The 127,528-nt window shown below is 65.7% G+C and overlaps 5 protein-coding genes across 6 annotated transcripts; 2 read left to right on the top strand and 3 right to left on the bottom strand.

Annotated features, from left to right (window-relative positions):
* The first annotated feature begins 8,560 nt into the window (after positions 1 to 8,560).
* On the top strand, positions 8,561 to 14,327 carry ADRM1 (ADRM1 26S proteasome ubiquitin receptor). 2 transcript variants are annotated; one of them, XM_044262713.1, is made up of 10 exons: positions 8,561 to 8,630; positions 9,148 to 9,361; positions 9,878 to 9,994; positions 11,415 to 11,538; positions 12,023 to 12,109; positions 12,668 to 12,749; positions 12,980 to 13,212; positions 13,422 to 13,579; positions 13,760 to 13,862; positions 14,098 to 14,327. In XM_044262713.1, exons 2-10 carry the CDS (start codon positions 9,149 to 9,151, stop codon positions 14,199 to 14,201), a joined length of 1,221 nt encoding a protein of 406 aa, XP_044118648.1. In that variant the 5' UTR covers positions 8,561 to 8,630; position 9,148; the 3' UTR covers positions 14,202 to 14,327. The 2 variants fall into 2 exon arrangements, with proteins under 2 accessions (XP_044118648.1, XP_044118649.1); XM_044262714.1 differs by lacking the exon at positions 8,561 to 8,630 and adding an exon at positions 8,735 to 8,753.
* A 134-nt stretch (positions 14,328 to 14,461) lies between these two features.
* Positions 14,462 to 61,492, bottom strand: LAMA5 (laminin subunit alpha 5). Its single transcript, XM_044262712.1, has 80 exons — positions 61,164 to 61,492; positions 56,482 to 56,634; positions 47,571 to 47,688; positions 46,780 to 46,898; positions 46,519 to 46,689; positions 46,319 to 46,416; positions 42,677 to 42,792; positions 42,300 to 42,418; positions 42,055 to 42,145; positions 41,744 to 41,878; positions 41,539 to 41,601; positions 37,648 to 37,788; positions 37,431 to 37,568; positions 37,201 to 37,335; positions 36,986 to 37,120; positions 36,773 to 36,910; positions 36,241 to 36,293; positions 35,920 to 36,025; positions 35,750 to 35,802; positions 35,544 to 35,649; positions 35,108 to 35,207; positions 34,850 to 35,006; positions 34,595 to 34,733; positions 34,281 to 34,423; positions 34,097 to 34,203; positions 33,841 to 33,994; positions 33,298 to 33,458; positions 33,081 to 33,189; positions 32,370 to 32,467; positions 32,079 to 32,280; positions 31,836 to 31,962; positions 31,157 to 31,296; positions 30,411 to 30,526; positions 29,871 to 30,082; positions 29,317 to 29,521; positions 28,964 to 29,108; positions 28,663 to 28,803; positions 28,388 to 28,549; positions 28,077 to 28,178; positions 27,877 to 27,960; positions 26,990 to 27,220; positions 26,485 to 26,598; positions 26,136 to 26,263; positions 25,870 to 25,950; positions 25,532 to 25,746; positions 25,261 to 25,361; positions 24,997 to 25,177; positions 24,763 to 24,912; positions 24,170 to 24,321; positions 23,989 to 24,099; positions 23,734 to 23,845; positions 23,008 to 23,178; positions 22,703 to 22,899; positions 22,469 to 22,585; positions 22,170 to 22,324; positions 21,747 to 21,888; positions 21,494 to 21,596; positions 20,882 to 20,992; positions 19,927 to 20,103; positions 19,686 to 19,834; positions 19,435 to 19,605; positions 19,221 to 19,357; positions 18,996 to 19,149; positions 18,721 to 18,854; positions 18,482 to 18,644; positions 18,271 to 18,405; positions 18,019 to 18,176; positions 17,802 to 17,934; positions 17,582 to 17,725; positions 17,349 to 17,479; positions 17,073 to 17,243; positions 16,824 to 16,962; positions 16,587 to 16,732; positions 16,326 to 16,518; positions 16,092 to 16,256; positions 15,803 to 15,965; positions 15,580 to 15,713; positions 15,401 to 15,494; positions 15,154 to 15,276; positions 14,462 to 14,931 (listed from the first exon to the last, which is right to left on the bottom strand). The coding sequence occupies exons 1-80, from the start codon at positions 61,467 to 61,469 to the stop codon at positions 14,792 to 14,794; spliced, it is 11,124 nt and encodes a 3,707-aa protein (XP_044118647.1). The 5' UTR covers positions 61,470 to 61,492; the 3' UTR covers positions 14,462 to 14,791.
* Positions 61,493 to 77,294: 15,802 nt separating this feature from the next.
* Positions 77,295 to 78,413, top strand: RPS21 (ribosomal protein S21). The gene is made up of 6 exons (XM_044262276.1): positions 77,295 to 77,396; positions 77,588 to 77,650; positions 77,733 to 77,796; positions 77,933 to 78,004; positions 78,216 to 78,271; positions 78,351 to 78,413. The coding sequence occupies exons 2-6, from the start codon at positions 77,601 to 77,603 to the stop codon at positions 78,358 to 78,360; spliced, it is 252 nt and encodes an 83-aa protein (XP_044118211.1). The 5' UTR covers positions 77,295 to 77,396; positions 77,588 to 77,600; the 3' UTR covers positions 78,361 to 78,413.
* A 1,731-nt stretch (positions 78,414 to 80,144) lies between these two features.
* CABLES2 (Cdk5 and Abl enzyme substrate 2) lies at positions 80,145 to 92,598 on the bottom strand. Its single transcript, XM_044262711.1, has 11 exons — positions 92,325 to 92,598; positions 92,093 to 92,249; positions 84,717 to 84,788; positions 84,551 to 84,643; positions 83,817 to 83,894; positions 83,284 to 83,392; positions 82,609 to 82,774; positions 82,162 to 82,265; positions 81,679 to 81,785; positions 80,762 to 80,966; positions 80,145 to 80,629 (listed from the first exon to the last, which is right to left on the bottom strand). Exons 1-11 carry the CDS (start codon positions 92,596 to 92,598, stop codon positions 80,489 to 80,491), a joined length of 1,506 nt encoding a protein of 501 aa, XP_044118646.1. The 3' UTR covers positions 80,145 to 80,488.
* Positions 92,599 to 94,440: 1,842 nt separating this feature from the next.
* RBBP8NL (RBBP8 N-terminal like) lies at positions 94,441 to 107,984 on the bottom strand. The gene is made up of 13 exons (XM_044262275.1): positions 107,900 to 107,984; positions 103,141 to 103,286; positions 102,214 to 102,256; positions 101,565 to 101,660; positions 101,253 to 101,365; positions 100,705 to 100,777; positions 100,008 to 100,374; positions 99,668 to 99,834; positions 98,547 to 99,252; positions 98,149 to 98,281; positions 97,628 to 97,698; positions 97,402 to 97,531; positions 94,441 to 95,737 (listed from the first exon to the last, which is right to left on the bottom strand). The coding sequence occupies exons 2-13, from the start codon at positions 103,199 to 103,201 to the stop codon at positions 95,607 to 95,609; spliced, it is 2,091 nt and encodes a 696-aa protein (XP_044118210.1). The 5' UTR covers positions 103,202 to 103,286; positions 107,900 to 107,984; the 3' UTR covers positions 94,441 to 95,606.
* Between the last annotated feature and the right edge of the window lie 19,544 nt (positions 107,985 to 127,528).

The following is a 127,528-nucleotide window of genomic DNA, read 5'->3' as shown; positions in this document are numbered from 1 at the left end:
TATTTAAGTTAAAACTACTTGAATGGTATTTTGCTGAAGAGCATATGCATTAATCCCCGATTGTCTGTCCGAGAGGAAGCGCTACCCTGACACTCCGGGCCGGCCGGAGACCTCGAGGGCTGTCGGCCGAACTCCCTGGGCCCCCCAGCGGGGAAGGGAGCCCTGTCCTCGTCCGCTCGTCTTGTCACCAGGGCGTCCTCGTCAGCGCGGGCCCCACTGCTGCATCACAGAGCCAGGGTCCCGGCCTGCAGCGCCTTCCCCACACCCGCGGCGCGGTCGTGTCCCCGTCTGCCCAGCATGTGTGTTCAGACAAGGGCGAGTCCCAGCGGCGGGCGCCGCAGGAGGGCCCAGAGCAGCCTGTGATTAAAATTATTTAACAAAAACTAAGCGTATGTCCATTTAGCAAACACCTTTTCAAGTGACTGTGGTCTTTCTGTAGAAATGTCACCGCCACAGGGCACAGCAGAGCTCCGAGCCGAAGGCCTTCCGCCGACGGCTCGCACACACTTGCACACTCAGGCACACGCGGTCTCATGTAGGGAGTGGCGGGTTCTCGGGAGAGGGTGTCGTCACTGTGTGCCCAGGCTTCAACAGCACATTTGTAATTAAAACACTTTTAAAAGCGAATACTTGTTCTGAAGGCTTGATTTTGTACCTTTGGATGCCGGAAGGCCCAGTGTGGGGGGGAGCCGAGGGTGATCCGCTGGGGGGGAGCGGAGCGGGGCGGCTGGCGCAGGCTCGCGGGGATGCCGTTCCCAGAGGAGACTTTGGCTGTCTGAGTGGGGGACCCTGTGTGACAGGGTCGAGGGCCCTTGAGCGACTTGTTCTGGATGACTCCACTTCTCACGGCCACCAGTCATTGGCCAGCGAGGTTTGGGCTTTTGTTTTTAAACATTTTTTTTATTTGACAGACAGAGACCACCAGTAGGCAGAGAGGCAGGCAGAGAGGGAGGGGAAAGCAGCCTTCCCGCCGAGCAGAGAGCCCCATGCGGGGCTCGAGCCCAGGACCCTGGGATCATGACCTGAGCTGAAGGCAGAGGCTTTAACCCACTGAGCCACCCAGGCGTCCCAAGGTTTGGGCTTTGAAGTTGGCCGGCAAGGACGGGTTTCAGAGGCTCATTGCTGGAGGAGCAGGACAGCCGGCGCCAGGGCCTCGCGTGTCTGCAGGTCCCTGGTCACTTGGCTTACAGATTTTAAGCTGCCGTTTCTGCAGATGCTGATATGTGAGCTTAGAGCTTCTCCTTTGTCTCCCCTGATAACCTCGGATGTTAGATATTGGTCTGTAATAGAGTTTTTTGGTAGAAAATGCTTTTAAAAAAACAAGCCCCTGGTGCTGATGCGTTAGGCCTGTGCGGACTGTGACGGCTGCCTCGGATGTCCTTGTGGCTTTGCTGTGTGGGCCCAGGAGCTTTTTAGAGTTGTTTTGTAGCTTAGAACGTCCCTGGGGAATAAAAAGTAGTGTGCTTTCCCGAAGAACCTGAAATTTGGGTTTGTTCCCCTTTGAAGTTTGGGTTCCGTTACGTGTCCCTGGACTCTCTGCATTTATCAGGGGGCCCTGGAGATTTCGCTCTGGACAGACAGACGCTGTCTTGGAGTTTGTCTTGTGCATAATATGGACTAATGCCCTGGGGCCCCTGGCTCTGACCGGACCTCACAGGCCACCTCACGTTGGGGTCAGTCCTGTCTGGGGCGCGGAGCCAGCACGAGTCAGCCCCGGAGCGGCCCCAGCGTGGGTGTGGCGCGTGGCCCGGAGGAGGCTGTGGAGAAGCAGGTCGGGGACGTCACCGCAATAGGCCACGCCAGGCTGCCACCCACGCTGAGGCCCGCCCAAGCACTCTCGTCTCCACATAGGTGGACTTGGGATGCGAGGGTCCCAGGGGCCCTTCTCCGCAGACACGGTGCTCCCGGGGGGTCTCGGCTGCCCGGGATGTCAGCGAATGGAGGTCGAGGGGCTGTGGGCAGGGCGCCTCCGGGGAGCAGCACTGAGCGCCTCCTCGGCCTCACAGCCTCTTCCGACCCCACCTGCAAAGCTTATGACCCCTGTGCTTGCGGGAGGGGCTGCCCCCAGACCTGCCAGACACACGATCTGGTGTGGGGGACCCCCCAGCAGACCCGGCAGGCCTGGCGCTTGGGAGAGGGATCAGGTGCTGGGAGCCCCGGGCAGGCCCAGGGCCTGAGGCGCTGGCCTCCTGGCTGACGGAACCTGGAGCCCACCCACTGGGCGGCGCTTACAGTGAATGCAGAGGACACGGCACCTGCCTGCGGGTCCTTGTTGGAACACAGGGTCAGGAAATCAGAGCAGGACGAGAGAAACGCCAGGAGGCTCCCCGAGCTCCAGCCAGCCCTCTGGGCAGCCTTGGCCAGAAGCTGCTTCTGAGAACACCGGCTCTTGTAGAAGGCTCCTCGAGAGGGACGCTGAGTGACCGGCTTTGCCCGTCTCCAGGGTCCACAGGGAGCACGGAGGATGGCGGCAGTGGGACGTTTCCTAGCCCAGAAGCACCAGTAACCCTTCCCCTTGGGACAGCCTTCCCCGAGCAGGGGAGAAGGGCAGGGTCTGCAAGAGCTGCGTCCCACTAGGGGCGGGTGGGCCTGGGGCAAAGTCCAGTTAGTACAGCGCTCTCCCCGTCCGGTTTCTCTGCCTCAGCACCCAGACTTTCAGACGCCTTCCAAAGGGTTTCTTGGGGGTGCCTGGGGGGCTCAGTCATAGCCTCTGCCTTCGGCTCAGGTCATGATCCTGGGGTCCTGGGATCGAGCCCCACATCGGGCTCCTTGTTTCGCGGGGAGTCTGCTTCTCCCTCTGCCACTCCCCCGGCTTGTGTTCCTGCTTGCGCGTGTGAGCGCTCCCCCCCCCCTCTTAAATAAATAAATAAATAAATTTTTAAAAAGAGATTTTATGTATTTATTTGACAGACCGAGATCACAAGTAGGCAGAGAGGCAGGCAGAGAGAGAGGGGGAAGCAGGCTCCCTGCTGAGCAGAGAACCTGATGCGGGACTCGATCCCAGGACCCTGGGGCCATGACCTGAGCTGAAGGCAGAGGCTTTAACCCATTGAGCCTCCCAGACACCCCTAAAATATTTTTTTTGAATGGGACTTTCTTGGGTCTGCAGTGGGTACAAAGGTTGGGTCCCTCCTCAGGATGAGTCCCGCGGGGCTCGGCTGGCTTCCCCGTTCTCCGTGTGCGGCCTCTGCCACGTGAGAACGGCGCGTCTGGGGTCTCTCGCTGGGGGTGACCGGACAGTCAGCCCAGTGGTCGCACAGCTGGTTTGCCTCTTTGACAAGCAAATTGCCCCAAGACACATGGTCAGTAAAGGGCCGCGTGATCTCTACAGCGGCCAGCAGCATGGACACCGGCCCCCATCCTGGCGAGCGCGTGCGTGGCTGGCTTTCAGCCCTGTTTATCCTGTCAGCGTAGCATGAAAATGTCAGGCGAGACCACGTGCTAGTGAGATGCATTTATTTTTATAATATGTAACAACCAGCATTTATTTTTATAATATGTAACAACCGGCAGCACCCGTCTGTATAAACAGAATCAACCACTCCTGGATTGTTTGGGGGTAGACTGGTACAGATCTGCGAAGGTCAGTGTTAAACCCTAGCTCCAAATACAGATTTCTTTGAAAATGGTTTGTACTGACATTTGTTTGGCACTGAACAATTTTTCATTGTCTCCGCTGTTCTGGCCGCTCTGGAAAGGGCTGCAGAGGGCTACGGACGAGTCCCACGCCCCGAAGCCAGAGGGTTGGACTGTGTGTTCTGTAGGATCGGCCCGGCAAATGGAATGTTCCAGAAAATTGCTTGTCATGTTGGAGAGGAGATTCAGGGACACCTGTGACACCACCAGGCGGGCCACTGGACGGGTGAAGGGGTCTGTGTTCTCTTGAGCGGTGGGGAGCTCTCAGCGACCATCTCTCTTCTGTCCTGGGGATCAGAACCCATTGCTGAAAGCAGTGAAATGCCCAGAGCACAGTAGTAGTCCGACTCGAGGGTCCTTGCTACCTGGCCCCTGTCCAAGGCACCCAGCAGCCGCATACTTTCCAGGAGTATGAGCTGAGTGGAGAGAGTCCTCTGGATAGCAACGGTGGTTCTGGTCAGAGGGACAGACGGTCCCTGAGATGCTCATGCCCTTGGGATGCCCAGGTGCCTAGATAAGGGTCCCCCCTATGGGCTGCAGTGTCCGATGACAGGGATCATGGAGCACTCAGCACTGCCAGAGCCAGTACCTGCTGTCTTGGGTGCTTAATCCCCACAATTCCCTCAGCCCAACCAGTGGAGGAGGAAAAGGGAGTGCAGGAAGGTGGGCTTGCCCCAGGTTTCACAGCAGGTAACCGGAGAAAGTGGGATCTAGCCCTAACTTACAGTGAAGGTCACCCCGTGTGCACTTGACAAAATCCGTACTGTCTCAGAGTCACCAGCAACATACAGGATCAGATGACAAGGGGAAAGGACAGTTTTTTCAACGAACAGTGCTGGGAAAGCTGGACCCCTACCTCACACCCTCTACAAAATTAGACCGGAAAGTCACACCCAAAACCATAAAATTTTTATTTTTTAATTTATTTTTTAAAATATTTCATTATTTGACTGAGAACAAACACAAGTTGGTGGGGCAGAGGGAGAAGCAGACTCCCCACTGAGCAGGGACCCTGATGTGGGGCTCAATCCCAGGACCCTGGGATCACGACCTGAGCCGAAGGCAGATGCCCAGCGACTGAGCCACCCAGGTGCCCCAACCATAAAACTTGTAGAAGAAAGCACAGGGCACAAGCTTAGTGACGTAGGACTTGGCAGTGATTTCTTAGGTAGAACATTGAAGGCACAGGTAACAACAGAAAACATAAACGAATTGGGCAAGATGGAAACTTGATGTTTGTGCATTAGACGGTAGCCTCAGGTAAAAATGCAACCCACAGAATGGGAGAAAAGAGAGACAAACACAACATCTGCCAGGAGAAGGACATCCAGAATATGCAAGGAATTTCTCAAACTAAGCAAACAAAAACCTGATCCAAAAAACAGGCAGAGGACCCGTGCACAGAAGATGCACAAAGGGCAAGTCCGTGAGAAGACTCCCGGCCCCGCGAATCGTGGCAAATGCAAATCCGAGCTCACCGCCACAGGCCCGCACCGAGCGTTGGAGGGACAGCACGGGTCGGGCCGGAACGGGCTGCTGCCCCGAATCCAGAGCAGGGCAGCTGCTGTGGAAGGCAGGATCGCAGCTCCGGAGAACGTTACCACAGCGTTACCAGAGGATCCGGAAATCCCACTGTGCTGCTGTGCTGGAAAGATTGGAAAGCAAGGTCCCGAAGAGATGTCCGTCCGCCCACACCGACAGCAGTGTTCCCCACCACTGCTGAGTCACGGGGCCGCCCGGGGCCGCCCGGGGACGGACGGTGAACACCACGTGCTCTGCGCCAGCCGGGGTGGGGGGGACCCAGACACCTGCTGCCACGTGGGCAGACCTCGAGGACGCCCCGCTCAGCGAGACAAGCCCGTCACGGAAAGACAAAGACTGCAGGACTCCCATCGACGTCCCATCCGAGGGTTCTCCGAACGCGCGGGGCAGTAGGATGGCCGCGACGGGGATGGGGGCGGGGTTGGTGTCTCGAAAGGTGACAGGATGCTGATGCGGCACAACATCGTGGAGTTTCCGTCCCTGAGCGGCTCGCTGAGGGTTAAGATGGGGAATTTGACGTCATGTGTATCCTACCACCATGAAAAAAATTGGAAAGAAGTGGTCAGTTCTTGCCAGGGGTTAGGGAGGACAGAGGGATGGACAGGAGGAGGGCAGGGGACTACCAGCGGTGAGACCACACCGTGCGACACTGTGACGGTGGGTCCGCGCCGTGCGTGAGTCCAGACGCACAGGTGGTGTGCAGGGAGATGGGCCATTGGCGACACTGCGTGTCCTCGCGGGTCCCTGGCTGTCACGCGCACCGGCCGGCGGGGCTGCTGACGGCAGGAGGAGGTGCGTGCGGAGGGCTACGTAGGAGCACTCAGTACTTCCTGCTCACCTTGGGACTAAGCCTACCATTCCCTCCGAAAAAAGAGGATCGTGAAAAGGAAGGAAAGACGACTGTGAGAACCCCGCTGCCGAACCGCACGAACCGTGCAGCCACGGCCTCCGCACTTCGTGCTGTCGCCCTCCCTTCTCGGGGCTCCTGCCCTTCTCACCGGTGAGTTTTAATTTGCGTTTCTCTTATAAGAATGGCGTGGGCTCTCTGCTCCTGTGCCTCTTGCTGGCTGTGCCCCTTTGGTGATGTGTCCAGGCGCCACGGTCCCCATGCCCTGCCCACCCCTTGTGCAGGAGCCACTGGGCCCGCCCACCCCGCTGCCTTGTCCCCCACAGCGCCCCACGGTCAGGGGCGGGCACACCCAGGGGCCTTGGCCACGCTCGTCTGCCTGCGGCCACTGTCCTTCCTGCACACGAACCATGGAACCAGCCTCAGACACAGGCCCCCAGCCCGAGGAGAGGAAGTGCTCCGGTGAGCCCCTCGAGGCCACGGGCTGGGGGGAACCACGCTCTTCCGGTCCAACATTGGTTTCCCTGCGGCCTCCTGTGGCCGATTCTTAGCTTTTCCTGACTCTTCCCGCCTGCTGGCCTGTGTTCAGGCAGCCACTGTTGTCTCTGGTGTCCTTGAGTGTCACCAGCAGGGCACTTGCTGTCGTGGGCTCAGGGCCAGGCCCCTCTCCCATGTGGTCTCTGGGGCCCCGAGGAGCTCCTGTGTGTGGTTTGCTCTGTTGGCATTTACTAGGAAATGAAATGAAGTGGAAGTGTTTGCTAGTTAAAAAGTAAAAGGCTTATTACTTATCAACATAAACATTTTTAAATGAAAAACAGCTGCGTTTTCAAAACAAAGCAAAACTGGTGAGTCTTTAGATCACAAAACAACGGATACAGAAGTGGTTTTCCTTCGGGGGCACCTGGATGCCTGGCTCTTGATTTTGACTCACATCCTGATTGCGGGGTCCTGGGATCAAGCCCTACGTCAGGCTCCCACTCAGTGGGGAATCGGAATCTGCTGGAGATCCTCTCCGTCCCTCCTCCTGCCCGTGCTCACTCTCTCTAAAATAAAAAATCTTTAAAAAAAAGTGGGTGTACCTGAGACCATTATACAGAACGTCACGGATGGGCTCAAGTGAACGCACCAGACTCACCTGCGTCAACGTGAATAAATCTTTGAAACAAAACCACCTTCCACTTTGATACTTTTTGTGAAAAGCTTAACAGAGGTGACACGCAGGTGACAAACTGTCAGGCAGCATGGTGCAGAGTGGCCTTGCTTGTGGAGGGGTCTCTGGTGCGGGCTGGGAGGGCCGGGGGCTCTGGGTGGGTGTGCCCCGCGTGGTTACTGTGTCCCAGCGGAGCACAGGGTGGAAACGGAGGGCATCCGGTCCTTGTGAACATCGAGTCGGGCTTGGACAGTGGCCTCTTCATTCCATTCTGAGTACACATTAGCCTCTGGGAACAACACACACAGAGGGAATGAGGGGGGCCACCAGCACTCGTCACGGGAGGACGGGGGATCCCCAGGGGAGAATGGGGGGAGTAGGGAGACCTGCCTAGGGGACAATAAGGGGCAGCCATGCCAGCACTGTCATCACAGAGGAACAGGCCCCCCCCCCAGGAAAGAATGGGAAGAATGGGGAGACTCCCAGGGGAGAATGGGGGGCAGCCATGCCAGCACTGTCATCAGAGGGGAATGGGGGACCCCCAGGGGAGGATGGAGGGAATGGGGGACCCCAAGAGGAGAATGGGAGGAGTAGGGAGAGAGACCCCCAGAATGGGGACCGTCATGCCAGCACTGGGGAATGGGAGGAACCCAAGAGAAGAATGGGGGAATAAGGAGACTCCTGATGGGAAAATGGGGGATTCCCCAGGGAGACTGGGGAATGAAGGGACCCCAAAAGGAGAATGGGGAAGGAGGGGGACCCCCCCCCCGGGGGAGTATGAGGGCAGCCACGCCAGCACTGTCACGGGGGGAACAGGGAGGCAGCGCGGCATCTCCATCGCCCCCCAGGCGAGCACCGCTGGTGTCTTGGGCGCTGACTCCTGGACCCCCACGTCCAGGGCCGTGATTCGGCGACACACCCCTGGGGTCGCGAAGCCGGCCCTCCCCAGCCCCAGCGTCCTAGATCCCCTGACGTGAGGGCTGCTTCACGCACATCTTGGGACCTGGCGTGTCGCTCCGGCCGTGAATCTGCGACAGCCCCTCCCGCCCCGCAGGTGCACCGGCTCTCCCGCGACGGTGGGGGTGTGCACTCCAACGCCCCCCCGCCCCGGCTCGGTCGGCGCCCGCCGCGCTGTTCCGGACGCCGCCGCCAGGGGCCGCCGCCGCGCCCCTATGACACAGCAACAATAGGAGCCGCTCTGGCCCGCGCGCCGCCCGCCCGCGCTTCCGCCGGAAGGGAACGCGAGCGCGGGGCGGGCAAGGGAGGGCCGATGGACGGCTGTCCTTCCCAATCGCTGACGGCTCAGCGTCGGCCCCGCCCCTGAGGCAGCCCAATCGCCGGCGAGAGCGGCGGGAGGGGCGGAGCGAGAGGAGACTTCCGGCGGGGCCCGGCAGGCGCTGAGGAGGAAGAGCGAGCCCGGACGGTGCCTCTCGGCCGAGTCGCGGCGCGGGCCAGGTGCGGGGGTCGCCGGGGGCGGGGCCGGCTGCGGGGGCGGGGCCTGCGCCGTCGGGGTGCCGGAGCCGGGGTCGGGTCCGCGGAGGCCGGGGTGTGGGGCGCTGGGGCGGCCGGCGAGCCCAGGTGGGGGGGCCTGTGCGTGGGGCGGCGGCTCGGGGGGGGCCCGGACTCGGCCCGCCGCGGCCGTGTCGCCCGCCTGCCAGCGTGACGCCGGGGGCCGCGCGGGGCCGCGAGCTGCGGGGGCGGCCGCGCGCGGGGGGCGGCGGCGGGGGCGGCGCGGGGCGACGCGGGGCGACGCGCCCCCCGGCCCCGGAGCCGGCCCGGCGGCCCCGCAGCGCTCTTGCCCCGGCCGGCGGACGGGCCCGAGGAGCGGCGGCGGCGGCCGGCACCGGGCGGCGCGGGCTCGGGCGGCGCGGGGCTGGGGCCCGGGGCCGGGCTCCGCGAGGGCAGCTCCGCGGGAGGCGCGGCCGGGGGCGCCCCTGCCTTGACCCGGCGCGCGTGCGGGCGGCTCTTCCAGGATGACGACCTCGGGCGCGCTGTTCCCAAGCCTGGTGCCCGGCTCGCGGGGCTCCTCCAACAAGTACCTGGTGGAGTTCCGCGCGGGGAAGATGTCGCTGAAGGGCACGACCGTCACCCCCGACAAGCGGAAAGGGCTCGTGTACATCCAGCAGACGGACGACTCCCTCATTCACTTCTGCTGGAAGGACCGGACGTCGGGGACCGTGGAGGACGTGAGTGCGCTCGGCGCTGGGGCGGCCTGCGGGCGCGGCCGGGGCTGCTCCCCGACCCGCGCCCCGACCCGCGCCCCGACCCGCGCCGCTCTGCTCCGCTCGCGCGCCCCGGCCTGGCGGTCCGGCAGAGCCCTGCCTCGCGGCCTGGCCAGCCTCTGGCGGTGCGCCGGCGGGGTCCGCTGCGAGCCGCCGCTTCGGGGGCGTCTGCCCTTCCGCCCGCTTGCCCCCCCGCCCCCAGCAGGCCGCTCCTTCCCAAGGCGTCCTTGTTAGGCCTCCGGAGAGCCGCAAGCCTCCCTGCCCCGCTGAGCGCGGAGCCCCCCTCCTGGCCCTCATACCCTGGGGGGGCGCCTCTGAGCCTGTCTTCTCCACTGGGGGAGGCCCTGCCGGCGAGGGGCCTGGGCCCTGGACCCCCTCCCACCGCTCCCCTGCAGAGGAGGAGCCCGCGCGCTTCCCTGGGAGGCGGTGGGACCCGCAGTGGGTGTTTGGGGGAGGCTGACCCTCCTGCGCTCTCGGAAGGACCTGATCATCTTCCCGGACGACTGTGAGTTCAAGCGCGTGCCGCAGTGCCCCAGCGGCAGGGTCTACGTGCTCAAGTTCAAGGCAGGGTCCAAACGGCTCTTCTTCTGGATGCAGGTGCGTGGCGGGTGTGCGTCGCGGTTTCTCGCGTAGACGTGCTCGCCGGACGCTGGGACTCGCTGAGCGTCGGGGACCCTGAGAAGTCCTGGGTCTCCCTGTGGGGGTGGGAGCCGGGGGCGCTGGAGCAGGGCCGCTTCCAGAGTCCGGGCCCTTGTGGCTGGGCTCCTGGTGCTCTTGCAAGGTCCGGAAGTCCTGGCCCACGGACAAGAGTGCTTTCTGGACTGGACCCCAGTGTCGCTCTGCTGTCTGCGGACCCCGCCCCGCCCCGCTGGGAGCACCCCGGGGCCCGAGCAGGGCTGACCGTGTGTTCTCCTTGCTGCGTTTACAGAACGACGCGTCCGTTCGCAAGCTTTTCTGAGCCCGGCCTCCCCTAGCCCTCCCCGTCCCGTGGTTTGGGGGTCTTTGGGGGTCAGTGTGCCAGGGCTGTCCCGCCCGCCGGCCACTGGGCTTGTTTGGTCGTGGTGCTGCCGCAGCGGGTTACAATGACTCTGAGTGAGGCTGTTTCCCGTATGGGGGGTGGGAGGGCGTCCCTGTGCGGACACCCCGAAGCGCACGTGTTCAAAGTGGGTGATCAGAGGCCTCTGCAGACAGATGTTTCCAGTTTCCTTCGGTGGAGGTTGACCCCACTGCCCTCCCCTGGCACGTACCAGGCAGGGCAGAAGCGGTTTCTCTCGCGGGGCCGGCCAGGCTGTGCTGCAGACGCTGGTCTCTGCGCACGCGGTGAGAGAGCTGCGTGGACAAGCGGGCCGGGCGGGTGCGGCGCGCAGGGGGAGACTGCAGGCGCGGGAGGGCCCAGCTTGTTTCTCCGGGTTCTCCCGGGGAACGTTCCGCCGGCTCTGCCTTGCCCGGTTTTGCTTGTCTGCTCTGCTTCCTTCTGCTCTGGGCGCGGGGACACTGTGTTGTCCCCCTTCTGTGTCCCTGGCCCCCAGCAGACCCGCAGCGCATGCCCGGTTGTGGTGCTTCATCTCGTGGTTCTGGGGGCACGTAGGGGTGGTGCTTCCGGAGGACGGCCTACACCCCGGGGTGCTGGTGTCGAGCGCCTGCCAGGTGTGCTCTCTGGGGTTTCTGGCGAACCCCGAAGGGCCACGGGCGGGCTGGCTCATGGGCAGTGGTGTGATAGGAGGGGAAGGTCACCGTGTCACGCTCCTACACGAGGTGCAGGAGGGCTTCGTGGCTTTTAGGCTGTTGTGTGAGGCACCGAGTTCAGGCGTTCAGAAGGCGTCGCTGTGTGCGGCCCCGGGCTCTCAGTGCCTCAGTCTCGGGCCGCGGGGTGAGCGCGGCTGCAGCTCCGCAACCATGACGGGCGGCCGTTCCCGGCGGCCCTGCCGGGTCCTCGGTGCCGTGCGGCGGTGGACGGGGCCCACATTGCTGGCGGCGAACCGCCCCCTCACAGCTGTGGTCCTGTCCTCCCCTACAGGAGCCCAAGACCGACCAGGACGAGGAGCACTGCCGGAAGGTCAACGAGTGCCTGAACAGCCCTCCAATGCCGGGCGCGCTGGGGGCCAGCGGGACGGGAGGCCACGAGCTCTCTGCGCTGGGCGGTAGGTGCCACCTTCCAGAACGCGCTGGCGCGGCAGTGCCCGCAGGGGATGTCTGTTCCCGATGATGCGCGCAGCTCCTGTCGCTGCTTGCAATGTGGCCGTTGTCTTGCTCCTCCTCTCTCGTTAGGGTTCTGTGAGCGCGCGTGAGGCGGGGGCGGGGCAGAGGCAGAGGGAGCCCCCCCCCGCCGCTCAGCAGGGGGCCTGGCGCAGGACTTGATCCCGGCACCCTGAGGTCCTGACCTGAGCTGAAGGCAGACTCAGCGCACTGAGCCCCTGTGGTTGTTCGGGGGAAACAGAGGTTTCCGAGTTAGAAGCCTCTTAGTCGTCCCAAGTCTCCGTCCAGCTTCTGGGGATAAAACTGTGCGCCCCGCCGTGTTGTCGCGTCCCAGGCGCTGCTGTGAGGGCAGGGGACGCTGAAGGGCGGGCTTATGGGGCGCGCGGTCTCAGCCAGGGCCGGGGAGTCTGAGCGCGTCCTGTCCCGCAGGCGAGGGCGGCTTGCAGAGCCTGCTGGGGAACATGAGCCACAGCCAGCTCATGCAGCTCATCGGACCCGCCGGCCTGGGAGGACTGGGTAAGCCCCGCGTGCGGACCGCGCGGCCTTTGGCGAGGGTCGCTTTGGGATTGGAATGTTTCCTTCCCTGTGGTTCTCAGTGACAGCTGCGAACGGCTGTCCCGGGCCGGGCCCGTGTGCCCTGTGGTTTGAGCTGGGAGCTGGTCCGTGGGGAGGACCTCGCTCTGTACTTGAGGGACCCACAAGGGGCCTGGGAGCGGGGCTCCTGCTGGGCCCTCTGCTCAGGTTCCCCTCCGGGGGGCTTGCCCGCTGCCGCCGCCTCTTGCGCTGGGATGGCTGCTGCTTGGGCGGAAGGGAAACCCTCGCTACTGTGCCAGGTGTGGACCGTGTGTTACCTTGGACCTAAGTGCGTCGTTAGCGGGACGGAAGACAGAAACGATGGGACATGCGGAATAAGCTTCTAGAATGCTACAGCCCCAGCAGTCACGGCTCTGGCACCCTGGTCCGCTGTGGTCCCCGTTCTCCCCTGCTTGTCCCTTGGTGTTAGTGTAGGATATCTGGCAGCTAGAGGTGGGCTCTTTGGGACGGGGTGGCAGCTGAGCTCATGTGTCCTTGCAGGTGGGCTGGGGGCCCTGACCGGGCCGGGCCTGGCCAGCCTCCTGGGGAGCGGAGGGCCTCCAGCCAGCAGCTCCTCGTCCAGGTGAGCCTTGCCCCCGCCCTACCCCCCCACGTGCCACCAGGGGTCCCATCCTTCAGGGTGACTGGACATAGGAGATGCAGAAGGACTGAAGAGACACCTGGGGAGGGACCTTTTTGGGGTCTCAACTGTTGCGGATCCCGGGCAGTTCAAGGACCGCTGCTGTAGGAGTGACCTGCCGTGGGCACCTCTAGGGTGTGTGGTCGCTCCATTGCTGCCCTTGCTCTTCCCAGCTCCCGGAGCCAGTCCGCGGCCGTCACCCCGTCCTCCACCACCTCTTCGACCCGAGCCACCCCAGCCCCCTCTGCTCCAGCGGCTGCCTCGGTGACCAGCCCGAGCCCCGCACCCAGTTCAGGTAACGGAACCAGCACGGCAGCCAGCCCAACCCAGCCCATCCAGCTGAGCGACCTTCAGAGCATTCTAGCTACGATGAACGTGCCGGCCGGGCCAGGAGGCGGCCAGCAAGGTAACACACACGCCGCTCGGCTCCAGGCTTGGGGGGGAAGGGGCCTGCAGCCCCCTTCCTGCGCGCTTGCTGCCTCTCCGAGGTGGGCCGAGCAGGTCTCCAGGCTGAGCCGCTGCTCCTTCGCCTCGCCCCGCCCCGCCCGATGATGCCACGGCTTGGGCGTCTGCGGTTGGCCTCGAGCCGCTGACGGCCGTGTGCTTACGCCTCAGTGGACCTGGCCAGTGTTCTGACGCCCGAGATCATGGCTCCTATCCTTGCCAACGCGGATGTCCAGGAGCGCCTGCTGCCCTACCTGCCCTCTGGGGAGTCACTGCCGCAGACGGCAGAGGAGATCCAGAACACGCTGACCTCGCCCCAGTTCCAGCAGGTAGGTGCTGTGGCCTGGGTGCACCCTGCTGTGTGCTCAGTGGCAGGGGACACGGCTCACCTTCCACGTGCTTCCCTGTCACCAGGTGTCCCTGCACCTGGCCCAGGCACCCCCCCCACCCCCCGTTCTCCTGGGGCGTTTGCCAGGCGTGCACTCAGGGCATCGGGCTGTCCTTTGCAGGCTCTGGGTATGTTCAGCGCCGCCTTGGCCTCTGGGCAGCTGGGCCCCCTCATGTGCCAGTTCGGCCTGCCTGCAGAGGCTGTGGAGGCCGCCAACAAGGGCGGTAAGTACCTGCCCCCCCCCGCCCCGCCTCTTCCCTACCCCACGTGGCTGAGGGAGAGTCCCTCTCTCTCCTTGTCATTAAAGGCTTCCCCGTTTGCACAGAATAGGGTTAGCTGGTTTGGTCATGGCGTGTCGGTGGTCTTGGGCCTTAGTCTTGAGATTTTCATCTGTCCCCTTTGGTCAGCAGTTCCAGGCCAGGGTATAGAAGGTTACCTTGTGTTTTTAATGCATTTTAGATGTGGAAGCATTTGCCAAAGCCATGCAGAACAGTGCCAGGCCCGAGCAGGAGGGGGACGGGAAGGACAAGAAGGACGAAGAGGAAGACATGAGCTTAGATTAATTAGCTGTTGTCCCCAAGGGGTCGGGATTCACGGCTGGTGACCTCAGTGATGGGGCTTGGGGCGCGGCGCATGCCCTCAGCTCCGTTTCGGCTTGCTGAGAAATAAAGGTCTTGTCTTTTACCTGCCACTTGTGGTTTTCCTGTGTACCCCCCAGGGGAGCTGGTATGAGGGCGGCCCCCTGGGCGGTGGTTCCCCCACGAGCACGTCCAGGGTCAAGACCGGTCTCTGGCTGCTCTGCTTTCATGTTTAAAGTCAACCCTCAGTGAAACAAGATGTTTTTTAATTTTCAGGGAGCAGGGCAGATTCCTCACTTTAGGAAATGTTGGGGGAAGGGAAATGTCAGCACAAAACCGAAAGAAAAAGGACCAGAAGCCTCAGTTTGCAACATTAGGTAGGACTTAGACCGTTCTAGAGAGACGTGTCATCACCCCCAGAATCTGGAGTCCAGACGGCCTTGATGTGACGCCGGCTGAGTGTGGGGCCGGGCACTCTGCGAGGTGGGAGCCTGCCCGCCCGGGGCGGCCCTCCTGTGGACACTGGGCCAGGGTCCCTGAAGGTTCTTGGGCGTGGTTGCTGGAGGGGCAGCTTGCTAGGTGGCTGGGCAGCCGCTGGCCCCCACTGCCCCCTGGATGCCCACAGAGTGAGGCCACGAGATGGGGGCGCCATTCAGCACCAGATTCCTCATGCAGCCACGGTAGGCTGGAGGCTCAGCCCGTGTGTTCATGGATTCTGGGGGAGGAGAAGGGGGGAGACCGGTCAGAGCAGAGGCCAGCATCCCAGTGCCCCCCACCATGCCTCAGTCTTCCTGGCTGCCCCATCACAGGAGGGTGGGATGAGAGCAGGCCCTGGCACCTGGTCCCCGAGGAGCCGTCCCTTCTCCTAGGCAAGGCCACCTTCACCAGGCAGGCCCCCGACGGGCAACTCCCACCCCCAGGCTGAGGCCGCCCTCACCAGGCAGGCCCCCGAGGTGCAGAAGTGACTGGGCGCTGTCCGTGGAGGCCGCCAGCATGGGGCCCAGGGTCCGGTTGCTCTGCGTGTCCACCTCCAGCTGGAGCATGTTCCCACTTCTGGTCACTGTGGGCACAGGGTCCCCGTGACTGGGAGGGGCTGGGGGCTGTCCGCCATGCGGCCTGCACCACTGCCCCTCCCAAGCCCCTCTTGGGTGCTCTACTCAGCAGAAAAGCAGAGGGGGGCTTACCTGCCAGTCGGTGCCACTGCCCATCACACAAGGCTGCAGTGTGTGTCACCCACGTGGAGAACTCCCCGGCACCGTCGTCCGCCCGCAGCAGGACCTGGGTGGGGGCGGGGGGGGGGGTCAGGAGAGTCCCATGAACCTCAACCCGCCCCGCGGCCTCAGCCCCCTGGCCCGCAGCCTACCCGCTCGGCCTGCGTCTGCAGCTGCAGGTAGGGGGGTGCCAGGCCCCGGCCCAGGTGGAAGATGAGGCCAGTGGCCGTCCGAGGCCGCACTTCCAGCTCCAGGGCCTCCAGGGCCGCGGGAGGCGGCTTGGTGTCTGTGAGGAGGGAGCTGTGAGGAGGGGCAGGGCAGCAGGGCTACCACTCCCGCCCCGCTGAGGCAGGGGTGCACCCGTGCCCTACAGACCTAGGGTGACGACACCCCCGCTGTCTGCAAAGAACAGGCCCTTCTCCAGGGGGCCTGAGAAGCATGGCGTGACCCCGACTGCCCGTGTGGGGGCCCCCAGGGGCCGCCCATCCAGCCTCAGTCTTCTCACACAGCCAATGAAGCCGGAGCTGCCGGGGGCCGCCTGTGGGGACACAGATGGGCTGGTGCGGTGGGAGGTCCCAGGGGCCCAGGAGGGCCGTTCAGCAGGGGATGGGGTGCGGGGGGAGGTGGTTCAGGGGTGGGGGGGTTACACAGAGGAGGTTCTCACTGGGAGGCTTGCGCTGGTGCCACGAGCTGGGAGGCCCCCCACGAAGAGAGTCTGGGGCCAGGGGCTCCCTGCCCCCTGGTGCTGCTGGCCGGGCCCCTCCCGGTCCTGGGCCCAGACTCCGTCTACCACCAGCTGGATCCGGGTCTTTTCCCATCTCACAGACACCTGGGGCGGGAGGGGGCACGTCAGAACGGGAGCTCCCAGGACCTGGCCCGTGCCCCCTCAGCGACTCACCGCGTGCCACCGGCCAGCCCGTGAGCGCTGGCGGCTCTGGACACGGAGCTGGGGCCCAGGGCCCTCCGTCTGAGCAACCAAGTGGCCGTGGCTCAAGAGCACAGCCAGGGAAGGGCCACTGGCCGTGCTGGGGACAGCGAGCAGCAGAAGTCCGCGGGGGGTGCGCGGGCGGACCAGCATCGAGATGTGGGACCTGGAAGCCGAGCGAGGCCGTCAGCCTGGGCGGCCCTTGGGCACCCTCCCCACCCGGCCTGGCCTTACCAGTTCCTGGGAGGTGCCGGGACATGGGCAAACTCCAGGTGACTGGACGGGGGGCCCCCAAACTGGTAGGCGTCTCGGATGGTCCTGAGAGACCAGGGCGGGGTGCAGGCAGGGTCCTCGGGGGGCTGGCGGCTGCGTCGGCCAGCCTGGGGGGAATCGGAAGGGAAGCAGAATGCGTGGTGATGGCCTTCCGACCACACCCCTATCCCGCCTGGCACACAGTGTCCGGTCCCCCACCTTCCGTGCCGCTGCTGCCCTCAGTCCTCGAGGTGCCTGCCCTGGGGTCTGGGCGTGCGGGGCTGGGACACAGCCTGAGCTCACGTTGACTTTCTTCCAGTCCTGCTGCAGGTCAAACACACGTTGCGGCCCCAGCGGCCTGCGGAGGGCGGCGGGTCAGCACTGGTTGGGGGAGGGGGTGCCAGACCACACCCCTATGCCCCCCCCCCCGCCCCGCCCGCCCCCCCCCCCCCCCCCCCCCCCGCTCACCGCAGCATGAATACATTGCTGATGCAGCCACTGAAGTTGAAGTAGTCGCCGGACTTAGACCAGCCTCCCAAGTACAGCACCTGGTTCTTCTCAGACGGGGCCTGGGGCCTGGGGGGCGGCCCCTGGCGGGGCTTCATCTGCTGAAGCTGGTCGTCCACATAGAGCCAGACCCTGCAAGGACAGCAACGTTTTCCCCGCCCGGCGCCATCCGCCCCCAGTGCTTCCACCTCCCGGTCCCTGGACACCGCTGCCAGGGGCCCAGTGGGCCAGGCTCACCCTGTGTCGTTGCTGTAGAAAGCCACGTAATGGGGGGCACCATCGGCAAAGCTCCCTTGGGTCTTCACCTCTGTCGTCGGCAGCCGGAGTGCCACCCGGCCCTGCTGCAGGAACACCTGGTATGGCCCATCCTGGGGACAGTGCCCAGGTCAGGGGAGCAGGCCAGGGCCTGCACTCCCGTCCCCTCGCCCCCAGAGCCCCACGCTGCTTGCCAGGAGAGAGGGCGCACGCACCAGGAATTCTTTGAGGTAGAGCAGACCGGCATCCTGGGTGCTGCGGAAGCCGAAGCCAGAGTAGATGTGGCCCGTGACGGGGGGGACATCAGGGAGCCCCAGGGACAGGTAGCCGTCACCGTGGAAAGTCATGGCCCGTCCCACCTAGAGGAGAGGGACTGTGAAGGCCCACAACACAGGCCTGGAATGGGGCTGCTGGCCAGGGCGGGCCGGGGCTCACCAGCAGGTCGGCAGTGCAGCCCGAGCTGATGCCCGTCGTGTTCAGCCTCTTGAGATCCACGTACTTGCCCTGAGCCTTGATGCCCTTGATGCATCCACGGATCGAGCCTCCGGAGGGGAAGAGCTGCCGCAGGCTGCAGGGGACGGACATCAGGACCCGCCGCCGCCGCCACCTCCAGGGTGCCCGCCTGCTCCCGGCCGGCCACTCCCATACTCACCTTGGGGGCAGCTGGTCGGGCGGCACGCCCCCGAGGTAGTAGGCGCTGGCCAGCTCCAGCGTGCTGCTGTGGTCCACACTGAACGCATTGTTCCTCTCCACGCGCACCAGCACGCGGCTGACGCGGCCACGGCTCCCCCCCAGCAGGAACACCTGGATCTGTGGGGTGCCGGCGGGCCCCAGCTTGAGGGTGAGCCGTGCGTCCCACGGGTCCTCCCGGAGCCCCTGAGCCCTCCCCCGAGCCCAGCCTCACCGCCTTGCTGGCCGTGGTCATGTTCAGCAGACTGGCGTCCACCGCCGGGCTCAGCGTGGCCTCCATCAGGCCTGCGCCGAAGTCATAGAGGAGGAGCAGGGAGCCCTTCCGCACGGCCAGGCACAGGAACTGGTCCTGGGGGGAGAGGCAGGTCAGTGCGGGGTGGGGGGTGCTGCGGAGGGCTGCGAGCTGGGGCCGGCGGCCTGCGTGCCTGCTGCTGCATGAAGAAGACGATGCCGCTGGAGGACGCGAGCCGCAGCTCCTGCTCGAAGCGCTTGGTCGTGCCCATCTGACTCTCCACCCTGATGCGTGCGAAGCCAGAGCCGTCCAGGTAGGAGCCGTCCGTAAGCCACGGGTCCCCGGTCGACTTGGAGCTACAGGTCAGAGATGGGAGCAGTCAGCCAAGAGCCAGCCAGGGGGCGACGAGGGCCCGGCCCCGGCTGCACGTACCGGGCACAGGGCCTATCCACGGCGGTGTCCAGCTGGAAGGTCTCCTCGAAGTTGTAGAGGCTCAGCACCTCCTCGTTGAGCGCCTCCATCTCGATGCAGCCCAAGTAGCCAGGGAGGCGGAGGGGTTCGGGGGGCTGCCGGCACAGGGCACAGTCAGGGCTTCTTGCCCCCAGGACAGACCCCAGGGAGGGCACTCAGTGGGCAGCCAGGCACAGAGCAGGACCTCCTGGGACCGGAGTGCAGGGCCGCCCCCGCCCCCACCCCGCCAGGCTCACCGTGAAGTGGCTGGGGTAGCCCCCCACGTAGAAGACAAAGTCGTCAGGTCGCAGACTGAGCAGCCCCTCGGCCCCAGGGGCCACTGTGTCCCCCTTGGTCTCATGGAGCATCTGTTTCTCCACCGTGACAGACATGTGGCCAAACTGGAGGGTCCTGAAGGCAGAGTGGGGGGTGAGTGGACCCCGTCCGGCGGTGGAGGGAGCCCAGGGGGCCAGGTCACCCACCTGTCGATGCTGACTGCTGCGAACTGCTCCCCGATGTCTTCGTCGATGCTGAGGGCTGCGGGGCCCGCCTCCCCCAGGCGGTACACCCAGTGCACCCTCTGGTTCCGCAGAGCCACGCCCATGTAGTCCCCGACGGCCTGCAGTGACAGGAGGCTCAGCATGACCGGCACCTAGCCCCGCCATGCCCGCCCAGCCCACTGTGCCCGCCTGGTACCTGGCGGCTGCCCAGGTAGAGCACAAAGCGATCCCCGGGGGCCTGGCCAGACTCCGGGTTTGGACTCTGGAGGTAGAACTTGAGGGCGGTGTAGGCCGCAAGGTCGGAGAGGTCCCGGGGGGCACGCAGCCGCACCCCAGAGTGCCCATTGAACTTCATGGACACCTTGACCTATGTGGAGGACACGTGGCTCATCAGTGTCCACTTCCTGGTCTCCTAGATGCCCGCCGTCCCCCGGCCCTTGCACTCACCTTGCTGGCAGCCCCGCGGGCCTGGGCAATGAGCTCCCGCACACGGCCGATACTGGCAGACAGGGCCAGGCTGGCGTTGCGTGCGCCGCGGTTTTCCAGGAGGCTCAGCTTGGCGAGCAGCTGCGGGAGTGTCTTCTCCAGGGTGGACACTGCGGGGAGCGGGGGAGGCCGTGCCCCTGACAGCCTGTCCTCCCCAGGCCCCGGCCACCCGCCGTCAGGGCTGTGGCACCCCGGCACCCACCTGAGCGGCCCGCGTCGAGCACCGCCTGGCCCAGGTCCTGGCCCCGCAGGCCTCCGTACTGGTCTTGCCACTGCTGCACGCGCTTGCGCATGTCCTGGAGCCGCGACTGCACACGGGTAGCCGTGGCCTGGGCGTCGGCGGCTGCAGCCTTGGCGTGAGCGATCCTGCTGGTCTCGTCTGCGGCGGGCAGCGTGCAGGTGAGCTCAGAGGGACACAGGCGAGGACCATCCTGGCTTCACCTGCCCTCGGGGTGGGGGTGGGGCAACAGCCCCGCCCTGACAAGCTCCCGTAATCAGGGCACTTAGCACCCCACGGATCTCCCGAGAACCACAGGCAGCAGAGACACTACGTGTGTGTCCTGCCCTCCACCGGACAGCTCCTCCGTGCCCTCCTTTTAGACCGCAGCCGGCCACCCCCACACCTGTGTCAACTCTGCCATCTGTCCCAAGGCCCTGCCTGAGCCTCCATGGCGCCCAGGCCCAAGCTTGCTGGGATGTTCGACCTGGGTCAGGGGCATCACCCCTCGCCCAGAGGCCTGCCCTGGGTCCTTGGCTCTGCCACGTGGGCCTCTGTGCTCCCACCCCCTCGTGCCGTCCAACCACCCCCTCGGATGGCCTTCCTGGGGGCCCAAGCAGGCCCAATGCCCCTCAGCCTCTGAGGATGAAGTGTCCTTGCTGCACGCTCCCCATGGTCCCCCACACCCTCTCATTTCTCTCCAAAGCACCTCCTGCTCCCTTCCTGCTTTCACTTGCTCCTTGGATCTATTTTGTGTAGTTTCCTGACAAGCGAGCAACTTCTGGGGCTGGGGCTGCCCAGCACTCTGGACGGCACAGGTATAGACCCGTCCCTGTTCAGGGCCCCACGGAGAGCCCCGGCTGGCACCCTGCTTGTAGGGGGAGGGAGGGTCCACCTGGGGACAAGCAGAAGGCGAGGGGAGGGGCGAGGACCAACGTACTGGTGTCCATGGCCAGCATGGCCTGTGCCTCCTGGACTCGGGCTGCCAACTGCTCCTTCTTGGCCTGGGCATCTTGGAGCTGGGTCCTGGTACCCTGGATGGCAGCCCGTGCTGCGGGGGGAAGCAGCCTCAGCCCCAGGAGCCCCCACTCCCAGCGCATAGCCCACCTCGGCCAGCCTCATCAGGAAGGGACGAGGCCAACATGCCCACGGACGGAGACACCCAGACACGAGGACCGTCACTGTGGGGAGGGCGGGAACCCCATGCAGATGTAACCACCCCCTTCCACAGCTCACACAAGGAAGCTCGGGGGGGGGGCCAGGCCACCATCCAGCGACCCCCAGCACCCTGAGGGCTGAGCAGCAGAGCACGTGCCCCTTGCCACCAGCCGGCACTTCCTCCTCCACCAGGTACCCATCCAGACAGGAGAAACCCCTTCCCAGCCCCTCCACAGCCCCGGGGCCTGGCCCCAAGGCCCGGGGGGCGTCGGGCCTCTGCAAAGCTCCCAGGGCAACGCGCTGAGCCGGTGGGAAGCGGGGCCCCCACACAGGGCGGCTGTCACATCCCACCCATCATCACCCCAGTGTGAACAGAGACAGCCCCGGCACTTACCGCGGCCCAGCCTCTGCTGTTCACGGAGAGCAGCCTCGGCTAGGGCACTGCCGTTGATCAGCAGCTCCCGGGCTCGGGGTGCCAGGCCACGTCCTACCACCGTCTGCGCACACAGGAGCAAGACGTGCTTCATACCTGCCTGCTGGGAACCAGAGGCGGGCGGGGCGGGGGGCAGGGGCTCTTGCAGGGGCTGTGGGCGGAGGGGGGGGGCAGGGGCTCTTGCTGGGGCCGGGGGGCGGGGGGAGGGCCTCACCGCCCACGTGTGGCTGGCCTGCCGCAGTGCCTGGCTAGCAGCTCCCTCGGCGGCCAGCACGGCGTGGAGCACGCTGCTGTAGGCACTGGCAGCCTCGACGGCCCGTTGGACGAAGCCGTCCTGGTTGAGCCCGCGGAGGACGCTGCGAGCAGGCAGGAGAGGGCCACAGGGTGCGTAGGTTGGGGGCCCGGACCCAGACATCCTCAGACCAACCGGCCTGCCTCCTCTGGTCCCCCCGTCCCCAGCCCCTGCCCTGCCGCCCGCCCGCCATGCGCGCCTTTCTCATCCCTTGCGGCCGGTTTGGGCCGGGACCCCTCCAGGGACCTTGTACAGACAACGGCCGCTTCCTCCAGGAGCCCTCCCAGATAGGCCGTGCCCCAGGAAGGCCCCGTTGCATCCCCGGGGCATCCTGCAGCCACGCACCTGGACAGGTTGAGGGCCAGCTGAGCCAGCTGCTGCGCATGTGTCTCGGCGGCCTCCACCAAGCCCACCTTGCTGCCTGCCGGGGAGAAGGCCCGCATCTTCTCCAGCAGCGGCGTCCGGGCCCCATCCAGGTTCGCAGCGAGGCGCTCATACTCCTGGAAGGGGCGGGGGTGTAAGTGGGACCCTCCCCTCCTCAACCCAATCCCCTACTCGCTCTCCCCTGATCTGGGAAGCCGGAGGCCGCACTCCGTGTGCAGACCCCTGGCAGCCTCGGAGTCCCCAGGCGGGACCGCACTCACTTCCCTGGCCCGGTCCATGCCGCGCAGGAGTCCAGAGAGCTGGGCCAGGGTGTCACTGGCGGCCTGCAGAGTGGCCCTCAGCGTGGCATTGTCCCTGGACAGCTCCTGCTTCCGGAGCTGGAGGCCCCGGGGAAGAAAGGGGGTGACAAGAACGGAGGTGTGACAGGGTGGGAACGAGGGGCCGCAGGGTGGCAGGGGGAGCGGGGGAAGGGAGAGGGAGAGCGAGCCCCTCACCAGGGCGTCCTCCAGGCGCTCCTGGTTCCGGCTGTTGAGCTCCTCGGCCTCCCGAGTGGTGCCTACTGCCCGGTTCAGGGCCCCTCGCAGGTCCATGAGGCCAGCCTCGTGCTGGGCCAGCTGGGCCCGGGTGCGTGCGGCCAGCGCCCGGTTCCCCTCCCAGCGGCCGGTCAGCTGCTCCTGCACACGGGCCAACACTGGCCCAGATCCCAGGTGGGGACGGCTGGGCAGTGACTCCGGGTCCCCGCCCAGGGCCCGCCCGGTCCCCCCACCGGCCCCGTCTCAAGCTGGTCTCGGCTGCTCACGTCTCTGGGCCGCGTCCAGCTGGGCCTCGGCTGCTGCTCTTGGGGCGTCCAGGTGTCGGGCCCGCATCTCCCCCAGCAGCCGCTCGGCCTCAGCCAGAGTCCGCCGCACGTGCTCGCCCGACGGGGCCGAGGCGTTGGCCGGGAACAGGTGGTCCATCCGAGACTCGAGCTCTACGGCGGCCGGGGAGGGCGGTCAGGGCCGGCCTGCTGACGGAGCAGAGCCCTGCCCTCCGGCTCCCACGCCCGAGGCCTCAGCCAGCGCGCTCCGAGCGCCAGCACAGCACCCAGGAATGCCCCGCACGGCTGGTACAACCCGGCTCCAGGCCCCAGCTCGGCTCGGCCGCCTGACCTCCCGGCCCCCACCCTCTCACCTTCCTCAGCCCCTCCCAAACCCCCACCGCCCCTCTGCCCCACCTGCCCCTAGGCCTCCTGACCCAACCAGCCCTGTGGCGGGTCGCCACCAACTGCCTTCCTCCCCATGCCTGGGTGGAGTCAGCGCCTCCCCTGCGGCGGCCGTTCTGACTCAGGCGCCACCAGCAGGTGCCCCTCAGTGCCCCCCGCCCACCCGTCTGGCCATACCGCACCCTCTCCGGCCTCCCACGCTGCCCTGCTGTCCACTCAGCCGCGTCTAAGCGGCCAGACCCCGCCGGTTCTTCGAACCCTGCTCCGACCCTGACCGCCCTTCTGCTTGCCCACCACCCGCTACCCAGCCGGGCTCGCCCCTACCGCTCAGGAGGTGGTCCACAGCCCGGATGGCCTCCAGCAGCGCCTGCGCCCGGCCCAGTGAGGCCTTGGTGCTGTCCAGCAGCCGGCTGGCCTCGGCGAGGGCTCTTGTGGCCTGTGGACACAGCATCCTGTCAGGCCACAGCCTAAAGCAAGGCTCGGGGGTGACGCTGGGCACTCTGGGGCCCGGGGGGTGCAGCCTACAGAAGGGGCTTCCTAGGGGAGGCGTGTCCCGGGCAGGGGTCCCCAGGGTCCTGCCTGGCCATCCAGCCTCTGCGTGTCCTGTCCGAGGCCGGGGGTCTGCCGTTCCAGGGTCTCCAGCTGCCGCGCTGTCTCGTGGCGGAGGCCCAGGGGGCTCTGGAGCTGCCTCTGGGGAGGAGAGAGGGTGAGAGCCCACGGCCCCAGAGAGCAGTCTGGGGTGGGCCAGGCTGAGCGGTACCTGCAGGCCGGCGACGGAGGCGTTGAGCGCGTGCAGCCGGGCCCAGGCCGCGGAGCTGGCGTTGATGCTACGAAGCTGCTCGCGGATGGCGGGGAGGGGGGCGCCGGCCCGCTCCAGGTAGTGCAGCAGGAGGACCACGCAGTGGTCGCACACTGTGGGCAGCACAGGGGGTCAGTGCGGGGCTGGGGAAGGACTTGCGTCCGCCAGGGGTCATGGAGTTGGAGTACTGAGCTAGGCGGAAGCTGAGGAGGTCGGTGAGGGTCAGAGGTTAGCCCCGGGTCGCAGGAGCAACAGAAAGGTCGGGCTGGAAATCAAGGAGTCCGTCGGGAAGGGGGCGGGTGCCAGGAAGTCAGTACAAGCTCGGGGTGGGTCCCAGGGTGGTGGGGACCAGTTGGGAAGTTCTGGACTCAGGGATCAGAAGGTGGGAAGGAGGTCAGCACAGAGCCCAGAGGTCCCCTGGAGAACTGAAAGGGAGCTGGGGGACACGAGGTGTCTCTGGAAGTGGAGGTCAACAGAGGGGTCAACAGGTCGTGAGGGGCCAGGCCTCACACGCCCAAACCTGGGAGGCACAATGCTGGGGCACAGGGACGCACCTTCACAGTGGACGCCGTGACCCCCGGGCCCGCCTGGTACCACGACCTGGTGCTGTTGGCTGCAGGCGTCACAGCGCTCCCCACTGAGCCCGGGGGGGCAGGTGCAGCGGCCCGTGTGCATGTCACAGTGGCCCCCCTGGCACTGGCAGCCTAGGTGTGCAAACATGGGGTGAGGGGCTGACGGAGGGTCCCGCGGGGCCGGCCACCCCACAGCACCCACCCCTCCGTACTCACGCCTGCAGCCCTGCTCAGGTAGTCCCCAGTGGCCGGGGGCACACTCACGGCACTGGGGCCCTCCGGCCCCCGGCCGGCAGTGGCACTGCCCACTCTGCGGGTGGCACCCGGAGCCCTCCGCGGCTGGTCCACAGGCACACGGACGGCAGCCCCCACAGTCCTGGAAGCCGAAGTACCCCTCCTGTGCACAGACTGTGGTCAGCCTCTGCCGCTTGGGCCTGCGGGCCCCTCCCCCACAGCCCCGCCCTTCCCGGAAGCCCCTACCTGACAGCGGTCACAGCGTGGCCCGGTCACTCCTGCCTTGCACACGCAGTACCCACTGTGGGGGTCGCAGGCCTCTGTCCCGCACGTGGAGCAGTCACACCCTGCAGAAGGGGTGCTGTGGCGGTGGCCCCGACCCCTCACGCCTTCCGGAGCTCCCACCCGATGCGGCCCTGCCCCACCCTCGGTCCCTCACTCGCCCAGAGGGATCGTCCCCCACGCCTCCCCCAGGGGCGCCCGCCGCACGCGCTCCCTCCCGCCGCGCCAGGCCTACGGGAGCAGTTGCCGGGCACCAGGGCGTTGCCGAAGAAGCCAGGGGCGCAGCTCTCGCAGCGGGGGCCGCTGGTGTGGCGCAGGCAGCCCCTGCAGGCGCCGGTCAGGGGGTCGCAGTCGCTGAAGAGCAGGTTGGGGTCACCGTTGCCGCTGCAGTCGCAGGGCTGGCAGGAGCTGCCCAGCACCAGTGGGTTCCCGAAGAAGCCCGGCGCGCACCTGGGGTGGGAGGCGAGGGCAGGGTCCGTGGTCTGGGGTGCTCGGCCCACAGCGCCCACCTTCCCGCAGGTCCTCAGACAAGCGCGCCCTCCGGCCCGCCCACCGGCCCGCCCGCCCGCTCACCGCTCGCAGGAGGCGCCCGCGTAGCCCGGCTTGCAGAGACACTGTGTGCGTCCTCCTCGCAGGACGCAGCCCACGGCAAAGCTGCGGACAGAGACGGCTCTCGGGCAGCTGCGCACCGTGGGGCGGGGGCGGGGGGTGCGCCTGGCCAGCCCGCCCCAGCCGCTCTGGCCTCCGGGGGCAGTGCTGGCTCAGCCCGGTAGGGGGTGGGGACCCTCCCTACCAGGGCTGTAAGGGCGACTGACCCTGGGCGGGCTGGCCCAGCTTACTTGTTGGAAGGCACCGCGAGGGGGCAGGGGCAGCTGACACAGGGGGCCATCGGGTCCTCGGACCCACTGCGCACAAAGCCAGGCTGGCAGAGCTCACAGTGGTCACCTTCAGTGTGGTGCCGGCAGCCCTGAGCAGAAGGGACAGTCAGCCCTGATGGTGGGGCCTCTGCTTCCCACCAGCTCGCGCAGCCGTACCAGGCTCTCTACGCCCAAGGCCAGCCAGTGCCCCCCGCAGGGCACCTCCCTTCCGCCTGGACCCCAGTTTGTCCATACCACTGACCCAAAGGCTCCCGGTCTCCCCTAGTCTGTGTCTAGGGGGTCTGCCCTGCCTTTGCCCAGCCCTACTCACTGTGCAGACGCCCGAGCCAGGGAGGCAGCGGTCCGAGTGGCCATGGCACTGACAGGGGACACAGCGACCCAAGAAGAGACCTTTGATGTCCCGGTAGTAGCCAGGGGCACATTCCTGGGACAGAGGCATCCATGGTCAGGAAGAAAGCAAGGCAGCCCAAGGGGCAGGGGAAGGACCATGCTCTCAGACCCGCAGGGGTCCTGGCCCTGACCCGCTAGACACGAAGGCAGAGCCCCCGAAGTCACATGGATCCCCTGACTCAGGTGTGCACCTCCCCACCATGTGGTCGGGGGAGCGGGTCGGTGGCCGAGGCCTGGCTGGACCGGGCGGTGAAGGGACGCAGAGTGGCTGTGTGCACGGAGGGCCCAGCAGCGATACGGTGGACAGCGGAGCGGCCCAGCCCGTGGCAGGAAGGCAGGGCTGCTGGGAGGGTGGTACCCAGTGGGTGAGGGAGGAGTCGGGGAGACAGGGCGGGGGGCAGGGGTGCCCGCCCCCCCCACCTCACCTGGCACGAATCTCCACGGTAGTTGGCCGGGCACATACACAGCTCCACGTTGCTGGCCGGAGGCCCCCCGCCCACCTCGCCAGCCACCTCCAGCGCTACGCTGCGCAGGGAGACGGCCGCGGAGGTCTGGGGGAAGAGCGCGCGGATGTGCACCTGCTCCAGGCCCGCCAGCACCATCATGAGCTCCTCACGGGACACGGCGCTGTGCGTCTCCGAGTGCCGGAAGTTCCCCTGCAGGCCGCGGCGGGCTCAGTGGGGCAGCGGGGCCGGGGGGCCGGGTTCCCGGGGGGCTGGATCAGCCCACGCCCGCGGGGGAGCCGGCACCCGCGCCCCTGCCTCACACTGGGCACAAAGCCCAAGTCCAGACCCGTTAGGAACCCAGACACTTAGAAGATGCCCCTGGCTTTTAGAACAAAACAGCCTCATACTCCCTGATCTCAGAGACAAATAGTTCCTTAAATCAGACAAAAACACTAACTGCACATGAAGAATTGATAAACTTGGGTACAGTAAACATCTGAATTTCTGTTCATCGAAAGACACCTCCGGGACACCGAGAATAGGAGCCAGGCAAGCCGCGGCTTCCACGGGGGACAGGGCAGGGGCCGCACGCGACCTCTCTAAAGCCCTAAGGCAAGACCGTGAGTGGGAGGAGCAACGGCGAAAGGCGGGCGGCTCCGAGGGAACCGCAGGGCTGGGCACCCACGGGCGGCCACTCCTGCGTCGGGCTCGGGGCTCTGCGGGCCAGCACGCGGCCCGGAGCACCACCCCAGCAGCACCCCGTTTTCCGTCCTAGAGGGCAGGCACGGCAGCCTGAGGCCCCTCCAGCCTCCCTGGGCTGCGCCAGGATCCAGAAGGCCCCGGGTGCCCAGGCCAGCCCTGCTCACCTCCACCAGCTGCAGCCGTCCGTGGTGAATGTGGCCGGGCGCCGGGTACACGGGCTCCAGGAACACGATGCTCATCTGGTTGCCCTGGGCAGGGGTTGGGGGGTGGGGTGGGCGGGCAGGTGAGGGCTGGCAGTGAGCTGCCCCCCATCCTGCCCGGGAATGCCCACTGCCCGCCCGGCCACACCCATGCCACCGGCCACCTGCAGCACCACGTCTGGCCGACTTTCCGTGGGGATGAACACGTCTCCTCGCTGGGCCTCCGAGTGAAGCTCGTAGCGGAGGACCCCGCCGTAGGAGGACACCTGGAGACAGAGCATCGTGACCCGGCCAGACCCTGACTGTGGGCCCAGAGTCAACAGCGATGGCCTCGGGCACCCCTGGGGCTGGGGACCGGGGTAGGGCTGGGCACCCTCACGGAGTCCCCATCCCTCCTCAGACACGGGCAGTGTCGCTGCTGTCTTCCCCGGACACCCTCCTAGCGCCCTCCCCAGGGCCTGCCTCGCCGGCTCACCCTGTCCCCCAGGTAGGAGGGCGGGGCCTGCCAGTACAGTTCCGGGAGGGCCTCGAACCCGCGGCGCAGATCAGCGTACAGCAGCTCTGCCTCTGCCCGCAGCGTGTGAGGAACCACCTGCCGGTCACTGCTCAGCAGCGTCCAGCCCTCCATGTCCACGTGCTGCGGGCACACGGGAAGGGCACTGAGGTCAACAGCCAGGGCACGCTGGCGGGGGGTAGCAGTCCCCTCCTCGAGGTGCCACCCACGTGGGCTGGGTCCCCCGGACCACACACCTCACGGCGGGTGAGCGCGGAGCCCTGGCAGCGCTCGGTGGCCCCGAAGCAGAAGCAGCGAGTGCAGCCCTTGGGGTTGGCGGCATCGAGGGAGAAGGTCCCGAGGCGGCACTGGTCACACCGCGGGCCCTGCACGTTCTCCTGGGGGCGGGCAGGCAGGACGGGTCAGTCGGCCGCGTGCTGTATCCCCGCCCGCCCTGGCGCACTGTCAGCCCCCGCCATGGGCTGACTCTCCCCGGAGCCTCCAGGAAGCCCTGGTTAAGGCAGCACAGGGTGGGCGGGTGGCTGAGCCGGGTCTTACCTTGCAGTGGCACTGGCCTGTGAGGGGGTCACACATGCTGGGCACGGAGCCTGCCTCGTGGCAGTCGCAGGGACGGCAGCTGGGGTAGCCGTGGAAGCCGGGGGCACAGGTGTCACAGCGGCGCCCAGTCACGTTGGGTCTGCACCTGCGAGAGGGGGCTCAGTGGCTGGCCGGACCCGCCCCCAACACCGACCTCTCGGGCCGAACCCAGACCAACCACAGGTGGCCCCCCGAGGCCTACCCCTCCCTCCAGCCCCATCCCCTGAACTGGAGAGTGGGCGCTCGGTGGCAACGCCAGCCCCTGACCCAGGACCAGCCTGGGGCCACAGGGACAGCCCCAGTGCCCAGCTCACTTGCACTGGCCACTGTCCACGTCGCAGGTGGGGTCGGTGAGCTCCTGAACACCGGGCCCTGAGCAGTTACACTCCTCACAGCCCACCAGGGGGTGGCAGCCAAAGCTCCGGGGCCGGCAGACGACGCAGTCGGGCGGGACAGTGCGCGGCGGACAGACGCACCGGCCGGTGAGCTCGTCACAAAGGCGGCCTTGGCACTCGCAGGCTGTGGGGAGCACCGGGGGCGGGGGGTGAAGCCCTCTGCCCCGGCGGAGGCCCTGGTGCAGCCTGGGGGGCACGCCCACCCCCACCCAGGTGTGGTTTCGGCTCCAGCCCCGGGCCGCTCCTCTGGGGTGGGGTGAGCTGCCTAGAATTGCCATCTGGTCCCTGCTGTGTGACACCCAGGCCACTACTGCCCGAGGCCCTGCAGACAGGGGCCAGCTGGATGGGTCTGCCGAGCGCTAGAACCTCCTCCTGACCACAGCAGCCACAGTGGCCACAGTAGGACGCTTCCTTCCCTCCACCAGGAAGCCCCCTGGGGAGCAGGTACCACTTCCGTGGCCTCGGGTACTCACGCCTACAACTGGGGAAGCCCCAGTAGCCAGTGGCACAGCGGGAACAGTCACGGCCGATGACGTGGGCCCGGCAGGGACACTGGCCCCCAAAGGGCTCACACGTGGGGCCCGTGGCCCCCATTTCGTGGCAGCCGCAAGGCCGAGCCCCGTTGTTATAGAAGAGAGAGAGAGAAGAGGCAGCATCACGACAGAACGGGGACGAGCTCGTGGGGCTGGTTGGGGGAGAAGCAGGTGTGAGGCCAATTCCCGGCCCCGAGCCCCCTGGCCCCAGCCTGGACCCCTGTCCTGTCCCAGCCCAGTCCCCACGCTTGCCCAGGATCCCGTGTCCTTGCCCTGCCCCGCCCCGGGCCCCCCCACCCTATCCCAGTCCAGTCCTGGCCCCAAGACCCAACTCTTGCCCGGGCCCCCTGCCCTTGGCCCGCCCCAGGGCCCCCCACCCAGCCCTGGCCCCATGCCCCAACCCTTGCCTGGAAACCCCACCTCCTCAGCTCCCCCTTACTGCCCCGCCCTGCCGTGAGCCCCTCGCCCATCCCGGCCCACCTGATGTGGTACCCACGGCTGGCGCACTGGCTGATGAAGTCGTAAGACTTGTCCAAGGGTTCCTCTCGGAGATAGCGGGGGCTGTAGGCCTCCTCAGGGACCAGTAACACATACTCCTAAGGGGTCAGGACCTGGTCACCTTCCCGTGGGCCCCACAGAGGACCCGGAAGGGGGAAGTGTCCCAGACCCTGCCAGCAGGAGGGGCCTCTGTGACCGGCCAGGACAGCCGTGATGGTAATGGCAGCAACACACCCCAGCACTCGGCCCCAGCAAGGCTGGCAGGAGCTGGGTCCACGGGGCTGTTTAGAAGGGAGTCAGCTTCTGGGGCCTAATGGAAGCTTGGGGTCTGTGAGGAGTGCCCGGCCTCCTGGTGCCCTCTCCCATCACTGCCTGCCAGACTTGCCTTGGCTCTCCGTCTCCACCCATCCAGGCCTCCTCCTCCAGGAAGGCCACCCTGCCCAGCAGGGCCCCAGGGGACTGGTGGACCACATCTCGGCTCTTAGGTACTTGCCCCACACTGTGGCCTCACAGCTCGGCCCGGAGGCCCAACAGCTGCTGCTCCTTGGCACCTGGCACAGGGCTGGGCCGAGGCAGACGGGGGAGGCCCCTGGGCTGAGTGGCCGATGGCATGGCAGCTGGGGGGACGGCTGGTCCCTGGACAGGGTCAGGACGTCCGCACCCCGAAAGGCTAGCCCCGTGTCAGGCTCCGAGTGTTCTGCCCGCAGACGCGGCAGCCCTGGACTCACCAACCAGAGCCAGCGGCCGTCCGGCACCCGCAAGGTCACGGTGAGCTCTCTGTCGGTCACGTCCAGGACGGCTCGGCCCTCACACACAACCAGGGCGCGGCAGCCGTAGCCATGTGGGCAGAAGCTGGCGTTGGCATGGCCTGGAGGGAGAAGGAAAGGCAGGTCTCTGTGTCCCGCCCACACCCCACGGACCAGCCCTGGTCCTGTGGCCTCATCCCAGGGGCACTGCTGGGGTCACCAGGGAGGAAGAGATGCCACCGGACAGTGCCCTGGCTGCCAAGGAGCGTGCGGCCGTGACACACAGCAGGGACCGTCTGAGGACAGCTGGCAGGGCCCACTCGCATGACGCGGACCCGAGCTTGGCCCAGCGGAAACGAAGCACATATACACATAGGAACGCGAGTCCCATCACCGTGTGTCCCACGGCGAACCCTCGGTTACCCGGGCATGTGACAGGGTGAATCCCGACTTGCACATGGAGTCAGGAGCAGAGCCGGGCAGGGGGCCGGGAGGCTGGGGCTGCTGTGTGCGCTGGGCCCTGGGCCCCCCGTTTAAGGACTAAGAGAGGACGGATCTGTCCACGTCTGTGACGACCACCACAGAGCGGGGCTGTGTCAGAAGACCCCTGATGGGCTTCTCTCCTGGGGGGCCGCCCCCCCGGCCCGCCACGGCCACTCACCTTGCCAGACTCGGCCCCCGCTGATGAGGACCTCCACAGTGAAGGTGGGGTGGTCGGGCTGGAAGCCGTGCAGCAGGAAGGCGTAGCGGCCCAGGGCGGGCACGTGAGTGCTGAAGACCACGGTACCCTGCAGGGAAGGAGGGGCTCTGGGGAGCAGATGCAGGGGTGGGGACCCGGGCAGGGCTGGCGGCCTGGAATCCCATCCCCGTCCGCAACCCCATCCCTCCTGGCCCGGGCCCTCACCTGGGGATGGCGCAGCAGCGTGGGCTCCACATCCGGGTCCACGGCAGTGGGGGGCCGAGGCTGGGGCCCCGACGGGGGTGCGCCGGGGATGAGCTCCTGCGACTGGGCCAGCGGGAGGCCAGGGGCCAGCGGCAGCACCCGGCAGTCCCTGAGGAGGATGGGCTGGGCCGGCTTTGGGAAGCGAGAGAGCAGGCAGGTGGCCCTGGGGACGCGTGTGGAGGTGAGGCCCTGGACCCGGCCAGTGTGCCCCTCCGGCTGCCCCGGCCCCTCCCGCCACCCCACTCCCCACACCTGCTGGGGCCGAAGACACCATGACGGCTGACACAGCGGACCCGAGGCTCCACAAACTCCAGGCTGAACGTCTCCACGGGCACCAGGGTGACACTGTGCTGCGGACAGACGACCGGGCGTGGACGCGGAAGCGCAGGCGGGCCCCTCCCTCACCCCTGCACCCGACCTGCCTCCCTCTCTTTGCACCAAGTCTCTGCCTCCTCTGGATGCTTGAACCCCAGCCCTCAAGGGCAGTTTCCAGGCCAGGAGCCCAGCTCAGCTGTCCTCACAGCTGCCCGCCCTGCCACAGCCCGGCTGCACGCTGGCCGCCAGCCTCCCCCTCAGCTCCGGGGAGCTGGCGCGGACACGCACCGGCGAGCACGGGCTCGGGGGAGGCCCTTCTGCCCTGCACCATCTGGCACGACGTAGGTGTGTGCTACGGGCACAGCAAAACAAAGCCAGCAGAGCCGTCTGGGAACACCCCACGGGGAAGACCCAGGACGCCGCATGGCCGACCGGGTGTCGGCACGAGACACGGCCCGGAAGCCTGGGCTGCAGGTTCTGCTGACAAACTCCGGGACAGGCTGAGGACGCGGCTGTCAGAGCTGGGGTGGCCACAAGGGACCGCGGCGAGGGCTGGTGACGAGCCCTCAGGGCTGTTTAAAATCTTCTGAAAGACCTGACACGGCAGGGGAGTCCCGGGGGCCCACGCAGCGGGGGTCAGGGCCTTACCAGGAAGAAGCGCGCCTGCTCGGCTGTGAGCCGGACGCTGGCCTCTGTGTCCAGGTGGAAGGCAGCCAGGTGGCGCTGGGCATCCAGTGCAGTACCCCGGCACAGGGTGCTGCGGGAAGGGGCAGGGGTGCTCAGCAGGGCAGGGGGGGGGCAGCGCTGGGGCCCAAGCCCTCCCACACAGCTCCCCCAGACTGAATCCGTGCACCTCCCTGTGCACCTGTAAGGGCAGGGGTGGAGAGTGAGGGCCGCCTGCTGGGGGGCCCGCTGCGGGGTGTGCACGGCCACACCCAGCTCCTGGCGGCCGTCCTCGTTGGCGTACTCCAGCACCAGCGCATACTGGCCCGGCCGTGGCACGGCCACCGGAAGCTGAACGTCCACCTGGGGGCGGCACCACGGTCAGAGACCCCACCCCAGGCCCCCATGTTGTCCCCAGACACTGCTAGACATGGCTCTCGCCCGCCTCCCCACCCGCCCGAGCCCGTTTTCCTCGCTGCCTGGGGCACCCCTCCAGGACACCCCATGGCCCCCCGCAAAGCCGCCCCTGCCTCCCCATGGCCCGCTGCCCAAACACCTAGCTCAGATCTTAGGAATGAACAAATGCCCGCTCCTCCTCACGATGCGCCAGGGGCGGGGCCACTGACCCCCCCAATCTACAAGTGAGGCCCCAAAGTCAAACTTGTGTCCTGTCCTGGCAATATGCACCCCACCCCCTCCCCGCACTCCAGACCCTGCCCCTCTACAAGGTCCCAGAAACACGCACGTCACTGCCCAGGCAGGCGGCCAGGGGCGGGTGTGAGGGGCTAAGCTGCTCCGTGGGGCAAGGCCGGGGTAGGCTGTTGTCCTGGCGACACAGGGCCTCCGGTCCCGCCGTAGAGGGGAAGCCGTCCAGGGGCAGGTGGCTGTAGAGGAGGCAGCTGGGGTGGGGGAGGGGGTACCGTGGCTGTGGTCAGCAGGGGCGAGCAGCCCGGGCCCAGGAGGGGCAGGCCCCCCCCCGCCCCCACCGGGCCGGCGCTCACGTGTGCCCGGAGCGCTGGGCGGGGGGCCGGAAGGCGCAGGCCTCGGTCACCCGCAGCTGCAGGAGGGCCGCCTCGTAGTAGGTGCTGGGAAGTAAAACCACATAGTCCTGGCGGGCAGGGGGTGAGGTCGGTACACTGGCCCTCGGCCCGGGCCCGGGCCCCACCCGCTCAGCCCCCACCTCACCAGGAGCACCCCTTCCGCCTCCACGAGCAGGGTCCAATCGCCGGGGTTCAGCACGAAGGGCTCGCCAAAGCCCCTCTGGGGCACGGTGACAAAGGCAGGCTCCGTGCTGGGCGGGAAGGTGACGGGCTGGCTCTGCTCTGTGCCTGGGGACACAGAATGTGAGACCCTCGACCCTGCCCACGGGCCACCCCGGGCGGGGGAAGGGGACAGGTACCCCAGGGCCAGGGCATAGGCTGGCCCCCCGCCCACCCACGGGCCCAGGCGGGGCTGCAGGGAGGCGCAGGGAGCGGGCGCAGGGCGGCCCCAGCACTCACAGTTGACGCAGGTGGCCGACCTGCCCTCCTCTCGCACAGAGACGTGCCCACTCACGCTGGCGGGCCCACGGTTGACGTAGCGGAAGACCAGCCAGAAGAGGTCGGGGGAGGTCACGTTCAGCTTTGCCACGATCCTGGGCTGGTGGGGGGAAGGGGCATGGAGAACCAGGAGGCCCCTCCCCAGCCATGCCTTGCCCGCCCCCTCCATCCGCTGCGGGGGCGCCTGAGGCCCACGCCGGGGAGGCGGCCCCCCACCTGCACGGGCGTCATCTGCGCATAGCCCCTCCAGCTGAAGCTCTCGAACTCGAGGGGGTTGAAGCCGAAGCGCACGGTGCGGCCGCCCGGCGTGGCCGCCTCCTCCAGCTCCAGGCGGAGGTCGTGCAGGTCGGGGAGGTAGTGGTCTCGCGCCGGCCTGGCCGCGGCAGGGATGGTCAGAGGCAGCCCACAGGGTCCCCGGCGGGTGAGCCACCCGGCCCGCCCCCTGCCCCCCGAGCCAGGGGCAGCAGCACCCACTCGCTGCAGGTGAGGCCCTGGGTGTTGGGGCGGCACCGGCAGGCGCCTGTCCTCGGGTCACAGCCCTGTCCCAGCGCACCACCGACGTCACACCGGCAGCCTGCGGTGGGAGGGAACAAGGTCCACGCTGTTAGCTGCCCTCTCCGCCCCTACCCCGGCCTCGCTGCTCTGCCCACAGTGGGCTCTGGACCCTGCTCCGGCCGCCCAGGCCCCTGGGGCTCTGTCCGCTGTCTGTGGAGGGCAACAGTGGCCGAGAGGCCAGCTCCAAAGGGCCACCGGGGGCTCCGGGGGGGCGCAGGATGGAGGGAGGGAGATGGAGCAGCCCCTCCCTTCTGTGCCCAGCACAGGCCTCTCCAGACCAAGGTGCCCGCCTCACGCATCCTTCCCTGGCCTCAGCCTCCCCCGGGATGTCGGCCGAGGGCCACGGGGCACATACTGCGGCAGCCGAAGTAGTCAGCCTGGTCTAGCCCGAAGAAGCCATCCCGGCACGCCGCACAGGTCTGGCCACACACGTGAGCTTTGCAAGAGCACTGGCCATCGCCCTGCGGCAGGGGGGTGCGGGGAGGTGAGACCATGCCGGGCAGAGTGGGGTCTGGACATGCCAGTCCCATAGCCCCCGGGCAGCTCGGGCCTCGGACTCACCGGCCGGCACTCGGCAAGTCCGCCCACCGTGCCCCGGGGATCACAGCTGCAGCCTGGCGGAGAGAAAGCCTGGACGCTGCAGGGCCGGCCCTCAGCTCCCCACGCTGCTGCCCTCCCCCCGACTCCCACTCCCCAGCGCCCCCGTGCTCCCCCCCATGCCACAGACTCACGGGTGCAGCCCTCGGGGTTCCCGGGACTCAGCCCCCAGAACCCAGGTTTACAGCGGTCGCAGCTGGGCCCCTCCACGTGGGCCCGGCACGTACAGGGGGCCTGTGCCTGGGAGAAGGGACTGAGGATAAGGACAGGTCCCTGCCCCGTACCCCCTACCCAAAACCCTCAGCCCTGGAGCCCCGACACAGCCCCATCTCTGGCCCGTCCCTGGAACGGGGACAGAGGACGAGCCAGGGGAAGAAACGGCCCGAGGTTGCCAAGGCGACAGAGCAGCGGGGGAGTGAGGGGCGGCCCTCCCCTGAGGGCCGACCAGGGCTTACCTCAGGAAGGCCGGGATCCGCCGGGGCCAGGCCGGCAGGGTGGCAGGAGCCGGCTGGGGAGAGACCCAGCCTGCGGTCACTTCGCCGTCACGGACTCCGATGGCCACAGGCCTCCCCAGGCCTGGCCCGGACCCACGGCTGCACGGAGCCGCCTGTACGCCTCCCACACGGGAGCGGGCGTGACGCCGAGGCTGCGGCGGCGCGGCCCGCGCGCCCACGCACCCTCCCCCACTCCAGGGACAGGAACGAGGCCGACAGGCCGCGAGGCCTGCGAACGTGTGTGGGAACGCGGGCCGCACAGACCGTTGTGAACACGCGTGCACGAAGCCCGAGGACACAGGGCGATGGACCTGCACACCGAGGACGGAGCCACGGACATGGCCTGCGACCGTCCACGCGCAGCACGCGGTGCTCACGTGGCCGTGCGCAGGGACGGCCGCAGGAACCCACGCAGGTGCACACGCGGCCCGTGCGCGGGGACGGCACAGGAAGGACACACACGGCACGGGACAGGCCCACGGCACGCGCTCACCTTCACAGTAGGGGAAGTTGTAGGCGCCTGGCGCGCACATGTCACACCGCAGCCCCGTCACCCGGGGCCGGCAGGGGCACTGCCCGCTGTGGGAGTCGCAGGACGCGTGCAGGGAGCCCTCGGCGGAGCAGCGGCAGGCTAGGCAAGGACGGCAGGACATGGGCATGCGGTGGGGACACACCCGCCCTCCCTGCCCCCGGCACGGGCACTCACGGGCACAGTCGGGGAAGCCGTGGAAGCCGGGGCTGCACTCCTGGCAGGTGGTGCCCGCGTAGCCTGGGCGGCAGTGGCACGTCCCGCTCGCCCCGCAGAGCTGGTCCAGGGCACCCCGGGGGTCACAGGTGCAGGCTGCAGGGGACAGGGGTTAGGCCCCGGGCTTGTGGCGGGTCCTCCTGTTCCCCTCAGGCCCCCTCCAGCCCTCTGCTCACCGCGGCAGTTAGGGTAGCCATGGTAGCCTGGGCGGCAGCGGTCACAGTGAGGGCCGTCAAACTCCGGCCGGCATGGGCAGTGACCAGCCTCATCGCAGCCCTCAGGCAGGGTCCCCAAAGGGCTGCAGCCACACACTAGGGAGCAAAGCAGCACACCGGGGCCCCTGAGCCAGGCAGGCCATGCCCCGGGCCCCACACCCACCCGTGCCCGCTGGGGAGGCCTCGCTCACACTGGCAGAGAGGGAAGTGGAAGTAGCCCGGGGCACAGCGGTCACACGCGGGCCCCTCGAAGCCCTCCCGGCAGGTGCAGCGGCCTGAGTCCTGGTCACAGTCCCCATCCACCACTCCAGGGCTGGAGCACTGGCATGCTGCGGGAGGGGGGGCCGTGCTCAGTCGGAGAGGGGACAGGCTCCCAGCGTCGGGGGACAGGGTCAGGGCGACACTCACGCTGGCAGCTGGGGCCGTAGAAGCCCGGGGCGCAGCGCTCGCAGTGGATGCCCTGGAAGCCGGGTTTGCACACGCAGCGTCCCAGCCGTGGGTCCCTGCGGCAGGCGTTGCCCTGGGTCCCTGCGGCACTGCAGTCACAGTCTGGCGGGGGGAGGGGGGTTCAGACGCCCGCAGACCCGGCCCTCCCCGCTGGAGACCCTGCCCGCCACACACTCGCTCCCTCGTCTCCACACCGTGCTCACACCGCGCCAGGAGGCAGAAACTGCCAGAAGGCGGAGCCGCTGTCTGTGGAGAAGTGTGTCACAGAATCAGGGTGGCCCAAACTCGCGGGACACTGTTGGCAACGCAGCTGCTAAGTCCGCGGCAGGCGCCAACACAACCAGAGAAGACGTAAAAACGAAACGGTAACAAGGCAAAAAAGAGACTCCAATCTGATTTATGAGTAATTCTGCAGCTTAGAAAAGAGGAGGGAAAGCACGGGGAACATCTTACGCGCAAAAAGAAGTCACGACTACTGTTTGTTGCTCGTAGAAAGTGACGGTCTGCTATTTGTCAAGCGCAGGGTGACCCCCGGCTGGACCAGAGAGAGACAGAACACTGAAATCCCTCAAGAAGAAACGCAAGTCAGCCCAAACCGAAACCCGTCTGCTGCCCAACCCAGTAAGACACAGGCGGGAAGGATCTCAGGAGAAGGAGAAATGAGACGGAGAAGCAGGAACGAGCCCTGCCTGACGGCCACGGCCTTGCCCGGGCCACGGCTCTTCTCACGACCTAGAACCAGAGGCCTCAGTTTGGCTCCTGAAGGAAAATCGAGTCATGTTCTCTTGAAAAGATGCACCTTCAACCCAGGACCCAGACGGGCCACGGACAGCTTCGTGAGGGGACAGCAGGGTGCAGAGAAGGCAGGCAGAGACCCCAGAACATTCCAGGGAACCCAAGGCCACAAGCACCAGTGGGACAACAGGGAGCTCGCCACCCGGGTCTGCAGGATGCCCCGCAATCTAAGAGCAGGACCACGGGGTCGCAGGGTGCCAAGGCCCAAAATCCCTGAGCTGGACGGTTCTAGCAAAACCACCATCCTGGACAGAAGGGCTGGAGACTCCGTCCCCAGACCCTGACGAGGTTGGAGCAGGGACATGTGGATTTAAACACCTTAACGAACACATGCGTCAGTGGGCGTACATGTGGCGACCTGTACCCTGCACGTCTCTCTTCCCGGAACATTCCAAAGGACATCACATTCTAGGTGGGAAGCAAAGACCCCATCTGACCCTGTGCGGTGAACCTCAGACTGAGCCGTCACAGAAGGACAGAACGGCCACATCACCGCCCCGCGGGAGGGGCCGGCCAGGCCGCCCTCCGTCCCCCTCTGCCCTGTCCCCACTCGTGGTGTGTGCTCTCTCTCTCTCCAATAAATAAATAAATAAAATCTTTAAAAAAAAAAGGAAGTTAGATCTCTCCCCCAAACTGAAACGAGAAAAACCCCAGCAGATCTTATAGACGGAATCTTAAACTGTAACTTGAAAACACCAACAAATTCAGGAAACTTCTGCTACGTCTAATAAGTGGAGGAAATAGAAGAAATTGGACCAGACAGTAAGAGAAATGAAAGGCACAATTCACGATGGAAAGCTGTGCGTGATTTTTCTTTTCTTTCTTTTTTTTTTTTTTTTAAGGATTTTATTTACTTGACAGACAGACACAGTGAGAGGGAGCAGAAGCAGGGGGAGCAGGCTCCCCGCCGAGCAGAGAGCCCGATGCGGGGCTCGATCCCAGGACCCTGAGATCATGACCTGAGCCGAAGGCAGCGGCTTAACCCACTGAGCCACCCAGGTGCCCCTGGGCGTGATGTTTATACCAATACAGTTTTAAAATCCAAAGGACACGATCTGCTAAGGAAAAATGACTCAAACCGACCTACGCTGAGGCGGGAAATGAACGGACACAGAACCAGACAAGAAACGACGATTATCGAAGACCAGCGGCGTCAGGGACAGGCATCCTTCTAAGTTCCATCAAACTCCTAAGGTCTGGGTGGTTCCTGGGGCGCCTGGGGGCTCAGCTGGTGAAGGGTCTGCCTTCGGCTCAGGTCACAGCCTCAGGGTCCTGGGATCGAGCCCCGCACTGGGCTCCCTGCTCAGCGGGGAGTCTGCTGCCCCCTCTGCCTGCTGCTCCCCCATTTGTGTGCTCTCTCCCAAATAAATAAAATGTTAAAGAAAGGAAGGAAGGAAGGAAGGAAAAAGGCAGGCAGGCAGGAAAGAGGAAAGGAAGGAAGGAAGAAATGGGTGACTCCCGTGATTTGTAGACTGCTGTGGAGCGTAACCAAATGTGGGTCATTTCCCAAGTATTTTCAATTGCAAAACTTAAGCAAGACGGCCCACACACACCCCACCAGAAAACAACCAGGAAAGCTTTCATCCAGCCTCCCATACGGATACAGACACACAGGTGCTCGCTAGGAGAAGCACGGATAGAATTCCTTGCACGACCCGGGCCGGCACTGAAGCCCCAGCGGCGTGGGCCGTCTGCAGCGCCGACCCCGGGCCGGGGGGACGGGAGGACCCCCGGCACGTCTGCTGGGCATCAACAACTCGCAACCCCAGGGCCGCTCAGAGGCTCCGCAAATCAGGTCGTCCCAGAATGCAGCCAGGCTCACGCACGTCCACACACTCGATGCCACGATCCAGCCACGATCCAGCCACGGCGCGCGATGGCGGGGCTCCAGAGCCATGCACGATAGGACACGTGGCCCTCGCCGTCGAGAGCAGGCCAGTACCCTCCGGCTCCTCCTGGGAGAAGGCCGCCGACCCGCGTTCCCAGCACCGAAGCGAAGCAGACGCAAACACGTACGGAGAAACCGTCGAACAGCAACAGGCACGAGTGAGCGAGCGGAGCGTGTGCCACGTGCGCACGCGTCGGAGGGAGTCAGAGGCAAGAACCGCGGCCACATGACCCACTGGGGGTTCACATGCCAGCCCAGGGAACAGGAACCCTGAAGACACAGGGCGGGAGGCCCCGCCGGGACACGGGGTGCGCGGAGAGCCGGCCCGCAGACAGAAACGTGAGCCCGGAGCCCGACGACACACTCCCCAGGAAAGCAGATACGTGCTCAGGACACACTCGAAAGAAGGTCCCCTCACAGACGCGTTGAAGACACACAGGACACAACAAATGCCAGATGCGGTCTAACCAAGCCCCGCCGGCAGCTGCGCGCACCCCGTTAGGAAGGTGCGTCCCGAGAGGTGACTCCAGACACATGGCAGGGGGTGGGGGGTCACGGCCGGCCGAGCTGACAGCCACAGGCAGCGCCCGTGGTCCGGCGAGGACCGTCTGCGCCTACGGATGCCGCTACCGTCACGTCGCCCAACACGGCTTCTTTCAAGACAGTGATCGGGCGACCTACAGCCCAGAATGTGCCGGAACAGGCAAGTCTCGTGACTCAGAACCTTCTAGGAAACTGTTTTACAGAAATTATTGAGAATTTATGGAAAGCTTGTCCTGCAAGAATGTTTACTGTAGCATTTTTTTTTAGTTGGAAAGAACTTAAATTTCCAACAATTTGGGGTTGACTGAAGAAACGCTCCATCTGTCCGACGAACAGAACAGGAGGAGACGAGCTGACGGCAGCGGCGCCAGAGCAGCCCCCAGGGCACGCGCCGGTCTGCGCCCAGCACCGAGGGCCGCGCAGGAGGGGCCCGGCTGTGGGGGAGGGGCCGCGACAGTGACGCGACTCTGGGTACCCCTGTTCTGCTGCTGCAGAAGGTCTCCTAACACGAAGACGCGTCACGTGCATGAAGACGCAAGAGCCGGACGTGACCCCACACGACAATCCACTCTCAGGGGGGCCTCCGTGGGGGCCAGGGCGGGACAGGGGCCTCGGCGGACACGTACTCACGATCTGCCCCGCCGGCAGCACTTGCTCTCCGGTGTCATTGGGGGAGAAGGAGGGCACCGCTGAGGGAAGAGACAGCACGGGTCAGCCGCGTCAGCTCGGCGCGGCCAGAGGGGCAGACGGGACCGAGGGCTCCGCCCCGGGTCCCCCACAGGGCTCTGGGGACTGTGGCCCAGCCACCCACCCCCCAGCCGACGCCCTCACGGTAGCAGCGCGGGAAACCGGTGAAGCCCTCGGCGCAGGCACCGCAGCGCTCGCCCGTGAAGTTGGGCCGGCAGTAGCAGCGGCCCGTCAGGTCCTCACACGTCCCGTCCGTGAAGTCTGACTCGCAGCTGCAGCCTGGGCAGGCACCGGGGCCTCGTGAGACCCCGAGTCGGGGGCCACGGGGCTGGCTCTGCCTCCCCAGCGCGGGCAAGGGGGAGGAGAGCCAGGCCGGGCCTCCTGGAGCAGCACGGGGGGCCCCCCCGACACCCCCGTCCCCCAGGAGCCCCCCTCCCTGGGCTGACCCCACTCACGGCGGCAAGCATGGGGAGAGTCGAGAGGCTGGTCTGGGGCCCGGAAGAAGCCGGGCAGGCAGCGCTCACAGTTGATGCCGGTGGTGTGATGCTGCAGCCGGACGGGGCCGCTGAGTGCGGAGACCCTCCCGCCCCCCCAACGCCCCCCACTCTGGCCCTGGGTGCACCACGCCGGGGGCCCCGGCCCACCACCCCATGCCCCGGCCCAGCCAGCTTGCCACCACGGGCCCCCCCACAGCTCCCACCTGGCAGTCGATGCACACGCCCCCTCCCTGGTAGACGTTGTCCTGGTTCTGGCTGGCGCCGAGCCGGTCGACCTCAGGGTCATAGAAGCAGTCATCGGCGTGGCCGTGGCAGTTGCAGGCTGGAGAGAAGGGCAGAGCTGTTACAGGCCTCCCAGGACCCGCCTCGCAGGGACCACCAGCAGCCCCGGATGTGGCTGGTGTGGGGGACGGCACACACCACGTGGCTGGGGCAGAGCTGGGCGAGTGGGGTGGGGGCTGCGGGTGAGGAGGGCGCGCGAGCCGGTGGGCAGGAGCCGGTGGGCAGGGGCTGGGGCTGCGGGTGAGGAGGGCGCGCGAGCCGGTGGGCAGGAGCCGGTGGGCAGGGGCTGGACACTCACACTGGCATTCGTTGGCGCTGTCGGCGGTGGCCGGCCTCCACGGCCGCTGGTGGAAGCCGGGGCAGCAGCGGTCACAGGAGCCCCCACACGTGTTGTGCTGACAGGTGCACTGCAGCCTGTGGGGACACAGGACAGGAGGGGCCACACTGTGGACCTGGGGGACACAGGGGCTGCACCCAGCCTTCACAGAGCGGAGCGGAGCAGGAGGCACGGGATTTGTTGGCGGGTGGGGACTGGGACGGGGACTGAGTGGTCAGTGCGGGCGGGCCCCACCTACAGAGCACCTGGCCAGGTCCTTCAGGATCGAGCTAACCCCTCCTTGCCACGGCCGGGCCCTCAGGCCGAGCCCACAGCCTCCCTGGGCCAGGGCGGAGGCCCGGGTCTCACTCAGCAGTATGAGCTCAGCCAGACGCCCCCATGCTTCCAGGGTGCCTCCCCAGGGGCAAAGGGCCAGGAACGGCTTCCTCTTCCAGCGGGGGGGGGGGGGGGGGCACCAGGCAGAGGCTGGAATCCTGCCAGCCGTTCTGGAGAGCGGCTCCTGCCGGCTCAGGGGGACAGCTGGCCACGGCTCAGGCCTGAGGTCGCAGCTTCCTACCGCTCACACACCCCTACCAGAGTCCCACCCGACATGCCCCTCCATGACTCAGCCACAGTGGGGCTGCCTGCTCAGTGGGCCCGGGGCCAACACTGCACCTGCTGTGCTCAGTACCGAGCCGGACCTGACCTTGGAAGCTGGTCAGCGGAGCCCCAGGCCTCAGACGACACGGTCAGAGCCCCGTCCCCTGCAACCCAAAGTGTCTGCGGGGCCCTGGGAATCAACACTGTGGCCCTCGGGGTCTGGGCCATCTGGGGGGCCTCTGGGGGACAGGGAGCAGGAGCAGCTCAGGAAGCCGGCCTGTCTCCGCCCCGGCTCTGCCGGTCTGATGCTGGACCTGCAGCTGGTGTTTGGCTGTGCCGCGGCCTGCGTAGGGCACCAGGAAACGACCCAGGACGGGAGCCGGGCGGGGACACCACAGGTCACTGGGCCAAGGACCCCACAAAAACCCTGGGGAGCGACCATCCCCCACCAAGCACGGACGAGGCATTGCCGCAGGACCAGCGGGACACAATGCGGCCGGGCCTGTCAACGCAACGGTCGGCATGGTCCAACCCCAGGAATCGGGGAGCAAGTAGGTAGAAACCACAAAATAAGAATGCGTAAAGTTATAACCAAACACAGAAACTAACTAAAACACAGGAAATGCAATGCTATGAAAAAACAGAAAGATGTGGGGCGCCTGGGTGGCTCAGAGGGTTGGGCCTCTGCCTTCGGCTCAGGTCATGATCCCAGGGTCCTGGGATGGAGCCCCACATCGGGCTCTCTGCTTGGCGGGAAGCCTGCTTCTCCCTCTCTCTCTGCCTGCCTCTCTGCCTACTTGTGATTTCTGTCTGTGTCAAATAAATAAATAAAATCTTTAAAAAAAAAGAGAGAGATGTGGCCAAAGAACCAGACACAACTTCTACAGATGGAAAATAAAATCACTGCAACTGAAGACAGGGGACTGGACGAAACCCGTCTGGAGGTTCGGTGATCCCAAGAAGCGACCCAGAGCAGCTCAGAAGGCAGAGAGGGGACCACAAGAGACATTCAGAGACAGAAGGAAACCACAGGGAGATCCCGTCCACGGAACGGGATTCCAGAAAGAGGAAAGAGGTAGAAGGGAGAGCTGGTGGCCAGGAATGGTCTTGAATTAACGACACACACGCTCAGATTCAAAAGGCAGGAGTCGGGCCCCTGGGTGGCTCAGTTGTTAAGCGTCTGCCTTCGACCTCAGGTCATGATCCAGGGGTCCTGGGATCGAGATCGGGCTCCCTGCTTAGCGGGAAGCCTGCTTCTCCCTCTCCCAACTCCCCCCACCTGTGCTCCCTTTCTGTCTCTCTCTCTCTCTCTGTCAAATAAATAAATAATCTTCTAAAAAAAAAAAAAAAAGAAAGAAAGAAAAGGGCAGGAGTCCTGAGCCACAGAAGACCTACGGCTCCTGGCTGCCGTGGAGGAAATCTGCAGAGAACCAGGGGAAGCTCATAGAACCCTCCAGAAGGGGCAGACAAGCCAGAGGGGCAACAACGCAGGTGACTGCGGACTCTGCCGACCATCGAGACGCCAGGTGACGCGTTGGCACGGCCGCCCACCGGGGTTCTGTAGCTAAACTAACCCCCCGAGAGGGAAGCTGACACGGCCGCCGCGGCATCGGTCGTGGGACAGGGACACGGCCTCACGGCAACACCAACCAGAGGATGCACTTCGGGCAAAGGGAACCGAGTGGCCAGGGGTGCAAGGTGAGTCAAGGAGGGGCGCAGGTCAAGGGCCTGGGCGGATCAGGAGGCGGCTCCCAGGCCGCAGGGACAGAGCGCCTGCTTACAGGGCCGTGTGAGCAGACGCGACAGCGGGTCAACCACGCCCGTCACGAGGGCCGCCACTGCCGTGAACAGTCCTGCCCGCGGCTGAACACGGGTGTCCCCGAGAACACACAGACTAGTCCCCGCGGTGATGGTATCTGGACGTGGGGCCTGTGAGGGGTGATTAGGTCTTAAGGATGGAGCCCCCATCAGCGGGCGTAGTGTCCTTGTAAAAGGACCCCAGACAGCTCCCTCACGCCTTGTGCCACGTGAGAACACCCCGAGACGTGGACCCTTGTCGGCCTCGAGAACAGCGGTAAGTTTCTGTTGTTTACGAGCCCCTCGTCTACGGTATGTGGTGACAGCGACCCAGCCGGACTGAGACAGCAACCAAAGCAAGACACGGAACTTCCAAACCAAAGGAAAGGGGAGCAGTGAGTAAGGGGTTCAGGACAGAGCGAGGCAGGCAGCTGGCAAAGCAGTGGTGGTGATGGGGGGAGAGGGTGCAGGTGGGGACGGGGACGGTGGTCCGGGCAGGGGCTGATGGCTGGACACGACGGGGTCAGGGGTACGAAGGGGCAGAGCTCTCCCTGAAGACGCGGCTGCGGCGCAGGGCACGGGAGCAGGGTGTGCAGGGCAGGCCGGTGCCCCAAAACACAGTGTGTGGGAGGTGCTGGTGTTCGTGCTTCTGGAAAAACTGCCCAGCCCAGCCCACCCCTCGTGCCCCCAGGCAGAGCCGGGCTCGGGCACACCCTGGTACAGGGGAGTCAGAGCGGACGCCAACGCCTCCCCAGCAAGTAAGGGCCGCCCGCCGCTCCTCTGAGGCTGGTCTGGTGCCCGCGGGCGCCTCTCTCCGCCAGCGCACTGGGCACTGAACTTCCCAGAGCCACCAGCAGCGTCTGAGCTCCGGAAGCCGTGCGCAAAGACCACGCGGGGTGGCAAGGGAGCAGCTGGGGACAGCAAGGAGCGTCTTATCCGTGTCCTGAGGGAAGGGAGGGGCTGGAGAACAGGGACGCGCAGCCTCAGGCCAAGGACACCCCCATTCTCCACACAGGGCCCCGGCTTCTGCGGGGATGGCAGGGGCCTCTGGCTATAAGACAAATAGGTCCTCCCAGGCACGGGACAGCCCTGCACTTCACCACACAGCTAAGGTGATGGAGGCCAGGGGTGGCCACGCAGGACGAGGGACACGGTGGGCAGTGGAACCAGGTCTCCCGCTCCCTGCACTGGGAAGGGGATGAGGAAGATGGGGGCAGCAGGCCTCACCTGTAGGGGTCTGTGGGGTCTTGGGCATCACAGACGTCCGCGTGGCCATGGCAGACACAGCGGCCGCCAATGCTAATGTCCTTGATGCTGTAGTAGTACTGTTGGCGGGGGGGGGGGGGGGGCCAGTGAGTGCCATGGCCCCCTGCCCCAGCCGAGCCCTGCCGGCCCCACAGCCCCTCCATACCCCGGCCGCGCCTCACCCGGCGGGTGACAGTGGGGTCCCGCAGTGCCTTGCCCATGAGGTGGCCCAGCAGCGTGTTGGTGCGCAGGAGCCTCAGGCGCACGTTGCTGGCTTTGGTGAACTCCCGCAGCAGGGGTGAGGAGGAGAAGTTCCTGGCCCCCGGGCGCCCGTTCACCAGGGACACCACAATCTGCACGCGGGGCAGAGGGTCAGACTGGGGAAGGGGGGGCGCCACCCTCCCACGAGTGGGGACCCCCCCGCCTGTGGCCCCGGGGCCCACCTCGCCGTTCTCCAGGGGCACGATCCTCGAGTGCTCGGTGGAACAGATGACGTGGTCGTCCCGCGCGATGCGCTCCAGCGTCTGCGGCCCGAACCGCTCCAGGCAGTCCCTCTTGGACGCTGTGGGGACGCGGGGCCCCGGAGCACGCTGGAGCACCTCCACTCCCCGACGGGCCGCCCCGCCACCCCCGCGGCGCCGGGCTGAAGGAGGAGGGAGGTGCCTCCCCAGGAGGGCACGGAGGACGGGGCGGCCCCCGCCCGAGCCCAGAAACCCTGCACTTGCGCACGCCTTGCGGACTGACCCCTCCCGGCCTTCGCCACGCGTGCCTCTCTCTGCAGAGACAAGTGCCCCCCACGTCCCCATCCTTGGACGTCCATTTCCAAACTGCTCTCGCCCATGGAGTTTTGGGGGACCCGTGACCGAGGCCCACCCAATCGCAGGCTCCCGTGGTGATCGGTCATGGAGGCCTCGGACGTGGCGGGCTAGGGAGCCACCGCGCCTCCCGCCCTTGTTCCTTCAGGAGCTGCCGGACCATGAAGCCGGTCGAGAGGGAGGCAAGAGGTAGCACCAGGGACGCCTGGTACCACCAGCCTCTGGGCCCAGCCATGCCCCACATCAGGGACAGGAGCTGCTTACCACACACCTGCCCTGGGAACTCACGTCTGACGCCCCTGACACATGCGGGAGGGAGGGCATGAGGGCTGGCCCGGCATGCGGGGACGCTGAAGGAGCCCAGCCACAGCAGCCCACCCCAGGGGACGGCCCCCATCAGCCCCCACCCAGGGACTCACAAGCAAAGAACTGCCACGGCTGGTAGGTGAGGCCGAAGTCTGTGGACCGCTCCAGCACCCAGAGGTCTGGCCGCGGCGCGTTGGCGAACTTGATCAGCACGTAGGCCACGTGGAAGACCTGGGGGGGGGGGCGCGGTGTTGACGTCCCAGGCCCCCTCCACTCAGCTCAGGGCCCCCAACACTCGGGGTGCCGCCCCACCCTGTCACGTGGGCTCCTTTCCCACACTGGCCATCTGGGGATCTGGCCTGTGGGGGCCAGCCAGCTCAGAGAGCGGCCCCCAGCTCACTTGGGCCCGTGGCTGCTGAGACCGGCACCGGGGACACAGAGAGAAAGGGTGGGAACCCACGGTTTCTGAATCTCTCCCCTCCTGGGCCGAGGGGTGCCTCCCTCCATCGCTGCCCTAGAAGCACATGGGTCAGGCTCTGAGGCCACGGGCAGACCTGTGGGGGCTGGGATGGCAGGGGCACACAGGGGCAGCCTGTCCAGCGTCCAGGCACTGAGGCCAGCCGGCCTGGACAGGAGCTCATTCTACGGTCCCCGAAGCTCCGGCGGCCAGGCCTGGGCAGGTGGCGGGAGGGTAGCCCAGCTCCCACACAGGCCTCTCCAAACAGCCGGCAGCTCTCAGGACGGGGCCCCCGCCCCAGCCCCACCCTGGTTAGCCCCTCGTCATTCTCAGGGCTGACTCAGGACCTGCCCCCTCTCCCTCTGACTGGCCCATGGCCACCGAGGTCCCAGGGACAGGCCCTGTCCTCCTCAGGAGGCCCTGGTGGCGTAGGCAGCCCAGGAGTTGGAAGCTGGAGCATCATGGAGCCCTGGGCATGTCAGGGCAGCTCTGAGACAGGGGGAAGGGCGAAGCTGAACCTCCAGAGGCCCAAGAACCCCTCGAGCCCCAGCCAGACCCGCCTGTCCTGTTCTGTCGCTGGTCCCAGCACAACCCCGCTTCCAGGAAGCGCTCATGCCTGCCTCTCACCTCTTCCAGACCGGAGGTCGGCATCCTGGGATGCCCCTGTGTATTGCACCCTTGGGGGCTAGCTGAGGCCCCTCCTCTGTCGATTGGCCCCCCAGGCCTGCACCCCAGCAGGTCTGAGCCCTGGCCCCCCAACCCCATCTGGCTGGGTTCTCGCTGACAAAGGTACCCCTCATCCAACACCCCGGGGACGTACTACATGGCAAGGGATCCCCACATCAGCACCCAGAGCCCCCAGTCCCGGGTCCCAGTTCCTAGGAAAGGGCCCTGAGACCTGCCTGTGGGCTCAATGATGAGGCAGGGCCACCGAGACCCCTCCGAGGGCATACCCGCAGAGAGGCCCACCCTCACACGCCCAGCCGCACTTGTCTGGGGCGTCCCCGCTCACACACTTCCCGGGCTGGCACCTGAGCGCCCACCCCAGCCTCAGCCTCCGCGCGCGCCGACCACAGGGCAGCGATCGCTGCAGGGAGGCATGGTGGTTTCCAGGCCCTGGGGCTCTGAGGGCCAGCCAGTGCCTCCCCCGCTCGCAGCCCTCTGCCCCAAAGTCAAGGGAACAAGAAAGCAGGCAGGGCCACTGTCCAGGCTCGCCTCTGGGCAGGGTGTGCTCAGCTCCGGGGAGCCCCAGGCAGGGAAGGCAGCGGGACTTGAGACATCTCCAGTTTGCACTGGGAGGGCCAGACACTCAAGAGGAGTGGGAGGTCCCAGACAAGGGCAGACACAGCCAGTGGACATGCCCCCTCGGGGGCCTGGGATGGGAAACCATACCGCCATCCCAGGCCCCTCCCACGGGCACCCCCAGGTAGGCAGTGAACTGTGCACCAGCCTCAGGGGTGACATCCCGCTCCGGGCCATCCCCCACACCCTCATCAGCGCCCCACCAGCCCCAGGAGTGGGTCCTCCCAGTACCTCCTTCCCTGGACCTGGCGGGCAGGGCCCAGAGCAGGGGGGCCCCACCACACAGGGCACGGGCTCCTTTAGGGCTGCCCGAGGCCCAGAGTCAGCCCCCCACCCCCCATCAACCTGAGGCCACTGTGGTGACCCCACGGGGAAGTTGGGCACAGGCTGCTAAGAATGGGGGCGGGAGGGGGAGGGAGGTCTGGGCCCCTGAGATAGGCCTTCTGAGTCCTGCCCTTTCCAGAAGGCCGCGTTGGGGTCGCAGAGACTGGCCCAGCTCCTGCCCGGAGCCGCCTCTCCCCAGGGTGGGAGGGGGCACGGGCTTATTTACCAGCAGCGGGAGCAGCCAGGCTCTGACGTCCTCCACGCACTAGCCCCACCCACTGGGGGAGGGGCTTCAGTCGGTGGCTGGGGGGCGGGGCTGCTGACCCTCCACCCAACCTGGCACCTTGGCTGACCCTCAGGCGTTCCAGGGAGCTCTGGGGGGACCTCCCATGGCTCCCATGCCAGGAGGGGTCTCTGTGAGGAAGGGGTCACAGCAAGAAGGGTGGGGAGTGGGGGACACTGGGTTGTGCGGGACGCCCACAGGCCATTCTTGGGGGGTGGCCGGCAGCTCGGCCCCCACCAAAGCCCAGAGGAACTTAGTTTCCCAGCCAGCCCCCCTGGGACCCACCCCCGCCTTTCCCTGAGCGAGGCCGCCGGGCTGCCCTCTCTGCTGGCCAGCTCTGTCCCTCCCCCAGGTCGGCGCTGGTCGCATTCTTCCCAGCCCAGAGCACTTGCACGAATATTGACTCAAACGCACGGATCAGGCAGGACCAGGGTGGGGAAGCATCCGCCCCCATGCGCAGCGTCCTGGGACCCGCTTAAGGACCCTCCATCCGTGTGCCACCTGGCCAGTCACACGGGCCCTCAACTGCTGTCCCCATGGCCCTGGGCTGGAGGGGAGGCAGCCGCGCACCTTGCATGCCCCATCTGTCCCCAGTGGGGTTGGGTTGCCAGGACCCCACAGCGGCCCCAGACAGGCCCTGGGAGCACAAGCCGACCCCTGTACCCCCCAAGACCCAGCCTTCCCCCACTGGCCTGCCCACTCCTCGCTACCGCCAACGGGGCTGACCTTTCCTGCTGCCGCAAAGTTCTGGGCAGAAGAAAAGAAATGTCTTTTAACACATAAAGCCGAACAAAAGCCTGCTGAGTTATTTTTAAAAATTGGGCTATTTTGGGGGCAGGCACGTCTCCAGCACAGCAGCCGGACCTGCCTCTCGGCTGCCGCGGCCCCAGCCCCCACGCCTGGCCTGAGCGCCGAGGGTCAGGGCTCCGCAGCAGGCAGCACAGCCCCAGGGACCATGGCCGGAGGGGGGCTGGGGCCGGGGCAAGAGGCCAGGGTGGGTTCCAGGGTTCAATGGCTGCAGGGCTCCGGCTGTCCCTTCCACTCCCAGGACAGGGACGGGGGGGCAGTAGGAAGACAAACATAGCAGGGGTGTGGGTCGGGACACAGTGTCTCCCCAGAGCGCAGAGCGGGCAGATACCACCCACTCCTGGAAGTGGGCAAGCAGGAGTCAGCGGCCCTGGTGGGGATGCTGCAAGGGAGGGGGGGCGTGGGTTGTGCACAGGGCTGGGGTCTGGACAACACGGGGAGGGCTAACAAGAACGCTGCTGCCACAGACCCCACCGCGGCCTCTGGAGCCCCCAGGCACGGGAAGGGGGGCAGAGAGGGACGGCTGGTCAGCAGCCACTTGGGCTGGGGCACCCACGTCACCAAGGGCAGGGCTCTGGCCGATCTCGGGGCTGGGAAGACCCAGGCTGGCCCTCGTGCCCCTGTCCCAGGGGAGGAGGGAGCCTGTCCGCCATCCCCCGCCCTAGCCCCGTTCCGCTGGGCCGGTCAGCGTGAATCACTGGGCAGTCTGTGACTCAGCCCTGGCCCCACAGGAAGCAGGGCCCCACGCTGATGCCCGGGACGGGCCAGGGTCCCAGGCTATGGCCGGGCGGAAGCAGGAAGCCCCTCCTAGCCAGGCGTCCGGGCTTCCCCTTGGAGTGAGCCCTGGGACACCCAGACCTCCTGGATCCTCCCCCACCCCAGAATGCCAGAGCCCACCTTCAGGGCCCCGCACCCCCAGATCCGCCCACCCTTCCCGCAGAGACCCCCATCTGGAACAGTACAGAGAAATGGCAGAGCAGGGCGGGCGTGCCTCCTCGAGCCCCAGCTGCTTGGATGAGCACGGCCGACCAGCCTGGCAAGCTCCAGGAGGGGCAGGGGTCGCGGGCAGGAGAGCAGAACACGGAAACGCAGGATGTGCTTGGTGGCTTCTGGGCCTCGCTCTGCCAGTCGGGGCACTCAGGGCACAGGTGTGCAGCGCGGGGGGAGACCTTTGGGGAAGAGGGGCTGGGAGGGCCCAGACAGGTCCACGGGGCCCCGCCAGCGAGAGCGGAGGACGACTATCCTACATGGCTCAGCACTTGGCTATTCCAAGACCCCCACCGCCAGGGGCTGTCCCCGTCCCCTCCTCCTGCAGCCTGGCCCGGGTCAGGCCAGATGGTCAGTCATGGACCACAGGACACAGAGTTTATCCCCAAGGGGAGCCCCCAAACCTAAACAGTTTAGTCTCGGTGAGCGGTGCTACTGGAGACCAGTGCGTGGGGTTGTTTAAACATAGAGAACCGGAGGCTTTGGGGGCCCACTGGGGTGGGGGGAGAGGAGGGGGTGGGGAGGCACAGATCCAGCCTGAGTACGCCCCGACCGCCACAGGCAAGCGCGTCGGCAAGCGTGTCAGCGAGATGCGCAGGGCTGGCGACAAATGGCCCCCAGGCCTGGGCGCGGGCGGCGCCTCCGGCCCCACGTCCTCTGAGCAAAGGAACCTGCTCATTCTCATGAGGAGAGGCGGGGCCCGTACTGGAGAAGGGGTGTCTACCCCACGGACGCCACCAGGACCCCCAGTGTCCTCCCCCCGGGAGCCCAGCTCAAAGGCCCGTGTCCAGTCCAGCCCCCACACCTGTCCCTGGTGGGGGCTCAGTAACCAGAGCCCGGCCAGCCTTGCCCATACTTCCTGCCACTTCCCTTGAACAACCCCACTGACATTCCCAGGGTGCCGGCCACATGGCTGAGTGCCCAGCCGGGCCAGACAGCTGGGCCAGCGGCCGTAGCCTCATAATAAGCCAGCAGGCCAGCAGGCACCCTGGGACCAGGAGGCCTGCCCAGGGAGCCCCGAGCCAGCTGGCCTCTGACGACACACTGCGCGAACCCGGGGCGGGCAGGGCAGAGTTGCCTGGGGACCCTAACAGCCAAAGCAGCCAACGTGCTCTAAGGCCCTCGGCCCACATGCAGGAGCTCTCATCCCCGCACTCAGAGCGGAAACAGCCCAGGAGCCACAGCCCACATGGCCGGGCTGTCCTCAAGCCCACCGTCAACTCCGGAGACTGGCACCAGGGTCTCGGTCACTCCGCCCTGGCTCAGTTTCCCCAAGTGCCCAGGAAGGGCTCACCCGCAATGGCTCGCAGCTGTGCCAAAGCTTTGCTCCTCAGTACGCCCTGTCTGGTGGGTGGTTGGCAGCCGGTGTCCGCCCTGGCTCCCCACTGTCCCCTAGGGAGTGCACAGACCCTTGACCCTGGCATTTCTAGCCCTCAACATTTGGCCTCATGCCCAACTACCCCAGCCTACACCCTGACGCTGCAGCTGGCCCCTCTGCACCATTACCCCTACCAAACCCCTGCCCCTGGCCTTGGAGGGCTGAGACACAGGGCTGGCCTGCCCGGTCAGAGGTAGGAACACGGCTGGGAGGGATCAGCATTGCCTCCCGAAGCCGGGTCTGGGCAGTGTGGCTGCAGCGGGCAGGGAAGGGAGAGGCCTGCTGGGGAGAGTCCCTCCCCCACGACAGGCCCCAGAGGGCTGTCTGGAAAGGCCGGGGGTCTCCCCCCACAGCAAGCCCCCGCTATCTCTGCCCAGCTCTTTGAGACACTGTCCAGAGCCCCCCCGTGGGGGCAGGGCGCCCGAGCCAGCACCTATCCCCCCGAACCCGGGCTGTCAGAAACGACGCCCACCCTGCCCTAGGTTCAGGGAAGGGGAGCCTCAGGCTGGCAGGAGGCCCCAGGAGCACCCCAGGCAGGCCCTGGGACTGCACCCCTCCGGAGGACACCCACTTCAGAGGCCGGCGCCCAGCAGCGTCAGACCAACAGCTCTGTTCTCTCAGGTCTCAGGGTTCCTGGACAAGGTCCACAAGGCAAGCGCGGCAGGGACCTCGGGCCTGGGCCTCCCGCGCCCTTCCCAGCCAGGACCTGACTCAACAGAACCTCCGTTTCTCCATCTACCAAATGGAAGGAAGAGGGTCCCACTGTCCCCCGCCTACCGTGAGATGGAAAGAGGATGGAGAGGTGACTCAGGGCAAGAGGGAACAGGCTCACAAAGGCCCCCCGGGGCTCCTGTGCCCCCAGACATGGCAGGGATCACGTGCCATCAGTTCTCTGCCCGCCCACAGGGCATGCAGCCTCCCTGCTCCCTTTCTCGGCTCTCCTGGGGGCAGGAAGGCCCCTGGTGCCCAGTGCCAGCTGCCTCCTCCCCCTTCCCAGGGTATCCGCTCCAGATCCCAGAACAAAGGCTGCTGGCGGCCCGCCACAGGGGGCGTGCCCAGACCCACTGCCCGCTCGGCCTGGCTTCCTCTCGGAAGCCCAGCCCCACCCAGGACCCATGCCTCCAAGCACGCCCTTCCCAAAGGGGTCAAACCCAGTACGCGGCCAGGACCCCTGGGCTCTGCCCCTTGGGCTGTGCTAGCTTGGCCAGGCCCCTTGGGGCCCCATCTGCGCCAAGAAGTGGGCTCAGAGGGTCCTGCCCTGGGGACATCCTCAGGACCTCAACAGACAAAGAGCTCTTGAGGGCTCAGACCCCAGGTCCCTGAGAGGGCCACATTCTAGGCCCCCAAACATTCCCCCTGATGCTCCAAGCCTCCCCCCCTCCGGAAACGTCCCTGCTACTCCTGCCCCTGCCCTGCAATGGGGCACTGAGGGCCAGGCCTGGCCTCCATCCCCCACCCCAGCAAGCAGGGGCTCCCCGCCAAGGGACCCAGTTGCTGCTCAGTGGCTCAGGGAGGAAGAGGCAAGGAGCTCCCTTTCCAAGGGAGCGGTGGCGGCGAACGCGGGAATTTCCTCTGGGACCCCATCTCTGCAGGGAAACATGTGGAGGAAGGCGATTTCTCGCTCCCACACAGCCAGACCCTGGGTTCGTCTACAACGCCCGACTCCAAAGCATGTGAGCAGGCAGTCCGTGTCCGCTCCCTCCCCATCCACACCGGCAGCCCCTTGGCCAAACCAAGACAGGCTTAGGGGGATTCATCTGCAGGCGGTGGAGGGGAGGGAGGCAGGGAGAGGACGGTGGGTGGACGGACAGAGACATGGGTGGGAGGGAGGGTGGAAAAAAGGGAAGGAAGGGTGGGGGAGGGAGAGAGAGGAGTGGGACCCTCCGGATGGGTGAGTCACTCCTCCCTCCCGTGTTCTTCTCTGTGATTTCACAGTTGGGGAAACTGAGGCTTGGAGAGTCAGGATATGCTGTGACAGCCACTCAGTGCACCAGTGCACAAGGCAAACACAGGGCCAGCCTCATCAGCGCCAGCCCATTTCACAGATGGGGAGGCCGGGGCCCCGGAGCCCCGAGCACCATCCGAGCCCCTCACCGGCCCCTAACGGCACCTCAGGGGGGCCTCGTGTCCACGTGCGCTGCGGCCACCGTGGCAATGCCATGAGGACTGGGCTGGGCTCGGGCCTTCCTCCCTCCCCGCCTTCCTCCCTCCCCACCCCCCCACGCCCCAGCCAGGTCTGTCCCATAGAGCAGGAGAGGAGGCAGGAAGAACACTCCAGCTCAGCACAAGTTCCCTCCCACGGCCCCGGGACGAGCAAGAAGCTCTCCTTCCCCGCCCATGGGCCCCCAAAGGCAGTGCCAGAGAGAGGAGAACCCCAGGGCCCCACAGGGCTTCTGATGCCCCTCCCAGACTCCCTCCAGGTGACAGGACAGCACGGATGTGATCAGAACCCAGTGAGCTGAACCCAGGGCGCGGACCAGCCCCCTCCCAAGTCTGGTCCACCCCAGCCTGGCTCCTCCCCCTGCACGAGGGCTGCTTCTCCAGAGGGGATAACCGAGGATAACCGAGGGCTAACGAAGGAACCCGCTCCCCTCCAGGCTCACCTTCCCCTGGGCCAGGCCTGCCAGCTTCCAGGCTTCAGGCAGAAGGGACACCAGCAAAATACCCCAACTCCCCTCTGGGCCCCACCCTTCCAGCCACTTCCCCACCTCTCCTAACAACAGTGGGGGGGGGGGGGAGGGGCCCAGCAAGGAGCAGACATCACCCTGGTCACACCCAGGACAGTGGCAAAGCCAGCCACTGTGAACAGGCAGGGCTCCAGCAGGACAGAGCTCGTCGCTGGGACCCCAGGCAGGCCCAGGGTCAGTCACTTCCAGGCTCAGCTTTATCGCCCTGTCCCCACCGCACCCCCCCGTGGCAATAGGACTGCCGGCCCGTCTCACAGGCAGGTCACCAGGGCCAGGCACTGGCCAAGCCCCCCACAGAGCAGGACACAGCCTGAGGGAGTCTGACCCCCGCCCCGAATCCCACTAGCGAGCAGGGCTCATCGCTCAGGCAGAAATGCCTGCCCCCTAGGAGCTGGGGCTTCAAAGGCCAAGGACGGCCTACAGCGGTGGCCTGAGCAGGTGGTCCACCTGACCCCAAGGTGGCCCGGACAGCACAGGTATGCCAGGAATGTCCACTTCCAGAGCCTCCTCCGCGGCCTGGGCCCCTCCCACGGCTGCCAGGCAGCGCCAGGCTCCAGGCAAAGGAATTCCTCCAAGTAAACACCAGGGCCTCCCAGCATCTGGGCCCGCCTCCAAGCTGTCCCCTGACCCAAACTGTGACCTCTGGGAAGCCCCCTCCCGCCTCCTCTCCCCCTGCGTGCGGCAGGGGTGCTGGCAGGACACAGAAGGTGCCCACGGCCACGCTTCCGTCGGCATGGGGCCTGCCACCTGCAGCTCCCGCCAGGCCCCACGGCCACCGCTCCCGAGGTGGGGACCCTACCTGGCCCAGATCCAGGGTGACGTTGACCTCGTTGTACTCTAGTCCCCGGGACAGGGGCGGGCTCTGCCACCAGCGCTCCGTGCCGTCGATGGCGTTGCTCACGGGGTGTGCCCTGTTGCTGTTGGCGGCCGTGCAGATGTCACAGTACTGGCCCTGGGGGGGGGCAGACGCGGTCAGATGGCGGGGGTGGGGGGCTGGCACCCTGCCCCTCGGTCACCCCCCAGCCCTGCACCCCCGACCTGCCGACCCTCTCCTGCCATTCCCCGCTCGCTCGGCAAGCACAGAGTGCCTCCTACGTCCTGGGCTTGGGGGTTCAGCTCTGGGGAGGGACCGTCGTACCCCCCCAGGGGAAAGAGGAGAGCAGGGAAGGAGAAGGGCACCCGCTTTAGGTGGGAAAATCCCTGTGTGCCTCTCTGGGGGGGGGGGGGGCGTCTGAGGCCTACGCTGCAAGTGGGGGTGGGCTCCAGACAGGTGGGGAGCTCCAGACAGGTGGGGAGCTCCAGACAGGTGGGGAGCCTGGGGCCAGGGGGAAGCAGGGAGCCCAGGACCCAAAGGTCCGTGGAACCGGAACCCAGGCAGAAAGAGGGCTGGTCGGGGGTGGGGGGCATAGTCCCCAGACAGAAGGCCCGGGAACATCAGGGTGGGGTGGGGTCCAGGTGGCTAGGACGATGGGGAGAGCCAAACTGCACCCCCCAGGGCCTCCAGCCCCTCCCCCACAACCCTCCCCTCTTACCCAGAGCCTGGATTAGGGTCTCCAGAGAGAAGGAATTAAGCCGTTCTAGCAGCCTGTGGGGAGAGGCCCCAGAGTGGAGGCGTGTGGGCAGCCTCCAGGCTAGGCCTGGACCTCCTGGCTCTGCTGCTTCCGAGCCCTGGGACCAGGCCAAGTCACGGTGCCAAGAGCCTCAGCGTCCCCATCTGAAGAGTGGGGGTAACGCCAGCACCTGCCTTGGCCATGGAAAGATTAGCAGGTCCCACACGGGGCCTGGCAGCTGCTTCTGTCCTGGTCCAGCCACCTGCTGGGGCCTGTCCCCTGAGGGACAGAGATGTCCCTGTCAGGGAAGAGCAGGTGCTGGGAGCCGGGGGCACGGGCCGGTGCGGGGGACGAGGAACATAGCTGGTCCCTGGCCACTGGCGAGAAGAGGCCCAGCCTCCACCCCGGAGGAAACCAGACCTGCCATCTCCCGGCACACAAAGGCAGCCCTCTGGGATTTGGCATCGATGGAGGCCCCAGAGGCTGTGTCTGGGAAATGCGGCTGCCGCACCCCTCCCAACCTCCCAGGGGGCCAGACCTTGTCCTAGGAGTTGGAGGTGGGAGCGTGGGAGACCCTTGTTGCCCCAATCCCAGGCCTGGCAGCCATGGAGAGCCCCCAGCAAGCCCCCACAAATGCGGGTCTGCACCACGCTTCCCCTGTGGGCTTGGGTCCAAGAGACCTCATGCACCGGACCTGTGGGACCCGCCTCCCACCCAGCAGGCTCCCAGGACCCCTGAGACTAGGTGCACGGGCTGCCCCGGCTCAGACCTCGTTCGGGCCAGTGGGCTCTGGACCCTCATCTCTTGTCCTGCCTCAGCTCACATGACACCCCCTCGGCAGGGGCCCCAGGGCTCCAGACACCCCAGGCGGCTAACCCACACATCTCCCTGCTTTCTTCCCTATCAAGGAGCCTGAGACTGCCCCGCTACTAGTGGTCCTCTGTTCACTGCCCCCCCGCCCCGCCCCGCGGCCACCCTCCCACCCTCCCTCTTTCCTGTGCCTCTGAGCAATCCCTCCCCGCAGCCCAGGGCTGCTGTACCTCGGGACTGCAGCAGCAGGGGACACTCAGAGAAGTTCTACCGCCTAGCTCAAATGGGGACCCCAAACTAGAAGCCAGGGCTCCGGCTCCCAGGACCGCGAGGAGCTCCCAGGAGGTAGAGAGAGAAGGGGACCCACACTACCAGTGGGCATGTGGCCTCAGGGGCCTGGAGGGGCCGAGGGCGGGAGGGGGCCTTCCTAGAAGAGGTGGGCAGGGCCACCTGGCTGGGTTGGTGGGCCTTCCAGAAAAGGCTGCCTGGGGTCAGACGCCCCCGCAACCAAGCCCAGGAGGAAGCTGGGTCAAGGGGTCCCAGGAAGGTTTCTGCTCAGGCCCACCCAGAGACTCCAACAGGGTGACTCTAGTCCCCAGAGGCTATGAGTGGGCGCCTCTCCACGATGCGGGCCTCCTGGCCGGCCAGTCGGCCTGGCTTTGGCTCACAGCGGACCCAGCGCTGGGGAAACCGGGCCCCTCCACCCTCTGCGACAGAGGGTCCTGCCAGGAACAGAGTGAGGAAACAGAGCAACGACAAGAAGGTCCCTCCCCGTGAGTCACCCTGCCGGCAGCTGAGCCCCCGACTTCCCCGGCAGGGCCCAGGGCCAACCCGGAATTCCTGCAATGCCCACCTGAGGCTGACGTGCCCCAGTTGCCCTCTGCGTGTTCTGCGGCCACTGGACCACTCGCCTAAACAGCAGCAGGCCTCACCCCAGGTCCACCAGGTTCTGTCCCGCCTCCTCCAGGGGTCCTGGGCGCCGCCAGCCCCCATCCTCGGGCCCCACAGCCTCTGGGACCCAACGCCCATGTCAGCACAAGACTGAACTCTCAGGACAGAGAGAAGCAGGGCATCACCTCCCTGGCACCTGCTCCTCCCCCACTGCCCCCCCACCCTGAGCTGGGCTCCAGATGGGGACTACAGGCGAGGCCTTCTCAACAGCCCACTCCAGGGTCGGGGCAGCAAGCAGGCGGCCCGTGCAGCTAGAGGCGAAGGCAGAGGCACTGGCCGGGCCAGGGACGCAGCCAAGGCCACATGGCTGTGCGGCTTGTACCTCTCGGGCCAACGCATCTTCCTAGCACAGCTGGCAGCGAGACCAGGAGTGCTAACCTGTGCTCCCAACGCTCAAAGGGGAGCTTCTGCCTCTCTCTGCCTCTCTCTCTCCAGGCCAGGAGCGGCGGGGGCAGGGCTGTCCGCGCTCACCCGGGGCCTGCGTCCCCCCACGTGACACCATGTGCGTCAGCAGTCTCGGTCTCTCCTGAGCCGAGGGCTTCCCACGCTCCTCCGCCATGCTCGCAACCCCAGGTGAAGCAGGCTCTCATACCCATTTGGCAGATGAGAAGCCTGAGGCCCAGGGAGAGAAAGCACACAGCTAAGGAGAAGCAGAGGAAAGGTGCTCTCACCTGGGCCCCCAGGCTGCTCCCTTAAGCACATGAAGTGAGACAAAAGCCAGGAGTCCTCGAGGGAGCTACTCAGCCGGGGCCCGCAGGGGACAGGATGGGCGTTCTAAGGGACCCAGGTGAGCCAGGAAGGGGCATCAAGGGCTCAGCCAGGCCCTCTGGAGACCCCCACACAAGCTCCTTCCTGCCACCCAGCCTCTAACATCAACCAGATGTGCCAAGGGCCTGCGGCAGGGACGGGTTCTCACTGCTCGCCTGCGCCAGACCCTGGCCAACAGTGGGCCTTTCAGCGAGTGTCCACAGTACAACTCTCCGGGCCTCAGTTTCCCTATCTGAAACATGGGTTTGACACCCCTTGTATCAGCTGTGCTGGGCACAGGGGAGGGCACACAGGTAAGCCCAGGAGCCTAAGGGAGGCCAGCATGCGTGGCAGATGGCTCTGGGGCACAGGTGGCCCCCCACCCCGCTCTGCTCCCCCCTGCAGGGGAGGGCCTGGGGCAGTCAGCGGACAGGCCAAGCAAGGGGGCCAGCGGAGGTTCCTCCATTCATCACCCACCCTAGCTAATCCACCTCCAACTGCCCTCCTCCCCTCCCCCTGCCTCTTCTACCAGAACAGCGGTGACTCAGGTTACAACCGCCCTGGGGCCTCCACTCTCCCTAAGGTTCGGGAGGGTTGGGAAGACAGTACCCGCCTCCAAGGGTGGCCCAGCGGCCTCACAGGATCCCAGCCCTCAAGCTAAGCCCAGAGAATCCTCATAGCGCTGCCTTCCCGGTCAGGTGTCCGGTGCAGCTAGAGCCCCAGAACCCGGCCCCCACCTAGACTCCTGGCTTGGGTGGGCCTCCTGGAGTGCCTTCAGGGGTTGGAACCCCATCTCCTCAAGGAGACTGAAGACGACAAACCAGCACCTGTGGGGCAGAGATGCTGCCCAGGGTTTGCATCTGTGTTTGCACCCCCAATTAAAAATACCATGGTTTGTCCCCCCCCCACCCACACACACACCTTAAGGGTCCCATCATGTCCCTAGATCCCCGGCTTCAACCCTTCGCTACAGGCAGTGAGAGCCTCCAGTGTCGGCCTCCAAACTCCAGGAAGCCCGACCCTCCCGCCGTCATCCCCTGGCCTGCGCGCCGGCAGGTTGCAGCTTGTCCCGGGGAAAGGCAGAGCGGGCCCGCCCCTTCCCCACCGGCAGCCGCGGTGGAAGCCAAGACCCGCCCTCGCCAGGATCCCGGGACTCGGAGCGGCCAGGGAACGGGCACCAGCCCCCCTCCCGCCCTGCCACCGCCGCCCGGGGACCCGCACTCCTCTGGCCGAGCCTGAAGGGCCGAGCTGGGGTCCCTCCCGTTTCCCGAAATGCGGAACCAGCGCGTCGGGACGGGGCGCGCGGGCTTCGGTCCGTACCTGGGCGCTCCCCGCCAAGTCCGTCCCCGGCGCCCGCGTCCCCGCGACGGCGTCCTCGCCACCCCGCCCGCCCGGCGGCGACCCATCCCCGGCCCGCGCTCACCTGGATGGTCTGGTTGGGGTCCCCGCCCGCCACGGGGCCGCCCACCAGCTTGCAGTAAAGGTCCTCGGTGGGGCGCGGGGCGCCGCGCGCCGGGGCCTCCTCGCCGCAGGTGGCCGAGGCGGTGATGCGGGCGCCCTCCGCCAGGTTGAAGTAGGGCGGGTGCAGGCTGAAGCCGCCGTCCGCCGGCTCCCGCGCCCGCGCTGCGCCCAGCAGCGCCAGGCCGACCAGGAGCAGCGGCCCGGGGCCCCGCGACCCCGCCGCGCGTCCTGCGCTCCCCGCGCCGAGCCGCGCGCCCAGCTTCGCCATCTTCCAGCTCCGGGGACCGCCGCGCCGCGGGAGCCCAGGGAGTGCGGCGGTGGCCGGCGGGCTCGCCCCGCCTGCGGACGTCAGGCCCCGCCCCGGCCCGCCCGGGCGCCCGAGCCCCGCGCCCCGGGGAGGGGGCGGGGAGGGGCGAGGAGGGGGAGGGGCGGCCGGGGGCCTTAACCCTTCGAACCCCGGCCCGGCCGGCCTCCCCAGAAGGGGCACCTGCTGGCCCCGGGCCAGGCGGTGGGAACGCGGCCCAACCGCGACCTCCCTCCCCACCCCAGGGCGTGGCTCCCGGTCCCGAGCGGCGTCCCCGGGTCCCGGGCGCCCGGCCCGCTCTTCCCAGCCTGGCGGCTCCGCTCTTTGTTTCCCTAACTTTGGGCACCTCTTGGAGGCCGAGCGCCCCCGGCGGCCCGGGGACAGGCGCTTCGGTGAAAGCTTGCGCAGCGGCCGGCCTGGGCCCTCTGCCTCACCAAGGGCCCCGGCCAGTTCCCACCTCCATCCCAGAAGCGGCTCCGTGTCCAGAGTGACCCCCACTGGAGCCCCGATGCTTGGTTCCCCAGGACTCCACGGGGTGACCTCCGCAGACTCTGTGCAGCCTCACTCCTCTGTTCCGTGTTTGGTTTTTCTCCCCTTATACCGCAACCCCCCCCATATCTGCCTCTTTCTGCAGCCGAGAAGGTGAGCCCTTGCCAGCCACAAGTGGCTGTGGGCGGGGGCCCAGAGGGAGTCCAAATCAGAGGGAGTAAGAAAGACCCTTCTTGGGGACCCCATGCGTCCCTGCGGCAGACAGGTCAGATTCAACTCTGCCACTCCCACCTGTACTTGGCTCTTCAATGTTCTGAAATAAGGAAATGGAGCAAGAGGCACAGGACACAGATGCCCACTGTGGGGTCCCTGTGGCAAAGGGAGGAGGCGCAGGACCCCGAGGGTGCCAGGAAGATGGGCTGCAAAGGACTTCTACTGAGCAGGGCTGTTAGTCACCCGGGAGCTCGCCCTTGTGCCTGGAGGTGCCTGTGCTTTGGAGGACTGTGACTCCACCATCTTCTGCCAGCCAAGCCCTCCCAGCTCAGGGCCGGTCCCCCTGCTGGTACAGCCCCCAGTCGCTGGAGGATGCTTGGGAAATGACACAGGACCTAGAGGCCAGGGCTTAGGGTTGTGTCCCAGCTGTTTCTGCATTTCGGTGGCTGTGACCACTGGGTCTCCTCCTCCTCCCCTCCAGCTCCTGGCCCAAATCGGCCTCACAGGGAGGCCTGGGGGGTGGGAGGGGCTGGTGCGCAGCTGCTGGGCTGGCAGCTTCCCCCCATTCTCTGAGCCAGGCCAGCTGGGTGCATATGTCCCACGTGGGGCCCCCTGGACAGTCCTGGGTGGTGGGTAGAATAAGTGTCTGGGGTGGTGGCCGGCTGGTCCTGGTGGGGGTCCTGCGGCAGCAGCTGCCCCAGAAGTGCGCTCTACCATTCGCATCCTTCTGGGTGTCCCTGGCCACCACCAAATCCTGTATCTCAAGGGAGCTGAGTGTCCCTTTCTCCTCGGAGTTGGGACATAGCAGTGAGGATGACCCCCCCCTCCTCCCCTCTAGTCTTCCATGATTTTGTAAATTTTCTTTTAGTTCTTCCACCTGGGGGAGGGCAAAAAGAGGCAGCTGCCTTTGTAGAAGTTTAGAGTTGGGGAGGAGCTGGCCCAGAAGGTGGGCGGGAGACATGGAATCATCTGGAATCCCCAAGCAGACAAGCCAGCTCAAGAGCTAATTCATGACCCCTTGCTAGAGACAGATGGAGAGCCACCTCTGGGCAGTAGCAGGGCTTCCCGATGGGAATTTGACCTGCCCCCATCCTGTGCCCAGAGATCACCTCATCGTGCACATCACCGCACCGTGCTCTGGACCCTGGCACCCCTTTGATAGCTGGGGGTCCTGGTGGTCTGGGGTCTGGAGGCTGGGGACCCTCCCACTCTCCACCCTCCTCTCAGGTGAGTTTCCCAGCATCCCTGGGTGGGGGGCAGCCGGCAGAGCCCCCTAGCGGCCAGGCCTCTGCCCTCTGAGGGCATAGAGCAGGCCAGGGGGGGAGGGGTGGCCTGAGTATGTGCCAAGTCAGCCAGGGCACCTGGTGCGGGAAGGGTTAATTCGGGGCTAGTGGCTTCCTGGCAGACAGCTGTCCCAGGAGCAACTGGGGTGGGGGGGACCGAAGTGGGCAGGAGAATGTGCCCACCCCGTGCCCATGCCAGCTGCTGTGCCCAGGGAGGGGGCAGCGGGGAGGGCGAAGATGCTGTCCCAGTCAGGCTGCACACTGGCCTCTTGGAGGGGCCCTCTGCGGGCAGGAGGGCAGGGCAGGGGAGGGCGGGGCCCTCTCTGCCCACCTCTACCCTGGCCTCTCATGTCACATTTCCGGCAAGTCACCCGCAAACGAGCCACTGATGGCTCCTGTCTTCCTCTGCCTCCCAGGGGAGCCGGCCCCTTTTCCTTCTTACAAGTGGGGAAACCGAGGCTGAAAGCTCCATGACTGTCAGGAGGGCCCCCAGCAAGGAGGACGGACTCGGTCAGCCACGCGTTTTCTCTCCTGACACTTAACTGGGTACCTTTTGGACACTGGTCCCTGATGAAGGGTCCCCCAGCCCAGCCGACAACCAGGCAGCCCGGCGTTCTGTCCTTGGTCCTGGGTGGGGGTGGGGCGGAGGTGCGGGCGCAGGTTATCAAAGGCAGGAGCGCTGGCGGGGAGGGGCTCAGAAGCAGCCTGTCTTCCTCCTCCTACCAGCCGCTGGCCACCACCAGAGGGGAGGCCCCAAACCTGAGCCCCTCCCCACCCAGCCTCAGGGTAAATGAGACCAGTGGGAGGTTGGAGACAGGTGGGGGAGGGGGAAGAGGTACTCCCGGCCCTGGCCCACTCGCCCTCACCCTGAGCCAGATAAGCTTGGCCTCAGGACGACCCCCCCCCACCTGAGCCCCTACCCCGCTCCCCACTCAGCGGAGGCATCCTCAGGAGCCCCCCAGTCAGCGCCATCGCCAGGGCAGATGTGGGGGGGGGCCGGGCACCCGCACTCTGACAGCCTGAGCCATAACCTCGGGGGAAGCTGGCCTGGCAGGAAAGCGGGGGCAGGGGGTGTCCACTCGCTCCGCACACATCATCGCCGTCCTAGTCGGTAACGGATGACTGTGCCCGACCTACTGTCCCCAGGGTCCAGCTCTCCCCCGGCCCTGCGCTCTGGGGCGAAGCTGTGCAGTCGCCATCGGGGTGGTGTCCCTGCAGAGCTGCGAGGCGGAGGAGGCCCTGCGGTTCAGGGGGCCGCCCGCCCACCGAGAGAGGCCACAGGGCTCTGCTCTGCCGCTGGGGAAGCCCGTCTCTGCAGGAAGAGGGCCTGCCGCGTAGCTGGCTCTGTGCTTTGGGATATCTGCAGGCTGCTCCCTTTCTGAAGGCTGCCCTGATGCCCTTCCAGGGAACCCAGCTGGTGAGAACATGTACCCCAGCCACTGGGTGGGGGCAGCCAGGGGCAGGCACCAAGCTGAGTCTGGTGGCCACTGTCAGCCACCACGGCAGAACCCGGTCCTGTGGGAGGGAGACACAGACCAGCTGGGCGCCCTGAAGACTTGCCGCTGAGAGAAGGCCTCATCAGGAGGTCATCAACCCAGCAGGACTGAGGGAAATCCTGGTCCCCTCTTGGCCATTGCTCAGCCCACAGCCTTCCCGTGGCCTTTCGTGGGTACAGCCCACCATGGGACCGGCTCAGAGCTTAGGAGCTGCCAGTGGGCAAAGGACAGGCTTCCAGGAATGGGGGCCAGGGCCCGAGAGCTGGAAGGAGGCCCAGAATAGCAGCTGGGCTCCTCCCTTAGGCTAGGAGCGCCCCTTACCTCCTGCGCCACCACCCTGTCCCCCCCGACCCCACATCAAGGACTGTTGCCCTCAGAAGGATGGGGCCAGCTGAGGGCTCCAGCGCTCCTGCATGAGGAGGGGGCCCAGAGGCAGGCCCCTTGCTGCTCTGGAAGGAGTGGTACTTTTTCCTCCCTGCCTACAGCCCTGGCGGGCCATCACAGGGCTCTCCCTGGCTTCAAGGGCATGTGGTTCTGGGAAACTCACAGTCTGCTAGGCTCAGAGTTGACCCCCATCAGGAACAGATGGTTTTGACCCATAAGCTGCCCGGCCAAGGTCCCTACTCTGGGGAACTTCTGACCCCAGAACCCCAGGAGTTTCCCTCTCTGCCTGCTCTGTGCCCAGCTCCCAGGCCATGCTCCACGGGATGCCCACTGCAGGCCTGACCTGTGGGCATCCTGATGGTGGGAGGAGGACTTGCCCACGGGACGGAGCACAGGGGCCACAGGAGACCAGGGCTGGCCGTTCCCCCCAATCCTGAGCTCTCCCAGGAGGGTTCCCAAAGCTCCTTTCCCCAGCTGGGCTTGCCTTCCTCCCACTTGGTGCCTGGGACAGGCGGACTGGCTATAAAGGCGCATGACCCCGGGGTGCTCGGGAGTACAGGGCCACATGACTCCAAGGATGCCACGAGAGTGGCACGGATGTGCGGGGACCCTGGACCAGGGCTCATGGTCTGGGGTCCAGCCTGGATGGCCCCCTACTGCAGCCTCTAGGGCTTCAGATGAAGGGAGGGGACCCCTTCCCCGAATGACTTTGAGCCACATGGCTTTGTGAGTGCGCCATGCGCTGGAAGGAGCCGGGAGCTTCTCTGGGCTGGAGCAGCTGCAGGTGGCCCCGCACGGCCCCCCCCTCCACCCAACCCAGGGGCTTCCACTCAGCTCAGGATAAGAGCCAGACCCCTCACCGCCGCCCACCAGGCCCTGTGGAGCAGGTGCCCCTCTGTCCAGTCGTCCTTGCTGAAGAGTGTCCTGCTCCCCTCCCCTCTCAGGGGACCTTGACCTTGTCACCTCCACCTGGAACACAAGAGTGACCCTGCTCTTTGTCCGGCCCCTGCCTCCCTTCCTGCCTGGGGTCTGGACCCTCCAGGAACCGCCCCCAGAGTCAGCGGGCGTTGATTCCTGGGCTGACCTCTTGGACTTACTCATTCTGTTAAGTTAAATCTCAGCTGTGTCCTGCCTCGTTGGCTGAGCAGTGGCTCCGGGCCTGGCCCCTGCACGGAGGACCAGCCTCTTGGGTTTGCCTCCCCCAGGCCAGCCAGGCTGTGGAGGGCCCGGCGACTTGGGGAGCGATTCTGAGAAAGGCTCAGGCCCCCAGGAAGAACCCCTCATTGCTCTGCCCCAATGACCCCATTCCTGTCCCCATCCCGCATCCCGTCCAAGGCCGGGGTCTGCGAGTCAGAAGCGGCCCCTGCAGGGTCATGTCGGGAGAGTGGCACCCTTGTCCCCCTCCACCAGAAGCCCCTCTCTGGGCCTCAGGGAGAAGCTCCAGCAACAGCCCTTGGGCCCCAGCCTGGAGGGGTTTGTGGGGAGGGACGGGCAGGGCACAGACTCCGCTCCTCCAGCATCTGTGCGTCTGGGAGAGCAAAGGAAGGTCCTGGTCCACAATGAAGCTGCTCTCAGACCCCCCCGCCCCCCACACCTTTCTTGAGGGGGCCCCTCCTGGCACTGGCTGGGGTGCGAGACAGACTCCGCCATCTCCCTTCCTCACACCTCAGACTGGGCAGCCCCGGGGGGTGGGGGGCACAGGTGAGGGGCTCAAGAGGCTGAGCACAGAGGGGAGCCTGTCCGGTGGGGCCCCAGGCCTGCGGGCCCTGCTGTCCTCCCGCACACACAGGATCGGGCGCCAGCACGCCCCTTCCCCGCCTCCATCTTTGGGCACCTGGCCAAGCTTGGGCTCCCACGGGGGGCGGGCAGGGCTGCGGGCTCCACAGCTTCCCCAGGAGGTGCCCACAGACGGCCTTATATGGCCAGGAGTCCTCGGCGCAGGAGGAATCTGATCCCCCGGGAAGGGCAGGGCCGGGGCTGCCAGGCCGACCGTCCGGAGTGCCTCCAGCAGCGCCCAGACCCAGCCTCTGGGGCCCACAGCCCGTAGAAAGGAGCCAGATTAGCCTGGACCCCCTTGCCAGCTTTGGGACCTCTGGTTGGGGGTCCTGTGATGAAGGGGTCCAACTGCAGCTCCCCACGGCCTCTGGTCCTGGTGGCACGAGCAGACTCCCCTGAACCCTGCTGGGTCTGCCGCGGGGGGTGGGGGCCATGCAGGTCAGCCAGCCCTCCGGGCATCGCATGAGCCACACCAGTGCCCAGCAGGTGCGGTCCCTCCCGGCCCGGCAGGCCTGCTCTGGGCCAGACCAGCCCGGCAGACAGCCCCCACCAGGTCTCCGCCTCCTCGGCCTGGGCTGGACTGGCCTGGACCCAGGGCCTCCCTCACCTGCCCCCTCACCTGCCCCTTCCTTCTCTGCGGACCGTCTGTCTTCTCGGACTCTCCCTCTCGGGGTTGTCTTGCTCTCAGGCTGCTCCTTCCTGCCCGACGCCCTAGCTCTTCCCCGCTCAGCCTCTCGGGCAGCCCTGGGGCACCCCCGGCCCCATGTCTGGCCTCAGAGGGGTGACAGGGCCACCCCTGCCATGAAGCTGTGGTCACAGGGTTCCAGCGGTGCTCGTGGCTGGGCCGGGAAGCAGGGTGACTGGCAAGGACCTGGCTCCCTGAGGCCTGAGCTGACAGACCCCTTCCCCGGCTCTGAGCCGCACCTCGCAGCCCCAGGACACTGCAAGTGGGGATGATGTCCACCTTGTGCAAGGGGCAAGAAGGTGCCATCTTCCTGCCCCCCACGCGCTTGCCCACCTGTAGTCTCCCCGCCAGCACCCCACGCTACCACCAAGGGAGGCCTGGGCCACGGGCAGAGGGAGACACGTGCTAATGGCCCCCACTGTGTGTTTGGGTGTGGCCCTTGGCCGGGCCAGCTGTGCAAGGCAGGGACACTTGCCTCCCCCATGGTCCAGGGGAGCAGAGTGAGGTGGGGACCCACAGTGACTGTACTTCGAGGCTGGGCCGGACTACCCTCTGTGCCTCCCCCAAGTCGCTTTCTCAACCAGATTTCCTGAGAACCCTGTGGGGGCCCCTGGGCCCCCCACGTGCCTGTACCTTACAAGCAGCTGCTCAGCGGCTGGGAATCACTGTTCTGTTTCCCAGAAGGGAAACTGAGGCTGGGGGAGGAAGGGAGCCAGGAAGGGGCCGGAGAGGCACGCACCGCGGTGTGGAAAGCCGTCCGTCTGGGAGGTGCTCTGAAGGGGACGCAGCCCGAGGCTGGCTGGGGACTTGTGTGTCGGTGGGAGGCACTGGGCAGCCCCTGCCCCGTCTCTCCTGCTGCGGTTCAGACTGGGCTGGCTGCAGTCTGAGTCATTTCCCTGGGGAGTCCTGGCCTGGATGCCCCCCGGGGGCTGAGACCCATCTGCCCCGCCACCGCCACTGAGAAACAGGGTCCGGCGCTGCCCGCCTCGGCTGAGAGGCTGCACCACGTCCCGGCCCTCCAGCCTCACAACGCCCCTCCACGCGCCGCTGTGGTGACGCGGCTCCCCCCCCCACTCTCAGTGCACCCCAGACCCCGGCAGCGCCCCCAGGCCCCTGTCTGTGGCATAGTCTTCCTTTGTTCACTCAGCTGCTTAAATTCATGACCTCATTTCATTATCTTGTGGTTTATCTTGTGTCCGGAGCCCCATGTGGAGCAGGAGGCAGACCCCGGGCCGCTGCCTTCCCCTGGCCTGGCGGCCACATGGCAGGCAGGCTGATGGGGTCCCGGCCCCGCCAGAGCGGCCCGAGGTCCACGGGGGTGTCCTTGCTCTGCGGGCACAGCCCCTCATGGCCGCTGGGGCTTGCAGACGAAGCCCCGCGTCACCAGGGGACCCAGCCCTTCGGCTGTGGGACGTCAGTGGGAGAGACGGAGGCACATGTCCAGCAGTGCCGTGGGTCCGTGCGTGGGCGAGCAGGGGATGCGGTGAGACCGGTGTGCGGGGGAAGCTGGTCAGCCTGGAAAGCACCGAGGCCCGTCGGCCGCTGCAACATGGTCGTGTCCTGGGACACGGCTCTTCGAGGAGGACACCCAGGGACCAGCAGAGGGCTTGGGGCACGGCTCGGCCACTGGCCTTTCTCATCGTGGAGGCTGGGTGGGCGTCCCGGAGGCACCGCGGAGGCAGGAGTGGGTGCCCGTCAGGCCTCAGGTAGAGATGGCGGCGGCAGAGACACGTCAGGGTGCACACGGACCGACCCCCACGTGTGGCCTGCCCATGCACACCAGCTGGTCCCAGCTTCTGGTGAGACGTGCGCCTGTGTTTAGGGCTGTGGTGAGCCCCCCACCCTCAAGAGCGTACTGACTCAGCCTGAGCGTGAGATGCCACTGGGTCATGTCTGTGGAGACCCTGAGTCATAGTAGGGGAGCTCGTGAACGCCAGACTGGCGGGCGAGGCATGGAGGTGCCCACCCGGGCAGGGCCTGCTGGTGGGGCAGAGGAGGGGGGCTGCTGAGAGCCGCTCCGGGATCACCCGGGGCCGTCCCCGCCGCCTAGGAGTGGCTGGGCTCCGCTCCAGGCCTCTGTCTGCCGCAGGCTCCAACATTTACAAACATGTGTCTTGCGGCTCCTCTGCGGGAGAGTAAACACGGGAGACCTCCCGGCTCCCGCCAGGCCGCTGGGGCCATCAGGAGTCCAGTCTCCTTCTGGAAAGCGGTCTGGGCCCCACGCCTGGTCTCCCCTGGGCCGCCTCTCTGAACTGCCAGGAGCAGCGGGGACAGCGCGGGCTGGGAGCCTGGGCCGGCCCGTGTGCGCTGAGGTCAGGGGCAGGGCCTCCCTGGACTCCTGTGTCAACGGGGCTGATTATTTTCCTGCCTCACTGTTGTCACCAAAACCCCATTTTACAGGGGGGCACTGGCCATCGGAGAGGAGAGGCCGTGTGTGGCCTGGCCTGTTGCGGCTCTGGTCCTGCTGAGCACGCCACGCCGCTCAGAGCTGACCTGATCTGCAAGGTGCTCCTTCCCCACCTGGACGGTTTGCCGGTCAGGTCCTGTGCCCACAGGCTCGCCCGCCAAGGCCCACCTGAGTCCTGGCAACGGGGCCGAGGCCCCCCGGGAGCTGAGGGGCAGGGCCTGTGCCTCTCTGGCTCACTCCTCCGCTCCTCCGTCTGCCGAGCCCCTCCAGGAATGCACTGAGCCAGTCTCCTGCCCACCCCGGGGAGGAATGTGTCTGAGGCGGCAGGGAGCCGAGAAGCCTTCTGGAATTCCCCGGGCCTGCACCTAGCCCTGCCCCCAGCCCAGCGTGCCTGTGGCTCCCTCCTCCCTGCCGGGGCACCAGGAGGACTCTCGGGGCTGGCTGCTGCGTGGCGATGTCCCTTCCTCTCTGAGGAAGGAACCCTTCAAAACCCCAGACCAGGCATTCTGGGTTCGACACCTCCCTGAGGAGGCAGTGCCCCCGATCTCTACCCGCTAGTGGCCAGTGAACGCCTCTCTTCCCCGTGACGACCTTGGCGTGGTTCCTGGGGGAATCACCCCCGGTGAGAGCAGCTGTCCTGGGCCTCTTCCTCGGGTCAGCAGCTCCCTGGGGGGACCATGTGTCTTGCAAACTGCAGGGCCCAGTGCCCGGCCGTGCCCAGGAACACCGCCCCACCGCCTTCCCATAGCTACTTGCACAAGGTCATGGCCAGTGAGGGGCAGTGCTGGACCCCCCAGAAATTCAGGAGCCCAGAGTGCCTGCAGAGCTGGGCTGGGGGAAGGGGACGAAGCTGCCCACAGGAGACAAGCCTGGGCCAGGCCCACGTACCTGGGACAGGAATTTGGATGCGTCACGTCCCACCCTGGCTTTTGAGGCCAAACACACCTTTGCCTCTGGGCGTGTTTCCGCAGCTGCTGACGTGCCCAGCTGGCAGCGGCTGGGCCCAGGGAGGAGGCCCTGTTAGCGCCTGCGGCTGGGGACCCGGGCCACCTACCTGTGTAGGCCATCCCAGGCCCACAGTGGGCGTCACCGGGGTGTAAGCCTGCGGGTGCCCCCGCTAAGACCTCCAGGTTCACGCCTCTCTCCAGCACAGAGGCCGACGGTCCTGGTGGCGTTTACCTCACCCCTCCTCCCCGCCACGCCCCAGCTGTGTGACTCTGGAGGACGGCACCTCCTTGCACTTGGCCTCTACTTCCCAGTCCGTGAAATGGGCTCACAACTGTCCTCCTCTCAGGGTTGCCACAGGGCCTCTGTGGTGCCTTGACAGGTGCTAGGCCAGCGGTCTGGACCCTCCCCAGGAGGCGGCCCCTCTCAGGCCGCAGGTCACAGGCGCTGGAAATGCCAGGCGGTGAGCTCCCTCCGCACGGCTGTCTGGCCGGCCACTGCGGCCACCGCTGGGGAGCCTGGTGCCGGCGGCTGCCTGCTGACGCGCCCCTTGCCCGAGCCTGCCCTGCTGCGGGGTCACCTCCCAGACAGGTGGGCAGGCAGGGAGCCCCCAACCTGTTTCCAACGGGGGGAACAGCAGCAGAAGGGTGGGTGCAAGGGTGCCCCATGTCCCCCTGAGTCGGAGCCCCCCAAGGTGTGACACGGTGCCAGCTTCCCTTCCCTCCCCACCCCTTCCTGGGGAAGCCTGGCCTCCACCCATGGAACTGTGAGAATGGCTTCACCTCCTGAGGGGGAAACAGAGGCTCCGAGGGAGAAGGGCCAGGAGTAGGGGCAGGTGCTGGAACACAGGCTGTTCCCAGGTCCCGCAGGGCCTCACCTCATTCCTGTGCTGCCTTCCCTTGAGACGGGGGCACCTGCACAGGGGCTCGGTCTGTACCTGGGGTCAGAAGTCAGCTTGGGCTCAGACCCCGGCCTCTGCCCCGGCGGGCTTTGCTGCCTGTGCTCCGCAGTGTTCTCCGCGGAACCTGAAAGCCCGCGCGGTCAGGCTGGAACACGCGGGCTCCCGGCCAGCCTGGCAAGCCCTCCGGGTGCGCTGCGACCAGCCAGCTGGACGCTTTGTGTGTGCTTGGGACGGAAGTGCCGCCTTTCCTGTCACCTGGCTTAGTCCTCTGTACCCAGCCCCGCGGGAGGGGTGGGGCCAGAAAATGGGACAGTTTTGGGTGACTCCGAGCTCAGTGTCCCCCCCAATGGTGGCTGCCCCGCGTCAGCTGGCCCTCCGGGGTGCCTTCAGCCACATCCTGGGAAGGGGCCAGCAGGAACCTCCTGGGAGTCTGGTGGGGAAGGGGGCTGGCCCCCCAAGGCCCTGCCCCAGGACGCATGGTCATCAGAAGGCTAGGCCTTAGGCGTGCACAGGTGCAAACACCCAGGGGCTGGAACACTCCAGACCCGTGTTTGTGCTTTTTACCTCATGTGGGTTACATCCCAATGAAAACAATCCAGAAATAAAATAAAATGACAAAATAAAGTAAGATATTGAGATAAAGTGAGATAAACTGACCTAAGTAAAAAATAGAGAAATAATAAAATAAAAGTGACAAAATGAGATCATAAAATTAGGTAAAATCAAGCAGAATGGGGAGCTGGCCCGGCCCTCCCAGGCTCCCTGGAGCACTGACTGTCTGAGTAAGGACGCCAGAGGCCCTGGGGCCCGGGACAGCGAAGTTGACCTCACGGTGAGGCTGCGCGCCCGCCATGACCTCCTGTGAGCCTCAGTCCGATCAGGGAGGGCCAGTGACTGCCTGTGTCTGAGATCAGAGGACAGGCCAGAGCCAGGCTGGGAGGCTGTGGCTGCAACGCCTGCCGGACTGCCCGGCTGGTGGGTCCCGAGCTTGCACACACCCGTCCCTACAGCTCCAGGGAAGGGAGCCGGGCCTCCTCTGGACAGAATGGAGGGCAGGCTGGAGGGCTGGTGGCTGGAGCTCCTGGCCAGGTCTGGTCGGCCCTGACCTGCTGCTCACCCTGGCCGCCGTTCCAGGCCCGGAAGGAGGGCTTCCTGGTTTGGGGCTGGTTCCCTTCCACACACAATGCATTTCACGCTGGCCTGGACCTGCCTGGCCCAGAAACAGCTGCTGTGGGAGGAGGAGGCGGAGGGTCCTCTGGAAGGCGGCGCTGCCCCACATCGCAGGGTCTCGCTGACCGTGTCTGCGGGGCCTGCGGGGCGCGCTGGGGGAACGGGCAGCAGCTGGTGCACACAGACACCGACCGGACGCTGCCGGTCACCACCACCTGCCTGGAAAACCGGAATGCGGACCCGTGTGAGACTGGGGTGGTCCCCGTACAGCTTCCTGTCACCTGCTCAGGACTGCAATCTGGTCCTATGACCCGCAGCCACAAGGAAACAACAATAACGATGATGGTGACGGCGGCGGTGCCCGCGGTGGTGCCCGCGGTGGTGCGTGCTGGCGTGCTAGGCCTTCCAGAGCGCCACACGCATTCTGAGCACGGCACGCGTTTGTCCGTTGAATGCAGACGACCCCAGCCCCGTGGGGTGGCTTTACTTCGGTTGCCCCCGCTTCACAGCCAGGAGAGGGCGGCTAAGTAATTTGTCCAAGGTCACTCAGTTAAGAGGCAGAGAAACAGTACACACTCAGCTTGTGATCCTGATGTGGTGTTGATGGTCGAGGGGACCCGGAGTGGGGCAGGAACAGGCACACATTCTTGAGCAGACACAGGCGCGCACAGGAACCCCGACCGGCACCACCTGCACAACAGCTGCCGCTCTTGGGGGCTGCCCTGGGTCTACTAGAGGGGCTGACCCTGACAGTGTCTTCAGGTGCCAGGTCCTCCTGCCCACCCCCGCTTTGTACTTCCTGACCTCTGGCCCTTCCCCAACCTGGAAGACCCCACAGGAAGCTTAGTGAACAATTTACCCCATGGGCAAGAGGCGAGGGGTCTGAGGGAGGCGGTTCAGCCCCCTTCAGCCAGCCTGGAAGTGGGCTGGGGACAGGTGAACCTCTGGTCTAGGGCCTCTCCCACAGCTGCTGGCAGTGCCAGGCACAGCTCTTGGACGCCCCACAGTGGCTGCTGGGGACAGTGCAGGTGCCGTGAGGCTACCCCTAACCGAGGCTCTCGATGTCTGCAGGCACCCCTCCTCTACAGGTGGCCGGGCCCTACTGGTGAGAGGCCTACCTGGCTCCCTTCAGGGACCACTTGCTCCAAGGGGGGACCTGGGACTTCAGACAGCGGGGTTTCTTAAGAGAAGGGCTCATCCAGATGTCACGGGGCACAGAATTTCCCCTGGAAGAACTTGGTCTTGGGGGGCGCCTGGGTGGCTCAGTGGGTTAAAGCCCACCTGCCTTCCGCTCAGGCCATGATTCCAGGGTCCTGGGATCGAGCCCCACATCAGGCTCTCTGCTCAGCGGGGAGCCTGCTTCCTCCTCTCTCTGTGCCTGCCTCTCTGCCTACTTGTGATCTCTGTCTGTCAAATAAATAAATAAAAATCTTAAAAAAAAAAAAAAAAAGAACTTGGCCTTGGGACTCTGCCCTAGTGGAAAGTGGAAAGGAGTGTGTACACCTGTTTGTGTCCTACCGTCTTTTTTTTTTTTTTTTAATTGTGTTAACAATAAACATGAGGCACCCAGCTAGCTCAGCTGGTGGAGGGAGAGACTCCTGACCTTGGGGTTGTGGGTTTGAGTCCCACGTTGGGTACAGAGATTACTTAAAAATAAAATCTTTTTTTTTCTTTTAAAGATTTTATTTATTTATTTGTCAGAGAGAGAGGGAGAGAGAGCAAGCACAGGCAGACAGAGAGGCAGGCAGAGGCAGAGGGAGAAGCAGGTTCCCCGCCGAGCAAGGAGCCCGATGCGGGACTCGATCCCAGGACGCTGGGATCATGACCTGAGCCGAAAGCAGCTGCTCAACCAACTGAGCCACCCAGGCGTCCCAAAAATAAAATCTTTAAAATAAATAAAACACAAGTAACAAAAAATCTGTCATGTTAACCATTGATGGGTACTGCTCAGTGGTATTAAATACATTAGGGACACACCACCATCGCTGCTGTCCCTCTCCAGGACTCTTCATTTTGCAGAACTGAAACTCTGTCCCCATTAAACATAACCTTGTTCCCTTCCGCTGACACCGGCCTCCACCGTCCTCCTCACCAGTTCTGAGGACTCCAAGCACCTCCAGAAAGTGTGACTGAGCAGGATTTGTCTTCCCGTGACTGGCGTATTCCACTCCGTGGAATGTCCTCAAGGTTTCACTATATGCATGTGTCAGGATTTTCTTTCTTTTTAAGGCAGAATAACACTCCTTGTACATGAAGACCACACTGGTTCATCTGCTCATATGCCAGTGGGCACAGGGGTTACTTCGGACTACTCTGAGTGGCACTGCCGTGAACAAGTGTACAAACATCCCTTTGAGATCTCGCTTCTTCCGTGTATACACTCAACAGTGGACTTGCTGATCATTTGGTAATTCCTTTTAATTGAGGAGCCACTATGGTACCCCACGATGGTTGCACACGTTGTATTTCTACCACCAAGGGTCAAGCGTTCCGGTTTCTCCACACCCATGCCAACATTTGTCTCTGTTGTTGCCCTTGTAACGGGTGTGAAATGGAATCTCATTGGGGTCTCGGTCTGCATCTCCCTCGTTAGTGAGGTGGAGTCACACTCGCCCGCTGTGGAAGCCATAGCTTCCTGGCTGTTCGCACATCTTCTTTGGAGAAATGTCTACTTTTGATTTGGGTTGCTGGCTTTTCTGTTCCGTTTTTGTTCTCTATTCTGGATATTGATCCCTTATCAGATGTATAATTTGCAATATTTCCTCCCACGCTGTGGGTTGCCTTTTTACTTTATTGATCTTGTTTTTTGATGTGCAAATTTAAAAAATTTTCAGGGCTGCCATCTGTCTCGTTTTTGTCCATGCCTTTGGTCTCCTATCAAAATTACCAAGTCCAATACCATGAAGCTTGTGTTCTACGTTTTCTTCGAAGAATTTTATAGTTTTGGGCCCTTGATCCACTTTAATTTTGTATTGGGGTGAGGCAGGGCCCAGCTTCACTCTCTTGCACGTGGATGTCCCGATTTCCCGTTTCACCGTTTGTTGAAAAGACAGATCTTTGCCCCAGTGTGGTCTCGGCAGCCCGGTGGACAATCATGTGACCACACGCGCGGTGTATCCCCGCTCTCTACTGCGCCCCGTGCTCCGAGGAGACCCTCTGCAGACCGGTCTCCCTTCCCGCATTCCGGCGCTCCAGCTGCCTCCGCCTCCCGCCTCCCAGCTACAGAATCTTGCCCCGACCAGGCCGAGCCGCGCCGACCCACGTGCAGACCGGCCGGCTGTGGGAAGCCCCGACCACGAGCAGGTCACGTCCGTGCACGCGTGGGGCGGCCCGCAGGCCCACGGAGTGACCGCCCAGCGGGGGCGGCCTCAGCCGGACCTCAGGGGACGGGACAGGTCGGCCGGCTCCCAGGCACGCACCCGCAGCCCGCGTTCCGGCCAGGCCCTGAGCGAGGCTGGCACACAGGGTGCGTGCGGCGGGCTGGCCCCGCGGCGTGTTCTGGGCGCCCGCGGACAGCGACTCGGGTCAGGGAGGCGGTGCGGGAGCCGAGACCGGGCAGGGCGGGCCCGACGGGTCGGAGCCGAGAAAGCCGCCGCGGAGGCGGGAGCCGAGGGGCCGCCACGCGCACTCCGGGGCTGCGGGGCACGGTCCGTCCGGCTCAGCGCTGCCCGGGGCCGGGCCCCGCCCCCACCCTCGGCGGAGCCCCTCCCTGCTCCGACCTCCGTTTCCGACCGAGGGGGGACGCCCGCACCCGCCGCAGAGGGGACCCGGCCCGAACCGCGCCGCTCCCGCCGCCGCCTGCCCACACGCCCTTGGGGGTCCCAGCGCGCCGGGGCCGCGGCCACTTCCGCCGGCCAAGGGCCAGGACGCTGCTGCACGTCCCGCGTCGCCGCTCTTCCCCACCCCCCGCCCTCGCGAGCCCGCAGGCCGCTGCCCCGGGCGCCCCCCGCTCCCAGCCCCGCCGCCCAGCGCACGGAGGCCCCGCCCCCTCCGCCGGAAGCGGAAGTACACCCGACAGGCAGGCCGCGCGCGGCGCGTCGGGACCCGGAAGCACTCCCCGAGGCCCCGCCCCGCCTCCCAATAGCGCTGCCGGGGGACGCCGCACTTCCTTTCTGCGCTCGCGCTCGTGGTGCCGCCAGCAAGTGCGTCGCGCGGCCGGGCGGGTGGGGCGGGGGACCCGGGCCGCGGCGCGCGGGGGGGCCGGGGGGCGTGGGAGACCCGGGCCGGGGGTGGGGGCGTGGGAGACCCGGGCCGGGGTCGGGTGGTGGGAGACCCGGGCCGCGGCGGGCGGGGAGGGGACGGCCCGGCCTCACGGCGCCGCGGGGTCCCGCAGGCGCGTCCCCGCCATGCAGAACGACGCCGGCGAGTTCGTGGACCTGTACGTGCCGCGGAAATGGTGAGCGACCTCCGCCCCGACTCCCGCCGCCCCTACGGCGCCCCCACCCCGCGCGCTCACCGCGCCCCCCCATCCCCCGCAGCTCCGCCAGCAACCGCATCATCGGCGCCAAGGACCACGCGTCCATCCAGATGAACGTGGCCGAGGTGAGCCGGGCGGCGGAGGGCCAGTCCCTCCGGGGAGGACGCCCCCAGGGCGGCCGCGGGGTCGGCCATCCCCGGGGCCCCGGTGTGGAGCGGGAGGCGCCTGGCGGTCTCCGTGACAGCGGGTGACGACTTGCAGGTCGACAAGGTGACGGGCAGGTTCAACGGCCAGTTCAAGACCTACGCGATCTGCGGGGCCATCCGCAGGATGGTGAGTGCGCCCCTCCCCGGCGCGGAGAGCCGGCGGGGTCCACGTGCCGGCCGCCCGGCCTTCCTGGGGGTGCGGCCGGGGGTCTGGGGGCTGGGAAAGGGCCACTCTGGCCCCTAGAGGACCCCCCTCCCTCGCCGGGCGGTCAGAGGGGAGGGCCGGAGCTCGGCCAGCCGTGGGGGGCAGAGGAGACAGCCGGCCCTGCTTCTTCCAGGGGGAGTCCGACGACTCCATCCTCCGACTGGCCAAGGCCGACGGCATCGTTTCCAAGTAAGTCAGAGGGCTGCTCGGGCACAGAGGCCCCGGACCTTTCCAGGAACGCGGCTTTAACGCTGTCCTTTTGTCCTAGGAACTTCTGACTGGAGGAGATCACAGAAGCGGGGGGTTTGTCCTAAATAAACAGTGAAACCCACTTGTGTCGGTCTGTTCTGTGACGGGCTGCGCTCCCCTGGGCACCAGGGTCAGGGCGGGGCATTTGACAAGGAGGGGCCGCTCAGCAGAAAGGAGACCACCAGCCCACGGAGACGTTGCAAAACCACGCTTTACTTGGAACCAAACACGTTACTGTTTGCAAACACGTCGTGACCTGACGGCACGATGAGGTCGGAGAGCCCGGCGCGCACGTTCAGTCCACCCGCTAGGAGCACGGAGAGCGTCAGGCCCGAACCTGGCGCGGGCTCAGGCTGAAGACTGCTTCAATACTGGCTTTGCTGTGGTGACCGCTGAGTCCCACAGGAGAGCAGCTTTCCGTGTGGGGGACACAAGGACACGCCAAGGGAGAAGTTCCCGGTTGTCCGTGAACACTCAATGGGTCACTTCTTTGCAGCTCTAAGGTTGCCTGAAAGGTCCCCGGGACACGTGCCCTCAGACGTACACTCGGGGTGGGTCCCTTGTAGCACTCGTGACCCGAAATATCCTCGAGACACAGGTGGCGGGGCAGGTTGCTATCCAGAGGGGAACTCCACCCTCCCCTTGGGTTTGTAGGGGCTAAGGGGCGGCGCCGAGAGGCCGGGGAGGTGCTCCATGGTAAATGAGGTTGGAGCACGGACTGGGCTCTGGGCTTTGGCATTCGTGCTGCCTGGAGAGGAGGAAGGAACAGCTGGCCTGTGGGCCGACGCAGGTGCCCGCGTGCTGTGGTGAGGACGGGGGTCTCCCTTTTGCAGAAGCACCGGTTCGCGTGAGGATGGGTGGGGCTGTAGCCTGGGCCCTGTGACCGGTTCGTAGGACAGCAGTAGGGGAGCGGCTCAAGAGCCCAGCCGACGTGGTCATTGCTGACAGCAGCTGACCCGAGGCAGGAAACTCCTTGGTTCTTCCGCGTTTGGTGGGGCAGCACACGGGAGAACCAGGTCACAGAGTGTGCAGGAAGGACATAGACCTGGGAAAGTAGAACACGGGCCCTGGTGGGCATGAGGGGCACAGGCCTGTACACAGGTGACCGCCATTACCCAGTGGGCTCCCTTCGTGACAGCTGGGCCTACAGCTCCTGCCTGGGAAGAACCCGTGTGAGCACTGACCCCCTTTAGGGAGGTGGTGCCATGGGGTGCAGGGCCATGGGGGAGCCCATGTCCTGCCTGCTTGAGGACCAAGTGTGGTTTCAAGTCACAACTTCAACAGATCTCGTGTAACCAATTTTTCTTCCCTTAAGACCCATAGAACCAAGTCGCAAGTAACAATAAATACACTTTTTCTCCATCACAATATTGCTTAGGAAGATCAAGAGCAAGCAATCCAGTCATCCTGAAGGTCCAGAGTATCGTAGGCAAACAGGGCTTCTGGCGGGGAGGTGAGGGTCCCCAGGGGCAGGCCAGTGTCTGTGCCGAGGCCCTCTGGGTTGTATGACACTCGGCACCAGGATTTCACAGTGACACGATGCTCAGAAGAGTAGCAAATGAGAGAAACCGGAGTCTGCTCCGGTTGGCTTAATCTAATGCCAGAGCTCCGCCTGTGGATGCAGGGGGGAGGTGGGCGGGCATCCGCGGAGGCGCTGCTGGGTGGGAGGGAGCCGGGCCGTCGGGGTGCGGGGGTGCATCTCCGCAGCCCAGCCCAAGGCTTCATTACATTAACTTCAGCAATGTCAGTGTGTTGGGGAGGGTGCGGGAACCCGGATCTTCACTGGTGGTTCGTGGAAGATGCAAGAGGATGCCGCGGAGCTGGGCTGGCCGTTCGGTAAGCCAGGGTCCCCATGCAGCCCACTCTCAGGCACGTGGCAAAGAACACAAAACCTCCCATCTTGTTCCTGCGGACACACAGACAGGCTCTCAGGCATACACGGACACAGTGTGCTTTGGAACAGAAATAGTGCCCCTGCAAGGCTGCGAGGGTGTGGAGACAGTGGCATCAGTCACAGAGGGCAGCAAGTCCCCGCCAGGCGGGTGCCCCAGCTGGGTGCCAAAGTGGGGCCCGGTGGGCGTGCGGTGCCTGCAAACACCTCCTGGGCCCACGCGGGCGCCTGCACCGGGGCTGGGTGGGCAGCGGGGCCGGCCTTGACTAGAACTGCTGCGTGAGGCGTCGGTAATGAGGTAACACCTGGCTCTCGGGAAGGTAGAGTGCGAGTTCCAAGGCCACCAGCACCGTGAACTCGAACCCAATCAGATCCCGTCTGTTGAATCGGAACCTTTCTTCCAGCTTCTGCATTGAAAAAGCGAGGTGGTTATGCGAGGCCCGGCTCTGGCTCCCGCCCAGGGCAGTGGGTGCGGGCCTGGCTCCGGGTCCCCGGCGTCCCCGGCGGGCAGCCTGGTCTGGGGGAGGGGGGCTACTCACATCGATGAGCTGCTTCACCTCGCCCCTGCGCAGGTCGCTGCTGATCTTGGCGGCGAGCAGCACGCACGCGCCGGCACACAGCTTGCGGTTCTGCTTGTTGAGTTTGCCCTGCAGGACCAGCTTCTCGAAGTACACGTACGCCATGGACACGGTCACGGGCTCCAGGCTGCACTCCTCAGAAAGGTTCCGCATCTCGCGCTTCAAGCTGCGGGTGACAGGGAGGCCTGGTGCTCAGGGGCCGAGGAAGCAGCCACCCTCTCCCGGCCCCTCGACGGCATTCTGGGCGGCGGGAAAGCCCTCTTCCCTGCGGGCAGTGCGGCCCAGCACTCGGCCTGCAGCTTGGCGGGTGAGCGGCTGATGTCGGGCGCCCGTTCTCCCAGCTATATGGGCTGGCCCGCGCTGTGTCCAGGGGACGCTGGACAGAGGACACAGTCCCTGCGGTCCTGTGGCAGTGGGGAGGACGAGGCAGGAGAAAACCTCCCACAGAAAGGCCCTGTGGTGCAGACACGCTGAGGCAGCATCTAGACCTCAGTGAAGCCCTTATGGGTGCTGCTGGGGAGGGGACGGTGGGACGCAGTGGGGTCAGAAGGACCCAGAGCAGGACACGGAGGCGCTTACTCGCTGTGAGGTCTTGGGCCAGCCTCGTCGGCCCTTGATCCCGTCCATCACGGGGCTCAGCGCCCGCCGCCCGTGCTGTCGCGGGCATCCGGGAGGAGGGCTTAGAGGTGTGGGCACGAGAGGCCTCGAGGCAGCCTGGCCTGCGGAGGTGGTAGTGGAGGACTGGGGAGCTGCTGCTATTGGCCTGGACAGACGGCGGAGGGGGGACGAGCTGGGGGGGCACACATGGTTTTGTCAAGCTCACGGGACCTGCCGGAAATGGGGGCAGGAGCCGGGAGACCCCGCCTCAGCGCCCTCACCTCCGGATCTTGCTCAGGGTCAGTTTGATGTGCGGGAACTTCTCTCGGAAGGTCTCATTCATGTCCTTCTTGAGGTCAGAGGGCTTCACGTACTCGATCACCGTGGTCTGCAGAAGAGGCAGCAGGGTGGGGAACCCGCCCCACGCAGGCCTAGGGGCCCACCCGCCCGAGGCCCTGGGGGTGACTTCATGCCGGCCTGGGTCTGCGAGGCCAGTATGCGGTGGCTTCGGGCACCAGCTCAGCCAAGGACACGCCTCACGCCCGAGAGCACAGAGTGGGCAGCTCCCTGCCACTGGCGTGCGTGCTGAAGGCAGCAGTGACCCCAGGGCACCCTCCGGCCTACAGTGTACCCCGTCCTGTCCTGAGGGGCTGCTGCTGTCCGGGGGCGGGGGGGTGCATTCAGCCCCACCCTGGCAGCTTGCTGTCGGCCTGCCCCCGACCCCGGGGCCGTGCGGGGTGGGCATGTGGTGGCGCTCACCGTACCATGTAGGAGGCGAAGATGAGGACCCTCTTGTGCTTGCCGCAGGGCCACTGCGGGTCGTCCAGCAGATTGGGATTGTATTCCAGCACGTCCCCGGCATCGCCGCCTGCAGGCAGAGGGCAGCCCTGACCCACCACGAGCCCCCAGCTGGGGTCTGCAGCCTGGGAGGGGCTGCAAGCCAGGCTTCCCTGCCCCTGAGAGCTGGGTGGAAGGAAGGAGCGCTTGACAAGGAGGGGCCCCCCGGCCCCCTGCCATGGCTGGACACGGGATCTCTCCAGTGCCCGGTCGGACGAAGCCCAGGCTGTCTGCTCTAGTGGGAGTCCCTTCTCCTGACCCTGCTCCCGAGCCTGGTGCCCTGTCCGGACTGGGACCCTGGTCGGCCACGTGCTCTCCCTTGCCCAGCTGGTGTGGCCGCCTGCCGTAAGCCCAGTTAGGGCACACGAGGTTACCTAGTTCCGTGCCAGCTGGCGCTGACTTGGTCGGGGCCGGTTTGTATCTTGAGCCTGGGAGAGCGCGGGGGGCGCTGGGCCGGGACTGGGGCGGCGGGCCGTGGCTGTCTGTCTTGTGTGTGACCAGGGCGTTGGTAGGGTACAAGAACTTGGCATAAGACACCACCTGGAGAGACAAGGGTGTCAGGGCTCAGTCCCTATCGCCCCCGGGCCCTGGCCCCGGCTTGAGACCAGAGGTTCAGCAAGCTGTCCCCTACGCCTTCCTGTTGCAGGAAGGCCCCGCACAACTGCCACCCTTGCGTGGGTGAAGAAAGACCTACTGAGGGCGAGTGCTCCCACGCAGCCCCGCACTGGGTGCTGCGCCCCTGGGGTTAGTATTCTCAATAACAAGAACATTCCAAAAGGCCACCCTTGCCATCCCATGTGGGATCTGCAGCACAGGAACCTTCTCCCTCCCTCTGATCACCAGCACCGAGACGGCACCGGGACACCCTCACCTGGCTGCTGAGCGAGGCTATGGGGCCCGTTTTCGGGCTGTGGGGCTTTCTCCCACTGACACCGTGCATTTTAGGAGATTCAGGGGGAAACATAGCTTCATGTGTTTATTGCCTTGGCGAGCGCAAGCTCCGTGCCCCGCGAACACCTACCCCGCCCACGGACCGCAGCCACACTTGCCTTCCCATCTGCTCCCAGCTCAACGCCCTCCAACTCAAAGACCATCTCAGAAGACACGGAGACGCCGCCCGACGGGTGCCTCTGCTTCTGGCTGTCCACCCTCAGGTCACTGCAGCGCAGAGGACGGGAGACGGCTGCCGCCCTCCCAGCCCCTTCCCAGGCCCATGCACTTCCTGTTCGAATACTCTAGAGGTCGGCAGTAATGGAGAGGCACTGACCTCTGCCCGAGGCCACCCACTTGGCCAGCTGGCCCAGGCCCGTCCCAGGGGAAGGGTTCCCCATCGCCATGCCCACTCCGACGGCCATCTCCTTCCTCCTGAGCGACGCACGGGACACAGCCGCCTGAAGCGCGCATGAGGGCGCAGGGCAGCGGCCCCACGAGCAGCGTCCCTGGCGTCTGCCGTAAACAGCTCACACAGAGCCAACGGTGCGGACACACCCCTGCCAGGGAACCAGGGCCCAAAGGCCTTCAGAGTTCCTGGGGAGCTGTGCCAGGGCTGACGCCGAGCTCGGCGCCGTCCTGGGCCACTCACCTGAGCCGCAGGCCTTCTCCGTAGGGCAGGACCGAGAAGGCCGCACATAGGGACCGCTTGGCACAGATGAGCACGATCCTGGGGGGAGGTGCTGGTCAGAGCAGGTGGGAGGCGTTTCTGGGAGAAAACGCCTTCTCCTCTAGACTAGGGAGCTTCTCCTCTAGACGCGAGCTGCTGGCTGGGACCACCGCACACCTGGGCCCGCTGAAGCCCCCCAGCATGCAGACCCGCCTCGGGCCTGCTCCTTGTCACCAGCATGAGCCCGTCACCCTAGGGGTCATGCTTGGGGGGGGGGTCTGGGCCACACTAGGAGAATACAGAGCTCCCCAACCAGGGCCACGGGGTGGACACTTGGCAGCATGGCTTCCAGCAGGAAGGGCAGTGGGCTCAGATGTCTCAGGGCGGGCGACAGGAACGCCTAGGGGTCCCTGCAGTGCCAACAGACACAGGAGCCCTGAGGGCCACCGCACCAGGCCCACACCCCGGTATGGGGCAGCGGCATCCCGGCTTGTAGATCAACCATCCGCTGTGTTTCCCAAATAAAACCCAGCCCTCCTCTCTCGACCACATGGCATCGTCACACCTGTCCTGTGTCCCTTCACCTGGGCTACCAGAGAGGGGGACAAGGCAGGTCCCCAGCCCCTGATCGGTGCGAGGGGGACACGGTGGGCAGCTCCAGGGCTGCAGGCGGGGGCCCCAGATTGGATGGCAGCCCTGGCCGTGGCACGCGGCACCTGCTGTTCCTGGTGTCATACTGCCTCATGTTCTTGATGAAGTGGGTCTTCTTCAAGCCTTTGTGTCTCGGGGATCCGGATATGTGCTTGGTTCTGCAAGGGAAAAGCCAGATCACTCTTTCCTCCTTCGAGACCTCCTCCGGCCCCAGGTCTCAGACACCCTCACCTTTGAACCGAGGCACATCCCACAGCGTCTTCCAGGAACTCGAGAGAACAGCGCTGGGAGGCGACTCGGCGTCTGGAAGAAGACAGCAAAGCCTCGGCTCACACCTGGGAAGGGGCCGCTCTCAGGCCCAGAGATGTGCTCTCGGGAGTCTCCCCTCCGAAGGGCAGCCCCAGCCACCGACTGGGTCAGGATCCTGTCTGGGGTGAGGTCTGAGCCTTGGGTAGCGCCACCCAAGGACCAAGAGTTTGCCAGAAGAATCCAAGGGGGACCAGCACCCCGGTCTGCTGCCCGTGGCCTCCTGGAGCTCAGCCCAGCTCGTTCCAGGCATCCTCTCCGGCCCAGGATGGGCAGGGCCGGCCACGCTCCCCCACAGCAGGCTGAAGGAGCTGCACCGAGCGCTCACAGCCTCGCACCCCATTGTCAGGGGAGCTCCTCAAGCCCGAAGGCCCAGAAACCCTATGTGGCTGCACTCCCAGGTCACGATCACAAACCCTGGTTACCGACACCCAGGCCACCCCTGCAGTCACCTGTCGACCCCCTCGTCCTCGGGAGGTGGACGTGTACATCTCACCAGCAAGGGCCGCTGGTGACAAAGCTATGCAGATGGGCCCCAGTCCACACACGCTCCCAACGAGAGGGAGGATTCCAGAGACCACGGCTGTGGGGTCCACGAAATTAAGCAACACGGGCCAGCATATGCCAGACACCCTGCATGTCTAGAGTGTGAACTGAGCCCAGGCTCCTGCGGAGGGGAGCAGGGGAGGGACACATGGCCGAGGAAGCCACTTCGGGGAGCTGTAGCCTGCCCGGAAGCAATGCTGTCCTCCCACAGGACCCTGGCTGACGGAAGAGGCCCAGCGTGGTCAGGCCACCTCACCAGGTAGAGGTAGCCTGGAGTCCCGGGAGGAAGGAGCCAGGGGGACAGGCAGTCACCATCGTGTGCTAGGGGCCCAGCCCCACCTTCTGCCACGGAGCCACCGCCTACGGCAGCCCGGAGCAGCTGGGCACCTGGCCCGGGTTGCACGGCCAGGGCAGTCCTGGGGGCTCCAAGGCTGTCACCTCGGAGCTACAGCCCAGGCTCCATGTAAGCCTTTAGAATGACCGCGGCAGCACAATCTCACTGAAAAGCAACAAAAATCGAACACGGCACAACCTCCGGTGAAATGCTGGGTCTCCCTCCACGGCCCTGTCTCCAAAGAGGGGCAGCGACCTCCCTCTGCAGCTGGCGTCGGGGGAGGGCAGCCGCCTACCAGACGAGTGCTTGGGGTGACGTGAGTGCTCGGGTCAGTCAGGCAGGGGACTGGCCAGGGCGGGGTGGGGTGGGGGAGGGGCAGCGGGAGGGGCACGTCCGGAGGAGGACAGCCAGCGTCCTAAGACACCTGCGGGGGAGGTGGGGGCGGGCAGGAGTGAGCAGATGGAAAGGCAGGCCCCGTGCCAAGGAAAGCGGCTGACCTGGGGAGAGCCCACGTGTCCCCAGAGGTGTCTGCGTGCGGCCCTGCGGGACCGGCCTCCGAGACCCCGTGGAGCAGCCCCTGCGGCTTCCTCAGAGCATTTCCCAGGTGGTGTCCCAACGGCTTCCGCACACCCGGGACCTCATCTGCAGGGCCCAGCCGGCAGCGACCTCCACAGAGGCCCGGCCCGGCACACGGTTGCTGGCCCACTGCCCGGAGGAGTGGCAGGCAAGACGGGGCCTCTGCCGCCTTGCTCTCGCCTTCCGGAGATCCTGGCATGGTGGCAGCAGCTCAGCTCACCAGGCTTTAAAATCTGTTCCCACCTCTTTTGCAGGTACCTCTCCCCCGTCGCAAGCATTTTACACAGACGCTCAGCCCTCACAGTGACGGCGTGTTATTACTCTCTGTTGACGTGTGGGGAAACTGAGGCACAGAGTGGGCAAGCGAACTGCCCGAGGTCACAGCTGCTCAGGTGGTACCAGGACCCGCGTACCCGCAGGCGGCCTGTGCGTTTGCCAACGGCAGGAGCATGGCCTCTCTGCCCCCCTGCGGCGCCCGCGGGGCTGGCTGGAATCGAGGCCACCCCTCAGGCCTGTCCGCGGGTGCTTCTCTGCTGAACGTGGCCTGCGCTCCCGGTGGGCTGTCTGAGCTGCGATGAAATGCCTGCAAGAGTGCCCGTCGCTGTGCCCCGAGCTGAGGCGGTCTGCAGGGGCACACAGGCCACGGGAGGCCCGGGCGAGCAGGCCTACTGTGCTCTCAGGATCAGGTGGACGTGCAGGTACTGGGAGCGGGGCCCAGCGTGGGGTCTGTCCCCACCAGCAGAGGGTGGAGTGAGGGCACAGTGATGAGCTGCTGGCTGCAGAACATTCTAGAAGGGGAGCGTCTGTGGGCAGGAGAGAAGCAGCCTGCACTGCACGCTCCCAGGGATCCCAGCCTCCCTGGGTGTGGAGGTGACCGTGTGTTGGGCGGCACCTGGTCTGCAGGGTTCCCAGAAAGTGGAGGTGGTTGGGGAGCCGGCAGTCAGGGCCCTGGTCGTGCATGTGCATGACCCTCTGGGGGCCGCCCCGGGTGGTCAGGTGGGGCCTACCCCTCCCAGAACGTGGAGCAGCCCAGCCGCGCCGGGACAGCGCCCCTTTCAAAAGAAACTGCTGGGCAGTCAACCTCGGGCAGTGGTTCCTCTGGAGGAATGTCTGGCCCCTCGGTGAGCCCCGAGGTGACACCACCATGGCTTTGCACGGGGTCCCAGCACGGATGGGCTCCGGCCAAGGGTGCCCTGCTCAGCCTCTGGAACCTGCCCCCCAGGAAGGTGTCTGTGCAGGCAGCAGGTGGGACAGAACACGCCGGCAGCTCCACCTGAAGGTCCCCGCTGGAGGTGAGCAGCGTGGTCAGCAGGAGGCCGGGCACGACACACTCTCACGTGCCTAGACGCAGACGGAAGCTGGCGTCTCAGTGCGCCGGGGCGGGGGCCGGCTACAGAGAGCTTCTAGGGACACGCATTTTCTACCCCATCTAAAAACACCACCACTAGCGAACAGGCTGCAAAGAACAAAACCTGGCTTCTCTGTCGCCTGCGCTGCCCCTTCCCGACCCTGGCTGTTTGGGCAACACAAGTCTCCCGGCCTAGGAAGCCTCTCAGCTGAGCCACGGTCAGGGCAGGGTCTGCGGGACGGGGGCTACTCGTGGGCGAGCGGCCCGAGGGTGCCTGCATCGGACTCTGGGGAAGAAGGGGCCACGGGTCAGTGGGAGAGGCTTTCAGGAGGGTGCAGGTGGCCGCCGCACGGACCCCGGGCCTGCTCACTCTCCCGCTCGCTCTCAGAATTGCCACCCCCCCCCCCCGATGTGACATGCTCCTGCCAACACGAAATCACCACTAGAGTTTCTATCATCTGACCAACGCCCTCTGTCACTGCAGAAGTGCCCGGCCAAGGAAAGGCTCCCACCAGAGGTCTGTTTGAGGGCTGAGAGCCACCCAGACGGAGTGAGGGGCCAAGTGAAGGGGTCAGACCAGCTGGTGTGGGCTGCAGAGTACCCCCGTGCCCACGACTGGGGACCCTTTCCTGCTCCGTGCCTATGTGAGCACGGCACCTGACCTCACAGACCCTTGTGCATACTTGTCCAGGGAGTGGTGGTCCTGGGCACCCCACCTGGCTAAGTCCCTGCCTGGAAAAGCACAGACCCCATGTTCTAGCTGACCACTCGAAGAGGCCTGAAGTGCCCCGGGGATGGGACCCCAGCTGTGGCCTCTGGGGGCCAAGTCTCAGCAAGGCCTCTGAGCCGCCACAGGACGATGTGCCTCTGCGCTCTGCCCTCGGTAACCATCTCCGGCTGTCCTCCGGCAAGAACCCCAAATCAGAGTCGTAAGCGAACCGCTGGCTCCGACACTCAACTTGGTTTAATTTGCACAGGAGCTTGGCGGCTTCGGGAACACAAAGTGGCTCCTGGCCAGCGTGGCAACCGCAGCCCCCAGGCCTGTCTTAGAGTCGCTCCGGAGGGAGCCTCCAGAGTCGCGAGGCGCTCTGCTCCCAGCAGATGCAGCCACATCCCTGGTCTCCTGGCAGTGCCCCTGGCTCCCCTGCCTGTCCTCAGTGCCCTGGACACTCATGAGGGCTGTAGTGGGCTCAGCTGTGCCCCCCCAGGGGTCAGCAGGTTACCCGGTGAGTTCTGTTGAAGTCCCGAACCCCGACATCTGTGACTAGGACCCTGTTTAGAGACAGGGTCTTTGCAGATGCGACCAAATGAAGAGGGGGCCCGTCGGGTGGGCCCTGACCCCACGGCTGGGGTCTGTGCAAGGAGAGGAAAGGCCGGGTTGGGACACACACTCACAGGAGAAGCCAGGAAGACAGAGCGGAGAATGGACGGACACCTGCGGCCACCCGGAGCTGGGGGAGGCAGAAAGCCTCCTTCCCTGGGGCTCCCAGAGGGAGCACAGCCCTGCCCCGTCCCCATCTCAGACCTGCATCCCCCAGGACGGCGAGGGGAACCGCTGCTGCGGCCCAGCGGTGCCCAGCTCTCGGGCTGTGCTCGGCAGCTGCGCCCCTCTGGGGCTTTCTAGGAGAGGAGGGTGTGGGGCCTGGCCAGGGCCTGGAAACCTGTTCCTGCCAGCTGGAGGAGCCCAGAAGCCCGTCTGCTCGCCTCAAGTGACCACGGTGTCAAAAGGAAAGTAAACACCGTGTCAGAGGTTCTAGGAGCGAAGTGTGGACACCAGTGACTTGCTCACTGGCTTGGCAGGAAAAGCCACACCAGGCTGAACCCTGAGGGTGACACAACTTCCCCACGTGGACCGAGTGGGGGCACTCACCGGGCAGCCTGTCTGCTCACCCGGCCCTGGCCAAGGCCGCCCTTCGCCCGGCCCTTGAGCTCACGGGACCTCACACAGTCCCTCAGGTAGGTAGGACAGAAGGCAAAAGCGCTTCACAGAGGAGTAAACGGAGACTCCTGCCCATGGTCACAACAGAGCCCCGACGCGTGGACCTAGCATGACAGCGGGTCTGACCACTGCACGCGTGGACCTAGGATGACAGCGGGTCTGACCACTGCACGCGTGGACCTAGGATGACAGCGGGTCTGACCACTGCACGCGTGGCACGGACTTCAGGAGGAGGCCCTCACTAGCCCCCGCTCCAGAAATACTACTGATGCTCGGGCTGGGCTGGCAGCTCGGAGCCCCCGGGCTTGGCTGGCCGGCCCTCACGCACTCTGCGACGGCTCCCTATGGGCAGGGCCCAGGAAGGAAGGTTCCGCACAGGCAGGAAGGCGGGAGCGGCGGGAGAGGGCTCACGGCCTGGGCTCGGGCTATGGGTGGAGGGACACAGGGACGGGGGTGGGTGCAGCAGGACAACCAAAGGGCACCCCGATGCACCCCATGTCCCCACCCCATGCCAGCGTCCTCCCAAGCTCCCAGGGGTGGGCGGGGTGGGAGCACCAGCAGCCCCTGCGGCCTGGTGGGGTTCCTGCTCACAGGCGCCGCCTCCAGCACCCACACCCCCTCAGGCTCTTCCCTAGAGTGTGGCTGCAAGGCGCAGGGTGCCGGGGGCCTGGTTTGGAGGGTCTGGCCCGTAGCAGGGTTGCCTGTTGGCGGAACAGAGCCTAGAACAAGGCGCACGCTGCCCAGAACGCACGTGCACCCCCAAGGTGGAGGTGGCCTGGCGCCGGCCTGCCCGCAGCAGACACAAACGGCTCTCAGCAAGCTCGGCCCGGCAGCAGGGGACACCCCTTCCTTCTGACACCCCCTGACTCGTCGCACCACAGAGGGACTCAGAGACCCAGTGGGACCGGGAGACCATCCTCCGGCGGACTCTACAACTTCGAGGAAGAGGACAAGTAGGCTTTGGGGCTCTGTTTTTAAAATGGGCTGATTTCCATCGGTAAACCAGTTTTTCCTTAATACTGGCCTCCTCCTGCAGAAGCAGCCCCCCGCCCCGGGGACGGCAGGAGCGAGCTGCCGAGCTGCTGTGTTTGGGCCCGGATGATCTCCTAGCTTCACTTAGCCCCTGCCCATCTCTGCGGCCCAGGCCAGGCCTGTTGGTGGCACGGGTCGGGTCCACGGGTGCCCCCCGGCCTGCCCAGAAGCCAGCGGCTTCCCCGCAGAGCTGGAGAGGACTTCCGCCCCCGGTGTGACGGTGACCTCGGTACGCGCCTACCCGTGGGCCACACGCGAGAACTCAGAATGTGAGGTCAAGAATGGACAACCAAGCCTTCAGTCTGGACTCGCCCCGCCATCTTCCACGCTGAGGGCCCGGGGTTTGAGGCAGCCGTGACCACCTCCAGGGGAGGAGAGCAGCCTCTGAACCCCAGGGACTCGAGGTGTCGGCCCGACTATGTGGGCCAGCCAGCCGGAGGGCTCCGCGCCCTCCCAGCACACCCACGGGGGCTGCCTCGGGAGGGCCTGCCCGGCAGCTCTGTTCTGCAAAGGCTAAGCACTGCCGTTCCAGAAGGACCGCGACCGTGGCCAGTCCTGAGCCCCAGGGGGAAGGTGGGCAGTGGGAGGGGAGGGGAAAGTCCCAGCGTCTAGAGGAAGGTGCCGAGGGGGCCGGACGGCCGGGACGCCCAACGCTGAGCTCTACGGGCAGCTGAGGAAGGGTCTCTGGGAGAAGAAAGTGGGGTGTCCGGCAGCCAGAGGCCAGATATCTGGGCACAGGCAGCCTGGAGGAGCAGGGCTCAGGGGTGGGTGCTCTGGGACGGGCTGAGGGCTTCCTAGAACTGCAATCAGGGCAGGGAGAGTAAGTGCAAGCTGGGAACGGACAGGGCCAGGGGCACTGAGCTCACAGGGGATGGGCTGGGGAGGACAGCAGTCAGCATGGGGGTAACGGGGGGGACCAGGGACCAGCAGGCCGGGAGGCTGGAAGGTTCGGCCGGCACAGACGGCCACACGGTACAGTGCAGGGAAGACCGGAGGTTCGTCCGGCTCAGAGAACGGTCTCAAGGAGACACACCAGGGATGCTTGGGAGTCCCTGAGTCCGGGGACTGGGAGGGGCGTGTCCAGAGCTGCCCCGGCTGTGTGTCTGGGGCTGACAAGGGCTGGGGAACCCGAAAACTGAAGGAGGCTGACAGGGTTAAGGGGACCATGACCCCTGTGTCTATGGAGAGGGCCTGAGGGCTGCTGACCCCCACATCTGTGGGATTTTGCCTGTGGGACCCAGGCAAAACTCTCTTCCTCATGCTGGTGAGGCCCAGGATACCCCAACCCTGCGTCTGGGGCTCCCAGGGGAGCAGGGTCCCCTTCCGATCCCCAAGTCATGTGTGACCCTCTGTCATGGGCTCCCAGGGCCCCAGCTGACCCTGGTCCCCAGGTCCTATGCAGATGGGGCCCTGGACCATTTCGCCGCCGTCCCCTGGACCGATGACCCCCAGGTCACCCCGACCCTGTGTCCCCGGCTGTCAGGTCACCCCAGCCCTGAGCGGATCCGGCGCGGGGTCCCACTCACCTCTGGCGTTGCCCGTCCAGCCCGAGTCCCAGGCCGAGGCCCAGGCTGGCGGACGCGGGGCCGGGCGCCGGGCTGAGCAGGCCCTGGGGCGCCGACGCCCTGCCCGCGGGACCCGGCAGCCCGGGCAGGCCGGCGGGGGGCGCGGGCGGCGGCGGCGGCGGCGGAGGCGGCGGCGGGGCCCCGCGGGCGGGGGGCTCGGGCCCCGGGGGCCCCGGCGGCGGCGGCGGCGGCGCGGGCGGCTCGCGGGCTTCGGCGGGCGGCGGCGGCGGGGGCTTCTCCCCGCCCGGGCCCAGGCTCGGGGGGCGGCCGTCCAGGGAGATGTTGTTGAGGAAGAAGAGGGCGGCCTGGCGGCGCCGCGAGTCCCCGCGCCTCCGGAGCGCCTGTGGCGGGGCCCTGGCGGCGGGGCCGGGGCCGGCGGGCGGCGGGGCCCTGGCGGGGCCGGCGCCGGGGCCGGGGGCCGGGCCCGGAGTTGGGCCCGGGGCTCCACCCGCCGCGGCCGCGGCCATCCTCCGACTGAGCCCGCCGGCCGCCCGCCGCCGCCGCCCCACCCGCGCGCACGCGCCCGCGCTGGCCGCCCATTGGCCGAGGCGCGCCCACATGCAAATATCTTGCTGTCGCGCCTACCCATTGGTCCTTGCGGTTCCGGGGGCGGGCCGCGGAGTCCCTGGGAGGCTCCCCTGGGTCCTAGAGGCGGTGCTGCTGCGGCCGGCGGGAGCGGGAGAGCGGCGCGGGAGAGCGGCGCGGGAGGGCGGGGGGAGAAGCCCCGCGGGGCCCGGCTGTCGGCTCGGCGGCGGCGCCGGCCCGGGTGCGAATCCCCGCCTCGGGAACGGCGGCTACAGGGTGGCCGGCGCCCCGCTGTCCTTGCGGGGCTGTGGCGTTCATGGCCGGCCTCCGTGGAGCCCGAGTCTTTGGGCTCCGGGCACGTCTCCTGTGGGGTGCGGGTCGGTGCTGGCGGCCGGGGTGCGCGGGGCTGAAGCCTGCCGGGGGCGGCGGCGTTCGGGGAGCCCCTAAGGCTCCCTGGGAAGGCGGGCGGGGCCGGCGCTTCCCTCAGGGACCGGAGACCCCGAGGGTCTGCCGGGAGAAGGCGCCTGCGGGCCTCGGGACTCGCAGGCGTGCGGGGCCGTGCGGGGCCCTCAGCGCGGGCAGGGAGCGCACTGGCCTCGGCGGGGCGAGCCTCCGCCTCGCGGGCGTCGCGGTGCCCGGTGCCCCGACTTCAGAGCCGCCGGCTCCGGCTCCGGCTGGGCTGCGAGCTCTGCGCGCCCAGAGCCGCCGGCGTCTTCGCGGGACGGGTCCTGCCGCCGCCTCCAGGCCACTCCTGCGCCCCGTCCGGCCGTCTGCCCGGGTCCGCGGCTCCTGGCTGCGCGAGGGGCACCCGCAGGCCGCGGATCTGGGCACTTGCCGGCGGGTTCGCCCCCGCCGCCGGGAGGAGGCTTCGGGGCGCCGCCCTCGGCACACGCCCTCGCCCCGCGCGGGTTCTGTGCCCTGCAGAGGGCGTGGGGCCGGCAGGGCCAGCGCCATGAGACAGCACTTCCTGTCCCAGGGGAGGCCACTGCATGGCCGCTGCCCTCTCGGACCCCATACCCCTCTCGCAGTGGCCGCGGCCCCTCCTCCTCATCTTCACTCGCCACCCCGTGTCCAGCCTGCCCTCTGCCCTCTGCCCTCTGCCCTCTGCCCTCTCCCATCGCTCTTCAAAGCCTCTCCCGCGCCTACGAGCGTGGACGGTTTTCCATCAGGTAGAAAGTGGGGCTTGATCAGGCGCCTCCAAGGGCTCATGGGCAGGAAGACTGTGCTCTGAAGGCCCCTCCGGGGGGAGTCCCCGTGCCGGAGGTGGTGCCCCTGCCTGGGGTGGCGCCCCTGCCCCTGATGCCTGCTGCCTGGGGAGCGGGGGAGCCTCTGCCCCAGCTTCAGCGTCTGCGGCTGCCTGCCTGCGGGGTGACATCGGGTGAGTTTCTCGCCCTCCCTGAGCTTCAGTGCTCTGTCTGTAAACTGGGGGTGCTACCGGGTGTGTCTCGTGGGGCCCCGGTAAGGGGGAGTGAAGCCAGGACTGTGAGGCGCTGTGCTCAGGGGATCGTGGAGGGACAGAGGGAGGGAGGGGTCTTACCTGCTCCCTGCTTCTCAGCTCCACACCCCTGCTTGTCTGCAGCGTGGGGGCAGAGCTGGACCCTGGGGTGCTTCTCCTCTGTCAGCAGGCACTGAGTGGCGTTTGGAGGGTGTAGGGGGAACACGGGCAGGAATGGGGTCTTCTCGCACGGTCTGTTGTGCTCTCTCCCTGGGCTCCCACGCCATGTAGCCTCTCAACTCCGCCCAGGGTACCCCGGGCCAGCCCTGGCCTACAAGTGAGATGTGAATGGAGCACACAGCTTTTATTTGATTTCGGGAAAATCAAAGCCACTTTGAACAACAGGCGGTTTCGCACACACACACAAATGTGCACATCCACACCTCTACACCTCCCTCTTGGAAACTCAGCCCCTGTGGTTTTTGGGCCGGCCGGCAGGCCACAATGAGCAGGGCAGAGCTGTGCTCCAGAGGTCCGGCCTGTGCTCCCAGTTTGCCCCAGGCCTCACCCAGCCCAATCAGCGACGGGTCTCCTGCTTTTGCCTTGCAACGGGCAGTTCTCAAATTTCTCAAACTTCATGTGCTGGCTTGCCCCCAAGACCTGGATTCGGTGGGTCTGGGAACCTGCTTAACCTCTGGCAGAGGGTGCTCTGAGACACACCGTCCTGAAGGGAGACCGGTGCAGGGAGCAGGAGATCCCGGAGTGCTTGCCGGGCAGTCCTGGCTGGGCGCCCTAGGGCCTGCAACGGCAGGTGTGGGACCAGGGCTTCTGGAACAGCCAGTGAGGAGGGGACTCTTTGCAGGCTGGTGTGCATTTTCTGTTCTGTTCCCCGCAGCCCTCCCCAGTGGTACCCCTCTGCAGATGGGGCTGGTTTTGTTCCCCAGGCCTGGATGCGTTCCAGAGCCTCGCAAATCCCCTGCAAAGGCAGGTGGAGACCCAGCTCAGCCCTGTGGAACATGCCGTCTTCGACACCTGTGATCCCGGGTGCCCACGCCCTCCCAGCCAGCGTTTTGTGGGGCTCCACAAGGGGGCGCCTGAGACCACCGTTCAAGCTCCATGCTGGTCAGGGAAGGGTGACTGGGCAGCAGGGCCCTGGGAGTCAGGGATGCCAGTGGAGTCTGGGATGGTGAGAGGTGGGGGCACTGCCCAGGAAGGGTGGCCTATGAGTAGCCGGGGTGGGGGCTGGGCTGGGCTGGAGCCTGAGTGACCCCTGCCTCCCTGAACCCTACTTCCTAGGGTGTGGGGGGAGCAGCAGGACCAGCTGGTCATTTCTGAGAAGGGTAGAGATGGAGGGGTCCAAAAAACCAGCCAAAGACCCCTTCTTGGCCTTCCCAGCCCCTGTGGCCACGGGCCAGGACCCAGTCCCCTCCTGCCCTGTGCTGGGCCGTCTGCTGGGCTGGATGTCAGGTGGGGAGCCGCGTCTGGGCAGGCTCTGGTGCCCCTGGGAGCAGCCCGCTAAGTCTCCTCCCAGCTGCTGAGGCTGGGTGAGGGGCTGCTGTCCTCAGGGTGCCTTGGGCTCCCGGACCCCTCATGAGCTGCCAGGGGCTCCCCTGGGTTCCTTCTCCCCGGTGACGGCTTCTTGGAGGCTGTGGAGAGTGGACCAAGGTTAGGCGGGAGCAGAGCAGTGGGCTGTCAGTTCTCGCTCACGGCGCCACTGGGTTCTTGCCCAGGGCCCCGTGGATGGGATGGGGGCGAGGGGAGCTGAGCACGTGGGAGCCCACCCTGCTGGGGCTGACCTGTTCCTGGAAGCAACAGACACCGGGGCAGAACTGGTTGGATTGGAGGGTGAGCGTGGGCAACTTGTGTGGGGGGTTGCTCTCTGCAGGTGTGTGACCCTGAAGCCCATCGGGCCTCAGTGCCTGGATGCCTTGCTGAAGGTCTGGGACCTTCTGGATAAATCGAGCTTCTAGGGAAATGCTCTTAGGGTGCCCATGGCATTGGTGGGTGCCTCCATGGACATGGGGTACAGGAGAGGGCTGTCTGTCCTTGGGACCTTACTGCCAGGTCCTGCAGAGATGCTGGGCCCTAGGCTCATCTCTGATGCAGAACGAGCTCAAGTTCTGGGTCGGATGAGTCCAGTTGGAATCCTGACCTCACGTGCCAGCTCTGTGACCTTGGGCAGGCCATCTCACTTCTCTGAGGGCTAGTTTTCCCATCTGTGAAATAGCGATGACATCCCTGGGCAGGCGGTGAGCTCCAAAGACAGTGGTTACGTTTGCCACCTTGAACCCCGGCACGGATGCTGCCTTGGCGCTGAGCAGTGCCAGCCCGGGCGGGTCGGGGCCCTGCTCTCACTGACCAGCAGCATGTGTGTGGCAGAGTTCGGGTTCCTGCTTGGCGGCCCCATCTTGGCCCAGCGGGGAGGACTAGGAACAGAGAAGGCTTGGCCCCGAGTGGAGGGTGAGGTCGATACCTCAACACCCCGTGGACTCTGGCGCCCCAACATGCCCAGCAGGAAGTGGCTTGAAATCGGGCAGGTGTGCTGGCCTCCCCCACGTGTGCGCCAGCAAACGCAGGCTACTGTCCCTTTTCCCGGCTGTGGCGGCCACAGCCCAGCCTGCCTATCGCGGGCAGCTTGCAGAAACGGCGGGGCGGCATCCGTCATGAGCTCAGGCATTTGTGGGCGCCCGGCGGCCCCGCCGAGCTGCCTCTGCGGCCAGAGCAGGAAGGGGAGGGTCGTGCTGATGCCCTCAGGCCCGCTGCTCCCGCTGCCCTCCGGGGAGGAGCCCCCAGGCACCAGCCTTGGCAAACATTCGAGGGCCCCCAGGGCCTCAGCCTGGGCAAACACCTCTGCACCCAGAGGGCTGCAGCCTCTGTGCTGCTCCTCTTCGAAGGTGGGCAGGAGGGCCCGGGAGTCTCCCCTCTAGCGAGGGACAGGGAGACCAGAGGGCTTTAGGACCCCAGGCCTGGGGGCTGCTTGTGGCCCAGGAGACCTCCTCCACCCTGATAACAAAGATGGTGAGAACCACAGTCCTCAGCCTTATCTTGCTGAAATCTCACACTAGCTCTGGCATTGGCCCTCCCCCTTTCTGGGGGGGAAACTGAGGCTCAGGTTGACGGAACTGGCTCGGGCTGCACAGTGACCTGAAGAGAGCCCGGATTTGTGCTGTCCTAAACTCGGTCCCCTCTCCCAAGGGGCCTGCGCTAGGAGAGGTTCAAGGACAGGTTTCTGGTTCCTAGCAGCCAGAAAGGTGGGGTGCGGGCAAGATGCTATGGCTACCCCCCGCCCCCACGGCCCCGGCCACCATACCTTTGCACCATGGGCCCGAGGCCCGTTTCCTCTTCTGCGGCAGGCCTTGCCCGCGCTCCTTGGGGTAGGAGCACCTGGGCCCCTCCCCTGGCGTGCTCGGCTCGGCCCCCACCTCGGAGCTCAGGCCCACCTGAGGGGTGTGGCGGTGTGGTCAGGAGAGGACCTTCCCCCAAGCCTGGGACAGCCCTGGCTCAGTGGCCCCACCGGATGTGTGGCGGGAGCTCACCTCATTGTCCGAGGGCTCCGACGCGTCCAGGTCGTCTGCCTCCAGCGCCCGCTCGCCGGCCTTGCTGAGCTCTGCGGGACACAGGGTGTGGGTCAGGCCAGGCTGGGGGCCCTGGAGCCGGGCAGAAGCAGAGACCTTCCTGGCAGGCCAGACTAAGAGTGACACTGAAGGAAACCGCAGCCCAGAGGGACTGCGGGACCGGCCAGCTTCTCCTGCACCCTCCGCAGTGGCCCCTCATCTGAGCTGTCCCTAGACTCTCTCTGTGACAGAGGCTCAGTCCCTGTCTAAAGCCCGAATTGCTCTTCGCTTCCCTGTCCGTGGTCAGAGATGTGCCTGCCCTGGGCCCCTGCTTCTTCGCTGGGTCCGCAGCTGGGGTGCCACGACCTAGACCCAGGGTTTGGCCAGGCAGCCCAGGGGACTGAGCTGGGCCCAGGACAGGTCCTACCCAGCTGAAGCTGACCACCCCCCTCGCTTCCGACTATGGCACCATTTCCTGGGGTCTCAGGACTCTGGGGACTCACCCTTGCCAGGGGGACCATCAGCATCAGGCCCGTGTGGGTGGGGAGGAGGTTTTGGCCTCCTTTTCAGCTCCACTCCTGTCCCGCTTGGAGAGGGCGTGTTTCGCTGGTGCCCTGTTAGAGGTGGGGAGGGACCCTGGGGGGAAACAAGTAAGCGGCTTGAATTCATCTGTGGCAGCCGCCCTGCCCCCAGTCCAGTGTTGGGAAGGCCTGTGAGACGGGCTGTGCCCGGGGCTGCTGCTGGAGGGTTAGCCATCTCCCCTCTAGCGTGAATCAGGCAGTCAGGCTTTCCCCCCGGGGACCGGCATGGCAGTGCCGAGGGAAGGGCACAGCCTGGGCCCTGGCGGGTGCTGGCCTGGACAGGGGGTCTGTGGAGGCCAAGAGCGGGGGCAGGCCCTTACCGCAGGGGTGGGGGGCTCTTGTGACTCTGGAGCTCTGGCTCCCTTTGTGCCGTTGCTGAGTTCCCAGGGTCCAGACTGGGCAGGGGGCTCCGCTCCTCGGGATGGTTCCGGGCTGGGAGTGTGGGCACTTGGAGGGCTGCGGGAGCCCTGCCGGTCGGGAGGCTTTGGGGCATCCCGGCCCCGGCCCCGCTCTGAAAGGTCCAGGGGCTTGTCTGGGACGTGGTCTCTTGTGGCTGTGGCTTCCTGTCCCCTGGGGCTGCCTGGGCCTGTGGGCTGTGTGTGTCCCCCTCCAGACGGGGCTGCCTCAGCTGCCTCTCCCTGGGGACCTTCCGAGTCAGAGCTGACTGGTGGGGAGGGTGGGGTCCCCCCTGGCGTGGGTGGGCCCCTCCGCCGGGCGCTGACCCTCCGCCCCTGGGCCCGCAGCTGCTGAGAGAGGAGCAGGTGCAGCGCCCCTTCCAGCCGAGGGTCCCGCACATCCACCAGGGCCCTGGGCAGCCCCAGCAGGCCGGCCGACTCCTCCCAGGCCTCTGCCTCCCCAGCCTTCAGGCCCTGGGGGCGGGGGCCACGGGGGATGGTGGGGGGTGCCTGGGGGCTGCAGGGCGGGCTCTGAAGGTGCAGAGACAGGTGGTGGTTCAGGAGGAAGAGGTGGTCAGCCTGGAGGGAGCGCTTCAGGGACTCACGGGGGGCCCGGGAGGCCGGCAGAAAGCTGCGGGGGGAGGAGAAGCCCCGTCACCGTGGCCCCGGGGTTAGCCTCCATGTCCCAGGCGAGCTGTCCCAGGTTACAAGGTGGGTCGCGGAGGGGGGCGGGCCCACGTAGACGGTGGTGGAGGGGCCAGAGGCGACCTGGGGCCTGGGGTCTGAGCAGGGACCCGCCCATGAAGATCTTTCTCTCTTCGGGACCTGGGCTTAGGCTGTCCCCGGCCCACCTGTGGACGATGTTCTCGGACAGGAAGGATGGTCTGACCTCACGTCTGAGAGGGGTTCCCAGGCCTCCGTCCCCCGCGGCTGCTCCCATGCCCCGTCCCCCAGCCCTGTCCCACCACCTCTGGAAAGGTGGGACCAGATTCCTGGACGCGTGCTCAGCTGGGGCTGCTCCTGGTGGGGGGTGGGCAGGGCCTCACCTGTCCAGAGGGAGGCTATGCTCATAGGGCGGGCTGGGCGGGCTGCTCCTGGTCAGTGGCAGCGGGGGGGTCCCGTTGGTGGGGCCCTGGTCGGTGGAGCAGGCCTGGGAGCCGGGCCGCACCACAGCGATGGTCCCGTGAAGCTGGTTGGAGATTCGCTGGGGGCTCTGCACGGGGTAGACGGGTCAGCACCACCCTCTGCCCTTGTTTTCTGTGTGACTTTGGGCAGGTCACCCACCCACTCTGAGCCTCGCCTCCACCCAGGGGTCCCTGCGTGGCACCCAGGACAGACAGCTGGACCGGCACAGACGGGGGCCGCCCGGCAGAAAGGAGTCCTCACCACGTCCGGGGCCCGAGTCTCAGGCAGGTTGGCACTCGGGGAGATTTTGGCTACTGGAGATGTCCTGTGCCCTGTAGACTTTTCTGTGGGAGGAGAGGTGGTAGGCAGGCCAGATTGGGAGGCCCTCCGACGGGTGGGCGGCGCAGCCCCCCCAACCCCCAGGGCTCCGCGATCTTGCAGGGTCCAGCTTTCTGGTCTCTTGTCCCTCCGAGCACCTTGTCTCTGGGGACTCGCACCTGGATGGTCATCCTGGGCCTCCTCCTGGCCTTCCAGCGTCTTTTCCTTGATGGCCTTCCGAGCGCCCGGGGAGGGGAGTAGCAGGGGTGAGGGGGGGTCTGAGGCACCCTCCCTACATTGGGGCTTGAGCCTGACTCCAGAGGGGAGGCAAAGACAGGGAGGGTGAGCGAGAGCAGCGCCCCAGAGGCGATCAGAAAGACCAGGGTACCCTCCTGGGGGCCAGGCCACCCCTGCGGGGACACTCAGGGGACCGGGAAAGAGCCCTCTCTGGACACTGCCGGGGGCTCCACTCTCGGTGGCTGGTGCCGCCGGGCCAGCTTCTCTCAAATACCAGTGTCCTCAGCGCAGTCCTGGGGGGGACCCCCACCCCCACTGTTCTGCGCCCTCCTCTCTGCACCCTGCGCCGGGGGCCTGCCTTGGGGAGGGCCTTGGGGCCGCAGGGTGCCTCCCTCCCGCTCACCGTGGGCCTTGAAGCCGCTTCACCTCCTCCTTCAACTTCTCGTTCTCCCCCTGCAGCCGATTCAACTCGTTGGCTGCAAAAGGCACTGATTAGTGAAGGACGAGGGGAGGGGAGGCCGGGCAGGGGCAGGGAGGTCCCCCTCCATGACCTGTGCCCCACTGTGCCGCCAGCCCTTGGCCCGGGGCTTGCACGAGTGGACGGGTGAGGCTACTGAGCCGGCGGCCTGGAGCCCCTCCCACCCCATCCCCCCGCGGCACCGAGCTTGTCTCTGGGGTGTCCCCCAAGGGCAAGAGGGCTGTGCTCCTCGTCAGCAGGTGGGACCTTGGGCTCTATGGGGCACTGTCGTTATAGGGAAGATGGGCTGACGTCCTGGGGGCAGGGGGACCCCCAGCCTGGGTGACTGGCCGGTGAGGGACATGCTGGGGCCCGCTGGGGCTTTGTACCATTGTGTGTTTCCCTAGACCCCAGGTCAGGCTGAGCAGGTCCTGGGGGTCACTGGACCCCCACGGGGGACACGGTGGAGCAGGGTGACAGGGGGTGGGGCTCACTGAGGATGAAGACGTGCTGCAGGCTCTGGAGGAGGGAGTTCTCGAACTCCTGCTGCTTTTTCCTGGCCAGCTCCTGGGTGACCATGCAGCGGTCACACAGGCCAGCCCGCAGCCTGCGGGGGTGCGGAAGAGGCCGCTCTGAGAAGGGAGACGGAGGCCCACGGAGGGGGCACTCCCGGGAGGTGCCCCTGCCGTTCCCAAATGGCAGAGCTGGGCTTGAGGTCGCACAGGGAGACCCCTGCCGGGTTGACTTTGCCCCGAGCTTCCCGAGCTCCGCCTTCCCCCGCGGCCCCAGCCGTGCCCAGGGCTCACCTGTTCTCCAGCACTCGCACGTTCTCCTTCAGCGCCTTCTGCTGCTCCCGGAGCTGGTGGTTCTTGGTGCAGAGCTCCTCCACCCGCTGCGCGTCCCTGTGGGGGCGAGCCCAGCTGGTCTTCTGCTCTGCTCTGGAGCCCCGCGCTGCGTCCAGGCCGGCCTCGCCCGCCGGGGGAGGTCCCGGCCCAGGCCCTGCTGGCTGCGCCCTCCACGGGTGCTTCCCCGCAAGCACCGTGCGGAACCCAGCAGCCCAGACATGAGCGTTTACCAGGCCGGGTCCACGCGCCATTCGCACCGCTAGGAGACGGCAGCCCGTATGTGAAATGGGGATGGAGGGGGACCCACAGGCCTTGAGGTCCCCCAAGCAGCGTTCCTACTGGTTACTGTTGGTAGCGCAGGTGCCCGAGTGGACGCGGCTTGCCCACCCACCGGAGGGTCCCCATTCACTCAGGGGGGCTTAGAGATTCCGGGCCTGGGTCCACCTGCTCTTGGAGGCTTGGTCTCGGGCCAGAGACCCGCCCCCACCCGCCACGCTGAGCCTCAGTTTCCCCTTCTGCATCACTGGCTGAGGGCAGGGTTAGCGCCCTGGGCCGTGGCCACTGTCTTTCTCATCGGCTTCCCGCCGGGCCAGGGTCTGTCTGGACTCACCGGCATCTCTCCGAGTCCAGCTCCAGAAGCTTATTCTGCAGGCCTGGAGGAGCAAGGAAAGGAGTGGGAGGTCAGGCCCGGCCACGCAGCAGAGCCCGGGGTACCCCCTGTCCCTGGCTGTCGGGGGGGGCTCTCCGCTGCCTGCCTGGACCCATCACTGATGCCCCAAGGCTGCCGCCCCGGGGGGTTCCTGCTCCGCGCCGGCTGGCAGCTCCCACCCAGTCTCACGGCTGCCTGGGACCCCCAGGGCTCTCTGACTCTGGTGTCTGCCTGGAGATTGGGAGGGACCCTGATGCTGGCTAGGAGTGACCCGCCACCGGGCCAAGTCCCAGAGGAGTGTTTTTTGGGGGGCACAGCCAGTGCTGAAATAAAGCAGGCTCTTTGGGGAAACCGCAGCGAGGGGTTGCCTCTTTGCCACCTGGCTGCAGTGGGACTTGAGCCGGCCCTGTGGTCAGGGCTGGAATGCACGGTGTGTGGGCTACGGCAGAGCTGGCTTGGGGGTCCTGCAGGGAAGCAGAGGGGTTTCAGCTCCAAACCCTGGGACATTCTGGACAGGCTCCAGAGCCATGAACTCCCAGCCCTAGAGGTGGGCGACCATGCTTCTGCCGGACGCAGAGCACCCCTGCCCTGTCCTGAGCGGGACCCCGTCTCAGCCAAGCTTCTGGCTCTCCGCTGGGGGTGCGGCTTTTTCTTCCTGCTGCGCTGTCAGCAGGCCCCTTGGGAGAAGACACTCCAGGGCCACACACAGCCACTCAGGGAGGCTGATCGGAGGCTGGGGAACTGCTATGTGGCAGCTCTGGGCTCTGGGTTAGGACGCCTTGTCCGGGCCTGGAAGGCGCGATCCCCAGGTCTGGCAAGAATTGGAGTTGACCCGTAGGAGTGGCCAGACCAGGTGAGGGCCACGGACACCTGCCCCATGATACTCACCTCGGACCTCGTTCTCATGGACCTCTTTCAGCCTGTTTAGTGACTCTGTGAAGCTCTCCATGGCTCTCCACGGCTCTGGCCCAGACCCCTCCGTGCTCAGGGTACAGCGACGACCTCTGGGCCTCTACTGCCCCTCTGTTCCCAGCCTGGAGAGGAGGAAATGGGGAGAGGTCATGCTGGCTTGGGAAGGGCTGAGCTGAAGCCCGCTGTCCCCAGCGTTGGGCTGGTGCTGTGCAGGGGAGGGTCCCATGCTCTGTGTCTCTCGGAGAGCGGAGTGGGGCTTGTCCTGGCCCACGTGGGGCCGGAGCCTACTGTCTCCCTCTCCAGGTGTCGCTACCACGCCAGGGGAAGTAGCCTGTCTTGGTCCTCGACTCGAGGAGCCCTGGGGTCTGCTGGGTCCCGCCAACAGGCGGCTGGCTGAGCTCTTGGCCTTCCCAGCCCCTTGCCTGCTGGCTTCCCACCCCCACCGGTCAGCAGCGACTGCTGGCTGGCCTCCTACGTCCAGCCAGACCTTTTCTTTCTCTCTCCTGCCATGCCCGCCGGGGCCCAAGCCACCCTGCTTCGTGAGAACACACGCTCAGCCCAGCTGTGGCTCAGGCCCCTGAGGGCCTCTGCCCACACCTGCCTGGGGCCCCGTCACTGTGGTCTTGCGCAGCCACCTGCGGCTGCCCAGAGGAACGCTGCCCCATTTGAATTTCAGTTTGCACTGAAGACAAGCACACGAGGGTTCGCAGCAGCCCCCTGAGGAACAGCCCCGAACTCGGAGCCCCCACATGCCTCTGCTAGTGGCCTCTGCTGGGCGGAATGACCGCTCCCCGCCCCAGGGGCCAGCCCGTGGTGATCCCCAGCCATGGGAGCAGGCCTGATGTGAGGCTCCTGCACGCAAAGCACGGCAGAGTCATGATGCTCTGGGTCTCGGGAGCTGGGGCAAGGGCCACTCTGGGCGTGGGAATTGGGGGGCATCCCTGACTGAGGGGAGCAGCCCCCGTGTGTTCTCCTGGAGCCTGCAGGGCTTCTGGAGCTGCCCAAGGGAGCCCGAACCGTGGAGTCTGGCTCTCGGCAGGCTCTGTGCACCTGAGGTCAGACGTCAGAGCCCTGGGAAGCATCGGCAGGAGGACAGAGTGAGGTCCCATGTCCCGCAGGGGCTGTGGGAGCCCGCTGAGCAGGGCTGGCTGGGGTGTGGTGGGAAGGTGGGGCTTCTGAACTTGTTCTGAGGACCTGCCCAGGCCCCGGGCCACTCCCAAGAGATGGCCAGGGGCCTGGGGGTGGCTGCTGGGCGGCTGCGTGCTGAATGGCGAGGGGTTGGGAGTGTCCTGCCGGAGCAGATGCTCACCTGACAGGGGACGTCCCTGCAGGTTAGGAGACCAGACCCAACCTTTTAGGGCTTGGGAGGGACCCGTGCTCGAGCGGGTATAAATGGTAGTCCCGGCCCCATTCCCAAGTGCGACCGGTCTGTCTAACCCTGTCCGGGCAGTGGGGAGCCGGCTCTCCCAGTGGGGAAACTGAGGCCCACGGAGGTAGTGGTGCCGTGTTCACGGGAACCGGGGTTTGAACGCGTGCTGGGGTTTGTGCGGACCAGGGTCGAGTCCCCCTGTGTCCCGCCGCGCGGGCAACAGGGCCCCCGGGAGCTAAGGCAGTGAGTGGAGGCTCAGGCCAGGGCAGGTGGGGCGAGGAGGGCTGGGTAGGGCCTGAGCCACACCGCTGGAAATTCCACCCCAACCCGCCAGACAGGCAGCTCTCCCCCAGCCCGTAAAGGAGCCGCCCAAGGGAGCCGATGGGGCCCGCAGGACTGGGAGAGGCCTGTGTGGGCTCAGAGTAGGAGCGGGAGGTGGGCTCCATCCCCTGTGGCAACTCTAGGGTGTGCAGGCCGGGCTGGTGGGCTCCGTCCCCCATCCCCAGGCTCCTTCTGCACCCCAAGCTCCCTCTGGCCCCCCCGGTTCCTCCTCTCGGGTGTCGGAAAGACAGGAGGAGATGCTCTCCACTCTCTGGGGCAGGGACACACTGAATGGAGGGACAGCAGGGACAGCACGGACACAGGATGTGCCAGTGGCTGGAAGCAGAGCTTGAAGGGGAGAGACATGTGGGAAGCCCCCTCGCCTCCTGGGAGGCCCAGAGCCATGCAACCCGCAGGTGAGAGTGCCCGGGGACGCCGTGACGGTGGGCCGGTGACAGAGACGCACTGGCCGAGGCAAAGCAGACAGTGCCTGGGCAGCATCTGTCCCAGGCTTGGAGGATCCAAGGAAGGGACAGGAGGTGGAGGGAGGCCGAGGGGGGTTGAAGTCCGCAGCCTCAGCCTTCGGGGCTTTGGGGAAGAAAGCTGGGGTGAGCTGTTGGGGGAAGAGCGGAGGCCTTGGTAGCCCCGATGCCTCCTGCAGGGGCTCTGCGCCCAGGTCTTCCCGGCCGGCGGCTCTGTGTTTGCTGGGCCCGCTGAGAGCTGCTGTGGGGCCCTAGGGATTCTGGGAGCCGAGGTCCAGCGGGCCCGGGGTCTGCACTGGGGCTGGGTTGGGGGAGCCCCCTGCGGGCGTCAGGAGCGAGGCTGCTACCTCTGGGCCTGGGGGGCTAGGGGGCCGATGTGGAGAGAGGCCCGAACTCTGCTCCTCAGGACCCCCAGACAGACCCGGGGGACCCCACCTCTCCTGCCCTGGTTGCTCAGCCTGGAAGGTGTCTGCTAGGGCCGAGCCCCTGGAGGGTGCGGGTGGCAGGAAGGCCGGGTGGCTCAGCCACACCATGACCCTGCTCATCGCCCATCTGCACTGGGCACAAGGCTGAAGCCGCGGGTGTCCCAGCTGACATCGGTGATGCGTGTCCAGGTGACACATTTCCAGATAGCGCATCTCTGCCAGGAGCCCGGCGGGTCGAGTGCTCGGCTGTGTGCAGCTGGAGACCCCCGTGTCTACCGCCTGCGGTCCGTGCAGGAGCGCCGCCCTCTCGCGCGGCCCCCGGTGGCTCGCAGTGCTGTTTCCGGGAGCGCCTCCTCTCTCGGACAAGCGTGAGTCCCTAGCTGCAAAGGGCCTTTGCTAGGGGACAAGATCCCCCACCCCCCAGTTCACGGGGGAGCTCTCAGATTCCAACAGGCACACCCTTGCATCTTCGGACAGCTGCTTGCTGTGCGGACACTTTGGGTCCCCTGAGTCTGGGTGACCATGTCCAGGGGACGTGCCCTTCAGCCCCTGTGCACAGAAGAGGGTGTGCAGGCTCCAGCTGTGGAGCTGGACTGGGCACCATCAGGCTGAGTGGCAGTCTCATAGTGAGGCGGGTTCTTGCCCTGCTCCCAGGCCAGCCCAGCCCCCAACTCTTCTGGAGTCCGAGTGTGTGGCCGAGAGAGCAGGGCTCGTCACCCTCCGGCCGGCTCCCCTTGTTGGGGTCGGTCGAGGGTCTCCCTCTACCCTCTTTGGGGGCCTCTGTGGTGACGGGTCACACGTCCACCACAACTTTGGCCAAATCACGTGCCTGGCTGTGCCTCAGTGTCCCTGTCCCTCAAAGACAGTGGAGATGGATCCTGACCTGGGCTCCCGGAGGGACAAGTGTCTGTGCCTCCTGGGGCCGTCAGGACTCCTTGCACGTGGGCGGGCTGGCTGGGGGTCAGGGACCAGCCTGGGAGCCCTGGGTGCTGGGCACCCAAGAGCACACGGCATGGGACCTCTCCCTGGATCTCACAGTCACCGAGAAGCAACTATGACAACCCCATTTCACAGATGAGGGAGTTGAGGCTCAGAGCGACATCAGCTTCTGTGGCCACCAGCTTGCTAGGGGTACAGCCAGGGCAGAAACCTGTAGCCTAGGCCCCCTAGCGACTCCGGGCCAGTTCATGTGCAGGCAGGTGTCACCGCTGGGGTGGTTTCCAGTACGGCCAGACACAGACCCATGACACACGCGCACGCACGTGTGACGCCCACACATCCAGGGAGGCAATCGTGTCCTCACAATGTCATAGCGCACACGGGCCTGCACCCAGCACACAGATGCCACGCACACGTGTGCCGTCCTTGGTCACTCCCCCTGCCACACGCTCAGCCCTGCACAGGCCCAGGGACAGGCGCACACGCATGTGCACACACGCGCAAATGCCCGTGTGGTTGTGAATCCCACGTACACGTGCGCACATGCACAGAGGGGAAAGGCAGGTGTGCGCTTGCTGGGTGGCTCGGGTAACAGCGGCCCTGCAACCCGACTCCCTGGGGATGGGCTGGCCCTTGGTGGCTGCGTCCTCATCCTCGCTGGCTCCCACCCTGAGGCCTGGCCGGGGGAGGTTGAGCGGGACCTACGTCCCCGATCGTCACTATCTTTCAGGGGACATGGAGCCAGGGGCAGCTGAGGGTCCCTGGTGCCCAGCACAGAGTCAGAGGCGGCTGCACCGTGTACCCCCCACCCCCATGGCTGCCCCCCTTTGCCCTGTGAGGGTCTTGGCCACAGGGCAGGTCCAGATGGAGGGCCTGGCCACCGGCCCATCCCCGGTGTCCCCTGGAGCCACACCAGACTACGACTTCCTGGTGTGGCGGTGTCAGGCCCGGCAAAGCCTCTCTGCACCCTGACCCTCTGCCCGGGAAGCTCAGTGAGCCTCCTTCCCCCTCAGAAGGGGTGTCCCGGGGCAGGGGGCTGTGCCTTTCGGCTGGTTTGCTGACCCCTGCCTTCTGCTCAGCCTGCAGGGGCTGGGGCTCCCGCCTTCAGAGCCAGCACTTCCCTCCAACCCGCCTCCGCCCCCCTCATCTACCCCGGTTGTTGGAGCTGCCCACCTTGGGGTCCCTGGGTACTCACTCACATGGCCCCCCGCGGCAGCGACCTCTGCGACCTCGGGACCCGAGCGCTCCCCACCTGAGGGAGACAGAAGTGAGCAGTGCGTGAACTTGCAGGGGCAACAAGACACAATATTTTGGCCAAACCCGCTTGACGGGTTTTTGGTTCTCTCTGCCAGGAGCAGAAAGGAGGCAGAGACAGCCCAAAGCTGCCACACGGGTTCTGCCTTTGCACAGAAAGTGGCAAAACAGGTCGGGGCTGAATCCACACAGACCTGGGATTGTTTCCCCGCAATTACCAAGTGGCCTGTGCCTCTGGCCCGAGCCTGGCCAGTTAACTAGTCCAGGGGCCTGGGACATGCAGGCCGTTGGGGAGGGGCGGGGGTAAGAGGGTAGGGCGGGTGGGGCAGCAGACCCGCTGGTCTTGTCTCCTTAGGCCAGAGGCCTGCAGCGGCCCCTCTTGCCTCCCAGCCTGGCTCAGTCCGAGCTGGCTTTTCTGGCCTCAGTTTACCCTGTCTGTACAGTAGGGCTGATGAGTGCAGATGTGTTCCTATGAGAGCTTAGGAAAAATCCAGAGCTGTGGTTGTAAGTGTCCCCCCAGGTCTGGGAACCCCCCACCTGGTACTGTGTCCTGCACCCCTCCCAGAGGAGGGAGGGCCCAGGTCGGGGGCATCTCTGGGTCCCCGGGCAGCCTGGGGGAGCCTGGTGGGGCTAGGCCTGGGGAGGGCCTCGAGCTGCGGGAGAAGCCAGGCGCTGTGGCTCCCTGCGTTTCTTCTCTGCGCTGGGACCTAGTGGCCGTACTTCTGCGGAAACCAGCTGGCCTCCGAGTGCCGCCGCTGCCCCATGAAGCTGCCCCTGCCCCTTCCCATGACTCCTCGAGCCCCGTCCACCAGACACCCCGCTCTCACGTTCCCTTGCTCCCTCCCCCACCACAGCTCTCTTGCCAGGGTCTCCTGAGCTCCCCTTCCCCACATCCTCAGCCCCAAGGAGCCCTGAGCCTCCCCCAAGGGCACCTTAGTGACTCAAGGGAGAGCTCAGGGCTCAGAGGAGGAGGCCCCGGGCTCTGGGCCAGTGGAACTGGTGAGGTCCCGGGAGGCCCACTTCCTGCTCCCTGGTGAGGCCCCTGTTGGCTGGCGCGGCCAGGCCCGGGGATCACGGAAAGGGGTGGTGGTCAGGTGGGGTGATCCCGGGCTCTGGCCAGGCCCTGGGGCCTCTAGGATCTTTCCCACACAAGGCCTGCCCATGGCACCTCCCTTCTGAGCCCCTTGGGGGTGGGGTGTGCCAGGTGAGGACATGTGTGAGGGGCTGGAGGCAGGAGTGGGGGTGCAGCCCGATGGGTGGGGCCCGTGGGGGAGCCCGTGTGGGAGGGCACCGGCCTTTGGAGCCTGCCGGTGTGTGTCGGATCGCAGCTTGGTGGACTGTGTGCGTTCATCTGCCTGCGTGTATGTGGGTGTGTTCTTGTCGTGTGGGGCTGGGGCACCGCGTGCGCGGGGGTAGGGGGGAGGCGTAGTTGTGACTTTGCTTGTGTGTGCTGCGGTGGGGGCCCCATGGGGAGGGCAGAGATGGGGGCAGAGCAAACCCTCTCCCCCAGCACACTGACCCTCAGACTGGCCAGGGTTGGCCTGTGTCCTGCTCGCCATCCCCCTGCCTCACCCAGTTTGAATCCTGACTCTGCTGCTTGAGCGCTGAGCCACCTGGGGGCAGCTGCCCAACCTCTCTGAGCCAGGGTCTCTTCTGCAAAGTGGGACTCATGCTGATGGCAGGGCCAGGGTCCGCCCCAGGAGGAGCTCACCGTGCTGGTCCGCTGACTGGACCATGTTAGTAATCGAACAATAGCTGGAAGTTTCTGGAAAGTGAACACGCTGCCCCACGACCTGGTGGCTCCAGGAAGCTCCTGCTACTCTATTCTCGTTCGCCCCAACCGTGCATCGCGGGGCTGTGCTCCTGGGAGGTCAGAACAGACCTTGGGCATGCCCAGCAGTGTGGGTGGCTGTCAAAGTATCTCGTGGGGGACAGCCCAAGGGGGCCGGGTAGGGGGACGACGCCAGCTCACAGCTTGGCCAACAGGAGCCTCTCACAGCGGGAGGCCCTGGTCTGGGGCGGGGTGAGGGGTGCGCGGGCCAGCGGTCGGACGGGACATTCTGGGGGATGGGCAGTACCTTCCTCTTCAGTGTGGCAGCTGCTGGGGGGCAGGGCTCGCTTGCCGGACGTAGCCACCGGACATGCGAGGAACATAAGCTTGTTGTTTGCAAATCACAAAGTTGTGGTTTTAAATCAATAAACTTTGTTGAGTAGCTTAGGTTCCCAGCAGAACAGAGGGAGGCACGGAGATTGCCTGGAGGCCCCCTCCCCTGCCCAGCCGCCCCCATTATCCCCCCACACCCTCCACCCTGCCACTCTCCTGGCCAGTTTTACTGTCGACGAACCTGCCCAGTATATCCCCGTTCCCCGGAGTCCACAGGTCACTTAGGGTCAGCCTTGGTGCTGCACATTCACCCCCCAAAATCCCCTGTGCTCCGTGCGGTCGCCGCTCCCACCGCCTGACGCCGGCAGCCGCGGCTCTCCTAGCCATCTCCATGGCTGTGTCGTGTCCAGCCCCCCACCCAGCTGACGTCGCCACGTGGGGACCCCCTTGGACAGGCCTCCACCGCCACGGACGCGCGTGTACGCTGCTGCCCGTCTCTGCGGGTCTCACGGCTCACGTCCCGCCCACTCGGGCGAATCGCCGCGTGGTCTGGGTGCGTATCCTTCACTGAATGAAGGGCGTCTTGCTGGCTCTTGAGTTGGGCGATTACGAGTCAGCTGCTGCGAACCCCTGTGCACAGGTCTTTCGTGGACCGAAGTCGTCTTCGCCTTTGGGTAAATGCCAAGGAACGTGACTGAGGGACTGAATGGAGAGGCGACATACGGGACGGGAAGTGTGATGGTCTGTTGCCCACAGGACTGGCCGGCAGCGTCAGCTCCTGCCCCCCTCCCTGGCTGCTGGGTGGACGCAGCCCTGGACTGGCCTTGGGGCGGGACACGAGGCCGGGTTCCAGCCTCGTCTTCCCTGCTTGCCCTGCCTGCCGGACTCCTTCGGGCCTCGTCTGGGCTCTGGGGGCGGTCCTGGCACTGTGGAGGGGCTGCGGCTTCCTGTCTGCCTCTGGAGGTAAGCAGCTGGACCTGACAGCAGTGAAGGGACCCTGTCCCCCCGCGCCCCGACCCTTTGTGCGCGGCGAACAGGTCCTAGAGGCCCAGGCTCACGGCAAACACGAGCCACAGACCTACTTACCAGCCAGCAGGCCGGTGATGGTGTGGGGTCGCTCCATGACCCTGTTCTTCAGCTGCAAACTGAGGCCCAGTGGCACGTGCCAGGGCTACAGGGAGTCAGGGGTGGCTCCCGGAACCCAGCCCGGAGCTCCTCTGGGCCAGGCAGCCCCCCCACCCAACCAGGACTCCCAGGGGCCCCAGCCTGGCTTCCTGGGACGGCTGGAGGCAAAATGCCTGCGCAGGGGCGAGGGAGGGCCGGCTCTCACAGGCTTTCATCCCTGGGGCGGAAGGTGGGAGATAAGGCTTCAAAGCCATCTGCAAATGCAGCTTGAGGAGGGGGCCCGTCCGCCTGCTGTTTGTGTTGCTGGATTGATAGTGGGGGGGGGGGCAGCCGCCAGGCCAGCGCTGCTGCACTGGCCCCCAGATAAATGATTCACCTATTCATGAGGCCCATGGGGGGGCCCTAAAAGGGCCAGGCTGCTTTCAGTGATGTGTGGGGCCCCCGTCCCCACCCTCGCTGCAGACAGGCTTCTGATGACCCGGCTGGACCCTGATGGCGGTGGGCTGTTGGGGGGGCACGTGTGGACCCGGTCCGGGCCGGGAGGGGGAGGAACCCCTCCACCCTCCCTTTATGCGGCCTCCACGCCACGCACCCCATTTTCCAATTACGTTTTGATAGCGCAGGAGCTGCCGGATGGCCACTTGAAAACGCGGCCAAAGTCCTCTCCGCTGTCCCCCTCCGCTCCCAGGCAGACTGTGCTCCCGGCGGGGCCTTCTCTCTGCGCAGGAGAGTCTTACACGGCAGAGCTCCCTGGAGACAGTCATGGACATGTGCAACCACGACCGGACTCTAGAACATTCTCATCACCCCAGAACCAAGCCCCGTTCTTGTTAGCTCGGCGACCGGTGCCCCCGGCAACGTCTCAGCAGCTTTCGGTCTCCATGGATTTTCCTGTCCGGGGTGTTCGCTGTGACAACATGGGGTCTTCTGTGTCGGCTTCATTCGCTGAGCGCCCTCTCGTTGGGGTTCATCCACGTCGTAGCGAACGACGGCGCTTCACACCTTCTAAGGCTCAACAGTCCCCCCGGCCAACGTTAGTCGGGCAGGACCACAGTGTCATCCACCCCCTGCTTGCCCGTGTGTGCATGCGTGAAATTCTCCCTCGCTCTCCACTCACCTGTTCGTGGGCACGAGGGGCTTCCCCCGTCCATCGGGCGACTGGGAGCGCCGCCCTGTGGCATTTCCGCACGTGGCTCAGTGGAAGGCCGGTTTCCAGTTGTCTCGGGTGTAGGCCCAGCCGTGGAAGCGTCAGTCCTGGGGTGGCTTCCTGCGGAACACCCTGAGGAGGACCTCCAAGACTTTTCCTTCAGCACAACCTGTCCTGCACACCGTGGTGGAGTCATCCGGGTCCTTGCTACGGACGTCACCTGTGTGACCACTGTAGTGCACAGAAGGCAGCTCAAGGCACGGCAGAGGGTAGAGGACAGGTAGGGAGACAGACAGACAGGTAGACAGACGGATGGATACATAGATTGGTCTATGGACGGATGAATGGGTGGATGAATGGACAGACAGACGGACAGATGGACAGATAGATGCCACGTGCCCAGCCCTGCCCTGGAGACCGGGGGTCAGCAGGTCCAAGGGGAAGCTCTCAGGCAGTTTGTCCAATTGGATTGGTCCTAGGAGCACGGTGGCCCCCATTCCTCCTCAACAGCGTCGTGGCCTCCCCCAAGATAAACACCCTCCCTGTCGTCAGCCGGGTCCGCCCACTGACACTCAGGCTGCTTCTGTCTCTGACCTTCGTTTGGTCGACCCCTGTGACTGTGTGCTGCCCGGCCTCCTCCTCGTGCATGGGTACAGCTGATTCCCGCAGAGCCAGGACACGCGGGATTGCGACGGGGCTCCCTGCCAGCGGCGCGCTCGGGGACCAGCACCAGGCTCCAAGTGCAGCAGCGGAGGAGACCCGGGCTCGGCTGGCATGGGAGCGTGACCGTGAGGGGCCGGGGCGGGAGGATGCTCGGGGGTCGGTGCACTGCAGGGTCCCTACTGGGGCCGGGATAAGGATGAGGAAAACATGTACAAGTTGAAGACGGCACCAAAAACTCAGTAATCGAGAGAAATAACATACATGTTGGGTTTTGCTTTAATTCAACAAAAAACATTTTAAAGATTTTATCTACTCATTTGAGAGAGAGAACAGAGGGAGAGGAAGAAGAAGAGGGAGAAACAGACTCCCTGCCGAGCAGAGAGCCCGATGTGGGGCTTGATTCCAGGACCCTGAGATCATGGCCTGAGCTGAAGGCAGAGGCTCAACTGACTGAGCCCCCCAGGCGCCCCTCTGTAATTAAAATTTTTATTGAGACAATTATGGAGTCACCACAGCTGTAGGAAATAATTGAGAGATTGAACAGTGTGCCTTGGACACAAAAACGTGGTTCCCACCCCGTGCCTGCCCATGGGTGCACGTGTGCATGTGTGCACGTGTGTGCGTGCGTATGAAATTCTGCAGCTTTATCTTCTGGTTTTCCACATCCACCTCCCATATTGGGACAGAATGCTCCTAACACCTTTGGGGGACTTTCTAGTCCCACTGTCACCGTGCCGCCCCCTCCTCGAACCCTGGCAGCTGCTAACGTGTTCTCTGTTTCTACAATTTGTCATTCCAAAAGTGGTGTCTAAATGGGACTGTGCAGTAGGCGGCAGTTCAGGACCAGCTCTTCCCTTCTGCACGTGTGGCTGAGGGTCCCCAGATGGGCAGGCTCGCGTCCCAGACCTCCTCGCTGGCGCGGCTGGGCGGCGCGGTGTGCACGGACCAGCGCATGTACGCCGCGCGGAAGGGCAGCGGGCAGCCGCCTCCATCGTCCACAGGCGCCTGGACGCAGTGTTGCATGAACAAGTCTTCGGGAGAGCACTGGGTGGGCCCCACGGCCGTCACCTGTTGAGTTTTTAAAGAAGTGGCCGATACTGTTGCAGTGCAAGATTTCAGAAGATCAAAATTAATAGAAGAACTCCGCAGGGAGAAGGGTATCGGTTTTAAACAAAGACAGGCCTGGGGTGAGGGGAGCGGGACGTTGGGTCTCAGGTGGTGTGAGGGTAGGGTGGCCTCCAGTCTAGGGCCCTCATGTGAGCCCTGAGCCCGACCTGAGCAGCAGGCCTCTGCTTCCTCAACTGTAGGAGGGGCTGACCGCCTGTCCACTGTCTCGTGGGAAGAGAGGGTGTCAGACACATGGCCCAGGCCCAAGCCAGGTAGGCGGTCTCCTCATGGGACACTCGATGTTCTCCACCTGCCAGCTCCCAGGGACAGCCTTCTGCTTTTCCAGCCTGGCAGCGAGTGGTCTCCTCAGAGCCCTGGGTCTGGTCTCCCTAGATGTCCCTGCTGATGCCCACTCACGGGCCCTCTCTGTGGCTGGTCCTGCCCCTGCATCTGGCTAAGCCCGGACATCAGGGAGGTCTTGGCCCAGACACCCCCTCCTTAGAGCAGCCCTCCTTGGCTACGCAATGATCAGGCCCCTTTCCAGACTCGTGTGGCGACTTCCCATGGGTTAGCAGGGTAACTTGAGGACCAGTCCCCCAGCCCCACCACCAGGCACAGGCGGGTGCTCCTGAGGACATTCCCCCGGGGCAGATTTTGTCTGTTATTGAATAAACAACATAAGAAATGTTCCCCAAAACGAGGGACACGTGTGTCCCCCAAGGAAGACCCTCTAGGGCCCAGAGCAGTGACGTGAGCAGTGCCACGTGTGGGCAATGCACCCGGAAGGAGGAGAAAATCCTAGAAGCTTCCAGAAAGAAAGGAAGAGTTTATTGGTGTGGGATCAGGACCCAGCATGTTTCCAGACTTCTCCCTGGTGGTTCTGGAGCAAAGTCTCTTGTTCTCGAGACCATGGTTTCCAACCCAGCTGCGTGTCAGCCCGGCGTTAGGACGGGAACGCACTTAGGAGGCAGGAGGTGGCTTCCTGGGCCCATGGCGGCGTCCAGCGGGAGCGCAAGGCTGGGCTCCACGCAGGGGCCCCCACCGAAGACAGAAGTGACTGTGTAGGGAGGTGACACCGGGGGTGAGAGCCATCAGCGGCAGGGGCTGGGCAGCCCGAGGCGTGGTCTCTGAGGTGGAGTGGACTGAGAAGAGCTGTGGGCAGTTGCTGGCAGGTTGGGGCAGTCTTTGCTGATAGGAAGACAGAATGAAGACAAAAGACAGTCATTTGTTTCCAGGTGTTCAAAACCTGTGCAAAAAGGGGGAAGACGTCTTAGCACATTCCAAAGCTTACATTTGAGTGTGTTGCTGTTTTTCTTCTTTTGTAGATTATGTTTTAGGTTCACAGCCCAACTGGGTGAAGGTAGAGATTCCCCGCATGCCCACTGCCCCATCCCCCAAGCACGGCCTCCCCAAGCGGTGCAGGTCATACAAGAATGAGCTCACACGGACACACTGTCATCACCCCAAGTCCGAGGTCACCCTCGGGTCACTGTGGGCGCCCTGCGCTCTGCGGGTCGGGACAGAGGCATCGGGACCTGCTTCTGGCTTCATCGCATCACTCGGAGTGGTCCCCCTGGGTGCCACGGGCTCGTCCTCACCCCACCTCCAGCTACCCTGGGACCACTGGTCTGTCTATGTCTCCGTCTGTGTGCCTTTTCCTGAAGGTCGCAGAGCTGGGATCACAGGGCGGCGGCTGTCCCGGGCGGGCTTCCTTCCCTGCCATGCGTCCGGGCTCTCTCCCCGGCTTCTCGCGGCTTGAGAGCGCATCTCTCGTCCGCCAGGAATCCGGTCCCGCGTCGGGATGGACCCCTGTGTGTCTGTCCGTCGCCTGCTGAAGGACGACTAGGTCCCTTCCAAGTTTTGGCGGTCACGGGCGCAGCAGCAGGGACGCTCGGCGGCAGACGCGGCCTTCCAAGGCGCCGGGCCACGTGGCGTTCCCGCCAGCCACGCGCGAGAGCGCCCGCTGCCCTGCGACCCAGCCGGCGCGCGGTGCCGTGGGCTGGGCGGGTCTGCGCTTCTGCGGGGCGGCGGGCGTCTCGCTGTCGTCCGCGCCGGCGTGTCCCGGATGACCCGGACCGGGAGCGCAGGTGCGGGAGCTCGACCGCGTCCTCTGCGGGGAGGGCCCGGCCCGGTCTGCGCCCGGTTTCCAGCTGGGCCGTCTGTGGGCTCGCTGCGGGGGCTCCGCGTCCTTTCTGCACGTTGGGTGACGTCCTTCGTCGGATGCTTCTCGGGGCGCCTGGGGTCCGCGGGCTGAGCGCCTGTTGATGTGGGCTCGGGCCGTGACCTCAGGCCCGGGACGGCGCCCCGCGTGCGCTCGGCGCCTCCGTCTCCGGCCGCCGCTCTCCGCGCTCGTCCCCAGAGAAGCACAGAAAACCCAAGACGGCGCGTGCGGCTTCGCGGGGAGCGTCCGCCGCCAGCCCTGCCCGCCCCCGCGCCGCGGGCTCTCCTCCCCGCTCCTCTGCGCTCGAACTCGCGGAGCTGCGGGCGCCCGCGCGGGAGTCACGGGGCTCTGACCCGACGGCCGGAGCCTCCCGCCCCGACGACGTCCCGCGGCGGACGGAGCGCCCTGGGGAGGGGGCGGCGGGCCGGGGGCGTCTCCCGCCGCAGCAGGCGCAGCTTCCTCTCCGGGACGCCGGGCGCCCCCAGCCCTCGCTGCCCGCGGAGACGGCGGCACCGTCGCGCTTTGCGGCCGAGGAGGCGGACAGCTCGGCCGCCGGCCGGTGGGGGCGGCCGTCAGCAGGGGCCGGCGGCCCGAGCTCCGTGTCCGGGCCCTCGGGCGGGGACGCTGGCCTCCAGCCCCGTCAGAGCGCGGCCAGCCGCTCCGGGCCTCCTCCCTGGCCCGCGGGCGGCTGAAGCGCGTCTTCGGGGCACTCGGGCCACGGTGTGCTCGGGCCGGCCCTGCTTCCCGGGCATCGACGCAAGCGCCTAATGCGGCTTAAAATCCGGGGTCTTCGGAGCCGGGGAGGGGTGAGGAGGTGACCTGGACGGGGGCGAGCCGGCCCCGAGCCGGGCTGTCCGCCTGCCCCTCGCGGGTGAGAAAACCGCGTCTCCCCGCGGCGCAGGGGGCGGAGCGTGCGCGGGAGGCGGAGCGTGCTGGGGGGGGCGGAGCGTGCTCGGGGGCGGGGCGTGCACAGGGGGCGGGGCGTGCGCAAGAGGCGGAGCGTGTCAAACCGAGGTGCGGGAGCTGCAGCCCTAGGCGGCCCGGGAGCACTCTGGCAGGGAGCCAGGGGCCCCGCACACGTCCTCAGCATACAGTCACGGTCCGCGCCTTCAAATACCGAAATACTGTCGTTTTACAGGAAATAAGAGTCGAAAATATTAAAAGTCAGAATTTTATAGCCAAAAAGGAAGTTAAATGATGAGGCTGTGGAAAGGGAGATGCAAGTGTCTCTGGCCGGGGGTTCCCGCGTCCGGAGGCGGGAGGGAGGGAGGCCACCTGGACGGGCCAGAGGCTTCCTTCCCCTCCCCCTCCGCCTCCTGCGCGGGGCAGGGCCTGGGAGAGGGGCTGAGCCTGCCCCAGCCTGGCCTCCGGCAAGCACGGGGTCCACTGGCTCCTGCCAAGGGCTGGGATGTCCCCAGGCTTTCACCCCCGATCTTTCCAGGAAATGTTTCTGGCTACCAGGGGCCCTTGTCAGTCGGGGCAGGACTTAAGTTTTCCTTTTGTGGATCAGCTTGAACACCCCGCCGGAAGGAGCAAATCGAGGGGTCAGGGAACGTCCTGAGAACGGTCAGGGGACCAGGTGGGTTCCTGGCAGTCCCCCAGCCCCCTGGCCCCAGGGCCTGCCTGTGGGTGCTGATGACCACTGAGGACCAGTGATGGGTGTGTCTGGCTGTGGCTGCCCCTTGCCCCCCGCGTCCTCACGGAACCGTCCTGAGCTCTGTGCACGGCCCTCCAGGCCCCCGTGGGAAGGCCGCCCCATGTGTGCCCAGGGCTCCGCACCGGCTTAGGATCTTCCAAAATTTTGCCAAGGTTTATTATTTTTTGTAAGGGTGAGAGTCCCATGATTTAAAATGAACCACCGCAGGGTGAACAGCTCAGTGACGTTTGACGCGTCGCATGCCGTACCCACACACCTTCACCTTCTCGGCAGGAGGCCTGCGCCCCCTGGGTGGCTGTGCCCGTCCTCTGGCTGGCCCCTGATGCTGCTGGGTCTCCTGACCCGCCTGCTCCGGACGCTGCCTGTAGACGGAGTCCCACGGGCAGCCTTGGCGCTGGGTTCGCGCCCTCGGCAGGCAGGTCTGGGGCTTAAGTGTGTGATCTCTGCGGCGTCCCTTCCCGTGGCCAAGCCTTGCTCCGCCCGCGTGTGTGTGTGTGTGTGTGTGTGTGTGTGGTGGGGGCACTGAGCTTCCCGCCGGGGCTGCTGTAGGGCTCAGATGCAAGGAGCCCAGATCCTGCTCTCAACTGCTCTGGCCGCCGTGCTCTGGAGGAGACACGTATTCTTGGCTGGTGTGGGAGCTCCTGACCAACAGCAGCCCCCGGGGAGCGACGCCTCGTGGCCCGCAGCCCCGGCAGCAGCGCCCTGGTCAGAAGCGCTGGGTGTGCAATGGTCTGAAGTTCTCGCCCTCCTCCCCTCCTCCGGCCTCTCCCTGGGACTGGCCCTCCTCCCCGCCCCCCGCCCCTGCAGCCCTGCACCGCATTGGTCAGCAGAGGTGACAGTGGTCTCCTGCAGCATCCTGGAGGCCCGACCGCGTGCAGCTCCCCTGGCTGGAGCGCAGGGCTCGCCTCCCCTGCGGTGGTCCCTCCTGGTGGAGCGGAGTCCCCTCGCACGACTGCTCACCCATTGTGCTGAGCCCTCCACGTCCCTCGGGAGCCGCGAGTCTTGGCCTGTGTGCCCCACGTGGCAGGCAATGAGGAGCACATTTGAAGTGGCAGCAAGTAGCCCTTCACACCTCTCTGTCCGAGAAGGACGCGGGAAGGATGGCCCGGGGGGACAGAAACGTGGCTGTCATGCTGCCCCAGTGGCTGGGGACAGGAGTGCGCTGGGGAGGCTCGCTGCCTCCTGTGTGCCTGGGTTGGAGCCCATCACCCCGAGGGACACCCGCCTGGCCTCAGCCCCCTGTAGAGCACAGGGTCTCCCTCCAAAGAAAGCCCCACGCAGTGGGATTGTAAGTGCGCACTTCAGAATCTGAGGGGACAAGCAGGACAATGTCACCACCCCAATCCTGGGGCTTCGGTATTGCCCCCCAGCGGGAGAAGGGCCTCCCCCTTGGCCTTTTGCTTTAGAGTGGCAGTAGGTGGACGCCTTCCTCCCCACCTGACACCAGATCACTGGGTGGCCTGAGGGACGGCTCCTGACCATGAGCAGGGGTAAGAGCCCCCAGAGTGGATGCTGGGGCGGGGCCCTGGGACCCTGCCTTGCCCAGGGAGGTGTCGCCCCCAGGCTGAGGCCTGTGTGGTCCGTTACGTCCCATGTTGCTTTCCCAAACACGCACAGTTACATAAACGATGATAACACTTCATAAACATTTTTCTAACATGCGGAATGTTTGACATGAATTTCAGCTATTTTAGAACTAATAAACAACGGTCAATGTCACGGCCGACACAGAGCAGAAGCCACAGCACTTTATGGAAGATCAAAGGCGCGAGCAAAGATCTCGTCTTTAAGGAAAAAGAGACGATGGGAGGGAAGCCCCCCGCTCCGGCCAGAGGGCAGGGGCTCTGCGGCTCCGGGCCGTTGGCGGGAGTCCTTGGGCCGGGGCTGGGCGGGCAGGGGTCCTTAGAGTCTAGAGGTGCTGGGCGCCCTCCCGAGACACCGGCTGCCCGGGGCTCAGCGCGGAAAGCTCTCTGCTCAGAGGTGCCTCTTACTCCTCTCTGCGCCGGCGTCTGAGCCTGTCCGTGAGGCCTTCCTGGGGCGGGGTCTGCCTTGGTCGGGGTGTGCCAGCAAACTGCCAGGCAGATCGCCAGCCGCAGCCTCAGAGCCCAAGGCTGGCGCCAGAGCACCGGCCTGCAGAGGCCAAGCCATGGCCCCCGCAGGCCGTGCCACGTGCCTCAAAGATGCGCCCCATCTGCGTGCGGCCCAGGGCAGCCCCTGGAGTCAGGACACCTGAGCGCATGGCCCAGTGAGCCTCCGGCCCAGTGAGCCTGAGGGCTGCCTCCTCTGGTCTTCCCAAGTATCGTGTGGGTATCATTTGTCACCCCGGGGGCTGGGCACTGCTTGGGATGTGTCAGTGATGCCCAGAGGATGCTCGGCCAGAGCAAAGCCCCTGCAAGGCCAGCAGCCTCCCTGGAACTTGGAGCCCAGGGAGCACAGAGACCCTGGGTGACCCTGCAGGAACAGGTGCATGTGTTGCCCAGAAACCCTGAGACCCCACACTTACGGGGGCAACACAACAGGGACAGATGCACCAGCTGTTCTCATGTGAGCTCTGGGGAGATGTGGACAGAGCCCTCTCACCCGCTATGTGCACGCAGCTGGGCCTGGGCTGAACGAGGGCGAGTATAAAGGGGGGACGGGGGCTCTGGCTGCTGGCTCTCAGCCACATCCTGAGTGCTCCTGGCTGTGGGGACCCTGCCCCAGCTGCAGTGACTTGTGGGATCAGGGTCCCATTCATACCTGCAGGGGTCCCCAAGGCTGTGTCCTTCCAGCACACATGCTTTCTGTCCTACCTCCCAGGGGCCAATGAGAGGGATTCACAGGCAGTCCCTGGCCACTTCCCACAGGCACAGCTATCTCCCTGAAGTTTGTCTCGACACCCAAGATCGTGTCCCTCTCTTCCTGCTGAATTCTGCATAGCCCCCTCTTTACTCGGAGCAGTAGAAACTTCCCAGAGGCTAATGAGGCCCAGTGACCCGGGCCACACCTTCTGTACTCTCCTCTAGCCTCCTTGCTCCCCCTTCTTCCCTGCCCCTGCCCCAGGACCTTTGCACTGGTGGCTTGCTTTTGTCATTTTCTTCTTCCCACATTTTCTGTCCTGCTCTCACTCAAATATTTGCCCCAGGAGGGGAGGGGCTGGCTGGCTTTAGAGCTGCCGCTGAAAAACCTCAATGGGACTAACGTCTCTTTGGGGTGGACTATTGAAGTCCTGACCCCCAGAACATGTGAGTGTGGCCTCATTTAGAAATAGGGTCTTTGGGCGCCTGGGTGGCTCGGTGGGTTGGGCTGCTGCCTTCGGCTCGGGTCATGATCTCGGGGTCCTGGGATCGAGTCCCGCGTTGGGCTCTCTGCTCAGCGGGGAGCCTGCTTCCCTCTCTCTCTCTCTGCCTGCCTCTCCATCTACTTGTGATTTCTCTCTGTCAAATAAATAAATAAAAATCCTTAAAAAAAAATAGAAAGAAATAGGGTCTTTGCAGATGTGGTCACATTAAGATAAGGGCACATCCCGGTGCCAGGGGAGGACAGAAACAGGGATGGGGGGGATGTGGCCACAAGCCCAGGGATGCTTGGGGCCTCCAAGAGCTGGAGGAGGGGGCAGAAAGGATCCTCCCTCTGGAGGCACCCCAACTTCAGATGTCTGATTTCCGGGATGGAAAGGGCATAGATTTCTGTTTTTGCCCCCCAGGAGACTAACATCCTAGACAACAATAAATATTTTGGGGGTGAACTAAGAGTCGAGGTAATGCAGAATTCCTTACCGCTCGGTCAGCCTCTGCCAGTGATGGTCCCAGTTAACCTTGGCACCAGGGGCTCCCTAAGTTGTGCTCCCTTGGGCCCCGTGCCCCCCATGGCCTGCCTGGGTCTTGCCACCCCCACTCCCCCTCCAGACTAGCTCAACCCTCCTTCCCTCTCATTCTCCCCTTGAACCTGGGGTGGGGGGGGGGTGTCAAGGTGGGAGGAGGGAGCCAGCCCAGCCCATTTCCAGGGTCCCAGGGCTGGGACGAGTCCCCCTCACACCTGGTGCTCATGATTACCTGGGAGAGGGACAAGGTGTAGCCTGGCTGGGGAATTCAAAGAGAATGTTCCGCTAAGTGTAGCCTCTGTTTTGGCCTCTGTCACTTTAGGGAGGAGCCCTCCTGGTCAGTCCCTTGACTATGTGGTGCTCCCTGCCCGGGGGCCTGGCTGGGAGGGGCCTCAGAGGGAGGCCCCCAGGGATCATCTTTCTCTCTGTGGCACCGGGATTCGGCCTTGGCACTCCTCCTCCCCAGGGACAGGAGCCCAGGAGACCCTGCTCGTGGGGACTGCACACATGCCTGCTGGGCCCGAGCGGAGGGGGTGGAGGTGCCGGTCTCCTCGAGCTGGTGTGTGGGATCGGGCTGCGGCGAAGGCAAAGGTCAGCGCGGCCTCGCCACCCCCACCTCCTCCTTGCCTCGAGAACCTCGTCTGTGTGTCGGCGCCACGACGCAGACCAGGGAGCGGCCGTCTGATGACGGCCTCATTCAGCAGCTCGTTTTTTTGCATGAAATGGACCTTCCCGAGCATGTCCTGTGGGGCTTGGTCGCCGTCCAGCGCCTCTGCCCACAGCCTTGGTGCTGCCGGTCTCCGCAGTAGTAGGCAGGGCTGCGATCATCGAGGTACAGAGAGGTGAAGGGACTTGCCCCAGGCCACGCAGCTAGACCGTGCAGAGCTGGGGTGTGGCCAAGTCCCGGCTCCACCCAGCCTGCCCCCGTCCCTCCCTGCTGGCAGGTGACATCCGTCAAGGTTCACCTGCTTGTGTGGAGGGCCTGGGGGCCAGGGCCAGCCGTCTGGCTCACCCCGTCCCGTTGCTGGCCCCGCTGCTAAGGGGGTGCTGGACCCCATTGACTATGGAGGTGGGGCCGGTGTGCTCTGAGGACGCCCGTGGCTGCACTTGTCCACCCTCCGTGTGGGGTGTGGCCCAGTGTGGGTGGTGGGAACAGGGTGAGGAGCCCATGGACCTGGTGCAGGGAGCTGGCTGTGGCCTTGGGGAGGCCATCACCCCCTTAGAGGGACCAGGAGCCCCGGCAGATGGCCCTGGTACATCCTCCTCACTCCCAGGCCCACCTGGGCCCCACTGATCTGTGGCCGTAGCCTGGGGTGATCGGTCCCTGCCCTGACAGCTGGGCGCCCAGCAGCCCATCACGGCGTTCTCACTGGAGAGCGCAGTCTCCCTTCCTCCTGGCTGTTCCCCACCAGGTCCCTGCCTCCCCCGGGCATCAGCAGACACCTCTGCCTGGCCGCAGAGCCTGATGCAAGCCCCACCCCGCCTGGGCAGCCCGATTGCTCTGGGGTGCAGCCAGGAGGCTGCGTGCAGAACCCGTCCTATCTGTCACCAACAGAGGCTGTGCCCGTGGAGCTGGGGGTCCCGTCTGCAGAGGTCTCTCTCCAAGCGCTGGCTCGGCCTTCCTCCTTCGGGTGGAAACTAAGCACAGGAGTCCAGATGGCCCATTGTCATGGAGGGGACTGCGGGGGTGGGGCTCAGCTCTGCCTTCCTCTCCCCTACCTCGGGGAAGCAGGCAGGAGGGGGGCAGCCTGGCCCCCTGCCCACAGGCTCGTACCTCCTGCAGCTTGGAGCCCGGTACACCCACACGCCACCAACCGTGCGTCTCCCGCCCTCCCGCAGGCTGGCTGCATCCCTGCAAGTTCATCCACACGGTGACTCTTTCATCCAGTAGCAAATGTGCACAGGCGTCTGCCGCACCTCACGCTTGCCTGGGTTTGGGGTCAAGCCCCGGGGCCTGTCCTGGCCTGTCCCGGCCTGTGCCGTCTGGCACGGGGACCCCGTGTCACACGTGGCTGCCGAGGACACGCCAGTCCTGGCTGAGCTGCCCGGTCAGTGTGGAGCAAAGACCCAGTTCAAACCCAAGAACCCAGAGGGTCACACCCTCACTTTCTGGGGCGCTCATGTGCTGAAAGGTAGCGGCTTGGATGCACAGGGATAAAAGAAGTTATTAAATACATCCCACTTCTTTCTTTTCCTTTTGTCCATGTGGCCTGGAACTTTGCAGTCACGCATGGGGCTCGAGGCATGGCTGTACTGGCCAGGGCCGGGCCAGGCAACACGCAGACCCGTGTGACGAGGACATTCCAGATTGTGAGGATGGGTCGCTGGCAGTGGGGTCAGGGTCAGCTCCTGCTCTCAGACCCCGTGTGCCCTGTTCTGCCTCTAAGGGCCCCTCTGACTGAGGTGAGCCGAGTCCTTGGGGTGTCGCTGACCCACTGTGCGCCAGTTGGGGGACCTCTGTCTCCCCGTCTCTGGGGCCAAGGCTGGAGATGTGGTCCAGCCTCCTGAGCAGCGCGCAGGGCAGCTCGGGGGTGGGGGGGCGTGGTTGTGAGCTTCACATGCTTTGAGGTAAAAGGATCCGGGCCCGTGCAGGCACATGGTTGTGAGGCTCACGGCTGCCAGCAGCAAGGGGAGGCCTTCTCTCCCGGGGGGGACCCTCCGGTGGAGCAGAAGGGTGGTGAGCCGGCCCAGGAAGTGCGTGTCCTAGGGCCACTGGAACAAAGCACCATGGACAAGGGCTTTGACAACAGAAAATCAGGGGGCTCGTTCCTTCTAGGGAGAATGTCCCGGGCTTCTCTCCAGCTTCTGGTCGCCGCCCTCACCTGCCGCCCCTGAGTTCCTGGTTTTGTATCACGGGTCTCTGCCTCCCGGGATTCTCTCTGTGTGCGAGTCTGTGTCCCCATGTCCCTGTCCTATAAGGACCCCCGTCACCTCGGATGAGGGCCCATCCTCACGACCGCGTCTAGCTGAGGGCATGTGCAGCAACCCTGTTTCCAAACGAGGTCACACTCCTGACAGGCAGGCTCAGGTGCTCCATGCGGGTCAGGCGGGGCCACGTCCAGCCACACGCTTGCTGCGGGAACTCGTCCTGGCTCTGGACGGCGTGTGCAGGGCCCCACACCTGACTCGTGCTGACGCTGGTAAAGAGCGGGGCCCAAGGGCAGGAGGGATCCGTGCTGGGACACCCAGTGCTGAACGGGCTCGCAGCCCCAGCTTCCCCGGGGGCCCACGGGTCGGCTTCCCGGGAAACAGTGCTGGTTCCAGCGATGTCCTGGGACGGGTCCGGGGGAGCCGCTGGGGTGGAGAAAGCTGAGCCGGTTGCATCCTCAGGCCTGCCCAGCCCTGCTCCTGACCCTCCCTGGGGATCCGGCTCTTGGCGGCGGCCCCAGGGAAGACCCTGTTTTTAATTTTTCCTTTTCTTTGGGGATCTATAGCTCGATTTAACTGTAAAGAGCAATAAATTATGAATCAGGAAAAACATCCCTTGTCCCCACAAAGGACGTGGCTGTCCCCAGATGACTAATGACTCTGAATTCACATTACTTAGTATTTATAACTTCCGCCGGACGGGACTTACAGATGTTCCTGGGAAACCCTGCCTGCCCCTGGTGTATTTTTAGAGCCCATTGTCTGTCCTGACCAGGTTCTCCCTGAGCTGCCTTGGCTGAGGAGGGGCCTCAGAGTCCCAGGGGAGGCCAGCGGTGCCCAGGCCTCTCTCTGCAGGACAGGGGCGGGCCCTGGGCCCCTGGGAGGTGGCGCCGCCGTCCATCTGAAGCCTGTCGACACTCCCATCCGGGACTGGCCTTGCCTGAGCACCTGCTGCGTGCCCAGCCCTGAGCTGGGGGCAGGGGTGTGACGGCAGCGGGGACGAGCCCCGTCGGGGTAGCACGCTGTGTGTGAGGGCTCCGGGGAGCCCAGGGAGGAGCTGTCAGGAGGGCTGGGCAGGGCAGTGGCTGAGAGTGGGGGAGCCCCCCACAGTCAGGGTGGAGTGGCATCGAGGGGGCCGTGGAGAGGGCCGGGGTGTCCCGAGGACCTGTCAACACCCCCTTCTCCTGGGTCTCCAGGGGCTGCACCCACTTCCGGGGGCTCCAGGGGGGACCTGGGACGGAGCTTCGATGGCCTGACCGTGTCAGACCCCTCCGCGGGGGGCTCCATGCTCCTGGCGCAGACCTGAGCGCTCACCTCCACCTGCAGATCCCCACCCCCTTCATGTCCCAGACCTGCCCGGTCTCCCCTGGGGGCCACCCCTGCAGCCTGACTGTGTGTTCTCTGAGCTGCCCCCACAAAGGCCTGGCCAGCTAAGTGTCTCTTGGCCTCGGGTGTGCCCATGTGCTTTATTTGAGTATTTAATGTCCTCTCTCATTCATAAAATAAACAAGGGAGGTTTATCTGCAAGTGGCTGTGAACTCCGGCAGACGCCCCGCAGAGCCGGGGCCAGGAAGCTTTCCAAACTTGACCGAGGGGAGGCGCAGACCGGAAGTGGACAGACCTAATATTTTACTGAGGAAGGTTAATGGCTCTGGGCTGCAGGATCTTAAATCTTCCCCCCAAAGACCCCGGAGGAGCCCTGGAGGGCAGCCGCCCGTCAGCTCTGCGCACGGCACACGCCTCCTCACAGAGCCCTCGGCGGAGGAGGCCGCCGTGCTGGGGTTTTCCGTGTCTAGTTTATAAGCTCTGGAGAAACTGTGTGCATTCTCCCTAAACTGGGCTCCAGGCTCCGCACTGAGGTACTCAGAGGGGCTCACAGTGAGGGTGATTGTTCCCTGCCCTCATCTTTCTGGAAGCCAGTGGAGCGTCATGCACGGAAGGGGTCCCCAAAGCCCTTCTTCTTGGTTCATCCCGTTCCACGTGTCTGGGCTGGGCCGCCTGGCCCCGTTGATGGAAGGACCACAGTCCAGGGTTGGGCTGCCGGCCCGCACCCGGTACCCCTTCAGCCCCGCCCCTGGGCCCTCACCCCTGAGGCTGGGGGACAGGCCAGTGGCTGCCCCGTTCGAACAGACGACCAACGCCCCTTGTCCCTGGGGACACCATGTCCAAATGGTCCAAACCAGGTGACTCCAGTCCCCAGGACACGTTCTGTCAGCCTCAAGCTGGCCAGTGCCGTGGGCTGACTGGGGAGCCCTCCCTGGTCAGTTGCAATGCTGTGGGGCCCCTCCGACTGTCTGCGCACCAGCCCTGCCCCGCATTTCAGAATCGCTGCAAAGAGGGAGGGAGGAGGGAACCTGGCCCGGGATCAGCCGTACTGACCGACCAGGCTTTTGTCAGAATCTCCAGGAAAGCCCCTCACCTGCTGTCCCCGGGCCTGGCAGGCTCTGTCCCTAGAGGTTGCGTCCGTTGTCCTGACCGGCCCCTGCCTGCCTTGTCTTTCCCGGGAGACGTGCTAACCAAGCGGCTCCCGTGCGTCCTGCTGAGTGCGGGCTGGAGAGGCAGGGCATGGCGGAGTCCTCCCTGCCCCCAGAGCCCCCCAGGGCCTGCCCGCGGCCTTGTCCAGCAGGCTTCACTCAGTGGGAAGGGACTCACGCCCCAGGACAGGCCACTGGGAAAAGTGAGGGAGTCGTGCCGGGGGTCGGAGTTATGTTTTGTCCGTCTGTCTGTCTGTGTCTGTCTGTCTCTCCATCGTCTCTCTCTCTGTGTCTGTCTCTCCATATCTCTCTGTGGGTCCATCTCTCTGTCTCTCTCTGTGTCTGTCTCGCTCTGTGTGTCTGTTTCTCTGTCCCCTGCCGCCCCCTCCCGCCTTGTCTCCCCTCGTCTGTACAGATGGTGGCTTCATGGTCCCTGTCCAAGCACGTGCCTGCTCTGGGTCTGACT

The sequence above is a fragment of the Neovison vison genome, chromosome 8 (assembly GCF_020171115.1).
Source record: "Neovison vison isolate M4711 chromosome 8, ASM_NN_V1, whole genome shotgun sequence".
Lineage (NCBI taxonomy): Eukaryota > Metazoa > Chordata > Mammalia > Carnivora > Mustelidae > Neogale > Neogale vison.
Note: the sequence above shows the minus strand (reverse complement) of the source record. Positions and strands in the feature narration are given on the sequence as shown.

Coding starts and splice junctions, on each gene's coding strand:
- RBBP8NL (XM_044262275.1), bottom strand. CDS start 103,201: ATGGAGAGCTTCACAGAGTCACTAAACAGGCTGAAAGAGGTCCATGAG. Junction 99,253..99,667: donor CATAGCCTCCCTCTGGACAG/GTGAGGCCCTGC, acceptor CTCCCCCCGCAG/CTTTCTGCCGGCCTCCCGGG. Junction 98,282..98,546: donor AAGAGCCCCCCACCCCTGCG/GTAAGGGCCTGC, acceptor GTTTCCCCCCAG/GGTCCCTCCCCACCTCTAAC.
- RPS21 (XM_044262276.1), top strand. CDS start 77,601: ATGCAGAACGACGCCGGCGAGTTCGTGGACCTGTACGTGCCGCGGAAA. Junction 77,651..77,732: donor CTGTACGTGCCGCGGAAATG/GTGAGCGACCTC, acceptor CATCCCCCGCAG/CTCCGCCAGCAACCGCATCA. Junction 78,005..78,215: donor GCGGGGCCATCCGCAGGATG/GTGAGTGCGCCC, acceptor TGCTTCTTCCAG/GGGGAGTCCGACGACTCCAT.
- ADRM1 (XM_044262713.1), top strand. CDS start 9,149: ATGACGACCTCGGGCGCGCTGTTCCCAAGCCTGGTGCCCGGCTCGCGG. Junction 12,110..12,667: donor CGCCGGCCTGGGAGGACTGG/GTAAGCCCCGCG, acceptor GTGTCCTTGCAG/GTGGGCTGGGGGCCCTGACC. Junction 13,213..13,421: donor GCCAGGAGGCGGCCAGCAAG/GTAACACACACG, acceptor CTTACGCCTCAG/TGGACCTGGCCAGTGTTCTG.
- CABLES2 (XM_044262711.1), bottom strand. CDS start 92,598: ATGGCCGCGGCCGCGGCGGGTGGAGCCCCGGGCCCAACTCCGGGCCCG. Junction 92,250..92,324: donor CGAAGCCCGCGAGCCGCCCG/CGCCGCCGCCGC, acceptor CGCCTCCGCCGC/CGCCGCCGCCGCCCGCGCCC. Junction 81,786..82,161: donor TCATCTTCGCCTCCTACATG/GTACGGTGAGCG, acceptor CCTCTTCTGCAG/ACCACGGTGATCGAGTACGT.
- LAMA5 (XM_044262712.1), bottom strand. CDS start 61,469: ATGGCGAAGCTGGGCGCGCGGCTCGGCGCGGGGAGCGCAGGACGCGCG. Junction 37,569..37,647: donor CTACGGCCCCAGCTGCCAGC/GTGAGTGTCGCC, acceptor CCCCTCCCGCAG/CATGCCAGTGCTCCAGCCCT. Junction 23,846..23,988: donor CGCAGAGGCTGGATGGCCAG/GCAGGACCCTGG, acceptor CTGTGTCCACAG/GCCACAAGAGCCCTCGCCGA.